This window comes from Miniopterus natalensis, chromosome 1 (genome assembly GCF_054644295.1).
Source record: "Miniopterus natalensis isolate mMinNat1 chromosome 1, mMinNat1.hap1, whole genome shotgun sequence".
NCBI classification, from domain to species: Eukaryota; Metazoa; Chordata; class Mammalia; order Chiroptera; family Miniopteridae; genus Miniopterus; species Miniopterus natalensis.
The window spans coordinates 162,915,121-163,042,937 of NC_142081.1; the positions used below are offsets into that span (position 1 = coordinate 162,915,121).

Below are 127,817 nucleotides of genomic sequence, written 5' to 3' on the forward strand. Positions count from 1 at the left end.
TAAATCCTGTGGGGCTGGACTCAAGTTTCTCTTGATAGTGGAAGACACAGTAGAAAAAAATGAATTTTGTTTTGTTTTATACCATCTACTAGAAGTACTTCCACTTGGCTAGAATGCAGCCTAGTGGACTTTTCCATAAGGCCTAGAGAAAAAAAGGGGTGCACAACAGAAGGCCAAGCATCCTGACAAGTTCTACCACTAGGGACTAAGCTGAGAATCCCCCCTCTCCCTCATCCTTACCTACCACTTGTTGAGAATGGCCTAGAAGGTTTGGTAAAACTCTCCCAGGTGGCCCAGTGCAGTCCTTCCTACTATGGGCCCATGGCTCCCCACTCTGTGGGGGTTTCTTTACTTGTCCAAGCATAGGGAGGCCACGAGAGAAAGGAAGGCCCTCAGAGGGAGCAGGTCTTTGAAGTCCCAGGTGCTTACCCCTCTATTTGGGCCAATAAGGCGATGGCCAGTTTTTAAGTATGGGATGTTTAGGGAAGGCCACAATAGTCATGAGCCATAGAATAGTCAGTAGAAGTTTCAATTTGCACTCAAACCAGATCAAGTTGAGGTACACGGGGATTCTGGAGAAAGTGTAGATGTCTGGTCACCAGAGAAAAGGAGAGAAATCAGACAAAATGTGTGTTTATGAAAGTAGAGGAGAAATAAGGCAAATTTGTGTGGTCAAACGTCCCAGCAACCGTGGGCAGAAAACTTACTCCTCCGGGGTTGGGTCTAAGGCTCTTGGTTGTGTAGGGTGTGTACTCAAGAGGGAGTCCAAGAGAATGGGGGGGGGGGAGGCAGAGAGAGAAAGAGAGAGACCCAGACCCAGTTGAGAGTGGAGGAGAAAAATGACATGAGTTTCTTGAGACAACATCAGGAAGGGAGCCTCAAACTGCAGCTGCTCACTGCTCCCTGGTTGCAAATCTGGCAAAGTGTTGCTATGAAAGGAATAGATCCTTTGCCCGGTTCCCTGAAAGCTGATGGTGATTGGCACCTTGGGAGGCCTCAACTTGATCCAGGTTCTTGTCATGGAACAAGAAAGAATTCAAAAGCATGAAAGAAAAATTTAGCGAAGCACAGTCAATTTATTAGAGCAATAGGATGTACTCAAGAAATGAGTACAGGTGACCTTGGGGTTGAGATGTCCTGATGGGATCTAAGTGAAAGGTTTTATTAAAAGTGGGCAAGGATTGAGGGGAATAAGGTGTTACCTAGCCTTTGACGCCAGTGGGGTGACTGCTGACATGTCTTGTCCTTGTCTCTCCTTTCCAGGTAGCAATTTCTTTTTGGTCCTCTCAATTACAGGAAATTGGGATGTTGGAAGCGAGGGAACAGATGGTCAGTGACGGTCACATCTGTGATGTTCCAGCCAAGACAGAAAAGGGGATAGGTAGAGCTTGAGGCCTTTGTTTCTTATTCCAACATTCCTGCCTTAGATTCAAGGAAAAATGGCACTGAAGGTCAAACAAAGGGTAAAGAAGGTGGTAGTGGAAGGCACGATGATACTGGAGGTGGAGCTTGAAGCAAAGCATTTGAGGAGGAAGTGTGTGCAAGCTGGAGGAGAACCCTGAGGCAAAGTCTTTGTAGAAGAATAGGGCAAATCTGAAGATGGAGCCTAAGACAACGGAGTAGAAGGGAAAGGGCAAGAGAACACTGCAGAGAAAAAGCATGTGGTTTCAGATGCCATTTTCTCTCCTTTCAAATTTTCAGCAGCATCTGTTAATTTTAAGACTTTATTTCTCAAAATGCAACTTCAGATTCTTTGTCTCATTTGGAAGCCTCAAAATACCATTCAAAATAGCCATTCCACTCAGTTTTACCAACTTTAGTGCTATTATTTGTCCAGTTTGGTTTTAAGAAAATTAAGTTTAGGAATCTCAAAAGTTCCTAGAGTGGCCACTGGTTTTCTGAATTACTTTCAGTGAGACCTGTCCGTGTAATAAAATATGCACATGAAAATTGCCTGCAGCTTTTAACCAGGTACTTGGCCAGGGTCCCTGGTGGAGGAGGGATGGTCTTAAAATATTTAGATAGCTGAGATCCCATTTTTCAGAGGCTTTTCTCTAGAGCATAAAATCCAAGAAATTTACAACAATTTGAGCAACCTACAGGTAAGACACCACTCAGCCTCACTCTAGAACATTCCAATCACAGAGGACTAGGCTGGAGGCTAAAAGCCAGTTCTAGGGAAATAACCACTCCTGGAGAGTCCAGTTATAGGCTGAGCTGAGTGCTAAATGAAACTTTTCTCAATGAGACAGCACAGTCTAACACTGGGCCAAACTGACTGATTTTAGTAGAAATAAGCTCTGACCCTAAAGGACAACCCGTTTCCAAAGAAACCAAGCTGACTTACAGACAAGACAGACAAACAAGCAAGGCCTTTTAACAAGAACAGGAATGATGAAAAATTCTAAAAGATTTCCAAATAAATCCTGGAGAGCTTCAAAACCCAAAAAAGTAGAAGCTCAATTCCAGAAGACGACTCACCATAAGCTTCTTTTTTTTATTGATTTCAGAGAGAGGAAGAGAGAGGGACAGAAAGATAGAAACATCAATGATGAGAGAATCACTGATAGGGGGCCTCCTGCACCCCCCTATTGGGGATCGAGCTGCCCCCTACTGGGGTTCCAGCTACCCCCTACTGGGGATTGAGCCTGAAACCAAGGCATGTGCCCTGACCAGGAATCGAACCGTGGTTCATGGGTTGACGCTCAACCACTGAGCCATGCCAGCTGGACTCACCATAAGCTTCTGAATGGAAGACCAAGCAGTGAGCCAAAGCAGCTCTTTGCGGGGTGTCAGCACTTGGTTGCTTACCTGCTCTGAAGCTGTCCAGGTTGTTGTTCTTTTGGAATCTCAGATGAGCTCCCAAAATGTTCACTGAAAAATAATATAGACTAGATATTTCATCACTAAAAAGAGTTTATGAAGATAAGCAAGCCTCATGCACACTCTGGCCTGGGTGCCAACATCGACAAGTATTTATATCAGGGAAAAAGGAAGATAAGGGAAGGGGAAGTTAGAACCATAGAGCTTTATTATAAACATAGATTTCTTCCTGTGGAGTTCTCTCATGGAAGGTTCTCGCACTTAATGCAAAAGTGTCCATAAGACCTAGCTTTTCCCATAGACCCTCCCTATTGATTATATTTCCTTAAAGTTCTAGTTAGTCTTTATCAACAGAAACAATGGACAGGGCTTGCTTCTGGCAGAGATAAGCCTTTTAATAAAAAACGTATGTGCCTGGGGCATGACTACTCACCATGACCTGCACAGTTAGAAATTTATAATCAGGTTACCCTGTGAGGTTACTTTCCATAGAACCTTTTTTAATCCACAATTCTTATAAACAAGTCATAAATCTGCCAACAGTTCTTTCTTTACCTCTGTCCCTGACCTTTGAAAAAGGTAGACTACAAACCTTACCTGAAATAAGAGGATGTGGAGGAATAAATTAGGATCCAAGATGAACTCCTTTCCTAGGGTGTGGCTGTGTAGAGGTTCAGAAAAAGACTCTCCAAAATGTGCCACTTTAGCATGTGCATTATTTTAAGCTGAGAGCTATCAAGTTCTGCAGACTTGATGAGAAACTTTTCTTTCATAAAGAATTTAAGTTAGGGGCTTTGCCCATAATAACTTTTTATGACCTTCCTATTGGGCAAGACAAACTACTAATTTCTAAACATCTGCTCTTCTTATCATCCTGCCATGGCCCTTTAAGACCCCGCAGAAGCACCTCCTTTGGGCTCAGAATGCCATACATGCCTCATTTTAACCTGCTGTCCCTTAACCTCTCCTATATGCGAGGTTTCTGACTTTCTCATATATGTGGAGTTCCAATGCGTATGCGCATATGACATTTGGTTGCTTTGTCTTATATATTTGTCTCAGGTCTATTTGATTATTAGACCAGCCAAAAGAACCTTGAGGGTAGAGGAAAGTTTCTTTCTCCCTCACAGTTGGTGCTGTGAGCTGTATACCTCACTGGCTGGGCATTGCAGTAGGAAGATCCTGGGACCTCTAGCATGTTAGCCAAGATAATAATTCTTCCTAAGTTGGGCAGCCATCTCTCTACCTGCTGAGTTTATTGAAAGCAGAGTGGTGAGAACCCTTTTTTAAATTTTTCTAATTTTAGATTAGCAGGAGAAAAATATTTGTGGAACTAGTTTCTTGGACTTAGTGAGTTGTGGTTATTTGGTATATATATTCATGGTTTTGTTAATTCTGTTTTTCTCTATCTCTGCCTGGTGTCTCTCCTTTCATCTTGTTACATGGCCTGAGAGGTTAGTCATTATGACCAGTGAGAATATTTTCTCTGGTCTCCACCATCTGGAAGGTGTACTTACAAGGGTGCATCTGGTGGCCAGTTGGATAGGCTGCCTTGGTTAAGGCATAAGAGGTTTATTGGTCTTCTTTGTTCAGCCATGCCAACTAGGGAAGTTTGTCATAGAGACCCCAGCCCATAAAGGGTCTTTGTAGTTTTAACCTTTGTTGCTTGTTAGTACTAGAAAAATCCCATTCCAATAGTGCCTGTCCTGTGCCACAAATTAGTGGGCTGCTGGCTGGTGGTGAGCCACATTTTTGTGGGAGACCAGAGTTACATCATTCTTATCAGATTCTTACTGCCTGCCTTCACTCCATCTGAGGATGTTTTGAAACAGACATCTAGGAATCTTCTTGACCGGCTGCCTTCAGAACTCAGAAATTGGGATTTCTGCTCTAATCAATGACCACTGATTTTTTTATGTTTCCATAGAGATGGCTCTCATTAAATACCTGATTGCTTGAACCATTGGCTTAACTTTGGGAGCCCACCTACATCGCTGCCTCCTGAAATGAGAGTGGTTTAATGAGATATGAACCATCTATCAACCAACCCAACCTCTGGAATGTGAAACTTCTTAGGAAGTTTCAGAGGAGAAAATGTAGGGATTCAGGACAGGTCTCCCCAAAGTGTATCACTTTGGCATGTGAATTATTTTGAGCTGAAGGCAAATTCACAAAAAACTTTTACTTCTTCCTTAAAGAATTTAAATTAGGAGCTTTGCCCATGACAGGAGTTATCACTAGAAATAACTTTATAACCTACCTACAGGTCAGGAGAAACTTCTAATTTTTTTCTTTTCTTTCTTTTTTTAATAAAAAACTTCTAATTTCTAAACATCTTCTCTTCTTATCATCCTCCAATAACCCTTTGAAACTCCCCCAAAAACTTAGCTTATCCTTAGCTCAAAATGCTACATATACTCCTCCTTTAACTTTCTGTCCCTGAACTTCTCATGTATGACTCTCATGTATATGGGGTTCCCATGCATACATATGTATTAAATGTAGTTATTTTGTCTCATTGGTCCTTCTCATGCAGGGATTCAATGGGTTTGTTTCTCTTTCTTTTTACTGTTTGAAAAGGTAGCTTTATTGTTATTCAGGTGTGGTGAGACCAGCAGATCAGGAGACCATGCCACTGGAAAGATAGTTGGTGATACTTGCAAGTCCCAGGAGGAGGGGGGATGCCATGGGGGCCATACAGGAACGCTCCGGTGGGTGAGAAAGTAGGGAAACAAGCACAAGAGCCTATTCTATGGTTTCCACTGGAAGACAAGGCAGAGCCAGCAGGCCCAGGACTGGCTGTTGCAAATAACTCCAGTAGCTCCGGGCAGAGGGGATGTCCTGGTTGCCTAGTACCTGCCCTGGTGTGATCACTCCTCTGTTACTCTCTCTGGGAACAGGCTAGCCAGGGGAGGGATAGTCCCTCAAGTGTTGGCAGGGCCTAGGTATCAAAGCATCAGAATGCAAATGATAAAAGACATGGTCAACACATGTTCAAAGTACAGGCCTCAGTTTCCCCATCCATGAAGGGAGGGTCCTGGGTGGCCCTCCTTGGTCCAGCTCTGCACTCTCTAGTCCAACCAGCTCCCTGGGCTTTCCCAAACTCTGGTACCAACTGAGGCAGCCAGGCTAAGGCCCAGTGCCCTCCCGCCCCCCAACCCTGGCTCTGGCATTTAAGGCCAGCTGGTCCCGCAGTCCCACAGTCCCACAGTCCTGCAGTCCGGCATGGCCTCAGTGCCTCGGTGGAGGAGATGGCTGAGGGAGGACTGGCTGAGGCTATTGAATGACGACAGTCTCTGTAAATGGCACAGGAGGCTCTGGGTGGGAATAATACAGAGTTGTTTGCAAAGGGAAGAACAGGAGGTAATCGAGGCAAAGCACAAACTGCCAACGCCCAGGAGAACAAAGACGAAGCTCTGAATGCCCACACGGGGTGGTAATCAGGAGCTCAGATCCTGTGGGATCCAAGAGACTGGCTGGTGATTCATGTTGAAGGTTACACATCCCAGAACACTTCTGGAAATAAACACACTTTTATAAACACAGGAACATCCTGAGAAAGCAGTGAAACGAGGTTGGAAGACAAATCTCACACCCCAGGGGTTGGGGGACCACGTGGGGCACTCCCTTGCCGGAGCCTGCCGGCAGTCGAGCAGTAACCTGATTGAGGGGGTGAGGATTGGAAAAGAAAGACAAGAGACAGGATGGGATCGGGAGGGCTTCAGTACGTGACTGAGCCCCGAGTTTATTTTTCAGCTTGTAATTATAGCGCATTCAGTAAGGCAGAGGTTTAATCAGTAACCTTTGTCCCATGTATGTTCCCCACCTAGCTCTTTGTTCTCATGCATACATCATTGGTAGTCCTGTTCCTTGTTCTCGTACATACATCATTGGTAGCTGGGACATGCTGCACTTCTAACCCGGCCACGGTTCCTGGATCAAGGTACCTCCCCATGCAAGCATTGTCAATCTTAAGCTTAGCCAAGTCCCTAAGGAGGGGGAGCGGGGGGAGCAGGGCGAGTGCTAGCACCGCTGCCCACCACTCGGGTCAATGCCTCAGAGATTTCTCTCTCGATGACACTAGGGCAAGCGGGCCTCCCGGGTCTTTCTCCCTGGGCAGCACCTCGCCCGGCGGGTCCTCCCCGGGGGGAGTCCCGCCGGCTCCCCACACTCCCTCACCCCTTAGATGATGACAGGCAGCCCAGCTCCCACTGCCCATCGCACAGCTGACCAGTCAGTCTGTGGCCATGCTGAGCAGCCTGGTTTGTGTCCAGGGTAGGACAGGTGGCATGAGAGAGATTTATGGGGCCTCCCTATGTCTTGCCAGAAGGATGGGACCCACAGGGTGTGTTGATCCTGCCTCCAGGAAGAACAGTGGCTAACTGACCGTGCTTTCCAGGCTTCTCTCCAGAACTAGCAAGAGCAGGAGGCTGACCTGTGGGGCACAACTGAACCACCCTCTGCCTGTCCCAAGTATGTTCTTACCTCTACACAGCTGGCACCCTGAGCATTTTCTTCTGTAGACCAAAAGGCAGAGGCTCAGAGGGGCAAAGTGGCACAAGGCCACACAACCAGTCTGGAAGTGCTCAGACTCCACCTCCAGTCCCTTCCACTGGAAGCGGCTTACACTGGGGGTTACAAAGGCAGCTCCTCTGAGCAGGGTTACAGTGGTGGGCCAGGGGTCCTGCAGCTGCACCTGGAAAGGTTTTTGTGAGTCGTTCTGACTCCAGAACCAGGGGCAACAGGAGAGTTTGCATTTAAATCCCAAGTCAGCCACTTAATGGCTGTAAATTTTTGCAACTTACCTAGCCTACTGGGCTTCTATTCTTTTTTTTTTAAACGAGGATAATAGTACTAATTCATAGGGTTATTGTGAAGGTGAAAAGAGATAATATATGAAAAGTACCTAGCATAGTTCCTGAGATATAATAAGCCCTTATAAAACATTAGGTAATATTATCAATATTTAACTCTGATTTAGTAGTTTTACAAATCAAGTTCGGGACTGTTTCTTATGACCAAAAACCTTATATCCCAGGTTTCTCACTTTTCCCCCCATATCTGAATCTTCATCTGGGTATCTTACCTCCTCTCATGCAGGAATCAGACTTGCTTTTTTTCTGTCTGAAAACTAGTCTTGCTTCTGGCTTCTAGCAACACCTCTACCACTTACCTGGCTCTTTCTCACCCTGCATGCCAGCTGTCAATGTAAAGCCACAAACTCAGAATACCACTGACTACCCTGTGCTCCAATTCCTGACTCCACACACTCGCCTGTCTATTGCCATGTTCCCTCTACTCCATCGTCCTATCATTTTTTGCCTATTTGCTCTGTGATTATTATTTTTTAATAAAAAAAATCAATTCAAGTCTAGCTCATTTTAAAAATTAAAAATATGCCTTCTGGAAAGGGTTTATGATTAGCCCAAGTTCTCTCACTCTTTACCATGAAGCTTCTTCTTGTTGCTGGATTCTAATACCATAGGTGTCCTTCCACCTGCTGATCAAGTCTCAGAAATTAGTTCTAGGACATATGTCTATATGATAAATGTGAAGGCCACAGATAACTATATATAAACTGGGTGGCATATAGTAGGTATTCTGTAAATTTTACTATCTCCTCTTCTTATTGTCATTGTTGCTGCTGCAGGTGTATGAGAAAAGAAAGAGCCCAGTAACTAGATACAGGTTAACATGGTACCAGAAACAAGACTGACTTCTATAAAATAAGTTTACTATTAATATTTTTTCAAAATATTTTTTAACTGGCTAAGAATTTAAAGTAGAGAATTCAGGAAGGGGTAAATGAGGAAACTTGAACCTACATATTGATTTCATTTTGGAGAAGAACACCCACTGAGGAGGAAAGGAATCAAAACAATAAGAGGAAAATGTGATTTAACGGTCTTCCTGACAGCTCTTACTTGCTTGAATTCAAGGGAAAAATTACCCACAAAATAAATAAATCTAAAAAGAATAGAGCCATCATGTTAGAATTTTCAAAAGTATTTATAAAATTATCAGTGCTGTATTTTTTTTAAAGTATAGTAATTCTAATATTTGTTGGCTGATATGGTAAAAAATATGAATTATAGTCTCTTTTACATGTAGTTCATTACTTTCAAATGTACAAGGTTGTTAAAATATTTGATGGCTAACTTGTTATTAACACTACAATTTACAGGCCAACAACTCCTGTTTTTAGTTTTAAAGCTAATTCAACAATTGGAGAGCAGGAACATATCCGATAGGAATGACAATGAAAAGGTAAACTACTAAATTTGACATTGCCAAAATCTGGATTCAAGAAATTTTCTTTTACTGATATTAAACAAAGATGTTGAGTTTTTGACATTTCAAAGTACCCGCATCCTAAAATAGTTGCTACTAAAAAGTTTGTGGTCAGGCCTTTCTTTCATAAAGACTCCCAGGGATTTTTCATGAGTAAGAGAAGACTGTATAGAGTTTTACTTTTTTAGGACTGTTAAAGAGAAAACCACAGGCTCAAGATGGAGTCACTTGTGCTAAAGCCCATGACACTGAACCTGTACATAATAACACCTGACTGAATTGCTATTTCAACCCTCCAAGTCTGTAATTTTATTAACTCAGTCTGGAATTTTCTGGTCAGTATTAATGAGATAATCTCTCATATGAGCCCTCTTCATTCCCCAGTGGGAGCCGGAGGCAATCTGCCTGGTAAGACCCCCTAAGGGAAGGTAACCTTGCCAGAAACAATACTTTCTTTCCTTTTGCCAGTAACTTGTCCTATCCACTTTCTGCCTATAAAAAAGCCTTCAATATTACATGGCTTCCAGGAGCTCCTTTGTACTTGCTATGAAGGATGCTGCCATTTTCATGAATCACTTAATAAAGCCAATTAGATTTTCAAATTTTCTTGATTGCATTTTTGTTCTTTAACAGTAATTTTATCATACTATCCAGCAATTACACTCCTAAGTATTTATCCAATGAGGTGAAAACTCCTGTCCACAGAAAAAAATGTGCATAAATGTTAATAACAGCTTTATCTGTAATTGCAAAATTTGGAAGCAGCCAAGATGTCTTTCAATGGGTGAATGGATAAATAAACTATGGTACATTGAGACAATAGGATATTATTCAGCAATAAAAAGAAATGAAAGAACCTTCAAAAACTGGAAGTGTTATCCTCATAAATAGCTAGTTAATATTAAGAAAGGAAAGAATGCAAAGGAAAGTTAGACATTATAAGCATGGTCACCTGGGAAGCTACAGCTTCACACAGCATTGTTCCTCTGAAGGGATTAACACTCTTCCCTTCCCTTATCCAATACTGGATTGTTGAGGGGAGAAGGGAGAGATAGGCACATGTGCAGTAGAAGTCGGGGTGGCACAGGGGAGGTGCTTGCTTGTCAGTCTAGCTTGAGGAACAATGGATTGGCTAGGGGATAGACCCCATCAGAAGTCTACGAAATCTTGGAAAGTTGATTACTTTGAAGAAGCTCCTGCTTAAAATTCCCAGACAAAAGGTTGCCTCTCTCTTGTTCTCGCTTGCTCTGGAACCCACCCTCGCCCCACAGGATGCTGGACTGGACTTTAATATGGAGCAGAAACTATGGGCAGTGGCCTTTATTCTGGCCCCGTTGAAGACAAGATTGGGCTTCTTCCATGGTGGGACAGACAGAGATGGCACCTTAGAGGGGAACCCCTTAATTTTGCATCATCAATAAAGCTTTCTACAAAAGCCATCCTCCCACAGGGGCCTCAGATAATTCATTTCCTCACAGCATCCCAAGAACCCCACTCCTGATGATCACAGAAAAACCTTAAATGCACACTGCTAAGTAAAAGAAGCCAATCTGAAAGGTTACATATTGTTTGGCTGCAACAATATGACAGTCTAGAGAAGGCAAAACTATAGAGACAATAAAAAGATCCACGGTTGCCAGGAGTTCAAGGGAGGAGAGTGGGTGAAAAAAATGGAGCTCTATGGAAAGTCACCTCACCAGGTGATCTGATCATAAATTTCTAACTGGGCAGGTCATGGCTGGTAGTCACATCTCAGTCATATAATTTCTTTTTTTTTTTAATTGTTCAAAATATTACAGATGTCTCTTTTTCTCCCCACTGACCCATTCTACCCCATCCCACTCCCCTCCCTAGGCCCTCACCACAACATTGTCTGTGTCCTTGGGTTATGCATATATATGCATATAAATTCTTTGGTTAATCTCTTCCCCTCCACCTACCCACCCCCTTCCATCTGTCTGAGATTTGCCAGTCTGATCCATGCTTCCATGTCATTGAGTCTTTTCTATCCATCAATTTATTAAGTTCTTTAGATTCCACATATAAGTGAGATCATGTCTCAAAGGGTATGAGATTCTTCTTCTTTACAGCTGCGTAGTATTCCATGGTGTGAATGTCCCACAGCTTTTTATCCACTCATCTACTGACGGGCACTTGGGCTGTTTCCAGATCTTAGCTATTGTAAACTGCGCTGCTATGAACATAGGGGTGCATATATTCTTTCTGATTAGTGTTTCAGGATTCTTAGAATATACTCCTAGAAGTGGGATCACTGGGTCAAAAGGCAGCTCCATTTTTAATTTTTTGGGGAAACCTTCATACTGTTTTCCATAGTGGCTGCACCAGTCTGCATTCCCACCAGCAGGGCACTAGGGTTCCCCTTTCTCCACACTCTCACCAGCACATGTCATTTGTTGATTTGTTGACTAAAAGGCTTACCTTTGCCTTCAGCAAATCCTGTCCATTCTTTCTGTGCATCAAGGTTAACACACCTTTGAAATAGGATGGAGGGAATAAATGGTGTTAGGGAAAATAAAAAAAGAGAGCACATAATCTTGATTACTATAATCCAATCTCTGCCATGCTTTCTTCCACCACCATGCAATCTTTCTTAGGTCCCTCCTTGACTTTAAAATGCATAAAAGAAGCTGCAAAACTGTTTTTCTCCAGAGAATTTGAGATCTTGCTCCCCAACAAATGTCAGTTTGGCTTAAATAAACCTGTATATAAGTTATGTACAGGTTTGAATATTTCTTACATCAATAACAAGTAGGATGCTTAAGTGGAACACAAAAGATTTTTCAGATGGGTGAAACTATTCTATATGATACTGTAATAGTGGATGCATAACATTAGGCATTTGTCAATAATCACAGAACTATACAATTCAAAAAGTGAACCCTGATGTAAACTACAGACTTTATTTAATACTAATATATCAATATTGGTTTTTCATTTCTAGCGAATGTACCAAACTAATGAAAGATGTTAATAAATGGGGGAAACTGTACAGGGGAGGAAACCTTTTTGTACTACCTACTCAAATTGTTGTAAACCCAAAACCGTTCTTAAATAAAAGTGTTGCCTGGCTGGGCATGACTTAGCAGTTGAACATCGAACTGGGATCTGGGAGATCAGGGTTCAGTTCCCGGTCAGGGCACATGCCTGGGCTGCGGGCTCGATCCCCAGTCAGGAGCGTGCAGGAGGCAGCCGATCAATGACTCTCTCATCATTGATGTTTCTCTCTCCCTCTCCCTCGCCTTTCCTCTCTCTGAAATCAATAAAGATATGTTTAAAAAAAATTTTTTTAAATAAGTCTTTTTACAATAATTTAAAAAGTGCTCAGTCACACTGCCACTTATTTTTTTTATTATTAATATTGAAATCTTGTCATTTACAAAACAAAGTCTGGGATCCTCAAACTTGACCCCAAAGGAGTAAGTATGTGACACAGAAGGAAAAGAGAATGCTCAATGGTCACTAATAAGAAACATTGTCTTGGAACCATTTTATCCCACAGACATGCAAATTCCACATTTATTTACGATGTTTTAGAACAGGACAGTGGCAGTATGGTAGATATGATAGCAAATCTGCTCTAATTCTAAGAATTTAGATAAACATTTGAAAAAGTAGATGGTTATCTGGGTGTTTTTTTTTTCCTGAGTCAAGTGTACAGAGGAGGAAAAGTCAGACCAAGGACTCGAATATTTTGTCATTTCTTTTGTACTTGCTGCTCATTGACAAGAATGAAGGTTAAGCTGGCTATTGTGCCTATTGTTTTATTTATATTAGCAAGAGAATCTTCATCATTTGGAATTTTTTCTAAGGCTAAAGGTGTTTTGGCCTTTGGGGTCACCAGCATCACATGCTTTAAAGCATTTGTAACATTCCTGCAGCCAGTTGCTTATAACTGAAAGATAAGAGAAGTGGTCAGAAGGTTAAATCTGTTCAGATTAGCTTGTACCCATATCCTGACATTTTGGATGGAAGAATATTTTTGGTAAACAAGAAAGGAAGCCTTGCAGATCCTCATAATTAAAAACTAATAATTAAAAAAAATAAATTAGCCCTGCCGGGTGTGGCTCAGCCTTTGAGCGTCCACCTAGGATCCAGGCAATCGGTTCGAATCCCAGTCAGGGCACATGCTCAATCTCCAGCTGGGGGAGTGCACGAGGCAACTGATCAATGACTCATCACTGATGTTTCTCTCTCCCTCTTCACCTTTCCCTTCCTTTCTCTGAAATCAATAAAGACATATTTAAAAAATAATAAATTAAGCAATGCAGCAGGGTTAAAAATTATAGTCCATATTAAATTTTTATATTTGAAGATTAAATGTTTTTAAATACATTTTCTTTAACAAATAAATGTAAACATTAAAACGACCAACTTCATAAAACCAAATAATATTAAAATGAGCCCCTGGGTTCTCATGCTCCACCCTGGGTTATCATGATGTTCCTTATTTCTCAGAAACCGCAGAGCTGTTCTTTTTTACTTTGGGTAGGGCAGGATGCCTACCCAAGGGGTAGGTAATGCCTTCAGTAACTAACAACTATGGTTCTCTTAATTTTTTATTTTTCCTGAACACTCCAGCCACTTTTATTTAGTTGGTATATATTCAATCCCTAGACTCTAGATGCCATGCAGTGTGCTGATTACAGAGTAGGACCTGTTGTTAAGCTATATACAGTCTAATAAATTTCCTGATAAAGAAGCTAGATAAGAAAATTTTAACTTCAGCACAGTGGAGTAAGTAATAGCAAGGACTTTGAACCTTGCTTGAAGGGATATTCAGTCTTACAAGAATCACCAAAGGCCTTTCAAAAGGCAGTGCAATCTAATCAAAATTGAGAGACAAATGAAAACTAATCAGGTTTGGAGCTAAGTTGGATGTATTGATGGAGGTGGAGGTATGGTAGCAAGGAAAAATTTTCTCAACTAAAGACAGAGTAGGTACAGAGATGTGGTAAGAAAGGTGTAGGCTTCATAGAGTCCATAAACCCTTGGCATTTATTTTTCTCATCCTCTTTTCTAAATTCCAATGGCATTAATAGATAACTTTACCTGGAGATTCCATACTAAGCCTTGCATTAAGCATGTAATTTAGAGTGGAGAGAAGTGAGATTTAAAAAATAATAATCTAAAGGTGAGTGATGTTAAATTCTTTCCTTAGCTGTCATCTATTTTTGATTTTTAGGGCTAATTTTTGATTTAAGAGCTAAAAGCAAAGATTTTAAATAGAAGATACTTTCCAGTTGATTTGTTAGGACACAACCAAGCATTACAACACCTTCCTTGACAGGTTTTACTTAGTAAACTAAGCTTGGTCTCCTGATCCAAGGTCCTCACTTCCTTCTTGTTTCTTCCCTGTCATTTTCTTCTCTCCTCTCACTCCTCCAGGAAGTTTATTCTTTGAAGGTCAACCTTAACCATTTTATTATTCACCAGGAGTGAGTAAGAGGGTTTTTCTTCCCAAACTGCTGTATACTTTGCTCCAATCTTCTCCCCCATCTTCCCCTTCACTTCCTCGCCCTCCCCCTCTCCCACCCACTGATTGCTACTGGCAAATCTAGGAATTTGACTATGAGCCAAGAATGAAAAATAACAGCAGAGGTTTTCTACGTCTCTGCATGATGAGCATGGCTATGTGTGGCTGAATGCATTTGCAGGTATGTATCTATATTAGTGCTACTCCATTGCATCACAGACTCTACAAAGCCAAGCCCACAAATTTATCTCCGCCTCCTTCTCTGGCATTAAGAATAAAAGCTTCTCAGAAATATCTCAGATGCACAACTCATCTTTTTTTGCAGCTTAAAACCTGAGTGGCAATTTGAGGAAAACTTCACTGAATCACCCAGTTTCCTTCACAGGATCATCTGGACAGGTTGTATTTTATTATCATTACCAATATTAATATAGAGATTTACATATAGAAAATATAGATGCAAACTGTATATCACAAAGCTGTAAAAAAAAGAAATATAGGAAGAATAAAGTATTTATCGATCCTTTGGTCACTTAATAATGTAAAGCATTTAAAGGATTTTTAAATCACTTGTTTGTCATTAGAAATAACATCTTGGATTTATGTAGTGCTTTTCTGTTTAAAGAGCTTTAACATAAAGCTGCAGTATCATAGTTACCTTATAAGTCCTGTTCACTAGACACATTCTCTATTTTACTGATAAAGAAAGCAAGGCAGAACCCTGAGAAACTTGAAGTAACAATTGAATTTAATGAATGGTTTTGACCATCTACTTTGTGACATAGTGCTGAGGCTTGGGCTAAAATGATGTACAAAAGGACATTCTCTGCTTTCAGCCGCTTTCCCTAAATCTAGGTAAGTCCAAGGCTGTGAGGACTAAGCGAGCCTGTGCATGTACTCACGGTGCACCCCAGCCCGGGACACTGTGCCTGGGGGTGCAGCAGGCACTCACACGGAAAGCGCTTGCTGAGTGAAAGGCAGATTGGAGTATGGAGAAAGGGAGGGCAAAAAGAAGAAGGAAACAGGCAGGAAAGAAGAAATACAGAGACAAAGGAAAGTCTTTCTGAATTCAATTGAATCTATGAATCAGATTAAAAAAAAAAAATTTAGTGGTGTTTCTAGACAACATTAACCTACATACTCAGTTAACTAAAGTACGCCTTTGAATATGAACAGAGCAAACAGAGCAGCTAGAGAGTATGTCCATACATTGTGATATAAGATAAAAAGTTAAACAAAGAAAGAGATTTTATTATGTGTCACCTAGTTTAATTCTGAGTCCAAAATTGATCATAAAGGGGCAGCCAAAAGTCAAATAACTCTTTAATGATAAGTCAGCTACTCCCAATAGACTATAAACCAATTCTTTCAAAGTTGGAAGAACAACAAGGAAGTTGTTCACATGAATAAACAAATTAGTAGGGAGGGCAAGTGATTCCTTTTATATACATTTCCCCTAGTGAGAGATCTATTTTCTGAGAGCAAGGAAGGTTTGGTGAGCCAGCTGATTTATTAATAAGACTGATTTTAATCAAAATATCATAATTTTGGTGAGATTACCTCTGATATACCTGAGAGGGAGGTTTTGAAAGAGTTGAGTTTGCCCTTAAGAACTGATTTTTTCCCCCTTTTTGGTAAGAACAACCATAATTAATATTGTTCTGTGGCTTCCAAAACAAATGTTAAGCTATTCTTTGGCTAAAAACAAACAGAAGAAAAACTCTTATATTGTATCTGTCTTCTGTTGTGCAATCTGGGGCCCAAATGAAATGAATGTCATACTGGTTTGTCCCAGAGAACTTTAGACAAATAAACAGAGGCAAAATTCATGTTGGACTTTTATAAGTTTTACCCTTTCCAGTAGAACACAGATCACTGACTATGAGTTTCTTCAGACAATTTTATGTTTACATTCTTGGGAATTTTTTGACAACAAATATTTCCCCTGCTTTGAACAGATATATTACCATGTACTGTTACTGAGAGAGTCCAAGTGTCTGGTTCTTCTACACTATCATATAGATGTGGCATAACAATAAAAGCTCATACTTTTAAAGCATTTATAATTGGCCAGGCTTGTCCCCTCATTTAATTCTCAATAACTGTTTCAGGTAAGTATAATTATTATCATTCTCAACTTGTAGATGAGAAAATGGAGCACAGTCAAGTTAATTTGCCAGAGTGATACAATTTCAATTAACAGAGCTAGGATTTAAACCAAGGTGGTCAACTTTAGAACCCATATTTTTTAAAAATATCTTTTTAATTGATTTTTAGGGAGAGGAAAGGAGAGGGAGAGATAGAAACATCGATGAGAGAAACATTGATTACCTGCCTCCTGCACACTCTCTACAGGGGATCAGGTCCTCAACAGGGGCATGTGCGGGGACCAGGAATCAAACCAGCAACCTTTTGGTGCATGGGTTGACACTCAACCACTGAGCCACACTGGCTGGGCGGAATCTATATTCTTAAAAATTATTTTCTCTGATATGTACACATTAATCATCTAAATTAATATAAATGTATAAACTTTTAATACATGTGTTTTGCATTATATGAGCATATTTAAATATTTAGATAGCCATATCAATCATAGGCAAAAATTTAACACACTTGATTCTATGAACAATAATATCCTAGATGACAATATTTAAAAAGTGGAAAAACAACAGATTTCTTTGATATCTATATTATATATTATTATATATAATATATGTTATTATATATAATATATATTATTATATATTATAACAATATATATTATTATATATAATAATATATACAAGATATATATAATAAATTACTAAATATAAATCAGGAAAAAGCAATAATTCTTATGGGAAAAATGGATCAAAATGATTAAAATAACCAATAAACTTACAAAATGTGAAAATATGAAAAATTACAAAATATCTATGAAATACAGATTAAAAAATATATATTTTCTTATGAAAAAAAATTACAACAAATAATTTCTAGTACTGGGGATGATGTGAGAAAATAGGCAATTTCATATACTGTCCAAATTTGTACAATATCTAAGTGATTTGTTTAAAAATATTTATCAATACCTTACATGTGCATAACTTTTATTCTGACAATTCCTTTATCACTGCAAAGATAAGTGTGGAAATACATATGCTCAAAGACATTCATTAAAGTACTACTTATTTAAAAAAAAAAAAAAAGGGAAAAATAAGAATTTCTATCAAGAAAGGATTGTATCATCTATGTTACATCCATACTATGGACGACTATGTGTCAATTATAAGAATAAAAACAGAATTTACATATCAACACCAAAATATGTTCACATTATATAGTTCAGTGAAAAAAAATAGTTTACAAATAAATATAAAATATAATGCAAAATATATACATAAGTGTAGATTTTAACATATATTGAAATATTTGGAAGCATAAATACAATACTATGAGGAGTGTTATCTCTTAAAGAATAGAATAAAGAGGGCAGTTTCATTTTCTCTATATTGTTTAATTTTTTTCAACAATTGTGTCAAAAAAATATAGTTACATGCGCTATTTACATCTATGCATAGATGTGTGCATATTTATCCTTCCTTGTGTAAGACAAATATGGTTCCATCCTTAAGAAGTCTCCTGCAGGACAAACTTAACCTAATCGATAATGATGTCTGCTTTTTCAAAGACCCTTATGGCTTACAAATAAGATTTTAAAATAATACCTTTTAAGTCTGGCACAACATAAGTAAATAACATTCATTTTCCTTTCTCTGGTGATTATAGAAAGGGGATATATGAACTTTTTACAGGAAGGCCAATGGGAAATGCTATTTTTATATATTCAATCAAGAGTTGGAGAGGTTTCTAAATACAGCAGTGACCTTAACAATAGAAAAGAAAGGAAAATAACAGAGATAGAATCATGGGATTTAGCATAGGTGCTGCTGAGTAAGAGTTAAGAGGCAGCATCTAAAGGTTTACATCTGTAACGTGCAGCCTAGAAATGTAGTGGGGAAAACACTACCAGAAGAAGCCTTCAGCATAAGTCAGTGGTTTAGTTATTTAACTTCATTTGTAGTATACTTATGTTTCTAAAATTTCACCACAGATATTTCTTCCTTAGGGATAATCCATTTGTTTCAGTATCTACTAATTTCATTTCCTCTTTACAATGTCTCTCATGGATTGGGATTCTCTATTAAAGGAAACACATTAGGTGGCTAAAAGAAATACTGCCTTCAAAGGCCTCCTATTATTATACAAACTCTCTGAAAAACACAATAAAAGCTACAGAAGTCACAAATCTATAAGTGTATAACAACCTACCAGGCAGCTTTCTGGGCAAGGGTGAACAAAAGGTCTAGAAAGAAGAACAAAATTAGTTGAGATGCTATATCAAAAACTCAAAATGGGGTAATTTGGGAGAGAGATAGTGGTGAAAGAAGTTAGAAGTCAATGAAAGAAAATTTGCTTAATTAAAAACTCCATGACTAACCCTGAACATGATATGGATTTTCATGGAACTGGAAGATGAATTATCAACTGATAACCATTTGGTTTAACCTTATAATTTTCAACCAAGTCACTCAATGGGAGTGTCCACTACTATACTAATGATTAAGTGAGACAGAAAAGTAAAGATAATGTCAGTAGTCACAGAGGAACCTTCTATATCCTCAAGAATTGGTCCTTGGATATTGATTACAATGTTATTAATTTCATCTTCTTTTAAATGCACTCAATAAGCATTTGAATTTTTTCATTAAGTGTAAAATATTCAAGAACCAAGGAAACTCACTTTGAGATCTGGCAATAGCTATCAAGTGTGAACATCAGCTTTATTGTTATTTAATGTAGACATAATTAATCAGAATGATTCTTTGCCAAAATATTATTGTATTTCTGAACCTCTTATCTTTTTATATGCCCAGCAATTTTGACAGAGAATTAAAGGCTCTATTGTTTTCATTCATTATGGAATTTATTATATATAAATATTATGCATAAATGATAATATCAATGTATAACATATTTTTATATAGTTTTTAAAACTTTATAATGCCTTGCATTTTATTATTCTTTTATTTGTTAGACTTATCTGCTTAAACGGATTAGAAACTCTTAAAGCACTGAGGTAATGTTATATAATTCTTAAATACAGATTTACCCCATTATGCTCAACAGCTAAGAAATGCTAAACAAGAAAATCTCAATATACAGAGCTACTATTAATGCTAAAACATTATAAAGTACTTACAAAGTGGAAACATACCTTTTTTTTTTCTTTTAGTGTACCACTGTATGATGGATTCCTCCAAAGGTGATGATTCTGAATTCTTTGGCCGGGTCCATGGAATTCTAATGTATAAAGATTTTATCAGACATTGGGATGATGTGGAGACATTTCAGGCAAGATCAGATGACATAGTTATTGTCACCTATCCCAAATCTGGTAAGTCTCCCTACTATGTCTGTTTTTCCATTTTCTCCTAGTAATGACAGATTCACCTTGAATGGTAAATATTAAGCTGTTCTCCTCCTCCATACTCATTCCCCATATTAAATAAGAACAGATATAGTAGTTTTGGTAGACATAGAAAAAGAGTCATATAATAGCTCTATTCTAAGGCCATAATCTATACCTATACCTTGAGTAGTAACATTGAAAAATGGGTATTGTTGGCTTCTAGTCAAGATGATGGTGTAGACAAAAGTAGTACTTGGAACTTCCCACAATCACATCAAAATTACAACTAACCTATAAAACAACCATCGTTCAGAACCACCTGAAATATAGCTGAACAGAAGTTGTACAGCCAAGGATATAAAGAAATAGCCACATTGAGACTGGTAGGAGGGGTGGAGACACAGAATGGGCTGGTCTCACAGGTGTGGTGGTTAGGCAACAGGAGGATATGTTGGTTGCAGAGGTCCCCCCTGAAAAGCAAGAGGTCCCAGTCCCACACCAGGCCCCTAAGTCCAGGGAACCAGTACTAGGAAGAGAAGTCTTCATAACTTTTAGCTGTAAAAATCAGTGGACATTGTAGCTGAGTGAGACAGAAGGCTGGTAGAGTCCCAGGTGTTCCTCTTAAAGGGCCCATGCACTGACTTACCTGGAGTCACTCTCTCTGAGCTCCAGCACTGGGGCGACAGCTCAAAAGGTGCCTTGGACATACCAGGAAGAACTAAATTGTCTGGCACCAGTGCAAAGGCTACAGGGGCAGCTTTTTTCCAGGCACAAGTGCTGGCAGACACCATTGTTCCTTTGATGAGCCCACCCTCCACAGAACAGGTAGACATCCACCTGGCTAACACTATTCACCCCATTCTGGTAATTCCCTGAGACTCTTCCCCACCCAACTTGTGGGCCCATCCAAGCTATTTCTAGTGGCTTTCCCATGCAAACAACATCTTGGCTCATGCTGCGGACTTTCTTAAATCTCTCAAACAACCAGCATCTGGTGCACCTCTTGCCAAGTGGTCCCAGGACTGGCACTAACAGCAGCTGGCCTTGGTTTGCAGGTTGGCCTTTTTGGGCACCTCCAAGCCCAGCACAAGTAGCAGCCATCTGCATATCACTTTGTAGCTCATGCCAGGTGGCTTCAGGCAAAGCACAGGTGGTGGCTGACTTTGGCCAGAAGCTCCCAGGAGGCCTTAGAGTCAGCATACCTGGTGAACATGGTGGACAGCTTCAAACCAAGCTGAAGCACTACCTGACTCAGCGGGTACCTGAGGTCTGCTGAAGTGAGTTCCGCTCTGTGGAGTTGGCCCTTGCACAGCAGATCCTTCATGGTGGTCATGGCCAGTCCTTTCAACCAGCTGAAAGTAAAGGGATGGAAAAAGATAGTTAACGAAAATGGAAACAAAACAAAAGGCTGGGGTGGCAATACTTGTACCCAGACAAAATATACTTTAAAACAGAGGCTATAACAAAAGACAAAGAAGGACCCAGCAATTCCACTTCTTGGTATTTATCTAAGAAACCCAAAACACTAAATCAAAAAGACATATGCATCCATATATTAATTGCAGCATTATTTACAATAACCAAGATATGGAAACAATCTAAGTGTCCATCAATAGATGAATGAATAAAGAAGTGGTGTATATATACAAGGGAATACTCAGTCATAAAAAATAATAAAATATTGACATCTGCAACATCATGGATGAATCTAGATGGTACTGTGCTGAGAGAAATAAGTCAGACAGAGAAAGACAAATACCAGATGATTTCATTTGAATGTGGAATCTAAGAAACAAAATAAAGGAGTAAGCAGAACAGAAACAGAGTCAGATACAAAGAATATTTTGATAGTTGCCAGATGGGTGGGGGCTTGGCAAGTGGGTGAAAAATGTGAAGGAATTAGGAAGTACAAATTGGCAGTTACAGAATAGTCTTGGGGATGTATAATACAACACAGGGAATAGAGTCAATAATATTTTAATAACTATATATGGTGTCAGATGGGTACTAGATTTATCAGGGTGATCACTTTTTGAGTTATATAAATGTCTAATCATGTGTTTATATACCTGAAACTAATATAATATTGTATGCCAATTGTAATTGAAAAATAAAAAAGTATTTTAAAAAATATGAGGAATAGGAGACAACCCATAACTTCCATTTTAAAGTGTGATGAGAGTATATTGTTTACATTACAGAATTGCCCCAGGTGATTTGAAAATACTTCAAGATAGGACTTGAAGGGAGTTAGGAATAATCATAAATATTCAACACAATTGGTTAAACACTATGAGATTTAGCCATGATCATGATTGGAAAGATAGAAGTTGAGGAGGAACAAACAGGTAAAGCTGAACTCTCAGTGATTACAGGTAAGAGAAAGGTTACATTAGTGAATAAAAACTGCAGTCAGTATCAGCAAAGTGTGCTAAATAAACTATAGGAAATAGTTCTTGGTGCCCCAAGTCTAAGCTTATGTGACCTTATGGAAGATTAAGTTGAAAAAAAAAATTGTTTGTGAAAAGCAGTATGATTTGGGGAATATATTCCTTAAAATAGAGATTTCAAAATACATAAAATGTAAATTAAAATAGTAAAAAGTATGCAAAAGAAAAAATACCCATGCAGGCTAATACAAACCCCCTGCTTTCCCATAATAGTCATCAATTCTCCTTCTCCAGAAACAAGTCTAGCTGTCTCTTGAACTCATCTGTGCTCTCCTCAATTGCCTTTTTCAATAATTTATTCCATATGTTTATTATCCCTTTTATGACATTGTCTGCACAGCATGGAAGCAGAAAAAAGCTACTCTTCAGGCTGACATCTGGTTGTCTCTTTCACAAAGCTGAGACGTTTCAATGTTTTCCTTAGGCTTCCCCTTCACACACTGAACTGATTGAGCTACTGCTGAAATGTTTTTCCTCACCCCCTAAGAAAGCTCACAACCGAGAGTTCAGTGAACTTCAGTCTATAAATAAATTACCCATTTTTAAGGATACCATGTTTATAAAAATTTTAGAGTAACATGAAATGCATTGCATTTATATTTTTGTGATACTGTGTTCCCCTTGGGAATTATGTTCCTTAGGAGGAGCATTTCCCATTATATGGAGCCACAGCATGATTATCCTGTTTGCCCTATCAAAATCAATCAATTGCATTCAGCTATTCTAATTCCATTCATTTCAGATAAACTCAAACAAATGAAACTTTCAACTTCAAATACATGTACATGTGTGTTTGTTTGTAAAATATGGTGTATAAAACTGTAAATGCATAATCATTTGTGCCAGTAGAAAACCATGCATTTAATTGCTTTGTGATTTTTTTCTCAAACTTTGTATGGTTTAGTAGTGTGTTGTCTAATTTTCAGATATATTTTTTATTGATTTTTAATTTATTTCCATTATGGTCAAAGAATATATTCTGGCCCTAGCCAATGTGGTTTGGTGGTTAGAGTCTTGGCCCAGCCACCTAGGGGTCATGGGTTCTATTCACAGTCAAGGATACATGCCTGTGTTGCAGGTTTGATCCCCGGCCCTGGTCAGATGTGTGCAGGAGACAACCAATTGATGTGTCTCTCTCACATTGATATTTCTCTCTCCCTCTCTCTCCCCCTCCCTCACACCCTTCCACCCTCTAAAAAGCAATGGAAAAAATATACCTGGTGAGGATTAACAAAAAAATATATAGATATTTTGTATGTTTTCAATCCTTTTAAATTTATTGAACCATGTTTAATGCCTCAGAATACAATCTAGCTGGTGAATGTACACATGACAATGTTCTACTGTTGGATGGAATGGTCTAGAAATATCAATAATATCAAGTTGGTCGATAGTGGGGGGAAAAGGAAAGAAAAATGGGTAGTGTTGGCTATTTTATATTTATTTTATTTTAAAAATATATCTTTATTGATTTTAGGGACAGGAGAGGGAGAGAGAAAGTTGGAAACATTAATGATGAGTCATTGATCGGCTGCCTCCCGCATGGCCCCACTGGAGGTCAAGCCAGCAACCCGGGCATGTGCCCTGACCAGGAATTGAACCTTGATTTCCTGAATCGTAGGTTGATGCTCAACCACTGAATCAGCTAGGCTATTGTTGGCTACTTTAGAAAATTATATAATATAGATGGATAAGTATAGAACTATAACTAAAATTTAAGACTATGAACTGTGTTTACCTTGTGTCATTATTATCATTGTTGTATAGACAATGTATAACCAATTTTCACAGATTAAAAAAACAAAAAAACAAAACCCTCTTTTTCAGCTAACCTGCTCCTCTATAAGTCCATCCCCCAAACTTCATTTTTAAGTAACTTTTTCTTCTTCTGAGGTTAGCTCAATAGTTAATTACAGTTTTGGATGCTTATAATAACAGACCTTCAGAAATTAGGATGGTCCAATCCAGACTTCTCTATCTTGTTTTCCATTTAGCACTAAATATGTCTTTGGCTCCTCTGACTCTGAAGTTGCTCCTTCACATCTCTTCCCATCAGCACAATAGGATCAGTATCAGGGTCGGTGTCAGCACAATACCAGTCATCTGAAGGGGACACCTGAGAGCTATTGAAAACTCACTTCCACATCTTCATCCTCCATATTCAGTCCTGTTTCCTCTTATCATTGTGACTCACAGCCTTACAGGTTCTCTTATCACTCTTCTTATTGACCCCTCACTCTCCCACTAGATGACTTCTAAAACACAACCACAATAGTCTCGCTCTTTTACTTAATGTATGCCTATGCCTCTCCAAACTTTAAGAAAACAATGTGAACTCTTTAGTATGAACTACAAGGTATTTTACGCTTGCTGTCTGCTTGCCTCCATAGCCTCACTCCCACCCATCTCTTCAGGTAGACTCTTTGATCTAGACTTTACAATCTATTTCCAATTCTTTTCCTTACCCCTATAGTATTCTTAAGTATCTGACCTTTGATTTGAAAAAAAAAAAAAAAAAAAAAAGGACAGTTCTTCTGACTGGTAAAACTCTTCCCTACCTCACAAAACTGGTAAATTTATGCCAATAATTTGTTAAGGCTAAGCTCACTTACTATGTTCCCTTTAAGACATTTCTTGTTGAAACATCACAGCAGTGGCTTCATACTGAATTAAATGTTCCCCTTTTGCAGTCCTTTAAATCCTTGTACTAACTGGTGTTATAACACAGTAAGAAAAAATAACTGTTGTAATTACTGAACATTGTTTCTAATTCTTAAAATGGCCTTTAATCACCACAGGGCAAGGGCCAGATTTATTTTTTCCTACATCCTCTGAACTAAGACAACTTGAGGCATAAAAAACTATCAGTAAAATTTGTGTTTCAAAACACGCTTCAGTGTATCCATCTATATTTCAAGCCTCCTTAGTTTTTAAATGTAAAAGTTTAGATCCAAACTGTTATCAGCTTGAACAATGTCACAATTCATCATGGACAATTTGGGACTCCTACCACAGGTATGTTTTACTAAAATATTCATCCTTATTTATTGAGGTTATTTTTGGGCCCTGTGGCTATTCTGGCACCTTTAAAATAATACTGCATTAGCACTACCCTACTTTATCCAGCTATAAATTCATCACTTCCATCACCACCCCAGCATGGTCAGTGGGAGACTGAGGTTTGTTTATTTTTTTACAGGTACAACCTGGTTGAGTGAAATTGTGGACATGATCTTTAAAGAGGGCGATGTGGAAAAGTGCAAAAAAGATGTCATTTTTAATCGAATACCTTTCCTGGAATGCAAAAAAGATGACATGATGAATGGTAATGTTTAAGTTGATTTTAAAAGCTATAATATATATATTTTAAAGTGTGGATAGAGACAGTATAAGGAAAGAGACTGTAAGCAAAACTGGCAATTAATATTATGTCTTCTACATGGCAAAGCATGTAAATTTAAATTAAAATCTTGATAAAGTAGGGGAAAATAAGATGGAGGCGTAAGTAACCTCTGCACCCACCACCTCCTGCAACCACATCAAAATTACAACTCACATACAGAACCGTCACTCAGAGCCTCCTGAAATCTGGCTGAACAGAAGCCCCAAAACCAGGGAGCTGATGAAGCACCAAGACCGGTAGCAGGAGTGGAGACGCGGGCGAATCAGGGCTGGATCCCGGAGACGCGGCCATGGGCCCACACCTGGTGCCGCGGGTTAAACCAGGGAGGGAATCTCGGTAGTGGAGATTTCCTGGAGAAGCAAGGGGTCCCAGCCCCACAGCAGGCCCCCATCCCAGGGCTCCAGGGCCGAGAAAAGTCCCACACCTTCAGGCTGTCCCAAGCGGGGACTCTCCCTAAGGGACGTGGAGGCTGCGGGAGCCCCAGGCTCTCCTCTTAAAGGGCCCACACACCAACTCATTCAGACGCTCTCCCTCTGAGCCCAGCACCGGGCAGCAGCCTGAAAGGACCTGGGACACTTGGGGAGGAACTAACCTGCTTGAAATCCGGGCGAGAGGTGGAGGGGCGGCTTCCTCCCAGGCAGAAGGGCTGGCAGAGGCCATGGCTCCTTTGGCGAGTCCTCCCCGCACACAGCCAGCAGGCAGGCACCATATTTGAATCGCCAGCACCTGACTTCCCACCTTTGGCCCCGCCCCATGATTCCTGGAGGCCCCACCCCTCTCCACCTGCAAGCTCATCCAGGCCATTTCCAGTGGCTTTTCTGTGCAAGTGGCTTCTCGAACCCCATACGGCTTGATAAGTGGCCCCAGGCCTGGCACTAGCAGCAGCCTGCATTGGCTCATAGCTTGGCCTATCCTGGACACCTCCAAGCTCAGCACAAGTAGCAGCCAACTACTGTTTGCTGTGTAGCTCATGCTGGGTGGCCCTGGGCAAGGCACTGGCACAGGCTAACTTTGCACCTTCCCAGGGGCCCTAGAGACAGTGCACCTGGTGGTCAGACTTGACCACACTGGGTTACAACCCTACCACATCCATGAGTGTCACACTCAAGGGGCACACTTGGTGAACACCAAAGCTCCACTGAAGTAAGTCCTGCTCCATAGGGGTATCTCCAGCACAGAAGCTCTTTAGCTGTAGTTGCAGCTGGTCCTCACAGCTGATTGATCTGGAGGTCGATTCCTCTCAGTGATGCCAACAGCAACTAAGGCTCAACTACAACAGGACAGTGCACACAGCCCACACAGGGGAGCACCTAGAAGGCCCAGCTCAGGGGGCTGGGAAGGCTGAGCCACTGGACCCTACAAGACACCTACTACACAAAGCCACTCAACAAACTCCTGGAGACATAGTAGCTCTACCTAATACACAGAAACAAACACCTAGAAGCAGCCAAAATGTGGAGACATAGAAACATGTTACAAAGAAAAGAACAAAAGAAATCTCTAGAAAAGGAAGGAAATGAAATAGAACCAAGCAAACTACTAAATACAGAGTTCATCATTTTGGTTTAAGGATGTTCAAGGATATTAGTAACACTATTAAGAAACAAGTGAGACCATCGATGACATAATAAAGTACCAATCAGAAATGAAGGCTACACAAACTGAAATGAAGAATAATTTACAGTGAATCAACAGTAGAGTAGAGAATTCTGAGAATCAAATCAGCATTTTGGAACATGAGGAAACAAAAAACACCCAACCAGAAGAGCAAAATGAAAAAAGAATCCAGAAATATGAACATTTTATAAGAAGGCCTTTGGGCAACTTCAAGCAGCCCAAAATTCGTATTATTGGGGTAACAGAAGGAGAAGAAAGAGAGAAAGAAATTGAAAACCTATTTGAAAAAATAATGACAGAAAACTTCCCCTACCTGGTGCAACAAATAGACTTACAATCCAGGAAGCACAGAGAGTCTCAAACAAGAAGAACCCAAAGAGACCCTCAGCAAGACACATCATCATTAAAATGCCAAAGGTTAAAGACAAAGAGAGAATCTTAAAAGCAACAAGAGAAAAGCAATTAGTTATCTACAAGGGAGCACCCATACAACTGTCAGCTGATTTCTCAACAGAAACCTTGCAGGCCAGAAGGGAGTGGCAAGAAATATTCAAAGTGATGAAAAACATGGAACTACAACCAAGATTGCTCTACCCAGCAAAGCTATAATTTAGAACTGAAGGCCAAATAAAGAGCCTCTCAGTCAAGGAAAAGCTAAAGGAGTTCATCACCACCAGATCAGTATTATATGAAATATTTACGGGTCTTCTTTAAGAAGAAGCTAATGAACAAAATAATCTGACAAACTAAATAGATCTAGAGACATTCACGCATGCAATAGAAGATCATATTTTAGAGGAAAGAGGGGTGGAGGATGGGAAGAGATTAACCAAAGAAGTTTTATGCATATATGCATAACCCATAAACACAGATTATAATGGGGTGAAGGCCTGGGGAGGGGGTGGGAGTGAGGTGGAGAACGTCAATTGGGGGCAAAAAATGAGACACCTATAATACTTTCAACCATAAAGATAAATTTTTAGAAAATCTTGATAAAGTTTAGCATGTGTCTAGAAAAGAGTGAATGATAGCTCTTATATGCCTTCAGTAGAGCTTCATGATATGTGAGTGTTTCTCTCTCTTTGAGCTAAATGTGATAATACTTTAAACACTAGAAAGATATCCATATATTGTTTAAGAATCTATGCAAAAGGATATTCATTACACATTGTTTTAATATTGTAAAAAATTAGAAACATCATGATAGTCAACAAAAGAATATTTTGAAGCAGTATAATAACACTGGAAAATCATTACAAATTTTAGGATGTCATATGTTTCTTGACATTGCAATATCAGCATAATATATTGAGGAAAAAGGATAATTAGAAAATAATAAGTTTTATGTGCATATATTGTATTTGGATGGCTGTGAGTCTGGGCATATAGATATATTTACATAGAAGTTCTGCTTACCTAAAGGTTCATAATGATTTTTCCAAAGTGATGAAATTTTATTTGATCTTATTTTTTCTCTATTATTTTCTCTATCTAAAATTGTCATAGTGTATGTATTATTATTAATAAAGCATAAGATTTTAAAGTTACTTCTATGTTTTAAATATCTATAAAATCTACAAAAATATTTATAATTTTTGAAGTTGTCTAACCTTTAATATTTTTTATAAATCAGGGGTAGAACAATTAAACCAGATGGCATCTCCTAGAATTGTGAAGACTCATTTGTCAGTACAGCTTCTTCCTGCCTCGTTTTGGGAAAAGAACTGTAAGGTAAATAGAGTCAAGTGTTCTTAAAACTTTCTGCAACTCAAAGAAATTTTAGAATGTTCAAGTCACAAATGTGTTATATACACACTTGTTTCTTTATTCTTTCATTGTATCTATAAACATTTAATAAATATAGATTATAGTCTGTATAGTCACAGGTGATTCTGAAAACAAACAAAAAACCCCAGGTAAACTCTTTAAGCCTGTTTCCTCATCTGTAAAAGAAGGATAATAATAGCATCTTCCTCATATAAAGATTAAATGAAATAATGTTTATAAACTGCTTAACATAGTGCCTAGCATATTGTAAATGACCAATGGTAGTTAGTTTTGTATTTGTTGTTATTACTGATTGTATTGGATGTACTCCTTTTGCAAACTTTTGTAGTTCACACAAATGAACTACAGAAGGATAAACCAGATGCATATCTTATAACGGTTATTTACTGAGTGCCTGTCATGTGCCAGCAATATGACAATTAACAAGTCATATGCTGTCCTTGTCTTAATAGGCACATAGTTCATTGTGGTAAAGGGACAAATAAACAAACAGTGCATTGCCATAGGTCAAGTAAGATAAGAATTCTAGCCTCGACATTGAGGCAGGGAAGGCATCCAGGAGAAAGTAACAACTCAGCTGGTATTTGCATGCTTTCTTCTTGTCTGGACTTCCAGTACTATGTTGAATAAGAGTGGTGGAACTGGACACCCCTGTCTTGTTCCTGTTCTTAGGGGAAATGCTTTTAGTTTTTGCCCATTGAGTATGATGTTGGCTGTAGGTTTGTCATATATGGCTTTTATTATGTTGAGGTATGATGCCTCTATTCCCATTTTGCTGAGAGTTTTTATCAAAAATGGGTGTTGGATTTTATCAAATGCTTTTTCTGCATCTACTGATATGATCATGTGATTTTTTTCTTTCAGTTTGTTTATGTGATGTATCACATTTATTGATTTGAGAATATTGTATCAGCCTTGCATCTCTGGGATTATTCCCACTTGGTCATGGTGTATGATCTTTTTAATATTCTGCTAGATCCGATTTGCTAATATTTTGTTGAGGATTTTAACAGCTATGTTCAGCAGGATATTGGCCTGTAATTCTCTTTCTTTGTAGTGTCTTTATCTGGTTTTGGAATTAGGCTAATGCTGGCCTTGTAAAAAGAGCTTGGAATGTTCCCTCTTCTTGGATTTTTTGAAATAGCTTGAGGAGGATAAGTGTTAATTATTTGAATGTTTGGTAAAATTCCCCTGTGAAGCCATCAGGGCCAGGGCTTTTATCAGCAGTTATCGGCCTATTCAGGTTTTCTGACTCTTCCTGATTGAGTTTTGGAAAGTTGTATTTTTCTAGGAATTTATCCATTTCATCCAAGTTGTCCAGCTTGGTGGTGTATAGTTGTTTATAATATTTTCTTACAGTCCTTTGTATTTCTGTTGGGTCAGTTGCTATTTCACCTCTCTCATTTCTGATTTTGTTTATTTGGGTCCTCTCCCTTGTTTCTTGATGATTCTGGCTAAAGGTTCATCAATCTTTTTTATTTTTTCAAAGAACCAGTTCTTGGTTTCATTGACCTTTTGTATTTTTTTTTTTTAGTCTCTATATCATTTATTTCTGTTCTGATCTTTATTATTTCCTTCCTTTTACTTTGAGCTTTTCTTGTTCTCTTTCTAAGGTTTTAAGTTGTAGGGTTAGAGAGTCTATTAGAAGTTTTTCTTGTTTTTTGAGGTAGGCTGGTACTGCTATGAACTTCCTTCTCAGGACTGCTTTTATTGTGTCCCATAGATCTGGAGTTGTTGTGTGTTCATTTTCATTTGTTTCCAGGACATTTTTTATTTATTTCTTGATCTCTTTGGTAACCCATTCATTGTTTAAAAACATGCTATTTAGCCTCCATGTGTTTGAGTGTTTTTAAGTGTTTTTATTGTGTTTGATTTCTAATTTTATGCCATTGTGGTCCGAGAAGATGCTTGATATGATTTCAATCCTCTTGAACTTGTAGAGACTTTTTTGTGTCCCAACATGTGGTCTCTCTTTGAGAACGTCCTGCGTGCACTTGAGAAGAATGTATATTCTGCAGCTTTGGGGTAGAGTATTCTGTAAATGTCGATTAAATCCATCTGATCTAGTGTGTCATTTAGGTTAACTGTTTCCTTGTTGGTTTTCTGTCTTGAAGACCTATCTACTAAAGTAGTAGGGTGTTAAAATCCCCTAGTATGACTGTACTGCTGTAAATCTCTCCCTTAAAGTCCTCTAGAAGATTTTTATAAATTTAGGTTTTCCTACATTGGGTGCTTATAAGTTTATCAGGGTTATATCCTTCTGTTGGATGGATCCTTTTAGTATTATATAATGATCTTTCTTGTCTCTCAGTATGGTCTTTATTTTTTTATGTCTATTTTGGCTGATATGAGTATTGCTACCCCAGCTTTTTTTCTCCTTTCCAATTGCATGGAAATTTTTCTTTCATCCCTTTACTCTCATCCTGTGTGTCTTTTGTTCTGAGGCGGGTCTCTTGTAGACAGCATATATTTGGGTCATGTTTTCTTATCCATTCAGCCAACTTATATCTTTTTATTGGGGCATTTAGTCCATTTACACTTAAGGTTATTATTGATGGATATCTATATATTGCCACTTTAATTCTTTATGCCTATGTTTCTCTCTTTCTCTGTTTCTACTTTTAATTGCAACAGTTCCTTTAAAATTTCTTGTAATGCTGGTTTGGTGGTGATAAACTCCTTTAGCTTTTTTTTGGGGGGAGGGGGGGAAGCTCTTTATTTCACCACCTATCTTGAATGTTAATCTTGCTGGATAGAGTAGTCTTGGTTTCAGATCCTTGTTTTGCATTACCTTGAATACTTCATGGCATTGCCTTCTGGCCTGTAGAGTTTCTGATGAGAAGTCAGCTGACACCCTTATGGGAGCTCCTTTGTAGGTAACAGATTGCTTTTCTCTAGCTTCCTTTAAGATTCTCTCTTTGTCTTGAATTTTTGGCATTTTAATTATGATGTGTCTTGGGCATGGGCCTCTTTGGGTTCTTTTTGCTTGGGACTCTGTGCCTCCTGAAAGTGTGTGACATTTTCCTTGATCAGGTTAGGAAAGTTTTCTGCCATTATTTCTTTAAACAGTTTCTGTAACCCTTGTTTGCTTTCGACCTCCTCTGGAACTCCTATAATGCAAATATTGTTACATTTCATGTTTTCCCACAGCTCCTTTAGACTGTCCTCCTGGTTTTTTTGTGTGTGTTTTTTAATATTTATTTATTTATTTATTTATTTAAATTTTATTTTTGTTTAAAATATTACAGATGTCCCTTTTTCTCCCCAATGACGCGTTCCACCCCATCCCTTCCCCCTCCCCAGTCCCTCTCCCCACCATTGTCCGTGTCCTTGGGTTGTGCATATATGCATAGAAATGCTTTGGTTACTCTCTCTCCCTCCACCCACCCGCCCTCCTCCATCCCTCTGACATTCATCAGTCTCATCTATGCTTCCATGTCATTGAATCTACTCTGTTCATCAGTTTATTAAGTTCTTTAGGTTCCACATACAAGTGAGATCATGCGATATTTGTCTTTCGCTACCTGGCTTATTTCACTTAGCATAATATTCTCCAGGGCCATCCATACTGTCCCAAAGGGTACTAGATTCTTCTTCTTTACAGCTGCGTAGTATTCCATGGTGTGCATGTCCCACAGCTTTTTTATCCACTCATCTACTGATGGGCACTTGGGCTGTTTCCAGATCTTAGCTATTGTAAACTGCTGCTATGAGCATAGGGGTGCATATATTCTTTCTGATGAATGTTTCAGGATTCTTAGGATATATTCCTAGGAGTGGAATCACTGGGTCAAACGGCAGCTCCATTTCTAATTTTTTGAGGACCCTCCATACTGTTTTCCATAGTGGCTGCACCAGTCTGCATTCCCACCAGCAGTGTACTAGGGTTCCCCTTTCTCCACACCCTCGCCAGCACATGTCATTTGTTGATTTGTTGATGGCAGCCATTCTGACAGGTGTGAAGTGATACCTCATTGTGGTTTTACTGTTTTTTAATTGTATTTTCTTTCTGGGTCTCTGATTGAGTGATTTTTTCCTACCCTGTCTTCTAATTCACTGAACCGATCCTCAGCTTCCTCTAATCTGCTGTTTATTCCTTCCAATGTATTCTTTATTTCTGCTATGTCACTCTTCATTTTCTTCATAGTTTCCATATTATTTTTTATGTTGTTGAGCATCCTTACAATCAGTATTCTGAATTCTATATCTGAGAGACTGCTTATCTCCATTTAATTTGGCTCTTTTTCTGGTGATTTTTCTTGTTCTTTCATTTGGGGCTTGTTTTTTGGTTTCCCCATTTTGGCTGCCTTTGGGGGTTTGTTTCTAAGTATTAGGTAGATCTGCTAGGACTCTCAGTCTTTTTGGAGGGTCCCTGGCGCAGGCCAATGTCAGACACAGTTTGTGACTGGCCCTGAGTACCTTGTTTGGAGCTATCAACAACCCTCAGCTTGAGGTCTCCTCTGCTGGGGCTGGGTGGGTTTAGACAGACCAAGATGCACACCAAAGCCTGCTTTTCCAAGGCCTATACCCAGAACCAGATCAGGCAAAGACTCAAAGCATGCTGAGGCCTGCCCCTGGCTGCAGGCTGATTAATCTGATTGTCTTAATTAGTCTGAGGCTGTAGAAGCTCCACAGGGTGGGTTGGCTAATTGTTATCAGTCTTTCAACAAGCCTCAAGCTGTAGAAACTCCTCTGGGTAGAGCAGGAGGTTTTCCAGCAGGTTGGGGCAATTGCTTCTCCCCTCAGGCAAAAGCTGAAAATTGTCTAACTGAGAAAGATGTCCTCTGCAGTCTGGAGGAATGACTCAGCACAGGAACCCAGATGGGCACCTTCTGATCTCACTCTCCAGAGCCCACAACAGTAGATTCTCCCCACAGAGCTCCACGCCACCCTGCCCTCCCTCTGTCAGAGCCCAAGGTGAGTGGCTGCACATGAAACTGTGTTGGCTCTTTAAGAGGGTGCCTACATTTCCAGCCACCTCTCCCTGTCATATAGAAACCTAGCTGCTTTTCACAGTGAGATGTTATGTGGGCACCTATCTCAGTTCTGGTGCTCCTGGATGGGAAGCCCAGCCTGGGGTTTAGGCCCCAGAGTCCTCAGTGGGAACCCCCACAGCTGAGATCTTTTTCCAGAGCTTCAGTTGCTGCCTGTGGGAGCCCAGCCAGCCCTTTTGTTTCTGCACTTTCTACCAGTCTCTATGCAGTCTCCACTTTTTCTTCTTGGTTGTGAGGGTGCTTTCCAGCTAGCCTTCAGTTGATTTTCAGGATGGTTTTTCTATATTTTAGTTGTAAATCCATTTTGGTCCCAAGAGATTGTCAGTGTAGTTTCCACTCAGTGTGTCACCATCTTGGATCTTTCCAGACAAGAAGAAAACATAAAAAGTATCCAAATTAGAAAGGAGGAAACAAAACTGTTGTTATTTGTAGATGGCATGATATTGTACATAGAGAATCCTAAAGACTCAACCAGAAAACTACTAGATTTAATAAATGAATTCAGCAAGGTAGCAGGATACAAAATTAATACCCAGAAATTGATGGCATTTTTTATACACCAATAATGAACTCTCAGAAACAGACACTAAAAACACAATACCATTTGCAATCACAACTAAAATAAGATAGCTAGGAATAAGCTTAACCAAAGATATAAAAGACCTGTCCTCGAAAAACTACAGGACACTAAAAAAAAAAAAAAAAAAAAATAGAGGAGGACATAAACAAATGGAAAATATACCATATTCATGAATTGGAAAAATTAACATCATAAAAATGTCCATACTACCCAAAGCAATCTATAAATCCAGTACAATCCCCATTAAAATACCAACAGCATATTTCACAGATCTAGAACAAACACTTCAAAAATTTATATGAAACCAAAAAACACCCCGAATAGCCATGGCAATCCTGAGAAAGAAGAACAAAGTTGGAGGGATCACAATACCAGATATTAAGTTATACTACAAAGCCATTGTAATCAAAACAGCCTGGTACTGGGACAAGGACAGGCATATAGATCATTGGAACAGAACAGAGAACCCAGAAATTGACCCATGCCATTACTCTGAATTAATATTTGACAAAGGAGGCAAGAACTTATAATAGATTAAAGGCAGTCTCTTCAATAAATGGTGTTGGGAAAATTGGACAGGTACATGCAAAAAAATGAAACCAGACCACCCACTTACACCATACACAAAAATAAACTCAAAACGGGTAAAAGACTTAAATGTAAGACATGAAACCATAAAAATCCTAGAAGAAAATGTAGGCAGCAAAATCTCAGATATCTATCGTAGAAATACATTTGCCAATACATCTCCTAAGGCAAGATAAACAAAGAAGAAAATAAACAAATGGGACTGCATCAAAATAAAAAGCTTCTGCTCAGCAAAAGGAACCATCAACAAAATGAAAAGGGAGCCCACTGTATGGGAGAATATATTTGCCAACGACACATCTGATAAAGGGTTAATATCTAAAATATATAAGCAACTCATACAACCTAACAAAAAAGAAGACAAACATTTCAATTAAAAAATGGGCAAAGGACCTAAATAGACACTTCTCCAAAGAGGACATACAGATGGCCAAGAGACATATGAAAAATTGCTCAACTTCCCTAATCATCAGAGAGATGCAAATTAAAACCACAGTGAGGTGTCACTTCACACCTGTCAGAATGGCTCTATCAACAAATCAACAAATGACAAGTGCTCTCAAGGGTGTAGAGAAAGGGGACCCTAGTACACTGCTGGTGGGAATGCAGACTGGTACAGTCACTATGGAAAGCAGTATGGAGTTTCCTCAAAAAATTAAAAATGGAGCTGCCTTTTGACCCAGTGATCCAACTTCTAAGAATATATCTTAAGAATCCTGAAACACCAGTCACAAAGACTGTATGCATCCCTGTGTTCATAGCAGTGCAATTTACAATAGCTAAGATCTGGAAACAGCCCAAGTGCCCATCAGTAGATGAGTGGATAAAAAAGCTGTGGGACATTTACACCATGGAATACTATGCAGTTGTAAAGAAGCAGGACCTTTTATTTTTCTAAAAAGTTATTAAGGTCTTGAGGAATAGTATTAGTATCAGTATTATATCCTGTACTACACATATGAGGTATTAAAGTACTAGATGCTGTCATTATTAACAAAAAAGGGGATTTTTCACAGTCATGAAACATTTCCACTTTGTACTCTGTTGTTACATGGTATATTTGACCTTTTCTAAAGATCCATGGTCCAAAAAGTCTGTAGATCTTAATGTTGCTTGTTTACTTCCTTTTATTATAAGCAACCTTAGATAGTCCACATGCATTCCGCTAAAATCATTTCATGTTCTCTCAGTATATTTTCTAGGGGATGTGTCATTACCAGTTTTCAAATTTTCACTAAGTCACTTTTTTCCTTTGAGGAATGGATTGTAGCCTTGATGTTACCCCATTTTCTTTTCAAAAGAAAAGAGATAGTATACTTTTACAATGGTTTCAGTCTTCACAAAATTGCTTATCAAGTCAGAGGTCATCAAAGAGTAGAAAATAGTTGGAACGATTCATGTTCCGAGTATTTCCAGGATGATTCACTAGGCAACAAGAACACAGATGGATTGAGGCTCTTAGTAAAAGTGTGTATAGAGGTGAAGACCAGAAACTGTAAGTGACAAAACAAAACAAAACAAGCAGCCTGATAAGATAATAGGTAATAAGGCCAATAGGCTTGAGGCCTCAGAGTGGTTGCAGGAGAGGTATATTGGAAATAACTGATAAGGGAGAAGGGAGGAGCTTGAAGAAAACATGAAGCTGCAGGAATAAGGCTCCAGAAGTGAAACGTTTAGGGCACTGATGAGTTTCACAGTCTGATTATAAAATTGGTTGGCTGAGGTAAAATGGAGATAATGATGGATGAGTAGGAGAACCTAGAGGATCAGATGGATTATGCACAATGATACTGAAGTGGAGAATGATACTAAGAGGCAGGTGTTAAAATCTTTCAGTTAAATCAAGGGAATAACCACAAGCTTAGAAATGGCATCAGCTGGTGGCAGGTGCCATTATTCCTTTGTTGTGCCCTTCCTTGACCCAGCTTGCAGCGTGCCATCTCTGAGTTCCATTAACCTGGCTAACACTGATCTCCCCACCCTGGTGATTTTCTGAGACCCTGCCCCACTCAAGTCACTTGTCCAACCTGAACCTCTTTCAGAGGCTAATCCACACAGGCAGCTGGCCTGGGCCCATGCTGTGGATTTTTCCTAAAATCTATCAAAGGTCCACAAATGCCAAACTAGCAGTGGCTGGTCTCAGGTGTTTTGAACCTCTTTGCTAAGCAGCCCCAAGCCTGGCACTAGTGGCAGCCAGCCTCGGCTCACAGCATAATCACTCCCAGGTGCCTCCAAGCCCAGCACAGGCAGCTACTAACTGCAGATTCCTCTGTAACTCCTACTAGGTAGCCCCAAGACAGACACAAGCAACAGCTAACCTTGGACTGCACTTAAGCCCCTCCCAAGAAGCCTCCAAACCAGTACACCTGGGAGTCAGCTTCAGACTACCCCAGAGCACCACCCATTAGCCTCACAAATGACACCCCAAAAGAGTGGACTGGGCAGGTGCCAGAACCCCAATAAAGCAAATCCCACCCTGTGAGGTCAGCACACACACAACAGCTTGTCCGCTGCTGTAGTCACAGCCAGCCCTCACATCCAGCCAGCCTGACGAGCTGCCAGATGGGAGGGGGGTTAAGAGGCTGGGTTTAAAAGGAGAAAGGATTACGAAGTACAAATTGGCGGTTACAAAAGAGTGACGGGGTGTTAAGTACAGCATAGGGAATATAGTCAATAGTATTGTAATAACTATGTGGTGTCAGGTGGGTGCAAAACTTATTGGGGGATCACACTGTAAGTTATATAAACGTCTAATCGCTGTGCAGTACACCTGAAACTAATATAATATAGAATGTCAAAGAATGTCAACTGTAACTGAAAAATAAAAAACATTTTAAAATAAAATAAAGCCTACCCAATTTAAAAGGAGTCTGAACATGCATAGTAAATGGTATTAACGTAAAACAAAATGGCATCAGTTAAGAGAGATGGAATGAGTGTCAGAAACAGAGGTCTTTCATGTGTAGCAGTGTAGTAAACTAACTGACTTGAGAATGCTGTGGTGAAATTCATGTATCTTCAGGAAAGAGCTACACTTTCCTTGAAGGTAGGAAGAGCATGTGTAGTAAAAAGTTTGGGGTATAAAATAGGATCTGCCAAAATGGAAGTTTAGGGATAAAGGGATTACTTTTGTGCCCCACCCACCCACCCCTCCAATCTGGGAAAATAAAAAGCTTCGTGGAAGACCTGGAGCTAAGCTTTAAATATGGACAGTATTTTGAGATACAAAGAATATTCAAGACAGAGGTAGTATCAGAAGAAAGTAAAGGGGTGAAAATCCTGAAGCAAATTCATGGATATAGTGGCAAAGAGTTCCATTCAATTAATAGGCAAAAACAACTCGGGAGGGTTGTAAATAAGACTGGGAAAGTTCAATAGGGCTAACTGTAGCTTTGATAAGAAAAGAAAGTTCACTTTTTTTCTTTAATAATTAGAGGTTTTATAGTGGGATCTTAAAATTGAGATCCATCCTTCTTAGAATAAAATAGAAGATTTCCTTAAAATTGTTTGATAATGTGGAGACTTGAGTAAGACCAGTTAGTGAGCCTAATCATATCCCATAAACAGTGGCTAGCTAAGTCAAGAGCAGTCTTGCTCCCCTGATGGCTTTGCTCGGGTGCCTGAGGGCAGAAGTGGAAGACCACAGGGATATGGAGTGTACTTTTGCAGAACTTTTGCAGAACTTTTTCTGGAGCATTGAGTGTCAGATCTAGAAGAGACCATAGAGAACTGACCCAACTCACTTGTTTAGTGGATAGAAACTCAGGTCCAAAATGATTGGTACTTTGTACAAGATGATAGCAATTTTTAGTTCCAGAGCTAGCAATTAAAGCCAAGGTTCCTGATTGTTAATTTGCTGGTGTCTTCTCTATATGTAAAACAGAAACTCAACAAGATGCTGGTGAAGATTACATTTTCACTGAGGCTAATGTGCATATAGACCCTCATAAGCAATTTATTTTAAGATCGTGAGTGAGGAAACAACAGTCCTTTTCCCCCCTTTATTATAGAGAACTGTGGTAGAATATCAAGATCAGAAGACTATTGACTGAGTGATTTACCAAATCATTTACTCTCATTGATTTAGTCTCAGTGCTGGATTGTGACTCAGCTTCAGTTTAGTTTCTTCACTTATAAAATGAGGATAATCATCTATCCTCTACTGAGGATAACACTAGAATTGTAACAGGCATTAAATGAGGTATTATATGTAAAAATAGCATAAAAATGAAACGTGAGCACTAATATTGAACAACACTGCAAAAGATGCTGTCACTTCAGGCTGTTGAAGGACTTTTAAAAATAATTTTATATACTTTCTAAAATGGGTGCACAATATTAACATATTAACATATAGTTGAAAACACTAATGCTTTCCTTTTAAATTTTGATGAAACTTTATTTGAGAATTTAGGTATTTTAATATTTGATTTTGCCTTCTTAGATGATCTATCTTTGCCGGAATGCCAAGGATGTGGCTGTTTCTTATTATTATTTCTTTAAAATAGTATCTGATCATCCAAATCCTGGAACTTTTCAAGAGTTTGTGGAGAAATTCATGGATGGACAAGGTAATAACAGTGTTGTTTCTTTCAATTCTTTCAAGGTAAATGATTCAAGACAAATAGCATCTCTGAGCAAAAATTTTTGTTGCCTTTCCTGGTTTATCATCCCTGATCCTTAATTAAAACACAGACGTTTTAGGTGACCTTGAACTTTAGAGCAAGCATAGGGTTTCCAGATGTGGATGGCGAATTGTAGAATATAGAAAGTTCAGTTCAATGCCTAAAAATAAATATGTAAGATGTTGGAGGTAACAATTTCTCTCTCTAAGACTGAGACTTCATGTCCAGTTTTTTCTTGTCTTTATTAGAAAAATATTTCACAGCATATTATTACCACTCTATTGAACAAGAAGGAGAAGGGAATAGAAGAGGGAGAATGTCCATTTGTTTCCAAGGAAAATTTCAGGTGTTACATGGACCAAAATTTATAAAGAAGTCTGAATACCTATGAAGTTTTTATGCATTCTACCTAGTGTACAGTCTGAATGACTCAACTAGATCTCTCAGAACAGTACAAGGTTACTTGAACAGTAATTCTGGAAAATTTTGCCTTTTTAGTTAACTCCAGATGAAAGCAACTAAGTAGATTTGAGGAAGAAAGTGTTCAGGAGGTTCTAGTATTAACTGAAGAAGGCCATTCTGATCCCGTGGTAATAAATTGTAAGGAAAATGATAACAATCCCACTTTTATATCCATAAAAATGAAATTGACTCAGTAAAAGTAGGATATATATGCTTTATTTTTGTTGCTATATTTGAGAAAATTTATGCTCATGCATAATGAATAAAATATTTGCCTCCAGATCATCAAAACCCACATTGTAAGGCAAAGAAACATAAAGTTGAACCTCCACAAAACATGAATAAGATAATTATAAATATCACCATATAACTTTTTTCTGTAAAGAAAAATTGCCAATAGAGTCAAAGAATAGAAGAAATATGCAGTGATCTAATGCAAAGCAAAATACTTTGACTCACACATTATTATATCATTCTGTCAGCTTTTATTGGGGAAACACTTGGATATATGTGAGAGAAGTAAGGAAAAAGAAGGGAAGAGACAGCATTTGGTCGTATCACATCATCTCCAAAATCTAATTCTTTTAGAGTGAGAATGACACTAAAGTTCCCTCAGAAAACAGCTCTTATAATCTAAACTGCAAGCAATGTAGTAAACTGTTACATAGTTACTAGCTTCAGTAGCCAAAACCAGTTTGTAAATGGAAAATTTGAGACCTGGGCTGAATTCTTATTATAAGAACGTTGATTGTTCCACTAACTAAACTCTCTTCACTAACAATCTGATTTTACACACATACACACACACACACACACACACACACACACACACACACACTCTGGTTTCAAAAGTTATCTAATAAACTCTGAATCAAAATTATTGGAGGGGGACTTCCTTCACTTTTTCTCTGTGCCATAAACCGTGTCATAATAATGAAAGTTGAGAATATGTTTTTGTACATGAATTATTCAACATATTTTGCCTCCTTGCTGCAGAGAAATTTGCTTAACATATGAGGCTGATCTCTACTTTTCATTCCACGATCATTTATTTATATTTATTTGTTGCTACTGTTATTTAAAAACTCTTTCTTCAAGCTGTATAAAGAAGATATTATGCTCTTATGTTGTTTTTATCTCTAATTTTAGTTCCTTATGGTCCCTGGTATGAACATGCAAAATCTTGGTGGGAAATGAGAAATAATCAACATTTGCTCTTTCTTTTCTATGAAGACATGAAGGAGGTGAGAAACTGAAAACATATGGACAATTTAGTAATTTCTAAAATGTTATCATTTGGCAACATCTAGATACAAAAATCTGCCTTTAGATAAATAATGCAGTACCTCTAAAAGCTACAATTATCCAGATAATTTAACACAGACTTAAAGTTAGTAAATAAAAATCTCCTGTGAATGAATATGTTTAAATCCAAGTCTCAAAAAATTACCAACAATAAAATTTTGTGGAACTTGAGTTCATAAAAGAAAATAACAACATCTGAACATACACACGGATACATACATACAAGGAATCGCAGCAGGCAAGAAGAGTCAGCTGGTCTCCAAATCCACAGATGTTAGAATTATCGAATAAGAGCTTTAAAATAATTATCCTTAACATGTTTAAAGAAATAAAAGATGAAATTTGGATCTTACAAGGAGCAAGAGGTTACTGAAATTAACAAGTCAGATTAGAAAAAATAACAAAATAGGATTTCTAAAGTAATAAATTAAAATTAGAAACTAAGAGATGGTTTAAATAACAGATGATACATTACTAAATCATGGATTGGTAATGTGGAAGATGGAGCTGAGCTAATTCTATAGAATTTACCACATTGAGATAAGTAGAATACTTTATTTTTTAAAAAAGAGTAATGGATATGTAGGCTAACATGATAAGGTCCCACATATATAAATTCAAACTTTCAGAAGGAGAGAGTTAAGAGAATGCTTAGAACAGCAATATACAAAAGTCTGATGGTCCCAAAATTTCCTTATAATCTAGTTTTTCTCTAGTTTCATTAGTAATCAGGATAATTGCAAATAAAAATCATTATGAGATGTTATTCCATACCCACCAGACTGACAATAATGAAAAAGTCTGACAATAAAAATGTTAGTCAGGATATGGATCAGTGAGAGGTACCACACTGCTGATAGTAGTGTAAAAAGATACAAACACTATGGAAACAACTTGTCACTGTCTACAAAGAGCAAAACATGAATGTAACTGAAGATCCAGAAATTCCACTAGTCGATATATATTCTTGAGAAACTCTGGCTTGTGTACATTAGGTTATATGTACCACAATTCTCACAGCAGCATTCTTCATAACCATAAACACTGGAAACAACCTAAATACGCATATAACTAAATCATCAATACATGTCATCTAATTCAAACTGGAAGAGTCAAGGAAATCATCTCAAAGAAGGTGATACATAAGCTGAAGTTTAATAGGCAAGCTATAATTTGTAGAATAGAGAATTTGAGAAAAGCATTCTACATAGAGGTAACTACATGCCAGAAGAAGCATTATGGTTAGTATTGAAAATAGTTGCATTGGTTGATGTAGCTGGATCATAAGGTACACAACAGGAGGGACATAGATAGAGATGGGGATGTTTGTAGCTACAGCTCATATATAACATCGGATGTTCCACTTTGAGTATTTGACCTTTTACACATTTTCTTAATCTATCTGGTTCCTTTGCTTTCCACTAGTTACACCAATAAATTAGAAGAAAAATAAAAGCTATCTGCATATTTTCAACCCAAAACTTGATCTATTACAGGAGACTGTACTATTTGAGAGTGTATATTAATATTGATAGATATTTATTGAGCATGTACTATGTTTGAGGATATGTATACATTTTTTGGGACACCCTGTATATTAGCTCTTGTAAATAATGCTGCAATGAACATAGGGTGCATACAGCTTTTTGAATTAGTGTTTTGATTTTCTTCAGATAAATACCCAAAAGCAGAATTGATTGGTTATATGGTAGTTCTATTTTTAATTTTTTGAGGAAACTCTATGCTGTTTTTCATAGTGGCTGAATCAATTTACATTCCCACCAACAACGCATGAGGGTTCCCTTTTCTCCACATCCTTGGTAAACTTGTTATTTGTTGATTTTTTCATAATGGTCATTCTGACAGGTGTGAGGTGATATCTCATTCTGGTTTTGATTTGCATTTTCCTGATTATTAGTGATGTTTAGCATCTTTCTATATTTGTTAGCCATCTATATGTCTTCTTTGGGGAAATGTCTGTTCATACCCTCTGCCCATTTTTAATCAGATTGGTTTTTTTATGTTGAGTTGTATGTGTTCCTTCTATATTTTGGATATTAACTGCTATTGGATATATTATTTCAAATATCTTCCCCCATTCAGTAGGTTGTCTTTTCATTTTGTTGGTTTCCTTCACTGTGCAGTGGCTTTGTTGCCCTTGCCTGAGGTGATATATCCAAAAAAGATATTGATAAGATGAATGTCAAAGAGTATACTGGGTGTGTTTTCTCCTAGAAGTTTTATGGTCTCAGCTCTTACAGTTAAGTAATTAATACATTTGCGTTTATTTTCATATATGGGTAATAAAGTGGTATTATGTATATGGTATGTAAGAAACTATATGGTGGGAAGTATCTTTTATGTCCGTTTCATGGCTCAGGAAAATTGTGTTTAGAGAAGTTTTAAAAATATAACTTATACAAGAAGTACTTTTCCACATTAGAAGCCCATTCTAGTATCAGTGAGAGGAGGGAGAAAAATTTTTCGCTCTCTCTTTTTTTAATCCAAATAGTAATGCACTCAATTTCAGTAATTTAATCTTCAAAATACTTTCTCTTCTTAGGATATCAGAAGAGAGGTGATAAAACTGATGCGATTTCTGGGAAGGAAGACATCAGAGGAGCTTGTGGAAAAGATTGTTCAACACACTTCATTCCAAGAGATGAAAAACAACCCATCTACCAATTACACAACACTACCAGTTGAAATCATGAACCAAAAAATATCTCCCTTCATGAGAAAGGGTGAGATGGTCACATGATTTGCCTCTACTGCTATCAGAAGTCACAAGTTGAAATAGTTATAGGCAAACACCTATCGAGGCCTATTCATGCCTGCGAACTCAGCTTGTTTTCTGCAGAGCTGTTTCACATTTGAAAACTCACTTTCCTGTGTTACCAGTTCTTCAGAGACATAAAATATTAGTACTTCTACTACTCATGATAAATTGCTATTACTTGTTGATTACTTAGTATATGCAGCATAGTATATTAAGAATGACTGGCAGCTACTGCAGTCTCAGCCCCAGGACTAGTGCCACACTCTACTAGCCACCATTTACTAAGGCTGGGTGCCCTGGTGCTACACCATGTACATTATGGAAATATATATACATTTAAAATTCTAATTATCTTTAAATTTTTATCAGAGACTCAGGAGAGAGCTTCAAAATATTATCTCACTTTGAGATGAGGAAACAAGCTTACAATGATTAGTCAGCTTTTCCTTGACGAAGTGGCAGACATTTTCGAGACTAATAGGCAAATGTCCAAACTCATCAAACTGTATGTACATTAAATATGTACAGTTTTTATATATTAATACCTTTATACCTCAATAAAACTTTTTAAAACAAGACTAAGTTTCAAAACCCTAAGTAGCAAATATGGCTCTGTTTGGCAAAAATTTCAAAATACAATGAAGTGACATTCTGTTGAGAAGACGTGTGGTCTGATGAGACACAGACAGTTTATAAATCCAAAGACATGTAGGATATGAAGAGTATTGGGATATCCAGTCTTACTGATATGCGAAGAACATGTATTTGGGGGGTTTTGTTCGTTTATTTGTTCGTTTTAGAAGCAGAATAGAGAAAATCTTGCTCTTTGAACTAAATTGTCAGTGAAAAGGCCAGGGAATTTTTAAAATAATGGGAATAACAAACCTGCCACTGAGTGACAACAGGGAGCTCCTGAAAAGAGAGTTAGCATGCAGGTAATATTTTAATGACCCATTTCCAGATTATCTCTGCCTCCTTTCCCATAATGTCCATATATCTATTTAAAATAAAACACTAGACTTTAATTATCATGCTTGTAAAGGGCTGCTCACTGCTGTATCCTCAGAACACATATTTGCTATCTTTTGCTTTCCGGGTTATTTCACTGGGAAAGTTTAGAGCTTCTTGAGCTAAAGTGGGAAGTGAACTATTGACTTATTTACAATCAGGGTGCCTTCCTTCTGCCAGGGGAGAGCTGGATTTGATGGAAAGCAAAAGGGAAGGGCCTACTAGACTGTTGCAATAAACCAGGTGGGAAACACTGAGGAGCTTCAATGTCAGTGGCAGCAGAAATGAAGAAAGGAAAAGAAGTGTGAAGAAAACCTGAATATGAATAAAGAATTAGATGGAGGACTGAGGGGACAACTTCCAAGTTTATGCTTTGAATAACTAGTGCTGCCATTAATCAGGTTGTGAAAAAGAAAACACAATTTGGTGGGGAACAAAATGAATTAATTTTTTAACTAAATTGGGTATGCTTGTATGGAATACCATCTAGACAGTTGAATATGAAACTATAACTCTGGATTTGAGTGTGCTCAGCATGAAGATGATATTTAATATTTTGGGCATGTATAAAACGCAGATCTCATTCATATTAGGAGGAAGCCGCAACATTTGAGAGGAAATTGGAGAAGAAAAGTTCAATGAAGGAACATTAGAGGGAAGAATCAAAGAAAGAAATTTGCTCTTTGTTGTTGCATTAACAATCACAAGTTCTTCTTTGTAAGCTCAAATATGTATATTATTTATGGTATATATTTTATTATAATCAAGGGTTACAAGAATAAAAGTTGATTAGGTGTTAATGAAAGGGGTGAATATTAGGAAACTTCATGATTCTGGCTTGAAGACATAATACTTATTGTGTTTTTTCTTTGTTACAGGGATTACAGGAGACTGGAAGAATCACTTTACAGTAGCCCTGAATGAGAAATTTGATGTGCACTATGAGCAGCAAATGAAGGGCTCTACACTGAAATTACGAACTGAGATCTAAGAAAGGTTTCCCTAACATATCAGAGGTTTAAGCTTTTCTTATTTTAGATTGGTAGAGAGAGCCATGTGAAAGGTTATGTGGTCAGGTTCACATGGTTATTGAGATCTCAATATAAAAAGACAAGAAGGATTTTTTCCTGACATTATCTTTTTATTTTATTTTTAATCTTTATTTTTCTCCTCCATTTTCTTCTTTTTACAAATATTACACAAAGCTATAATCTATGGGAATGATGTAAGAACACACAGATAATTTAAGTTAGAAGCTCATTAAAAATCAACAAGCATTCCAAATTATTTTCATGCTGGTTTCCACGCCCCCATTTAGTAGTATATTTAGTACATACAGGAACTTTGAAAATTTTAGGAGAAATAATTACAATAAATAAATTTGGGGGCATAATTATACCTATTATTTACATCCTGATTTTTTTTTTTATTTTTTGCAAAATGACTTAATTTGAAATTTACTTTAATCTAATGTAAATTTTGGCTATAGCTGAACTGATCAGATATCTGTCAATATTCCTGTGTATTATTTATGCTTGAATGTCATATAAAAATGTAATGCATTTTCATTCTGTAAACGAAAGTTTTACAAAATTTGATATTTGCTAATAAACAAAACAAAAAAAAAAACAAAAGGAATAGAAGAACAGTTATTATCTTTTATATAAACTATTGTTTTTGCTTATGTCTCCTATTTTTCTGCATTCTATTGATGATTTTTTTCCCCTATACTACACTTGTTTTTCACAGCTGATGTCTCTTTTCTCTAAATCGGAAGACAAACAAGATCTTAAAAAATTTACTATGGGTCTTTAGTAGATTATTACATTCTTAATTCCTAACCTACAAGGTCAAACCTAAGGAGAAATAAATATGGTTTGCTTTCTTACTCTTTAGAGAAAAGTCTAGAGATTTCTGAACACCCTGTTTAGTAGTATGATTTTTCAGAATTAAAGCTTCTGAAGTAAGTAAAATTACTTATTTTTTTTAAAAAGAAATATAACATAGTTATACATTATAGAAAAATTGGAGAGTTTTGAAAAATATTAAGTTTTCATTGTGGTCAAGATGAGAAGCAGAACCTCAATCATTAAAGGCAACAATTGTTCTTTCTTTTATTTCTTTTTAAATTAAAGTTACACAGTATTTTATGGTATAAATGTACTAGAGCATTTTTACCCACTCATCGACTGATGGGCACTTGGGCTGTTTCCAGATCTTCGCTATTGTAAACTGTGCTGCTATGAGCATAGGGCTGCATATATTCTTTCTGATTAGTGTTTCAGGATCTTTAGGATATTCTCCTAAAAGTGGGATCACTGGGTCAAAAGGCAGGTCAATTTTTAATTTTTTGAGGACCCTCCATACTGTTTTCCATAGTGGCTGCACCAGTCTGCATTCCCACCAGCAGTGCACTAGGGTTCCCCTTTCTCCACACCCTCGCCAGCACATGTCATTTGTTGATTTGTTGATGGCAGCCATTCTGACAGGTGTGAAGTGATACCTCATTGTGGTTTTACTGTTTTTTAATTGTATTTTCTTTCTGGGTCTCTGATTGAGTGATTTTTTCCTACCCTGTCTTCTAATTCACTGAACCGATCCTCAGCTTCCTCTAATCTGCTGTTTATTCCTTCCAATGTATTCTTTATTTCTGCTATGTCACTCTTCATTTTCTTCATAGTTTCCATATTATTTTTTATGTTGTTGAGCATCCTTACAATCAGTATTCTGAATTCTATATCTGAGAGACTGCTTATCTCCATTTAATTTGGCTCTTTTTCTGGTGATTTTTCTTGTTCTTTCATTTGGGGCTTGTTTTTTGGTTTCCCCATTTTGGCTGCCTTTGGGGGTTTGTTTCTAAGTATTAGGTAGATCTGCTAGGACTCTCAGTCTTTTTGGAGGGTCCCTGGCGCAGGCCAATGTCAGACACAGTTTGTGACTGGCCCTGAGTACCTTGTTTGGAGCTATCAACAACCCTCAGCTTGAGGTCTCCTCTGCTGGGGCTGGGTGGGTTTAGACAGACCAAGATGCACACCAAAGCCTGCTTTTCCAAGGCCTATACCCAGAACCAGATCAGGCAAAGACTCAAAGCATGCTGAGGCCTGCCTCTGGCTGCAGGCTGATTAATCTGATTGTCTTAATTAGTCTGAGGCTGTAGAAGCTCCACAGGGTGGGTTGGCTAATTGTTATCAGTCTTTCAACAAGCCTCAACTGTAGAAACTCCTCTGGGTAGAGCAGGAGGTTTTCCAGCAGGTTGGGGCAATTGCTTCTCCCCTCAGGCAAAAGCTGAAAATTGTCTAACTGAGAAAGATGTCCTCTGCAGTCTGGAGGAATGACTCAGCACAGGAACCCAGATCTCACTCTCCAGAGCCCACAACAGTAGATTCTCCCCACAGAGCTCCACGCCACCCTGCCCTCCCTCTGTCAGAGCCCAAGGTGAGTGGCTGCACATGAAACTGTGTTGGCTCTTTAAGAGGGTGCCTACATTTCCAGCCACCTCTCCCTGTCATATAGAAACCTAGCTGCTTTTCACAGTGAGATGTTATGTGGGCACCTATCTCAGTTCTGGTGCTCCTGGATGGGAAGCCCAGCCTGGGGTTTAGGCCCCAGAGTCCTCAGTGGGAACCCCCACAGCTGAGATCTTTTTCCAGAGCTTCAGTTGCTGCCTGTGGGAGCCCAGCCAGCCCTTTTGTTTCTGCACTTTCTACCAGTCTCTATGCAGTCTCCACTTTTTCTTCTTGGTTGTGAGGGTGCTTTCCAGCTAGCCTTCAGTTGATTTTCAGGATGGTTTTTCTATATTTTAGTTGTAAATCCATTTTGGTCCCAAGAGATTGTCAGTGTAGTTTCCACTCAGTGTGTCACCATCTTGGATCTTTCCAGACAAGAAGAAAACATAAAAAGTATCCAAATTAGAAAGGAGGAAACAAAACTGTTGTTATTTGTAGATGGCATGATATTGTACATAGAGAATCCTAAAGACTCAACCAGAAAACTACTAGATTTAATAAATGAATTCAGCAAGGTAGCAGGATACAAAATTAATACCCAGAAATTGATGGCATTTTTTATACACCAATAATGAACTCTCAGAAACAGACACTAAAAACACAATACCATTTGCAATCACAACTAAAATAAGATAGCTAGGAATAAGCTTAACCAAAGATATAAAAGACCTGTCCTCGAAAAACTACAGGACACTAAAAAAAAAAAAAAAAAATAGAGGAGGACATAAACAAATGGAAAATATACCATATTCATGAATTGGAAAAATTAACATCATAAAAATGTCCATACTACCCAAAGCAATCTATAAATCCAATACAATCCCCATTAAAATACCAACAGCATATTTCACATATCTAAAACAAACACTTCAAAAATTTATATGAAACCAAAAAACACCCCGAATAGCCATGGCAATCCTGAGAAAGAAGAACAAAGTTGGAGGGATCGCAATACCAGATATTAAGTTATACTACAAAGCCATTGTAATCAAAACAGCCTGGTACTGGGACAAGGACAGGCATATAGATCATTGGAACAGAACAGAGAACCCAGAAATTGACCCATGCCATTACTCTGAATTAATATTTGACAAAGGAGGCAAGAACTTATAATAGATTAAAGGCAGTCTCTTCAATAAATGGTGTTGGGAAAATTGGACAGGTACATGCAAAAAAATGAAACCAGACCACCCACTTACACCATACACAAAAATAAACTCAAAACGGGTAAAAGACTTAAATGTAAGACATGAAACCATAAAAATCCTAGGAGAAAATGTAGGCAGCAAAATCTCAGATATCTATCGTAGAAATATATTTGCCAATACATCTCCTAAGGCAAGATAAACAAAGAAGAAAATAAACAAATGGGACTGCATCAAAATAAAAAGCTTCTGCTCAGCAAAAGGAACCATCAACAAAATGAAAAGGGAGCCCACTGTATGGGAGAATATATTTGCCAACGACACATCTGATAAAGGGTTAATATCTAAAATATATAAGCAACTCATACAACCTAACAAAAAAGAAGACAAACATTTCAATTAAAAAATGGGCAAAGGACCTAAATAGACACTTCTCCAAAGAGGACATACAGATGGCCAAGAGACATATGAAAAATTGCTCAACTTCCCTAATCATCAGAGAGATGCAAATTAAAACCACAGTGAGGTGTCACTTCACACCTGTCAGAATGGCTCTATCAACAAATCAACAAATGACAAGTGCTCTCAAGGGTGTGGAGAAAGGGGACCCTAGTACACTGCTGGTGGGAATGCAGACTGGTACAGTCACTATGGAAAGCAGTATGGAGTTTCCTCAAAAAATTAAAAATGGAGCTGCCTTTTGACCCAGTGATCCAACTTCTAAGAATATATCTTAAGAATCCTGAAACACCAGTCACAAAGACTGTATGCATCCCTGTGTTCATAGCAGTGCAATTTACAATAGCTAAGATCTGGAAGCAGCCCAAGTGCCCATCAGTAGATGAGTGGATAAAAAAGCTGTGGGACATTTACACCATGGAATACTATGCAGTTGTAAAGAAGCAGGACCTTTTATTTTTCTAAAAAGTTATTAAGGTCTTGAGGAATAGTATTAGTATCAGTATTATATCCTGTACTACACATATGAGGTATTAAAGTACTAGATGCTGTCATTATTAACAAAAAAGGGGATTTTTCACAGTCATGAAACATTTCCACTTTGTACTCTGTTGTTACATGGTATATTTGACCTTTTCTAAAGATCCATGGTCCAAAAAGTCTGTAGATCTTAATGTTGCTTGTTTACTTCCTTTTATTATAAGCAACCTTAGATAGTCCACATGCATTCCGCTAAAATCATTTCATGTTCTCTCAGTATATTTTCTAGGGGATGTGTCATTACCAGTTTTCAAATTTTCACTAAGTCACTTTTTTCCTTTGAGGAATGGATTGTAGCCTTGATGTTACCCCATTTTCTTTTCAAAAGAAAAGAGATAGTATACTTTTACAATGGTTTCAGTCTTCACAAAATTGCTTATCAAGTCAGAGGTCATCAAAGAGTAGAAAATAGTTGGAACGATTCATGTTCCGAGTATTTCCAGGATGATTCACTAGGCAACAAGAACACAGATGGATTGAGGCTCTTAGTAAAAGTGTGTATAGAGGTGAAGACCAGAAACTGTAAGTGACAAAACAAAACAAAACAAGCAGCCTGATAAGATAATAGGTAATAAGGCCAATAGGCTTGAGGCCTCAGAGTGGTTGCAGGAGAGGTATATTGGAAATAACTGATAAGGGAGAAGGGAGGAGCTTGAAGAAAACATGAAGCTGCAGGAATAAGGCTCCAGAAGTGAAACGTTTAGGGCACTGATGAGTTTCACAGTCTGATTATAAAATTGGTTGGCTGAGGTAAAATGGAGATAATGATGGATGAGTAGGAGAACCTAGAGGATCAGATGGATTATGCACAATGATACTGAAGTGGAGAATGATACTAAGAGGCAGGTGTTAAAATCTTTCAGTTAAATCAAGGGAATAACCACAAGCTTAGAAATGGCATCAGCTGGTGGCAGGTGCCATTATTCCTTTGTTGTGCCCTTCCTTGACCCAGCTTGCAGCGTGCCATCTCTGAGTTCCATTAACCTGGCTAACACTGATCTCCCCACCCTGGTGATTTTCTGAGACCCTGCCCCACTCAAGTCACTTGTCCAACCTGAACCTCTTTCAGAGGCTAATCCACACAGGCAGCTGGCCTGGGCCCATGCTGTGGATTTTTCCTAAAATCTATCAAAGGTCCACAAATGCCAAACTAGCAGTGGCTGGTCTCAGGTGTTTTGAACCTCTTTGCTAAGCAGCCCCAAGCCTGGCACTAGTGGCAGCCAGCCTCGGCTCACAGCATAATCACTCCCAGGTGCCTCCAAGCCCAGCACAGGCAGCTACTAACTGCAGATTCCTCTGTAACTCCTACTAGGTAGCCCCAAGACAGACACAAGCAACAGCTAACCTTGGACTGCACTTAAGCCCCTCCCAAGAAGCCTCCAAACCAGTACACCTGGGAGTCAGCTTCAGACTACCCCAGAGCACCACCCATTAGCCTCACAAATGACACCCCAAAAGAGTGGACTGGGCAGGTGCCAGAACCCCAATAAAGCAAATCCCACCCTGTGAGGTCAGCACACACACAACAGCTTGTCCGCTGCTGTAGTCACAGCCAGCCCTCACATCCAGCCAGCCTGACGAGCTGCCAGATGGGAGGGGGGTTAAGAGGCTGGGTTTAAAAGGAGAAAGGATTACGAAGTACAAATTGGCGGTTACAAAAGAGTGACGGGGTGTTAAGTACAGCATAGGGAATATAGTCAATAGTATTGTAATAACTATGTGGTGTCAGGTGGGTGCAAAACTTATTGGGGGATCACACTGTAAGTTATATAAACGTCTAATCGCTGTGCAGTACACCTGAAACTAATATAATATAGAATGTCAAAGAATGTCAACTGTAACTGAAAAATAAAAAACATTTTAAAATAAAATAAAGCCTACCCAATTTAAAAGGAGTCTGAACATGCATAGTAAATGGTATTAACGTAAAACAAAATGGCATCAGTTAAGAGAGATGGAATGAGTGTCAGAAACAGAGGTCTTTCATGTGTAGCAGTGTAGTAAACTAACTGACTTGAGAATGCTGTGGTGAAATTCATGTATCTTCAGGAAAGAGCTACACTTTCCTTGAAGGTAGGAAGAGCATGTGTAGTAAAAAGTTTGGGGTATAAAATAGGATCTGCCAAAATGGAAGTTTAGGGATAAAGGGATTACTTTTGTGCCCCACCCACCCACCCCTCCAATCTGGGAAAATAAAAAGCTTCGTGGAAGACCTGGAGCTAAGCTTTAAGTATGGACAGTATTTTGAGATACAAAGAATATTCAAGACAGAGGTAGTATCAGAAGAAAGTAAAGGGGTGAAAATCCTGAAGCAAATTCATGGATATAGTGGCAAAGAGTTCCATTCAATTAATAGGCAAAAACAACTCGGGAGGGTTGTAAATAAGACTGGGAAAGTTCAATAGGGCTAACTGTAGCTTTGATAAGAAAAGAAAGTTCACTTTTTTTCTTTAATAATTAGAGGTTTTATAGTGGGATCTTAAAATTGAGATCCATCCTTCTTAGAATAAAATAGAAGATTTCCTTAAAATTGTTTGATAATGTGGAGACTTGAGTAAGACCAGTTAGTGAGCCTAATCATATCCCATAAACAGTGGCTAGCTAAGTCAAGAGCAGTCTTGCTCCCCTGATGGCTTTGCTCGGGTGCCTGAGGGCAGAAGTGGAAGACCACAGGGATATGGAGTGTACTTTTGCAGAACTTTTGCAGAACTTTTTCTGGAGCATTGAGTGTCAGATCTAGAAGAGACCATAGAGAACTGACCCAACTCACTTGTTTAGTGGATAGAAACTCAGGTCCAAAATGATTGGTACTTTGTACAAGATGATAGCAATTTTTAGTTCCAGAGCTAGCAATTAAAGCCAAGGTTCCTGATTGTTAATTTGCTGGTGTCTTCTCTATATGTAAAACAGAAACTCAACAAGATGCTGGTGAAGATTACATTTTCACTGAGGCTAATGTGCATATAGACCCTCATAAGCAATTTATTTTAAGATCGTGAGTGAGGAAACAACAGTCCTTTCCCCCCCTTTATTATAGAGAACTGTGGTAGAATATCAAGATCAGAAGACTATTGACTGAGTGATTTACCAAATCATTTACTCTCATTGATTTAGTCTCAGTGCTGGATTGTGACTCAGCTTCAGTTTAGTTTCTTCACTTATAAAATGAGGATAATCATCTATCCTCTACTGAGGATAACACTAGAATTGTAACAGGCATTAAATGAGGTATTATATGTAAAAATAGCATAAAAATGAAACGTGAGCACTAATATTGAACAACACTGCAAAAGATGCTGTCACTTCAGGCTGTTGAAGGACTTTTAAAAATAATTTTACATACTTTCTAAAATGGGTGCACAATATTAACATATTAACATATAGTTGAAAACACTAATGCTTTCCTTTTAAATTTTGATGAAACTTTATTTGAGAATTTAGGTATTTTAATATTTGATTTTGCCTTCTTAGATGATCTATCTTTGCCGGAATGCCAAGGATGTGGCTGTTTCTTATTATTATTTCTTTAAAATGGTAGCTGGTCATCCAAATCCTGGAACTTTTCAAGAGTTTGTGGAGAAATTCATGGATGGACAAGGTAATAACAGTGTTGTTTCTTTCAATTCTTTCAAGGTAAATGATTCAAGACAGATAGCATCTCTGAGCAAAAATTTTTGTTGCCTTTCCTGGTTTATCATCCCTGATCCTTAATTAAAACACAGACGTTTTAGGTGACCTTGAACTTTAGAGCAAGCATAGGGTTTCCAGATGTGGATGGCGAATTGTAGAATATAGAAAGTTCAGTTCAATGCCTAAAAATAAATATGTAAGATGTTGGAGGTAACAATTTCTCTCTCTAAGACTGAGACTTCATGTCCAGTTTTTTCTTGTCTTTATTAGAAAAATATTTCACAGCATATTATTACCACTCTATTGAACAAGAAGGAGAAGGGAATAGAAGAGGGAGAATGTCCATTTGTTTCCAAGGAAAATTTCAGGTGTTACATGGACCAAAATTTATAAAGAAGTCTGAATACCTATGAAGTTTTTATGCATTCTACCTAGTGTACAGTCTGAATGACTCAACTAGATCTCTCAGAACAGTACAAGGTTACTTGAACAGTAATTCTGGAAAATTTTGCCTTTTTAGTTAACTCCAGATGAAAGCAACTAAGTAGATTTGAGGAAGAAAGTGTTCAGGAGATTCTAGTATTAACTGAAGAAGGCCATTCTGATCCCGTGGTAATAAATTGTAAGGAAAATGATAACAATCCCACTTTTATATCCATAAAAATGAAATTGACTCAGTAAAAGTAGGATATATATGCTTTATTTTTGTTGCTATATTTGAGAAAATTTATGCTCATGCATAATGAATAAAATATTTGCCTCCAGATCATCAAAACCCACATTGTAAGGCAAAGAAACATAAAGTTGAACCTCCACAAAACATGAATAAGATAATTATAAATATCACCATATAACTTTTTTCTGTAAAGAAAAATTGCCAATAGAGTCAAAGAATAGAAGAAATATGCAGTGATCTAATGCAAAGCAAAATACTTTGACTCACACATTATTATATCATTCTGTCAGCTTTTATTGGGGAAACACTTGGATATATGTGAGAGAAGTAAGGAAAAAGAAGGGAAGAGACAGCATTTGGTCGTATCACATCATCTCCAAAATCTAATTCTTTTAGAGTGAGAATGACACTAAAGTTCCCTCAGAAAACAGCTCTTATAATCTAAACTGCAAGCAATGTAGTAAACTGTTACATAGTTACTAGCTTCAGTAGCCAAAACCAGTTTGTAAATGGAAAATTTGAGACCTGGGCTGAATTCTTATTATAAGAACGTTGATTGTTCCACTAACTAAACTCTCTTCACTAACAATCTGATTTTACACACACACACACACACAGACACACACACACACACACACACACACACACTCACTCTGGTTTCAAAAGTTATCTAATAAACTCTGAATCAAAATTATGGGAGGGGGACTTCCTTCACTTTTTCTCTGTGCCATAAACCGTGTCATAATAATGAAAGTTGAGAATATGTTTTTGTACATGAATTATTCAACATATTTTGCCTCCTTGCTGCAGAGAAATTTGCTTAACATATGAGGCTGATCTCTACTTTTCATTCCATGATCATTTATTTATATTTATTTGTTGCTACTGTTATTTAAAAACTCTTTTTTCAAGCTGTATAAAGAAGATATTATGCTCTTATGTTGTTTTTATCTCTAATTTTAGTTCCTTATGGTCCCTGGTATGAACATGCAAAATCTTGGTGGGAAATGAGAAATAATCAACATTTGCTCTTTCTTTTCTATGAAGACATGAAGGAGGTGAGAAACTGAAAACATATGGACAATTTAGTAATTTCTAAAATGTTATCATTTGGCAACATCTAGATACAAAAATCTGCCTTTAGATAAATAATGCAGTACCTCTAAAAGCTACAATTATCCAGATAATTTAACACAGACTTAAAGTTAGTAAATAAAAATCTCCTGTGAATGAATATGTTTAAATCCAAGTCTCAAAAAATTACCAACAATAAAATTTTGTGGAACTTGAGTTCATAAAAGAAAATAACAACATCTGAACATACACACGGATACATACATACAAGGAATCGCAGCAGGCAAGAAGAGTCAGCTGGTCTCCAAATCCACAGATGTTAGAATTATCGAATAAGAGCTTTAAAATAATTATCCTTAACATGTTTAAAGAAATAAAAGATGAAATTTGGATCTTACAAGGAGCAAGAGGTTACTGAAATTAACAAGTCAGATTAGAAAAAATAACAAAATAGGATTTCTAAAGTAATAAATTAAAATTAGAAACTAAGAGATGGTTTAAATAACAGATGATACATTACTAAATCATGGATTGGTAATGTGGAAGATGGAGCTGAGCTAATTCTATAGAATTTACCACATTGAGATAAGTAGAATACTTTATTTTTTAAAAAAGAGTAATGGATATGTAGGCTAACATGATAAGGTCCCACATATATAAATTCAAACTTTCAGAAGGAGAGAGTTAAGAGAATGCTTAGAACAGCAATATACAAAAGTCTGATGGTCCCAAAATTTCCTTATAATCTAGTTTTTCTCTAGTTTCATTAGTAATCAGGATAATTGCAAATAAAAATCATTATGAGATGTTATTCCATACCCACCAGACTGACAATAATGAAAAAGTCTGACAATAAAAATGTTAGTCAGGATATGGATCAGTGAGAGGTACCACACTGCTGATAGTAGTGTAAAAAGATACAAACACTATGGAAACAACTTGTCACTGTCTACAAAGAGCAAAACATGAATGTAACTGAAGATCCAGAAATTCCACTAGTCGATATATATTCTTGAGAAACTCTGGCTTGTGTACATTAGGTTATATGTACCACAATTCTCACAGCAGCATTCTTCATAATCATAAACACTGGAAACAACCTAAATACGCATATAACTAAATCATCAATACATGTCATCTAATTCAAACTGGAAGAGTCAAGGAAATCATCTCAAAGAAGGTGATACATAAGCTGAAATTTAATAGGCAAGCTATAATTTGTAGAATAGAGAATTTGAGAAAAGCATTCTACATAGAGGTAACTACATGCCAGAAGAAGCATTATGGTTAGTATTGAAAATAGTTGCATTGGTTGATGTAGCTGGATCATAAGGTACACAACAGGAGGGACATAGATAGAGATGGGGATGTTTGTAGCTACAGCTCATATATAACATCGGATGTTCCACGTTGAGTATTTGACCTTTTACACATTTTCTTAATCTATCTGGTTCCTTTGCTTTCCACTAGTTACACCAATAAATTAGAAGAAAAATAAAAGCTATCTGCATATTTTCAACCCAAAACTTGATCTATTACAGGAGACTGTACTATTTGAGAGTGTATATTAATATTGATAGATATTTATTGAGCATGTACTATGTTTGAGGATATGTATACATTTTTTGGGACACCCTGTATATTAGCTCTTGTAAATAATGCTGCAATGAACATAGGGTGCATACAGCTTTTTGAATTAGTGTTTTGATTTTCTTCAGATAAATACCCAAAAGCAGAATTGATTGGTTATATGGTAGTTCTATTTTTAATTTTTTGAGGAAACTCTATGCTGTTTTTCATAGTGGCTGAATCAATTTACATTCCCACCAACAACGCGTGAGGGTTCCCTTTTCTCCACATCCTTGGTAAACTTGTTATTTGTTGATTTTTTCATAATGGTCATTTTGACAGGTGTGAGGTGATATCTCATTCTGGTTTTGATTTGCATTTTCCTGATTATTAGTGATGTTTAGCATCTTTCTATATTTGTTAGCCATCTATATGTCTTCTTTGGGGAAATGTCTGTTCATACCCTCTGCCCATTTTTAATCAGATTGGTTTTTTTATGTTGAGTTGTATGTGTTCCTTCTATATTTTGGATATTAACTGCTATTGGATATATTATTTCAAATATCTTCTCCCATTCAGTAGGTTGTCTTTTCATTTTGTTGGTTTCCTTCACTGTGCAGTGGCTTTGTTGCCCTTGCCTGAGGTGATATATCCAAAAAAGATATTGATAAGATGAATGTCAAAGAGTATACTGGGTGTGTTTTCTCCTAGAAGTTTTATGGTCTCAGCTCTTACAGTTAAGTAATTAATACATTTGCGTTTATTTTCATATATGGGTAATAAAGTGGTATTATGTATATGGTATGTAAGAAACTATATGGTGGGAAGTATCTTTTATGTCCGTTTCATGGCTCAGGAAAATTGTGTTTAGAGAAGTTTTAAAAATATAACTTATACAAGAAGTACTTTTCCACATTAGAAGCCCATTCTAGTATCAGTGAGAGGAGGGAGAAAAATTTTTCTCTCTCTCTTTTTTTAATCCAAATAGTAATGCACTCAATTTCAGTAATTTAATCTTCAAAATACTTTTTCTTCTTAGGATATCAGAAGAGAGGTGATAAAAGTGATGCGATTTCTGGGAAGGAAGACATCAGAGGAGCTTGTGGAAAAGATTGTTCAACACACTTCATTCCAAGAGATGAAAAACAACCCATCTACCAATTACACAACACTACCAGTTGAAATCATGAACCAAAAAATATCTCCCTTCATGAGAAAGGGTGAGATGGTCACATGATTTGCCTCTACTGCTATCAGAAGTCACAAGTTGAAATAGTTATAGGCAAACACCTATCGAGGCCTATTCATGCCTGCGAACTCAGCTTGTTTTCTGCAGAGCTGTTTCACATTTGAAAACTCACTTTCCTGTGTTACCAGTTCTTCAGAGACATAAAATATTAGTACTTCTACTACTCATGATAAATTGCTATTACTTGTTGATTACTTAGTATATGCAGCATAGTATATTAAGAATGACTGGCAGCTACTGCAGTCTCAGCCCCAGGACTAGTGCCACACTCTACTAGCCACCATTTACTAAGGCTGGGTGCCCTGGTGCTACACCATGTACATTATGGAAATATATATACATTTAAAATTCTAATTATCTTTAAATTTTTATCAGAGACTCAGGGGAGAGCTTCAAAATATTATCTCACTTTGAGATGAGGAAACAAGCTTACAATGATTAGTCAGCTTTTCCTTGACGAAGTGGCAGACATTTTCGAGACTAATAGGCAAATGTCCAAACTCATCAAACTGTATGTACATTAAATATGTACAGTTTTTATATATTAATACCTTTATACCTCAATAAAACTTTTTAAAACAAGACTAAGTTTCAAAGCCCTAAGTAGCAAATATGGCTCTGTTTGGCAAAAATTTCAAAATACAATGAAGTGACATTCTGTTGAGAAGACGTGTGGTCTGATGAGACACAGACAGTTTATAAATCCAAAGACATGTAGGATATGAAGAGTACTGGGATATCCAGTCTTACTGATATGCGAAGAACATGTATTTGGGGGGTTTTGTTCGTTTATTTGTTCGTTTTAGAAGCAGAATAGAGAAAATCTTGCTCTTTGAACTAAATTGTCAGTGAAAAGGCCAGGGAATTTTTAAAATAATGGGAATAACAAACCTGCCACTGAGTGACAACAGGGAGCTCCTGAAAAGAGAGTTAGCATGCAGGTAATATTTTAATGACCCATTTCCAGATTATCTCTGCCTCCTTTCCCATAATGTCCATATATCTATTTAAAATAAAACACTAGACTTTAATTATCATGCTTGTAAAGGGCTGCTCACTGCTGTATCCTCAGAACACATATTTGCTATCTTTTGCTTTCCGGGTTATTTCACTGGGAAAGTTTAGAGCTTCTTGAGCTAAAGTGGGAAGTGAACTATTGACTCATTTACAATCAGGGTGCCTTCCTTCTGCCAGGGGAGAGCTGGATTTGATGGAAAGCAAAAGGGAAGGGCCTACTAGACTGTTGCAATAAACCAGGTGGGAAACACTGAGGAGCTTCAATGTCAGTGGCAGCAGAAATGAAGAAAGGAAAAGAAGTGTGAAGAAAACCTGAATATGAATAAAGAATTAGATGGAGGACTGAGGGGACAACTTCCAAGTTTATGCTTTGAATAACTAGTGCTGCCATTAATCAGGTTGTGAAAAAGAAAACACAATTTGGTGGGGAACAAAATGAATTAATTTTTTAACTAAATTGGGTATGCTTGTATGGAATACCATCTAGACAGTTGAATATGAAACTATAACTCTGGATTTGAGTGTGCTCAGCATGAAGATGATATTTAATATTTTGGGCATGTATAAAACGTAGATCTCATTCATATTAGGAGGAAGCCGCAACATTTGAGAGGAAATTGGAGAAGAAAAGTTCAATGAAGGAACATTAGAGGGAAGAATCAAAGAAAGAAATTTGCTCTTTGTTGTTGCATTAACAATCACAAGTTCTTCTTTGTAAGCTCAAATATGTATATTATTTATGGTATATATTTTATTATAATCAAGGGTTACAAGAATAAAAGTTGATTAGGTGTTAATGAAAGGGGTGAATATTAGGAAACTTCATGATTCTGGCTTGAAGACATAATACTTATTGTGTTTTTTCTTTGTTACAGGGATTGCAGGAGACTGGAAGAATCACTTTACAGTAGCCCTGAATGAGAAATTTGATGTGCACTATGAGCAGCAAATGAAGGGCTCTACACTGAAATTACGAACTGAGATCTAAGAAAGGTTTCCCTAACATATCAGAGGTTTAAGCTTTTCTTATTTTAGATTGGTAGAGAGAGCCATGTGAAAGGTTATGTGGTCAGGTTCACATGGTTATTGAGATCTCAATATAAAAAGACAAGAAGGATTTTTTCCTGACATTATCTTTTTATTTTATTTTTAATCTTTATTTTTCTCCTCCATTTTCTTCTTTTTACAAATATTACACAAAGCTATAATCTATGGGAATGATGTAAGAACACACAGATAATTTAAGTTAGAAGCTCATTAAAAATCAACAAGCATTCCAAATTATTTTCATGCTGGTTTCCACGCCCCCATTTAGTAGTATATTTAGTACATACAGGAACTTTGAAAATTTTGGGAGAAATAATTACAATAAATAAATTTGGGGGCATAATTATACCTATTATTTACATCCTGATTTTTTTTTTTATTTTTTGCAAAATGACTTAATTTGAAATTTACTTTAATCTAATGTAAATTTTGGCTATAGCTGAATTGATCAGATATCTGTCAATATTCCTGTGTATTATTTATGCTTGAATGTCATATAAAAATGTAATGAATTTTCATTCTGTAAACGAAAGTTTTACAAAATTTGATATTTGCTAATAAAACAAAACAAAAAAAACCACGAGGAATAGAAGAACAGTTATTATCTTTTATATAAACTATTGTTTTTGCTTATGTCTCCTATTTTTCTGCATTCTATTGATGATTTTTTTCCCCTATACTACACTTGTTTTTCACAGCTGATGTCTCTTTTCTCTAAATCGGAAGACAAACAAGATCTTAAAAAATTTACTATGGGTCTTTAGTAGATTATTACATTCTTAATTCCTAACCTACAAGGTCAAATCTAAGGAGAAATAAATATGGTTTGCTTTCTTACTCTTTAGAGAAAAGTCCAGAGATTTCTGAACACCCTGTTTAGTAGTATGATTTTTCAGAATTAAAGCTTCTGAAGTAAGTAAAATTACTTATTTTTTTAAAAAAGAAATATAACATAGTTATACATTATAGAAAAATTGGAGAGTTTTGAAAAATATTAAGTTTTCATTGTGGTCAAGATGAGAAGCAGAACCTCAATCATTAAAGGCAACAATTGTTCTTTCTTTTATTTCTTTTTAAATTAAAGTTACACAGTATTTTATGGTATAAATGTACTAGAGCATTTTTACCCACTCATCGACTGATGGGCACTTGGGCTGTTTCCAGATCTTCGCTATTGTAAACTGTGCTGCTATGAGCATAGGGCTGCATATATTCTTTCTGATTAGTGTTTCAGGATCTTTAGGATATTCTCCTAAAAGTGGGATCACTGGGTCAAAAGGCAGGTCAATTTTTAATTTTTTGAGGACCCTCCATACTGTTTTCCATAGTGGCTGCACCAGTCTGCATTCCCACCAGCAGTGCACTAGGGTTCCCCTTTCTCCACACCCTCGCCAGCACATGTCATTTGTTGATTTGTTGATGGCAGCCATTCTGACAGGTGTGAAGTGATACCTCATTGTGGTTTTACTGTTTTTTAATTGTATTTTCTTTCTGGGTCTCTGATTGAGTGATTTTTTCCTACCCTGTCTTCTAATTCACTGAACCGATCCTCAGCTTCCTCTAATCTGCTGTTTATTCCTTCCAATGTATTCTTTATTTCTGCTATGTCACTCTTCATTTTCTTCATAGTTTCCATATTATTTTTTATGTTGTTGAGCATCCTTACAATCAGTATTCTGAATTCTATATCTGAGAGACTGCTTATCTCCATTTAATTTGGCTCTTTTTCTGGTGATTTTTCTTGTTCTTTCATTTGGGGCTTGTTTTTTGGTTTCCCCATTTTGGCTGCCTTTGGGGGTTTGTTTCTAAGTATTAGGTAGATCTGCTAGGACTCTCAGTCTTTTTGGAGGGTCCCTGGCGCAGGCCAATGTCAGACACAGTTTGTGACTGGCCCTGAGTACCTTGTTTGGAGCTATCAACAACCCTCAGCTTGAGGTCTCCTCTGCTGGGGCTGGGTGGGTTTAGACAGACCAAGATGCACACCAAAGCCTGCTTTTCCAAGGCCTATACCCAGAACCAGATCAGGCAAAGACTCAAAGCATGCTGAGGCCTGCCCCTGGCTGCAGGCTGATTAATCTGATTGTCTTAATTAGTCTGAGGCTGTAGAAGCTCCACAGGGTGGGTTGGCTAATTGTTATCAGTCTTTCAACAAGCCTCAAGCTGTAGAAACTCCTCTGGGTAGAGCAGGAGGTTTTCCAGCAGGTTGGGGCAATTGCTTCTCCCCTCAGGCAAAAGCTGAAAATTGTCTAACTGAGAAAGATGTCCTCTGCAGTCTGGAGGAATGACTCAGCACAGGAACCCAGATGGGCACCTTCTGATCTCACTCTCCAGAGCCCACAACAGTAGATTCTCCCCACAGAGCTCCACGCCACCCTGCCCTCCCTCTGTCAGAGCCCAAGGTGAGTGGCTGCACATGAAACTGTGTTGGCTCTTTAAGAGGGTGCCTACATTTCCAGCCACCTCTCCCTGTCATATAGAAACCTAGCTGCTTTTCACAGTGAGATGTTATGTGGGCACCTATCTCAGTTCTGGTGCTCCTGGATGGGAAGCCCAGCCTGGGGTTTAGGCCCCAGAGTCCTCAGTGGGAACCCCCACAGCTGAGATCTTTTTCCAGAGCTTCAGTTGCTGCCTGTGGGAGCCCAGCCAGCCCTTTTGTTTCTGCACTTTCTACCAGTCTCTATGCAGTCTCCACTTTTTCTTCTTGGTTGTGAGGGTGCTTTCCAGCTAGCCTTCAGTTGATTTTCAGGATGGTTTTTCTATATTTTAGTTGTAAATCCATTTTGGTCCCAAGAGATTGTCAGTGTAGTTTCCACTCAGTGTGTCACCATCTTGGATCTTTCCAGACAAGAAGAAAACATAAAAAGTATCCAAATTAGAAAGGAGGAAACAAAACTGTTGTTATTTGTAGATGGCATGATATTGTACATAGAGAATCCTAAAGACTCAACCAGAAAACTACTAGATTTAATAAATGAATTCAGCAAGGTAGCAGGATACAAAATTAATACCCAGAAATTGATGGCATTTTTTATACACCAATAATGAACTCTCAGAAACAGACACTAAAAACACAATACCATTTGCAATCACAACTAAAATAAGATAGCTAGGAATAAGCTTAACCAAAGATATAAAAGACCTGTCCTCGAAAAACTACAGGACACTAAAAAAAAAAAAAAAAAAAATAGAGGAGGACATAAACAAATGGAAAATATACCATATTCATGAATTGGAAAAATTAACATCATAAAAATGTCCATACTACCCAAAGCAATCTATAAATCCAATACAATCCCCATTAAAATACCAACAGCATATTTCACAGATCTAGAACAAACACTTCAAAAATTTATATGAAACCAAAAAACACCCCGAATAGCCATGGCAATCCTGAGAAAGAAGAACAAAGTTGGAGGGATCACAATACCAGATATTAAGTTATACTACAAAGCCATTGTAATCAAAACAGCCTGGTACTGGGACAAGGACAGGCATATAGATCATTGGAACAGAACAGAGAACCCAGAAATTGACCCATGCCATTACTCTGAATTAATATTTGACAAAGGAGGCAAGAACTTATAATAGATTAAAGGCAGTCTCTTCAATAAATGGTGTTGGGAAAATTGGACAGGTACATGCAAAAAAATGAAACCAGACCACCCACTTACACCATACACAAAAATAAACTCAAAACGGGTAAAAGACTTAAATGTAAGACATGAAACCATAAAAATCCTAGGAGAAAATGTAGGCAGCAAAATCTCAGATATCTATCGTAGAAATATATTTGCCAATACATCTCCTAAGGCAAGATAAACAAAGAAGAAAATAAACAAATGGGACTGCATCAAAATAAAAAGCTTCTGCTCAGCAAAAGGAACCATCAACAAAATGAAAAGGGAGCCCACTGTATGGGAGAATATATTTGCCAACGACACATCTGATAAAGGGTTAATATCTAAAATATATAAGCAACTCATACAACCTAACAAAAAAGAAGACAAACATTTCAATTAAAAAATGGGCAAAGGACCTAAATAGACACTTCTCCAAAGGGGACATACAGATGGCCAAGAGACATATGAAAAATTGCTCAACTTCCCTAATCATCAGAGAGATGCAAATTAAAACCACAGTGAGGTGTCACTTCACACCTGTCAGAATGGCTCTATCAACAAATCAACAAATGACAAGTGCTCTCAAGGGTGTGGAGAAAGGGGACCCTAGTACACTGCTGGTGGGAATGCAGACTGGTACAGTCACTATGGAAAGCGGTATGGAGTTTCCTCAAAAAATTAAAAATGGAGCTGCCTTTTGACCCAGTGATCCAACTTCTAAGAATATATCTTAAGAATCCTGAAACACCAGTCACAAAGACTGTATGCATCCCTGTGTTCATAGCAGTGCAATTTACAATAGCTAAGATCTGGAAGCAGCCCAAGTGCCCATCAGTAGATGAGTGGATAAAAAAGCTGTGGGACATTTACACCATGGAATACTATGCAGTTGTAAAGAAGCAGGACCTTTTATTTTTCTAAAAAGTTATTAAGGTCTTGAGGAATAGTATTAGTATCAGTATTATATCCTGTACTACACATATGAGGTATTAAAGTACTAGATGCTGTCATTATTAACAAAAAAGGGGATTTTTCACAGTCATGAAACATTTCCACTTTGTACTCTGTTGTTACATGGTATATTTGACCTTTTCTAAAGATCCATGGTCCAAAAAGTCTGTAGATCTTAATGTTGCTTGTTTACTTCCTTTTATTATAAGCAACCTTAGATAGTCCACATGCATTCCGCTAAAATCATTTCATGTTCTCTCAGTATATTTTCTAGGGGATGTGTCATTACCAGTTTTCAAATTTTCACTAAGTCACTTTTTTCCTTTGAGGAATGGATTGTAGCCTTGATGTTACCCCATTTTCTTTTCAAAAGAAAAGAGATAGTATACTTTTACAATGGTTTCAGTCTTCACAAAATTGCTTATCAAGTCAGAGGTCATCAAAGAGTAGAAAATAGTTGGAACGATTCATGTTCCGAGTATTTCCAGGATGATTCACTAGGCAACAAGAACACAGATGGATTGAGGCTCTTAGTAAAAGTGTGTATAGAGGTGAAGACCAGAAACTGTAAGTGACAAAACAAAACAAAACAAGCAGCCTGATAAGATAATAGGTAATAAGGCCAATAGGCTTGAGGCCTCAGAGTGGTTGCAGGAGAGGTATATTGGAAATAACTGATAAGGGAGAAGGGAGGAGCTTGAAGAAAACATGAAGCTGCAGGAATAAGGCTCCAGAAGTGAAACGTTTAGGGCACTGATGAGTTTCACAGTCTGATTATAAAATTGGTTGGCTGAGGTAAAATGGAGATAATGATGGATGAGTAGGAGAACCTAGAGGATCAGATGGATTATGCACAATGATACTGAAGTGGAGAATGATACTAAGAGGCAGGTGTTAAAATCTTTCAGTTAAATCAAGGGAATAACCACAAGCTTAGAAATGGCATCAGCTGGTGGCAGGTGCCATTATTCCTTTGTTGTGCCCTTCCTTGACCCAGCTTGCAGCGTGCCATCTCTGAGTTCCATTAACCTGGCTAACACTGATCTCCCCACCCTGGTGATTTTCTGAGACCCTGCCCCACTCAAGTCACTTGTCCAACCTGAACCTCTTTCAGAGGCTAATCCACACAGGCAGCTGGCCTGGGCCCATGCTGTGGATTTTTCCTAAAATCTATCAAAGGTCCACAAATGCCAAACTAGCAGTGGCTGGTCTCAGGTGTTTTGAACCTCTTTGCTAAGCAGCCCCAAGCCTGGCACTAGTGGCAGCCAGCCTCGGCTCACAGCATAATCACTCCCAGGTGCCTCCAAGCCCAGCACAGGCAGCTACTAACTGCAGATTCCTCTGTAACTCCTACTAGGTAGCCCCAAGACAGACACAAGCAACAGCTAACCTTGGACTGCACTTAAGCCCCTCCCAAGAAGCCTCCAAACCAGTACACCTGGGAGTCAGCTTCAGACTACCCCAGAGCACCACCCATTAGCCTCACAAATGACACCCCAAAAGAGTGGACTGGGCAGGTGCCAGAACCCCAATAAAGCAAATCCCACCCTGTGAGGTCAGCACACACACAACAGCTTGTCCGCTGCTGTAGTCACAGCCAGCCCTCACATCCAGCCAGCCTGACGAGCTGCCAGATGGGAGGGGGGTTAAGAGGCTGGGTTTAAAAGGAGAAAGGATTACGAAGTACAAATTGGCGGTTACAAAAGAGTGACGGGGTGTTAAGTACAGCATAGGGAATATAGTCAATAGTATTGTAATAACTATGTGGTGTCAGGTGGGTGCAAAACTTATTGGGGGATCACACTGTAAGTTATATAAACGTCTAATCGCTGTGCAGTACACCTGAAACTAATATAATATAGAATGTCAAAGAATGTCAACTGTAACTGAAAAATAAAAAACATTTTAAAATAAAATAAAGCCTACCCAATTTAAAAGGAGTCTGAACATGCATAGTAAATGGTATTAACGTAAAACAAAATGGCATCAGTTAAGAGAGATGGAATGAGTGTCAGAAACAGAGGTCTTTCATATGTAGCAGTGTAGTAAACTAACTGACTTGAGAATGCTGTGGTGAAATTCATGTATCTTCAGGAAAGAGCTACACTTTCCTTGAAGGTAGGAAGAGCATGTGTAGTAAAAAGTTTGGGGTATAAAATAGGATCTGCCAAAATGGAAGTTTAGGGATAAAGGGATTACTTTTGTGCCCCACCCACCCACCCCTCCAATCTGGGAAAATAAAAAGCTTCGTGGAAGACCTGGAGCTAAGCTTTAAGTATGGACAGTATTTTGAGATACAAAGAATATTCAAGACAGAGGTAGTATCAGAAGAAAGTAAAGGGGTGAAAATCCTGAAGCAAATTCATGGATATAGTGGCAAAGAGTTCCATTCAATTAATAGGCAAAAACAACTCGGGAGGGTTGTAAATAAGACTGGGAAAGTTCAATAGGGCTAACTGTAGCTTTGATAAGAAAAGAAAGTTCACTTTTTTTCTTTAATAATTAGAGGTTTTATAGTGGGATCTTAAAATTGAGATCCATCCTTCTTAGAATAAAATAGAAGATTTCCTTAAAATTGTTTGATAATGTGGAGACTTGAGTAAGACCAGTTAGTGAGCCTAATCATATCCCATAAACAGTGGCTAGCTAAGTCAAGAGCAGTCTTGCTCCCCTGATGGCTTTGCTCGGGTGCCTGAGGGCAGAAGTGGAAGACCACAGGGATATGGAGTTTACTTTTGCAGAACTTTTGCAGAACTTTTTCTGGAGCATTGAGTGTCAGATCTAGAAGAGACCATAGAGAACTGACCCAACTCACTTGTTTAGTGGATAGAAACTCAGGTCCAAAATGATTGGTACTTTGTACAAGATGATAGAAATTTTTAGTTCCAGAGCTAGCAATTAAAGCCAAGGTTCCTGATTGTTAATTTGCTGGTGTCTTCTCTATATGTAAAACAGAAACTCAACAAGATGCTGGTGAAGATTACATTTTCACTGAGGCTAATGTGCATATAGACCCTCATAAGCAATTTATTTTAAGATCGTGAGTGAGGAAACAACAGTCCTTTCCCCCCCTTTATTATAGAGAACTGTGGTAGAATATCAAGATCAGAAGACTATTGACTGAGTGATTTACCAAATCATTTACTCTCATTGATTTAGTCTCAGTGCTGGATTGTGACTCAGCTTCAGTTTAGTTTCTTCACTTATAAAATGAGGATAATCATCTATCCTCTACTGAGGATAACACTAGAATTGTAACAGGCATTAAATGAGGTATTATATGTAAAAATAGCATAAAAATGAAACGTGAGCACTAATATTGAACAACACTGCAAAAGATGCTGTCACTTCAGGCTGTTGAAGGACTTTTAAAAATAATTTTACATACTTTCTAAAATGGGTGCACAATATTAACATATTAACATATAGTTGAAAACACTAATGCTTTCCTTTTAAATTTTGATGAAACTTTATTTGAGAATTTAGGTATTTTAATATTTGATTTTGCCTTCTTAGATGATCTATCTTTGCCGGAATGCCAAGGATGTGGCTGTTTCTTATTATTATTTCTTTAAAATGGTAGCTGGTCATCCAAATCCTGGAACTTTTCAAGAGTTTGTGGAGAAATTCATGGATGGACAAGGTAATAACAGTGTTGTTTCTTTCAATTCTTTCAAGGTAAATGATTCAAGACAGATAGCATCTCTGAGCAAAAATTTTTGTTGCCTTTCCTGGTTTATCATCCCTGATCCTTAATTAAAACACAGACGTTTTAGGTGACCTTGAACTTTAGAGCAAGCATAGGGTTTCCAGATGTGGATGGCGAATTGTAGAATATAGAAAGTTCAGTTCAATGCCTAAAAATAAATATGTAAGATGTTGGAGGTAACAATTTCTCTCTCTAAGACTGAGACTTCATGTCCAGTTTTTTCTTGTCTTTATTAGAAAAATATTTCACAGCATATTATTACCACTCTATTGAACAAGAAGGAGAAGGGAATAGAAGAGGGAGAATGTCCATTTGTTTCCAAGGAAAATTTCAGGTGTTACATGGACCAAAATTTATAAAGAAGTCTGAATACCTATGAAGTTTTTATGCATTCTACCTAGTGTACAGTCTGAATGACTCAACTAGATCTCTCAGAACAGTACAAGGTTACTTGAACAGTAATTCTGGAAAATTTTGCCTTTTTAGTTAACTCCAGATGAAAGCAACTAAGTAGATTTGAGGAAGAAAGTGTTCAGGAGATTCTAGTATTAACTGAAGAAGGCCATTCTGATCCCGTGGTAATAAATTGTAAGGAAAATGATAACAATCCCACTTTTATATCCATAAAAATGAAATTGACTCAGTAAAAGTAGGATATATATGCTTTATTTTTGTTGCTATATTTGAGAAAATTTATGCTCATGCATAATGAATAAAATATTTGCCTCCAGATCATCAAAACCCACATTGTAAGGCAAAGAAACATAAAGTTGAACCTCCACAAAACATGAATAAGATAATTATAAATATCACCATATAACTTTTTTCTGTAAAGAAAAATTGCCAATAGAGTCAAAGAATAGAAGAAATATGCAGTGATCTAATGCAAAGCAAAATACTTTGACTCACACATTATTATATCATTCTGTCAGCTTTTATTGGGGAAACACTTGGATATATGTGAGAGAAGTAAGGAAAAAGAAGGGAAGAGACAGCATTTGGTCGTATCACATCATCTCCAAAATCTAATTCTTTTAGAGTGAGAATGACACTAAAGTTCCCTCAGAAAACAGCTCTTATAATCTAAACTGCAAGCAATGTAGTAAACTGTTACATAGTTACTAGCTTCAGTAGCCAAAACCAGTTTGTAAATGGAAAATTTGAGACCTGGGCTGAATTCTTATTATAAGAACATTGATTGTTCCACTAACTAAACTCTCTTCACTAACAATCTGATTTTACACACACACACACACACACACACACACACACACACACACACACTCACTCTGGTTTCAAAAGTTATCTAATAAACTCTGAATCAAAATTATGGGAGGGGGACTTCCTTCACTTTTTCTCTGTGCCATAAACCGTGTCATAATAATGAAAGTTGAGAATATGTTTTTGTACATGAATTATTCAACATATTTTGCCTCCTTGCTGCAGAGAAATTTGCTTAACATATGAGGCTGATCTCTACTTTTCATTCCACGATCATTTATTTATATTTATTTGTTGCTACTGTTATTTAAAAACTCTTTTTTCAAGCTGTATAAAGAAGATATTATGCTCTTATGTTGTTTTTATCTCTAATTTTAGTTCCTTATGGTCCCTGGTATGAACATGCAAAATCTTGGTGGGAAATGAGAAATAATCAACATTTGCTCTTTCTTTTCTATGAAGACATGAAGGAGGTGAGAAACTGAAAACATATGGACAATTTAGTAATTTCTAAAATGTTATCATTTGGCAACATCTAGATACAAAAATCTGCCTTTAGATAAATAATGCAGTACCTCTAAAAGCTACAATTATCCAGATAATTTAACACAGACTTAAAGTTAGTAAATAAAAATCTCCTGTGAATGAATATGTTTAAATCCAAGTCTCAAAAAATTACCAACAATAAAATTTTGTGGAACTTGAGTTCATAAAAGAAAATAACAACATCTGAACATACACACGGATACATACATACAAGGAATCGCAGCAGGCAAGAAGAGTCAGCTGGTCTCCAAATCCACAGATGTTAGAATTATCGAATAAGAGCTTTAAAATAATTATCCTTAACATGTTTAAAGAAATAAAAGATGAAATTTGGATCTTACAAGGAGCAAGAGGTTACTGAAATTAACAAGTCAGATTAGAAAAAATAACAAAATAGGATTTCTAAAGTAATAAATTAAAATTAGAAACTAAGAGATGGTTTAAATAACAGATGATACATTACTAAATCATGGATTGGTAATGTGGAAGATGGAGCTGAGCTAATTCTATAGAATTTACCACATTGAGATAAGTAGAATACTTTATTTTTTAAAAAAGAGTAATGGATATGTAGGCTAACATGATAAGGTCCCACATATATAAATTCAAACTTTCAGAAGGAGAGAGTTAAGAGAATGCTTAGAACAGCAATATACAAAAGTCTGATGGTCCCAAAATTTCCTTATAATCTAGTTTTTCTCTAGTTTCATTAGTAATCAGGATAATTGCAAATAAAAATCATTATGAGATGTTATTCCATACCCACCAGACTGACAATAATGAAAAAGTCTGACAATAAAAATGTTAGTCAGGATATGGATCAGTGAGAGGTACCACACTGCTGATAGTAGTGTAAAAAGATACAAACACTATGGAAACAACTTGTCACTGTCTACAAAGAGCAAAACATGAATGTAACTGAAGATCCAGAAATTCCACTAGTCGATATATATTCTTGAGAAACTCTGGCTTGTGTACATTAGGTTATATGTACCACAATTCTCACAGCAGCATTCTTCATAACCATAAACACTGGAAACAACCTAAATACGCATATAACTAAATCATCAATACATGTCATCTAATTCAAACTGGAAGAGTCAAGGAAATCATCTCAAAGAAGGTGATACATAAGCTGAAGTTTAATAGGCAAGCTATAATTTGTAGAATAGAGAATTTGAGAAAAGCATTCTACATAGAGGTAACTACATGCCAGAAGAAGCATTATGGTTAGTATTGAAAATAGTTGCATTGGTTGATGTAGCTGGATCATAAGGTACACAACAGGAGGGACATAGATAGAGATGGGGATGTTTGTAGCTACAGCTCATATATAACATCGGATGTTCCACGTTGAGTATTTGACCTTTTACACATTTTCTTAATCTATCTGGTTCCTTTGCTTTCCACTAGTTACACCAATAAATTAGAAGAAAAATAAAAGCTATCTGCATATTTTCAACCCAAAACTTGATCTATTACAGGAGACTGTACTATTTGAGAGTGTATATTAATATTGATAGATATTTATTGAGCATGTACTATGTTTGAGGATATGTATACATTTTTTGGGACACCCTGTATATTAGCTCTTGTAAATAATGCTGCAATGAACATAGGGTGCATACAGCTTTTTGAATTAGTGTTTTGATTTTCTTCAGATAAATACCCAAAAGCAGAATTGATTGGTTATATGGTAGTTCTATTTTTAATTTTTTGAGGAAACTCTATGCTGTTTTTCATAGTGGCTGAATCAATTTACATTCCCACCAACAACGCGTGAGGGTTCCCTTTTCTCCACATCCTTGGTAAACTTGTTATTTGTTGATTTTTTCATAATGGTCATTCTGACAGGTGTGAGGTGATATCTCATTCTGGTTTTGATTTGCATTTTCCTGATTATTAGTGATGTTTAGCATCTTTCTATATTTGTTAGCCATCTATATGTCTTCTTTGGGGAAATGTCTGTTCATACCCTCTGCCCATTTTTAATCAGATTGGTTTTTTTATGTTGAGTTGTATGTGTTCCTTCTATATTTTGGATATTAACTGCTATTGGATATATTATTTCAAATATCTTCTCCCATTCAGTAGGTTGTCTTTTCATTTTGTTGGTTTCCTTCACTGTGCAGTGGCTTTGTTGCCCTTGCCTGAGGTGATATATCCAAAAAAGATATTGATAAGATGAATGTCAAAGAGTATACTGGGTGTGTTTTCTCCTAGAAGTTTTATGGTCTCAGCTCTTACAGTTAAGTAATTAATACATTTGCGTTTATTTTCATATATGGGTAATAAAGTGGTATTATGTATATGGTATGTAAGAAACTATATGGTGGGAAGTATCTTTTATGTCCGTTTCATGGCTCAGGAAAATTGTGTTTAGAGAAGTTTTAAAAATATAACTTATACAAGAAGTACTTTTCCACATTAGAAGCCCATTCTAGTATCAGTGAGAGGAGGGAGAAAAATTTTTCTCTCTCTCTTTTTTTAATCCAAATAGTAATGCACTCAATTTCAGTAATTTAATCTTCAAAATACTTTTTCTTCTTAGGATATCAGAAGAGAGGTGATAAAAGTGATGCGATTTCTGGGAAGGAAGACATCAGAGGAGCTTGTGGAAAAGATTGTTCAACACACTTCATTCCAAGAGATGAAAAACAACCCATCTACCAATTACACAACACTACCAGTTGAAATCATGAACCAAAAAATATCTCCCTTCATGAGAAAGGGTGAGATGGTCACATGATTTGCCTCTACTGCTATCAGAAGTCACAAGTTGAAATAGTTATAGGCAAACACCTATCGAGGCCTATTCATGCCTGCGAACTCAGCTTGTTTTCTGCAGAGCTGTTTCACATTTGAAAACTCACTTTCCTGTGTTACCAGTTCTTCAGAGACATAAAATATTAGTACTTCTACTACTCATGATAAATTGCTATTACTTGTTGATTACTTAGTATATGCAGCATAGTATATTAAGAATGACTGGCAGCTACTGCAGTCTCAGCCCCAGGACTAGTGCCACACTCTACTAGCCACCATTTACTAAGGCTGGGTGCCCTGGTGCTACACCATGTACATTATGGAAATATATATACATTTAAAATTCTAATTATCTTTAAATTTTTATCAGAGACTCAGGGGAGAGCTTCAAAATATTATCTCACTTTGAGATGAGGAAACAAGCTTACAATGATTAGTCAGCTTTTCCTTGACGAAGTGGCAGACATTTTCGAGACTAATAGGCAAATGTCCAAACTCATCAAACTGTATGTACATTAAATATGTACAGTTTTTATATATTAATACCTTTATACCTCAATAAAACTTTTTAAAACAAGACTAAGTTTCAAAGCCCTAAGTAGCAAATATGGCTCTGTTTGGCAAAAATTTCAAAATACAATGAAGTGACATTCTGTTGAGAAGACGTGTGGTCTGATGAGACACAGACAGTTTATAAATCCAAAGACATGTAGGATATGAAGAGTACTGGGATATCCAGTCTTACTGATATGCGAAGAACATGTATTTGGGGGGTTTTGTTCGTTTATTTGTTTGTTTTAGAAGCAGAATAGAGAAAATCTTGCTCTTTGAACTAAATTGTCAGTGAAAAGGCCAGGGAATTTTTAAAATAATGGGAATAACAAACCTGCCACTGAGTGACAACAGGGAGCTCCTGAAAAGAGAGTTAGCATGCAGGTAATATTTTAATGACCCATTTCCAGATTATCTCTGCCTCCTTTCCCATAATGTCCATATATCTATTTAAAATAAAACACTAGACTTTAATTATCATGCTTGTAAAGGGCTGCTCACTGCTGTATCCTCAGAACACATATTTGCTATCTTTTGCTTTCCGGGTTATTTCACTGGGAAAGTTTAGAGCTTCTTGAGCTAAAGTGGGAAGTGAACTATTGACTTATTTACAATCAGGGTGCCTTCCTTCTGCCAGGGGAGAGCTGGATTTGATGGAAAGCAAAAGGGAAGGGCCTACTAGACTGTTGCAATAAACCAGGTGGGAAACACTGAGGAGCTTCAATGTCAGTGGCAGCAGAAATGAAGAAAGGAAAAGAAGTGTGAAGAAAACCTGAATATGAATAAAGAATTAGATGGAGGACTGAGGGGACAACTTCCAAGTTTATGCTTTGAATAACTAGTGCTGCCATTAATCAGGTTGTGAAAAAGAAAACACAATTTGGTGGGGAACAAAATGAATTAATTTTTTAACTAAATTGGGTATGCTTGTATGGAATACCATCTAGACAGTTGAATATGAAACTATAACTCTGGATTTGAGTGTGCTCAGCATGAAGATGATATTTAATATTTTGGGCATGTATAAAACGTAGATCTCATTCATATTAGGAGGAAGCCGCAACATTTGAGAGGAAATTGGAGAAGAAAAGTTCAATGAAGGAACATTAGAGGGAAGAATCAAAGAAAGAAATTTGCTCTTTGTTGTTGCATTAACAATCACAAGTTCTTCTTTGTAAGCTCAAATATGTATATTATTTATGGTATATATTTTATTATAATCAAGGGTTACAAGAATAAAAGTTGATTAGGTGTTAATGAAAGGGGTGAATATTAGGAAACTTCATGATTCTGGCTTGAAGACATAATACTTATTGTGTTTTTTCTTTGTTACAGGGATTGCAGGAGACTGGAAGAATCACTTTACAGTAGCCCTGAATGAGAAATTTGATATGTACTATGAGCAGCAAATGAAGGGCTCTACACTGAAATTACGAACTGAGATCTAAGAAAGGTTTCCCTAACATATCAGAGGTTTAAGCTTTTCTTATTTTAGATTGGTAGAGAGAGCCATGTGAAAGGTTATGTGGTCAGGTTCACATGGTTATTGAGATCTCAATATAAAAAGACAAGAAGGATTTTTTCCTGACATTATCTTTTTATTTTATTTTTAATCTTTATTTTTCTCCTCCATTTTCTTCTTTTTACAAATATTACACAAAGCTATAATCTATGGGAATGATGTAAGAACACACAGATAATTTAAGTTAGAAGCTCATTAAAAATCAACAAGCATTCCAAATTATTTTCATGCTGGTTTCCACGCCCCCATTTAGTAGTATATTTAGTACATACAGGAACTTTGAAAATTTTAGGAGAAATAATTACAATAAATAAATTTGGGGGCATAATTATACCTATTATTTACATCCTGATTTTTTTTTTTATTTTTTGCAAAATGACTTAATTTGAAATTTACTTTAATCTAATGTAAATTTTGGCTATAGCTGAATTGATCAGATATCTGTCAATATTCCTGTGTATTATTTATGCTTGAATGTCATATAAAAATGTAATGAATTTTCATTCTGTAAACGAAAGTTTTACAAAATTTGATATTTGCTAATAAAACAAAACAAAAAAAACCACGAGGAATAGAAGAACAGTTATTATCTTTTATATAAACTATTGTTTTTGCTTATGTCTCCTATTTTTCTGCATTCTATTGATGATTTTTTTCCCCTATACTACACTTGTTTTTCACAGCTGATGTCTCTTTTCTCTAAATCGGAAGACAAACAAGATCTTAAAAAATTTACTATGGGTCTTTAGTAGATTATTACATTCTTAATTCCTAACCTACAAGGTCAAATCTAAGGAGAAATAAATATGCTTTGCTTTCTTACTCTTTAGAGAAAAGTCTAGAGATTTCTGAACACCCTGTTTAGTAGTATGATTTTTCAGAATTAAAGCTTCTGAAGTAAGTAAAATTACTTATTTTTTTTAAAAAGAAATATAACATAGTTATACATTATAGAAAAATTGGAGAGTTTTGAAAAATATTAAGTTTTCATTGTGGTCAAGATGAGAAGCAGAACCTCAATCATTAAAGGCAACAATTGTTCTTTCTTTTATTTCTTTTTAAATTAAAGTTACACAGTATTTTATGGTATAAATGTACTAGAGCATTTTTACCCACTCATCGACTGATGGGCACTTGGGCTGTTTCCAGATCTTCGCTATTGTAAACTGTGCTGCTATGAGCATAGGGCTGCATATATTCTTTCTGATTAGTGTTTCAGGATCTTTAGGATATTCTCCTAAAAGTGGGATCACTGGGTCAAAAGGCAGGTCAATTTTTAATTTTTTGAGGACCCTCCATACTGTTTTCCATAGTGGCTGCACCAGTCTGCATTCCCACCAGCAGTGCACTAGGGTTCCCCTTTCTCCACACCCTCGCCAGCACATGTCATTTGTTGATTTGTTGATGGCAGCCATTCTGACAGGTGTGAAGTGATACCTCATTGTGGTTTTACTGTTTTTTAATTGTATTTTCTTTCTGGGTCTCTGATTGAGTGATTTTTTCCTACCCTGTCTTCTAATTCACTGAACCGATCCTCAGCTTCCTCTAATCTGCTGTTTATTCCTTCCAATGTATTCTTTATTTCTGCTATGTCACTCTTCATTTTCTTCATAGTTTCCATATTATTTTTTATGTTGTTGAGCATCCTTACAATCAGTATTCTGAATTCTATATCTGAGAGACTGCTTATCTCCATTTAATTTGGCTCTTTTTCTGGTGATTTTTCTTGTTCTTTCATTTGGGGCTTGTTTTTTGGTTTCCCCATTTTGGCTGCCTTTGGGGGTTTGTTTCTAAGTATTAGGTAGATCTGCTAGGACTCTCAGTCTTTTTGGAGGGTCCCTGGCGCAGGCCAATGTCAGACACAGTTTGTGACTGGCCCTGAGTACCTTGTTTGGAGCTATCAACAACCCTCGGCTTGAGGTCTCCTCTGCTGGGGCTGGGTGGGTTTAGACAGACCAAGATGCACACCAAAGCCTGCTTTTCCAAGGCCTATACCCAGAACCAGATCAGGCAAAGACTCAAAGCATGCTGAGGCCTGCCTCTGGCTGCAGGCTGATTAATCTGATTGTCTTAATTAGTCTGAGGCTGTAGAAGCTCCACAGGGTGGGTTGGCTAATTGTTATCAGTCTTTCAACAAGCCTCAACTGTAGAAACTCCTCTGGGTAGAGCAGGAGGTTTTCCAGCAGGTTGGGGCAATTGCTTCTCCCCTCAGGCAAAAGCTGAAAATTGTCTAACTGAGAAAGATGTCCTCTGCAGTCTGGAGGAATGACTCAGCACAGGAACCCAGATCTCACTCTCCAGAGCCCACAACAGTAGATTCTCCCCACAGAGCTCCACGCCACCCTGCCCTCCCTCTGTCAGAGCCCAAGGTGAGTGGCTGCACATGAAACTGTGTTGGCTCTTTAAGAGGGTGCCTACATTTCCAGCCACCTCTCCCTGTCATATAGAAACCTAGCTGCTTTTCACAGTGAGATGTTATGTGGGCACCTATCTCAGTTCTGGTGCTCCTGGATGGGAAGCCCAGCCTGGGGTTTAGGCCCCAGAGTCCTCAGTGGGAACCCCCACAGCTGAGATCTTTTTCCAGAGCTTCAGTTGCTGCCTGTGGGAGCCCAGCCAGCCCTTTTGTTTCTGCACTTTCTACCAGTCTCTATGCAGTCTCCACTTTTTCTTCTTGGTTGTGAGGGTGCTTTCCAGCTAGCCTTCAGTTGATTTGCAGGATGGTTTTTCTATATTTTAGTTGTAAATCCATTTTGGTCCCAAGAGATTGTCAGTGTAGTTTCCACTCAGTGTGTCACCATCTTGGATCTTTCCAGACAAGAAGAAAACATAAAAAGTATCCAAATTAGAAAGGAGGAAACAAAACTGTTGTTATTTGTAGATGGCATGATATTGTACATAGAGAATCCTAAAGACTCAACCAGAAAACTACTAGATTTAATAAATGAATTCAGCAAGGTAGCAGGATACAAAATTAATACCCAGAAATTGATGGCATTTTTTATACACCAATAATGAACTCTCAGAAACAGACACTAAAAACACAATACCATTTGCAATCACAACTAAAATAAGATAGCTAGGAATAAGCTTAACCAAAGATATAAAAGACCTGTCCTCGAAAAACTACAGGACACTAAAAAAAAAAAAAAAAAATAGAGGAGGACATAAACAAATGGAAAATATACCATATTCATGAATTGGAAAAATTAACATCATAAAAATGTCCATACTACCCAAAGCAATCTATAAATCCAATACAATCCCCATTAAAATACCAACAGCATATTTCACAGATCTAAAACAAACACTTCAAAAATTTATATGAAACCAAAAAACACCCCGAATAGCCATGGCAATCCTGAGAAAGAAGAACAAAGTTGGAGGGATCGCAATACCAGATATTAAGTTATACTACAAAGCCATTGTAATCAAAACAGCCTGGTACTGGGACAAGGACAGGCATATAGATCATTGGAACAGAACAGAGAACCCAGAAATTGACCCATGCCATTACTCTGAATTAATATTTGACAAAGGAGGCAAGAACTTATAATAGATTAAAGGCAGTCTCTTCAATAAATGGTGTTGGGAAAATTGGACAGGTACATGCAAAAAAATGAAACCAGACCACCCACTTACACCATACACAAAAATAAACTCAAAACGGGTAAAAGACTTAAATGTAAGACATGAAACCATAAAAATCCTAGAAGAAAATGTAGGCAGCAAAATCTCAGATATCTATCGTAGAAATATATTTGCCAATACATCTCCTAAGGCAAGATAAACAAAGAAGAAAATAAACAAATGGGACTGCATCAAAATAAAAAGCTTCTGCTCAGCAAAAGGAACCATCAACAAAATGAAAAGGGAGCCCACTGTATGGGAGAATATATTTGCCAAAGACACATCTGATAAAGGGTTAATATCTAAAATATATAAGCAACTCATACAACCTAACAAAAAAGAAGACAAACATTTCAATTAAAAAATGGGCAAAGGACCTAAATAGACACTTCTCCAAAGGGGACATACAGATGGCCAAGAGACATATGAAAAATTGCTCAACTTCCCTAATCATCAGAGAGATGCAAATTAAAACCACAGTGAGGTGTCACTTCACACCTGTCAGAATGGCTCTATCAACAAATCAACAAATGACAAGTGCTCTCAAGGGTGTGGAGAAAGGGGACCCTAGTACACTGCTGGTGGGAATGCAGACTGGTACAGTCACTATGGAAAGCAGTATGGAGTTTCCTCAAAAAATTAAAAATGGAGCTGCCTTTTGACCCAGTGATCCAACTTCTAAGAATATATCTTAAGAATCCTGAAACACCAGTCACAAAGACTGTATGCATCCCTGTGTTCATAGCAGTGCAATTTACAATAGCTAAGATCTGGAAGCAGCCCAAGTGCCCATCAGTAGATGAGTGGATAAAAAAGCTGTGGGACATTTACACCATGGAATACTATGCAGTTGTAAAGAAGCAGGACCTTTTATTTTTCTAAAAAGTTATTAAGGTCTTGAGGAATAGTATTAGTATCAGTATTATATCCTGTACTACACATATGAGGTATTAAAGTACTAGATGCTGTCATTATTAACAAAAAAGGGGATTTTTCACAGTCATGAAACATTTCCACTTTGTACTCTGTTGTTACATGGTATATTTGACCTTTTCTAAAGATCCATGGTCCAAAAAGTCTGTAGATCTTAATGTTGCTTGTTTACTTCCTTTTATTATAAGCAACCTTAGATAGTCCACATGCATTCCGTTAATATCATTTCATGTTCTCTCAGTATATTTTCTAGGGGATGTGTCATTACCAGTTTTCAAATTTTCACTAAGTCACTTTTTTCCTTTGAGGAATGGATTGTAGCCTTGATGTTACCCCATTTTCTTTTCAAAAGAAAAGAGATAGTATACTTTTACAATGGTTTCAGTCTTCACAAAATTGCTTATCAAGTCAGAGGTCATCAAAGAGTAGAAAATAGTTGGAACGATTCATGTTCCGAGTATTTCCAGGATGATTCACTAGGCAACAAGAACACAGATGGATTGAGGCTCTTAGTAAAAGTGTGTATAGAGGTGAAGACCAGAAACTGTAAGTGACAAAACAAAACAAAACAAGCAGTCTGATAAGATAATAGGTAATAAGGCCAATAGGCTTGAGGCCTCAGAGTGGTTGCAGGAGAGGTATATTGGAAATAACTGATAAGGGAGAAGGGAGGAGCTTGAAGAAAACATGAAGCTGCAGGAATAAGGCTCCAGAAGTGAAACGTTTAGGGCACTGATGAGTTTCACAGTCTGATTATAAAATTGGTTGGCTGAGGTAAAATGGAGATAATGATGGATGAGTAGGAGAACCTAGAGGATCAGATGGATTATGCACAATGATACTGAAGTGGAGAATGATACTAAGAGGCAGGTGTTAAAATCTTTCAGTTAAATCAAGGGAATAACCACAAGCTTAGAAATGGCATCAGCTGGTGGCAGGTGCCATTATTCCTTTGTTGTGCCCTTCCTTGACCCAGCTTGCAGCGTGCCATCTCTGAGTTCCATTAACCTGGCTAACACTGATCTCCCCACCCTGGTGATTTTCTGAGACCCTGCCCCACTCAAGTCACTTGTCCAACCTGAACCTCTTTCAGAGGCTAATCCACACAGGCAGCTGGCCTGGGCCCATGCTGTGGATTTTTCCTAAAATCTATCAAAGGTCCACAAATGCCAAACTAGCAGTGGCTGGTCTCAGGTGTTTTGAACCTCTTTGCTAAGCAGCCCCAAGCCTGGCACTAGTGGCAGCCAGCCTCGGCTCACAGCATAATCACTCCCAGGTGCCTCCAAGCCCAGCACAGGCAGCTACTAACTGCAGATTCCTCTGTAACTCCTACTAGGTAGCCCCAAGACAGACACAAGCAACAGCTAACCTTGGACTGCACTTAAGCCCCTCCCAAGAAGCCTCCAAACCAGTACACCTGGGAGTCAGCTTCAGACTACCCCAGAGCACCACCCATTAGCCTCACAAATGACACCCCAAAAGAGTGGACTGGGCAGGTGCCAGAACCCCAATAAAGCAAATCCCACCCTGTGAGGTCAGCACACACACAACAGCTTGTCCGCTGCTGTAGTCACAGCCAGCCCTCACATCCAGCCAGCCTGACGAGCTGCCAGATGGGAGGGGGGTTAAGAGGCTGGGTTTAAAAGGAGAAAGGATTACGAAGTACAAATTGGCGGTTACAAAAGAGTGACGGGGTGTTAAGTACAGCATAGGGAATATAGTCAATAGTATTGTAATAACTATGTGGTGTCAGGTGGGTGCAAAACTTATTGGGGGATCACACTGTAAGTTATATAAACGTCTAATCGCTGTGCAGTACACCTGAAACTAATATAATATAGAATGTCAAAGAATGTCAACTGTAACTGAAAAATAAAAAACATTTTAAAATAAAATAAAGCCTACCCAATTTAAAAGGAGTCTGAACATGCATAGTAAATGGTATTAACGTAAAACAAAATGGCATCAGTTAAGAGAGATGGAATGAGTGTCAGAAACAGAGGTCTTTCATGTGTAGCAGTGTAGTAAACTAACTGACTTGAGAATGCTGTGGTGAAATTCATGTATCTTCAGGAAAGAGCTACACTTTCCTTGAAGGTAGGAAGAGCATGTGTAGTAAACAGTTTGGGGTATAAAATAGGATCTGCCAAAATGGAAGTTTAGGGATAAAGGGATTACTTTTGTGCCCCACCCACCCACCCCTCCAATCTGGGAAAATAAAAAGCTTCGTGGAAGACCTGGAGCTAAGCTTTAAGTATGGACAGTATTTTGAGATACAAAGAATATTCAAGACAGAGGTAGTATCAGAAGAAAGTAAAGGGGTGAAAATCCTGAAGCAAATTCATGGATATAGTGGCAAAGAGTTCCATTCAATTAATAGGCAAAAACAACTCGGGAGGGTTGTAAATAAGACTGGGAAAGTTCAATAGGGCTAACTGTAGCTTTGATAAGAAAAGAAAGTTCACTTTTTTTCTTTAATAATTAGAGGTTTTATAGTGGGATCTTAAAATTGAGATCCATCCTTCTTAGAATAAAATAGAAGATTTCCTTAAAATTGTTTGATAATGTGGAGACTTGAGTAAGACCAGTTAGTGAGCCTAATCATATCCCATAAACAGTGGCTAGCTAAGTCAAGAGCAGTCTTGCTCCCCTGATGGCTTTGCTCGGGTGCCTGAGGGCAGAAGTGGAAGACCACAGGGATATGGAGTTTACTTTTGCAGAACTTTTGCAGAACTTTTTCTGGAGCATTGAGTGTCAGATCTAGAAGAGACCATAGAGAACTGACCCAACTCACTTGTTTAGTGGATAGAAACTCAGGTCCAAAATGATTGGTACTTTGTACAAGATGATAGCAATTTTTAGTTCCAGAGCTAGCAATTAAAGCCAAGGTTCCTGATTGTTAATTTGCTGGTGTCTTCTCTATATGTAAAACAGAAACTCAACAAGATGCTGGTGAAGATTACATTTTCACTGAGGCTAATGTGCATATAGACCCTCATAAGCAATTTATTTTAAGATCGTGAGTGAGGAAACAACAGTCCTTTCCCCCCCTTTATTATAGAGAACTGTGGTAGAATATCAAGATCAGAAGACTATTGACTGAGTGATTTACCAAATCATTTACTCTCATTGATTTAGTCTCAGTGCTGGATTGTGACTCAGCTTCAGTTTAGTTTCTTCACTTATAAAATGAGGATAATCATCTATCCTCTACTGAGGATAACACTAGAATTGTAACAGGCATTAAATGAGGTATTATATGTAAAAATAGCATAAAAATGAAACGTGAGCACTAATATTGAACAACACTGCAAAAGATGCTGTCACTTCAGGCTGTTGAAGGACTTTTAAAAATAATTTTACATACTTTCTAAAATGGGTGCACAATATTAACATATTAACATATAGTTGAAAACACTAATGCTTTCCTTTTAAATTTTGATGAAACTTTATTTGAGAATTTAGGTATTTTAATATTTGATTTTGCCTTCTTAGATGATCTATCTTTGCCGGAATGCCAAGGATGTGGCTGTTTCTTATTATTATTTCTTTAAAATGGTAGCTGGTCATCCAAATCCTGGAACTTTTCAAGAGTTTGTGGAGAAATTCATGGATGGACAAGGTAATAACAGTGTTGTTTCTTTCAGTTCTTTCAAGGTAAATGATTCAAGACAGATAGCATCTCTGAGCAAAAATTTTTGTTGCCTTTCCTGGTTTATCATCCCTGATCCTTAATTAAAACACAGACGTTTTAGGTGACCTTGAACTTTAGAGCAAGCATAGGGTTTCCAGATGTGGATGGCGAATTGTAGAATATAGAAAGTTCAGTTCAATGCCTAAAAATAAATATGTAAGATGTTGGAGGTAACAATTTCTCTCTCTAAGACTGAGACTTCATGTCCAGTTTTTTCTTGTCTTTATTAGAAAAATATTTCACAGCATATTATTACCACTCTATTGAACAAGAAGGAGAAGGGAATAGAAGAGGGAGAATGTCCATTTGTTTCCAAGGAAAATTTCAGGTGTTACATGGACCAAAATTTATAAAGAAGTCTGAATACCTATGAAGTTTTTATGCATTCTACCTAGTGTACAGTCTGAATGACTCAACTAGATCTCTCAGAACAGTACAAGGTTACTTGAACAGTAATTCTGGAAAATTTTGCCTTTTTAGTTAACTCCAGATGAAAGCAACTAAGTAGATTTGAGGAAGAAAGTGTTCAGGAGATTCTAGTATTAACTGAAGAAGGCCATTCTGATCCCGTGGTAATAAATTGTAAGGAAAATGATAACAATCCCACTTTTATATCCATAAAAATGAAATTGACTCAGTAAAAGTAGGATATATATGCTTTATTTTTGTTGCTATATTTGAGAAAATTTATGCTCATGCATAATGAATAAAATATTTGCCTCCAGATCATCAAAACCCACATTGTAAGGCAAAGAAACATAAAGTTGAACCTCCACAAAACATGAATAAGATAATTATAAATATCACCATATAACTTTTTTCTGTAAAGAAAAATTGCCAATAGAGTCAAAGAATAGAAGAAATATGCAGTGATCTAATGCAAAGCAAAATACTTTGACTCACACATTATTATATCATTCTGTCAGCTTTTATTGGGGAAACACTTGGATATATGTGAGAGAAGTAAGGAAAAAGAAGGGAAGAGACAGCATTTGGTCGTATCACATCATCTCCAAAATCTAATTCTTTTAGAGTGAGAATGACACTAAAGTTCCCTCAGAAAACAGCTCTTATAATCTAAACTGCAAGCAATGTAGTAAACTGTTACATAGTTACTAGCTTCAGTAGCCAAAACCAGTTTGTAAATGGAAAATTTGAGACCTGGGCTGAATTCTTATTATAAGAACGTTGATTGTTCCACTAACTAAACTCTCTTCACTAACAATCTGATTTTACACACACACACACACACACACACACACACACTCACTCTGGTTTCAAAAGTTATCTAATAAACTCTGAATCAAAATTATGGGAGGGGGACTTCCTTCACTTTTTCTCTGTGCCATAAACCGTGTCATAATAATGAAAGTTGAGAATATGTTTTTGTACATGAATTATTCAACATATTTTGCCTCCTTGCTGCAGAGAAATTTGCTTAACATATGAGGCTGATCTCTACTTTTCATTCCACGATCATTTATTTATATTTATTTGTTGCTACTGTTATTTAAAAACTCTTTTTTCAAGCTGTATAAAGAAGATATTATGCTCTTATGTTGTTTTTATCTCTAATTTTAGTTCCTTATGGTCCCTGGTATGAACATGCAAAATCTTGGTGGGAAATGAGAAATAATCAACATTTGCTCTTTCTTTTCTATGAAGACATGAAGGAGGTGAGAAACTGAAAACATATGGACAATTTAGTAATTTCTAAAATGTTATCATTTGGCAACATCTAGATACAAAAATCTGCCTTTAGATAAATAATGCAGTACCTCTAAAAGCTACAATTATCCAGATAATTTAACACAGACTTAAAGTTAGTAAATAAAAATCTCCTGTGAATGAATATGTTTAAATCCAAGTCTCAAAAAATTACCAACAATAAAATTTTGTGGAACTTGAGTTCATAAAAGAAAATAACAACATCTGAACATACACACGGATACATACATACAAGGAATCGCAGCAGGCAAGAAGAGTCAGCTGGTCTCCAAATCCACAGATGTTAGAATTATCGAATAAGAGCTTTAAAATAATTATCCTTAACATGTTTAAAGAAATAAAAGATGAAATTTGGATCTTACAAGGAGCAAGAGGTTACTGAAATTAACAAGTCAGATTAGAAAAAATAACAAAATAGGATTTCTAAAGTAATAAATTAAAATTAGAAACTAAGAGATGGTTTAAATAACAGATGATACATTACTAAATCATGGATTGGTAATGTGGAAGATGGAGCTGAGCTAATTCTATAGAATTTACCACATTGAGATAAGTAGAATACTTTATTTTTTAAAAAAGAGTAATGGATATGTAGGCTAACATGATAAGGTCCCACATATATAAATTCAAACTTTCAGAAGGAGAGAGTTAAGAGAATGCTTAGAACAGCAATATACAAAAGTCTGATGGTCCCAAAATTTCCTTATAATCTAGTTTTTCTCTAGTTTCATTAGTAATCAGGATAATTGCAAATAAAAATCATTATGAGATGTTATTCCATACCCACCAGACTGACAATAATGAAAAAGTCTGACAATAAAAATGTTAGTCAGGATATGGATCAGTGAGAGGTACCACACTGCTGATAGTAGTGTAAAAAGATACAAACACTATGGAAACAACTTGTCACTGCCTACAAAGAGCAAAACATGAATGTAACTGAAGATCCAGAAATTCCACTAGTCGATATATATTCTTGAGAAACTCTGGCTTGTGTACATTAGGTTATATGTACCACAATTCTCACAGCAGCATTCTTCATAACCATAAACACTGGAAACAACCTAAATATGCATATAACTAAATCATCAATACATGTCATCTAATTCAAACTGGAAGAGTCAAGGAAATCATCTCAAAGAAGGTGATACATAAGCTGAAGTTTAATAGGCAAGCTATAATTTGTAGAATAGAGAATTTGAGAAAAGCATTCTACATAGAGGTAACTACATGCCAGAAGAAGCATTATGGTTAGTATTGAAAATAGTTGCATTGGTTGATGTAGCTGGATCATAAGGTACACAACAGGAGGGACATAGATAGAGATGGGGATGTTTGTAGCTACAGCTCATATATAACATCGGATGTTCCACGTTGAGTATTTGACCTTTTACACATTTTCTTAATCTATCTGGTTCCTTTGCTTTCCACTAGTTACACCAATAAATTAGAAGAAAAATAAAAGCTATCTGCATATTTTCAACCCAAAACTTGATCTATTACAGGAGACTGTACTATTTGAGAGTGTATATTAATATTGATAGATATTTATTGAGCATGTACTATGTTTGAGGATATGTATACATTTTTTGGGACACCCTGTATATTAGCTCTTGTAAATAATGCTGCAATGAACATAGGGTGCATACAGCTTTTTGAATTAGTGTTTTGATTTTCTTCAGATAAATACCCAAAAGCAGAATTGATTGGTTATATGGTAGTTCTATTTTTAATTTTTTGAGGAAACTCTATGCTGTTTTTCATAGTGGCTGAATCAATTTACATTCCCACCAACAACGCATGAGGGTTCCCTTTTCTCCACATCCTTGGTAAACTTGTTATTTGTTGATTTTTTCATAATGGTCATTCTGACAGGTGTGAGGTGATATCTCATTCTGGTTTTGATTTGCATTTTCCTGATTATTAGTGATGTTTAGCATCTTTCTATATTTGTTAGCCATCTATATGTCTTCTTTGGGGAAATGTCTGTTCATACCCTCTGCCCATTTTTAATCAGATTGGTTTTTTTATGTTGAGTTGTATGTGTTCCTTCTATATTTTGGATATTAACTGCTATTGGATATATTATTTCAAATATCTTCTCCCATTCAGTAGGTTGTCTTTTCATTTTGTTGGTTTCCTTCACTGTGCAGTGGCTTTGTTGCCCTTGCCTGAGGTGATATATCCAAAAAAGATATTGATAAGATGAATGTCAAAGAGTATACTGGGTGTGTTTTCTCCTAGAAGTTTTATGGTCTCAGCTCTTACAGTTAAGTAATTAATACATTTGAGTTTATTTTCATATATGGGTAATAAAGTGGTATTATGTATATGGTATGTAAGAAACTATATGGTGGGAAGTATCTTTTATGTCCGTTTCATGGCTCAGGGAAATTGTGTTTAGAGAAGTTTTAAAAATATAACTTATACAAGAAGTACTTTTCCACATTAGAAGCCCATTCTAGTATCAGTGAGAGGAGGGAGAAAAATTTTTCTCTCTCTCTTTTTTTAATCCAAATAGTAATGCACTCAATTTCAGTAATTTAATCTTCAAAATACTTTTTCTTCTTAGGATATCAGAAGAGAGGTGATAAAAGTGATGCGATTTCTGGGAAGGAAGACATCAGAGGAGCTTGTGGAAAAGATTGTTCAACACACTTCATTCCAAGAGATGAAAAACAACCCATCTACCAATTACACAACACTACCAGTTGAAATCATGAACCAAAAAATATCTCCCTTCATGAGAAAGGGTGAGATGGTCACATGATTTGCCTCTACTGCTATCAGAAGTCACAAGTTGAAATAGTTATAGGCAAACACCTATCGAGGCCTATTCATGCCTGCGAACTCAGCTTGTTTTCTGCAGAGCTGTTTCACATTTGAAAACTCACTTTCCTGTGTTACCAGTTCTTCAGAGACATAAAATATTAGTACTTCTACTACTCATGATAAATTGCTATTACTTGTTGATTACTTAGTATATGCAGCATAGTATATTAAGAATGACTGGCAGCTACTGCAGTCTCAGCCCCAGGACTAGTGCCACACTCTACTAGCCACCATTTACTAAGGCTGGGTGCCCTGGTGCTACACCATGTACATTATGGAAATATATATACATTTAAAATTCTAATTATCTTTAAATTTTTATCAGAGACTCAGGGGAGAGCTTCAAAATATTATCTCACTTTGAGATGAGGAAACAAGCTTACAATGATTAGTCAGCTTTTCCTTGACGAAGTGGCAGACATTTTCGAGACTAATAGGCAAATGTCCAAACTCATCAAACTGTATGTACATTAAATATGTACAGTTTTTATATATTAATACCTTTATACCTCAATAAAACTTTTTAAAACAAGACTAAGTTTCAAAGCCCTAAGTAGCAAATATGGCTCTGTTTGGCAAAAATTTCAAAATACAATGAAGTGACATTCTGTTGAGAAGACGTGTGGTCTGATGAGACACAGACAGTTTATAAATCCAAAGACATGTAGGATATGAAGAGTACTGGGATATCCAGTCTTACTGATATGCGAAGAACATGTATTTGGGGGGTTTTGTTCGTTTATTTGTTTGTTTTAGAAGCAGAATAGAGAAAATCTTGCTCTTTGAACTAAATTGTCAGTGAAAAGGCCAGGGAATTTTTAAAATAATGGGAATAACAAACCTGCCACTGAGTGACAACAGGGAGCTCCTGAAAAGAGAGTTAGCATGCAGGTAATATTTTAATGACCCATTTCCAGATTATCTCTGCCTCCTTTCCCATAATGTCCATATATCTATTTAAAATAAAACACTAGACTTTAATTATCATGCTTGTAAAGGGCTGCTCACTGCTGTATCCTCAGAACACATATTTGCTATCTTTTGCTTTCCGGGTTATTTCACTGGGAAAGTTTAGAGCTTCTTGAGCTAAAGTGGGAAGTGAACTATTGACTTATTTACAATCAGGGTGCCTTCCTTCTGCCAGGGGAGAGCTGGATTTGATGGAAAGCAAAAGGGAAGGGCCTACTAGACTGTTGCAATAAACCAGGTGGGAAACACTGAGGAGCTTCAATGTCAGTGGCAGCAGAAATGAAGAAAGGAAAAGAAGTGTGAAGAAAACCTGAATATGAATAAAGAATTAGATGGAGGACTGAGGGGACAACTTCCAAGTTTATGCTTTGAATAACTAGTGCTGCCATTAATCAGGTTGTGAAAAAGAAAACACAATTTGGTGGGGAACAAAATGAATTAATTTTTTAACTAAATTGGGTATGCTTGTATGGAATACCATCTAGACAGTTGAATATGAAACTATAACTCTGGATTTGAGTGTGCTCAGCATGAAGATGATATTTAATATTTTGGGCATGTATAAAACGTAGATCTCATTCATATTAGGAGGAAGCCGCAACATTTGAGAGGAAATTGGAGAAGAAAAGTTCAATGAAGGAACATTAGAGGGAAGAATCAAAGAAAGAAATTTGCTCTTTGTTGTTGCATTAACAATCACAAGTTCTTCTTTGTAAGCTCAAATATGTATATTATTTATGGTATATATTTTATTATAATCAAGGGTTACAAGAATAAAAGTTGATTAGGTGTTAATGAAAGGGGTGAATATTAGGAAACTTCATGATTCTGGCTTGAAGACATAATACTTATTGTGTTTTTTCTTTGTTACAGGGATTGCAGGAGACTGGAAGAATCACTTTACAGTAGCCCTGAATGAGAAATTTGATGTGCACTATGAGCAGCAAATGAAGGGCTCTACACTGAAATTACGAACTGAGATCTAAGAAAGGTTTCCCTAACATATCAGAGGTTTAAGCTTTTCTTATTTTAGATTGGTAGAGAGAGCCATGTGAAAGGTTATGTGGTCAGGTTCACATGGTTATTGAGATCTCAATATAAAAAGACAAGAAGGATTTTTTCCTGACATTATCTTTTTATTTTATTTTTAATCTTTATTTTTCTCCTCCATTTTCTTCTTTTTACAAATATTACACAAAGCTATAATCTATGGGAATGATGTAAGAACACACAGATAATTTAAGTTAGAAGCTCATTAAAAATCAACAAGCATTCCAAATTATTTTCATGCTGGTTTCCACGCCCCCATTTAGTAGTATATTTAGTACATACAGGAACTTTGAAAATTTTAGGAGAAATAATTACAATAAATAAATTTGGGGGCATAATTATACCTATTATTTACATCCTGATTTTTTTTTTTATTTTTTGCAAAATGACTTAATTTGAAATTTACTTTAATCTAATGTAAATTTTGGCTATAGCTGAATTGATCAGATATCTGTCAATATTCCTGTGTATTATTTATGCTTGAATGTCATATAAAAATGTAATGAATTTTCATTCTGTAAACGAAAGTTTTACAAAATTTGATATTTGCTAATAAAACAAAACAAAAAAAACCACGAGGAATAGAAGAACAGTTATTATCTTTTATATAAACTATTGTTTTTGCTTATGTCTCCTATTTTTCTGCATTCTATTGATGATTTTTTTCCCCTATACTACACTTGTTTTTCACAGCTGATGTCTCTTTTCTCTAAATCGGAAGACAAACAAGATCTTAAAAAATTTACTATGGGTCTTTAGTAGATTATTACATTCTTAATTCCTAACCTACAAGGTCAAATCTAAGGAGAAATAAATATGCTTTGCTTTCTTACTCTTTAGAGAAAAGTCTAGAGATTTCTGAACACCCTGTTTAGTAGTATGATTTTTCAGAATTAAAGCTTCTGAAGTAAGTAAAATTACTTATTTTTTTTAAAAAGAAATATAACATAGTTATACATTATAGAAAAATTGGAGAGTTTTGAAAAATATTAAGTTTTCATTGTGGTCAAGATGAGAAGCAGAACCTCAATCATTAAAGGCAACAATTGTTCTTTCTTTTATTTCTTTTTAAATTAAAGTTACACAGTATTTTATGGTATAAATGTACTAGAGCATTTTTACCCACTCATCGACTGATGGGCACTTGGGCTGTTTCCAGATCTTCGCTATTGTAAACTGTGCTGCTATGAGCATAGGGCTGCATATATTCTTTCTGATTAGTGTTTCAGGATCTTTAGGATATTCTCCTAAAAGTGGGATCACTGGGTCAAAAGGCAGGTCAATTTTTAATTTTTTGAGGACCCTCCATACTGTTTTCCATAGTGGCTGCACCAGTCTGCATTCCCACCAGCAGTGCACTAGGGTTCCCCTTTCTCCACACCCTCGCCAGCACATGTCATTTGTTGATTTGTTGATGGCAGCCATTCTGACAGGTGTGAAGTGATACCTCATTGTGGTTTTACTGTTTTTTAATTGTATTTTCTTTCTGGGTCTCTGATTGAGTGATTTTTTCCTACCCTGTCTTCTAATTCACTGAACCGATCCTCAGCTTCCTCTAATCTGCTGTTTATTCCTTCCAATGTATTCTTTATTTCTGCTATGTCACTCTTCATTTTCTTCATAGTTTCCATATTATTTTTTATGTTGTTGAGCATCCTTACAATCAGTATTCTGAATTCTATATCTGAGAGACTGCTTATCTCCATTTAATTTGGCTCTTTTTCTGGTGATTTTTCTTGTTCTTTCATTTGGGGCTTGTTTTTTGGTTTCCCCATTTTGGCTGCCTTTGGGGGTTTGTTTCTAAGTATTAGGTAGATCTGCTAGGACTCTCAGTCTTTTTGGAGGGTCCCTGGCGCAGGCCAATGTCAGACACAGTTTGTGACTGGCCCTGAGTACCTTGTTTGGAGCTATCAACAACCCTCGGCTTGAGGTCTCCTCTGCTGGGGCTGGGTGGGTTTAGACAGACCAAGATGCACACCAAAGCCTGCTTTTCCAAGGCCTATACCCAGAACCAGATCAGGCAAAGACTCAAAGCATGCTGAGGCCTGCCTCTGGCTGCAGGCTGATTAATCTGATTGTCTTAATTAGTCTGAGGCTGTAGAAGCTCCACAGGGTGGGTTGGCTAATTGTTATCAGTCTTTCAACAAGCCTCAAGCTGTAGAAACTCCTCTGGGTAGAGCAGGAGGTTTTCCAGCAGGTTGGGGCAATTGCTTCTCCCCTCAGGCAAAAGCTGAAAATTGTCTAACTGAGAAAGATGTCCTCTGCAGTCTGGAGGAATGACTCAGCACAGGAACCCAGATGGGCACCTTCTGATCTCACTCTCCAGAGCCCACAACAGTAGATTCTCCCCACAGAGCTCCACGCCACCCTGCCCTCCCTCTGTCAGAGCCCAAGGTGAGTGGCTGCACATGAAACTGTGTTGGCTCTTTAAGAGGGTGCCTACATTTCCAGCCACCTCTCCCTGTCATATAGAAACCTAGCTGCTTTTCACAGTGAGATGTTATGTGGGCACCTATCTCAGTTCTGGTGCTCCTGGATGGGAAGCCCAGCCTGGGGTTTAGGCCCCAGAGTCCTCAGTGGGAACCCCCACAGCTGAGATCTTTTTCCAGAGCTTCAGTTGCTGCCTGTGGGAGCCCAGCCAGCCCTTTTGTTTCTGCACTTTCTACCAGTCTCTATGCAGTCTCCACTTTTTCTTCTTGGTTGTGAGGGTGCTTTCCAGCTAGCCTTCAGTTGATTTTCAGGATGGTTTTTCTATATTTTAGTTGTAAATCCATTTTGGTCCCAAGAGATTGTCAGTGTAGTTTCCACTCAGTGTGTCACCATCTTGGATCTTTCCAGACAAGAAGAAAACATAAAAAGTATCCAAATTAGAAAGGAGGAAACAAAACTGTTGTTATTTGTAGATGGCATGATATTGTACATAGAGAATCCTAAAGACTCAACCAGAAAACTACTAGATTTAATAAATGAATTCAGCAAGGTAGCAGGATACAAAATTAATACCCAGAAATTGATGGCATTTTTTATACACCAATAATGAACTCTCAGAAACAGACACTAAAAACACAATACCATTTGCAATCACAACTAAAATAAGATAGCTAGGAATAAGCTTAACCAAAGATATAAAAGACCTGTCCTCGAAAAACTACAGGACACTAAAAAAAAAAAAAAAAAAATAGAGGAGGACATAAACAAATGGAAAATATACCATATTCATGAATTGGAAAAATTAACATCATAAAAATGTCCATACTACCCAAAGCAATCTATAAATCCAATACAATCCCCATTAAAATACCAACAGCATATTTCACAGATCTAGAACAAACACTTCAAAAATTTATATGAAACCAAAAAACACCCCGAATAGCCATGGCAATCCTGAGAAAGAAGAACAAAGTTGGAGGGATCACAATACCAGATATTAAGTTATACTACAAAGCCATTGTAATCAAAACAGCCTGGTACTGGGACAAGGACAGGCATATAGATCATTGGAACAGAACAGAGAACCCAGAAATTGACCCATGCCATTACTCTGAATTAATATTTGACAAAGGAGGCAAGAACTTATAATAGATTAAAGGCAGTCTCTTCAATAAATGGTGTTGGGAAAATTGGACAGGTACATGCAAAAAAATGAAACCAGACCACCCACTTACACCATACACAAAAATAAACTCAAAACGGGTAAAAGACTTAAATGTAAGACATGAAACCATAAAAATCCTAGGAGAAAATGTAGGCAGCAAAATCTCAGATATCTATCGTAGAAATATATTTGCCAATACATCTCCTAAGGCAAGATAAACAAAGAAGAAAATAAACAAATGGGACTGCATCAAAATAAAAAGCTTCTGCTCAGCAAAAGGAACCATCAACAAAATGAAAAGGGAGCCCACTGTATGGGAGAATATATTTGCCAACGACACATCTGATAAAGGGTTAATATCTAAAATATATAAGCAACTCATACAACCTAACAAAAAAGAAGACAAACATTTCAATTAAAAAATGGGCAAAGGACCTAAATAGACACTTCTCCAAAGGGGACATACAGATGGCCAAGAGACATATGAAAAATTGCTCAACTTCCCTAATCATCAGAGAGATGCAAATTAAAACCACAGTGAGGTGTCACTTCACACCTGTCAGAATGGCTCTATCAACAAATCAACAAATGACAAGTGCTCTCAAGGGTGTGGAGAAAGGGGACCCTAGTACACTGCTGGTCGGAATGCAGACTGGTACAGTCACTATGGAAAGCGGTATGGAGTTTCCTCAAAAAATTAAAAATGGAGCTGCCTTTTGACCCAGTGATCCAACTTCTAAGAATATATCTTAAGAATCCTGAAACACCAGTCACAAAGACTGTATGCATCCCTGTGTTCATAGCAGTGCAATTTACAATAGCTAAGATCTGGAAGCAGCCCAAGTGCCCATCAGTAGATGAGTGGATAAAAAAGCTGTGGGACATTTACACCATGGAATACTATGCAGTTGTAAAGAAGCAGGACCTTTTATTTTTCTAAAAAGTTATTAAGGTCTTGAGGAATAGTATTAGTATCAGTATTATATCCTGTACTACACATATGAGGTATTAAAGTACTAGATGCTGTCATTATTAACAAAAAAGGGGATTTTTCACAGTCATGAAACATTTCCACTTTGTACTCTGTTGTTACATGGTATATTTGACCTTTTCTAAAGATCCATGGTCCAAAAAGTCTGTAGATCTTAATGTTGCTTGTTTACTTCCTTTTATTATAAGCAACCTTAGATAGTCCACATGCATTCCACTAAAATCATTTCATGTTCTCTCAGTATATTTTCTAGGGGATGTGTCATTACCAGTTTTCAAATTTTCACTAAGTCACTTTTTTCCTTTGAGGAATGGATTGTAGCCTTGATGTTACCCCATTTTCTTTTCAAAAGAAAAGAGATAGTATACTTTTACAATGGTTTCAGTCTTCACAAAATTGCTTATCAAGTCAGAGGTCATCAAAGAGTAGAAAATAGTTGGAACGATTCATGTTCCGAGTATTTCCAGGATGATTCACTAGGCAACAAGAACACAGATGGATTGAGGCTCTTAGTAAAAGTGTGTATAGAGGTGAAGACCAGAAACTGTAAGTGACAAAACAAAACAAAACAAGCAGTCTGATAAGATAATAGGTAATAAGGCCAATAGGCTTGAGGCCTCAGAGTGGTTGCAGGAGAGGTATATTGGAAATAACTGATAAGGGAGAAGGGAGGAGCTTGAAGAAAACATGAAGCTGCAGGAATAAGGCTCCAGAAGTGAAACGTTTAGGGCACTGATGAGTTTCACAGTCTGATTATAAAATTGGTTGGCTGAGGTAAAATGGAGATAATGATGGATGAGTAGGAGAACCTAGAGGATCAGATGGATTATGCACAATGATACTGAAGTGGAGAATGATACTAAGAGGCAGGTGTTAAAATCTTTCAGTTAAATCAAGGGAATAACCACAAGCTTAGAAATGGCATCAGCTGGTGGCAGGTGCCATTATTCCTTTGTTGTGCCCTTCCTTGACCCAGCTTGCAGCGTGCCATCTCTGAGTTCCATTAACCTGGCTAACACTGATCTCCCCACCCTGGTGATTTTCTGAGACCCTGCCCCACTCAAGTCACTTGTCCAACCTGAACCTCTTTCAGAGGCTAATCCACACAGGCAGCTGGCCTGGGCCCATGCTGTGGATTTTTCCTAAAATCTATCAAAGGTCCACAAATGCCAAACTAGCAGTGGCTGGTCTCAGGTGTTTTGAACCTCTTTGCTAAGCAGCCCCAAGCCTGGCACTAGTGGCAGCCAGCCTCGGCTCACAGCATAATCACTCCCAGGTGCCTCCAAGCCCAGCACAGGCAGCTACTAACTGCAGATTCCTCTGTAACTCCTACTAGGTAGCCCCAAGACAGACACAAGCAACAGCTAACCTTGGACTGCACTTAAGCCCCTCCCAAGAAGCCTCCAAACCAGTACACCTGGGAGTCAGCTTCAGACTACCCCAGAGCACCACCCATTAGCCTCACAAATGACACCCCAAAAGAGTGGACTGGGCAGGTGCCAGAACCCCAATAAAGCAAATCCCACCCTGTGAGGTCAGCACACACACAACAGCTTGTCCGCTGCTGTAGTCACAGCCAGCCCTCACATCCAGCCAGCCTGACGAGCTGCCAGATGGGAGGGGGGTTAAGAGGCTGGGTTTAGAAGGAGAAAGGATTACGAAGTACAAATTGGCGGTTACAAAAGAGTGACGGGGTGTTAAGTACAGCATAGGGAATATAGTCAATAGTATTGTAATAACTATGTGGTGTCAGGTGGGTGCAAAACTTATTGGGGGATCACACTGTAAGTTATATAAACGTCTAATCGCTGTGCAGTACACCTGAAACTAATATAATATAGAATGTCAAAGAATGTCAACTGTAACTGAAAAATAAAAAACATTTTAAAATAAAATAAAGCCTACCCAATTTAAAAGGAGTCTGAACATGCATAGTAAATGGTATTAACGTAAAACAAAATGGCATCAGTTAAGAGAGATGGAATGAGTGTCAGAAACAGAGGTCTTTCATATGTAGCAGTGTAGTAAACTAACTGACTTGAGAATGCTGTGGTGAAATTCATGTATCTTCAGGAAAGAGCTACACTTTCCTTGAAGGTAGGAAGAGCATGTGTAGTAAAAAGTTTGGGGTATAAAATAGGATCTGCCAAAATGGAAGTTTAGGGATAAAGGGATTACTTTTGTGCCCCACCCACCCACCCCTCCAATCTGGGAAAATAAAAAGCTTCGTGGAAGACCTGGAGCTAAGCTTTAAGTATGGACAGTATTTTGAGATACAAAGAATATTCAAGACAGAGGTAGTATCAGAAGAAAGTAAAGGGGTGAAAATCCTGAAGCAAATTCATGGATATAGTGGCAAAGAGTTCCATTCAATTAATAGGCAAAAACAACTCGGGAGGGTTGTAAATAAGACTGGGAAAGTTCAATAGGGCTAACTGTAGCTTTGATAAGAAAAGAAAGTTCACTTTTTTTCTTTAATAATTAGAGGTTTTATAGTGGGATCTTAAAATTGAGATCCATCCTTCTTAGAATAAAATAGAAGATTTCCTTAAAATTGTTTGATAATGTGGAGACTTGAGTAAGACCAGTTAGTGAGCCTAATCATATCCCATAAACAGTGGCTAGCTAAGTCAAGAGCAGTCTTGCTCCCCTGATGGCTTTGCTCGGGTGCCTGAGGGCAGAAGTGGAAGACCACAGGGATATGGAGTTTACTTTTGCAGAACTTTTGCAGAACTTTTTCTGGAGCATTGAGTGTCAGATCTAGAAGAGACCATAGAGAACTGACCCAACTCACTTGTTTAGTGGATAGAAACTCAGGTCCAAAATGATTGGTACTTTGTACAAGATGATAGAAATTTTTAGTTCCAGAGCTAGCAATTAAAGCCAAGGTTCCTGATTGTTAATTTGCTGGTGTCTTCTCTATATGTAAAACAGAAACTCAACAAGACGCTGGTGAAGATTACATTTTCACTGAGGCTAATGTGCATATAGACCCTCATAAGCAATTTATTTTAAGATCGTGAGTGAGGAAACAACAGTCCTTTCCCCCCCTTTATTATAGAGAACTGTGGTAGAATATCAAGATCAGAAGACTATTGACTGAGTGATTTACCAAATCATTTACTCTCATTGATTTAGTCTCAGTGCTGGATTGTGACTCAGCTTCAGTTTAGTTTCTTCACTTATAAAATGAGGATAATCATCTATCCTCTACTGAGGATAACACTAGAATTGTAACAGGCATTAAATGAGGTATTATATGTAAAAATAGCATAAAAATGAAACGTGAGCACTAATATTGAACAACACTGCAAAAGATGCTGTCACTTCAGGCTGTTGAAGGACTTTTAAAAATAATTTTACATACTTTCTAAAATGGGTGCACAATATTAACATATTAACATATAGTTGAAAACACTAATGCTTTCCTTTTAAATTTTGATGAAACTTTATTTGAGAATTTAGGTATTTTAATATTTGATTTTGCCTTCTTAGATGATCTATCTTTGCCGGAATGCCAAGGATGTGGCTGTTTCTTATTATTATTTCTTTAAAATGGTAGCTGGTCATCCAAATCCTGGAACTTTTCAAGAGTTTGTGGAGAAATTCATGGATGGACAAGGTAATAACAGTGTTGTTTCTTTCAATTCTTTCAAGGTAAATGATTCAAGACAGATAGCATCTCTGAGCAAAAATTTTTGTTGCCTTTCCTGGTTTATCATCCCTGATCCTTAATTAAAACACAGACGTTTTAGGTGACCTTGAACTTTAGAGCAAGCATAGGGTTTCCAGATGTGGATGGCGAATTGTAGAATATAGAAAGTTCAGTTCAATGCCTAAAAATAAATATGTAAGATGTTGGAGGTAACAATTTCTCTCTCTAAGACTGAGACTTCATGTCCAGTTTTTTCTTGTCTTTATTAGAAAAATATTTCACAGCATATTATTACCACTCTATTGAACAAGAAGGAGAAGGGAATAGAAGAGGGAGAATGTCCATTTGTTTCCAAGGAAAATTTCAGGTGTTACATGGACCAAAATTTATAAAGAAGTCTGAATACCTATGAAGTTTTTATGCATTCTACCTAGTGTACAGTCTGAATGACTCAACTAGATCTCTCAGAACAGTACAAGGTTACTTGAACAGTAATTCTGGAAAATTTTGCCTTTTTAGTTAACTCCAGATGAAAGCAACTAAGTAGATTTGAGGAAGAAAGTGTTCAGGAGATTCTAGTATTAACTGAAGAAGGCCATTCTGATCCCGTGGTAATAAATTGTAAGGAAAATGATAACAATCCCACTTTTATATCCATAAAAATGAAATTGACTCAGTAAAAGTAGGATATATATGCTTTATTTTTGTTGCTATATTTGAGAAAATTTATGCTCATGCATAATGAATAAAATATTTGCCTCCAGATCATCAAAACCCACATTGTAAGGCAAAGAAACATAAAGTTGAACCTCCACAAAACATGAATAAGATAATTATAAATATCACCATATAACTTTTTTCTGTAAAGAAAAATTGCCAATAGAGTCAAAGAATAGAAGAAATATGCAGTGATCTAATGCAAAGCAAAATACTTTGACTCACACATTATTATATCATTCTGTCAGCTTTTATTGGGGAAACACTTGGATATATGTGAGAGAAGTAAGGAAAAAGAAGGGAAGAGACAGCATTTGGTCGTATCACATCATCTCCAAAATCTAATTCTTTTAGAGTGAGAATGACACTAAAGTTCCCTCAGAAAACAGCTCTTATAATCTAAACTGCAAGCAATGTAGTAAACTGTTACATAGTTACTAGCTTCAGTAGCCAAAACCAGTTTGTAAATGGAAAATTTGAGACCTGGGCTGAATTCTTATTATAAGAACGTTGATTGTTCCACTAACTAAACTCTCTTCACTAACAATCTGATTTTACACACACACACACACACACACACACACACACACACACTCACTCTGGTTTCAAAAGTTATCTAATAAACTCTGAATCAAAATTATGGGAGGGGGACTTCCTTCACTTTTTCTCTGTGCCATAAACCGTGTCATAATAATGAAAGTTGAGAATATGTTTTTGTACATGAATTATTCAACATATTTTGCCTCCTTGCTGCAGAGAAATTTGCTTAACATATGAGGCTGATCTCTACTTTTCATTCCATGATCATTTATTTATATTTATTTGTTGCTACTGTTATTTAAAAACTCTTTTTTCAAGCTGTATAAAGAAGATATTATGCTCTTATGTTGTTTTTATCTCTAATTTTAGTTCCTTATGGTCCCTGGTATGAACATGCAAAATCTTGGTGGGAAATGAGAAATAATCAACATTTGCTCTTTCTTTTCTATGAAGACATGAAGGAGGTGAGAAACTGAAAACATATGGACAATTTAGTAATTTCTAAAATGTTATCATTTGGCAACATCTAGATACAAAAATCTGCCTTTAGATAAATAATGCAGTACGTCTAAAAGCTACAATTATCCAGATAATTTAACACAGACTTAAAGTTAGTAAATAAAAATCTCCTGTGAATGAATATGTTTAAATCCAAGTCTCAAAAAATTACCAACAATAAAATTTTGTGGAACTTGAGTTCATAAAAGAAAATAACAACATCTGAACATACACACGGATACATACATACAAGGAATCGCAGCAGGCAAGAAGAGTCAGCTGGTCTCCAAATCCACAGATGTTAGAATTATCGAATAAGAGCTTTAAAATAATTATCCTTAACATGTTTAAAGAAATAAAAGATGAAATTTGGATCTTACAAGGAGCAAGAGGTTACTGAAATTAACAAGTCAGATTAGAAAAAATAACAAAATAGGATTTCTAAAGTAATAAATTAAAATTAGAAACTAAGAGATGGTTTAAATAACAGATGATACATTACTAAATCATGGATTGGTAATGTGGAAGATGGAGCTGAGCTAATTCTATAGAATTTACCACATTGAGATAAGTAGAATACTTTATTTTTTAAAAAAGAGTAATGGATATGTAGGCTAACATGATAAGGTCCCACATATATAAATTCAAACTTTCAGAAGGAGAGAGTTAAGAGAATGCTTAGAACAGCAATATACAAAAGTCTGATGGTCCCAAAATTTCCTTATAATCTAGTTTTTCTCTAGTTTCATTAGTAATCAGGATAATTGCAAATAAAAATCATTATGAGATGTTATTCCATACCCACCAGACTGACAATAATGAAAAAGTCTGACAATAAAAATGTTAGTCAGGATATGGATCAGTGAGAGGTACCACACTGCTGATAGTAGTGTAAAAAGATACAAACACTATGGAAACAACTTGTCACTGTCTACAAAGAGCAAAACATGAATGTAACTGAAGATCCAGAAATTCCACTAGTCGATATATATTCTTGAGAAACTCTGGCTTGTGTACATTAGGTTATATGTACCACAATTCTCACAGCAGCATTCTTCATAACCATAAACACTGGAAACAACCTAAATACGCATATAACTAAATCATCAATACATGTCATCTAATTCAAACTGGAAGAGTCAAGGAAATCATCTCAAAGAAGGTGATACATAAGCTGAAGTTTAATAGGCAAGCTATAATTTGTAGAATAGAGAATTTGAGAAAAGCATTCTACATAGAGGTAACTACATGCCAGAAGAAGCATTATGGTTAGTATTGAAAATAGTTGCATTGGTTGATGTAGCTGGATCATAAGGTACACAACAGGAGGGACATAGATAGAGATGGGGATGTTTGTAGCTACAGCTCATATATAACATCGGATGTTCCACGTTGAGTATTTGACCTTTTACACATTTTCTTAATCTATCTGGTTCCTTTGCTTTCCACTAGTTACACCAATAAATTAGAAGAAAAATAAAAGCTATCTGCATATTTTCAACCCAAAACTTGATCTATTACAGGAGACTGTACTATTTGAGAGTGTATATTAATATTGATAGATATTTATTGAGCATGTACTATGTTTGAGGATATGTATACATTTTTTGGGACACCCTGTATATTAGCTCTTGTAAATAATGCTGCAATGAACATAGGGTGCATACAGCTTTTTGAATTAGTGTTTTGATTTTCTTCAGATAAATACCCAAAAGCAGAATTGATTGGTTATATGGTAGTTCTATTTTTAATTTTTTGAGGAAACTCTATGCTGTTTTTCATAGTGGCTGAATCAATTTACATTCCCACCAACAACGCGTGAGGGTTCCCTTTTCTCCACATCCTTGGTAAACTTGTTATTTGTTGATTTTTTCATAATGGTCATTCTGACAGGTGTGAGGTGATATCTCATTCTGGTTTTGATTTGCATTTTCCTGATTATTAGTGATGTTTAGCATCTTTCTATATTTGTTAGCCATCTATATGTCTTCTTTGGGGAAATGTCTGTTCATACCCTCTGCCCATTTTTAATCAGATTGGTTTTTTTATGTTGAGTTGTATGTGTTCCTTCTATATTTTGGATATTAACTGCTATTGGATATATTATTTCAAATATCTTCTCCCATTCAGTAGGTTGTCTTTTCATTTTGTTGGTTTCCTTCACTGTGCAGTGGCTTTGTTGCCCTTGCCTGAGGTGATATATCCAAAAAAGATATTGATAAGATGAATGTCAAAGAGTATACTGGGTGTGTTTTCTCCTAGAAGTTTTATGGTCTCAGCTCTTACAGTTAAGTAATTAATACATTTGCGTTTATTTTCATATATGGGTAATAAAGTGGTATTATGTATATGGTATGTAAGAAACTATATGGTGGGAAGTATCTTTTATGTCCGTTTCATGGCTCAGGAAAATTGTGTTTAGAGAAGTTTTAAAAATATAACTTATACAAGAAGTACTTTTCCACATTAGAAGCCCATTCTAGTATCAGTGAGAGGAGGGAGAAAAATTTTTCTCTCTCTCTTTTTTTAATCCAAATAGTAATGCACTCAATTTCAGTAATTTAATCTTCAAAATACTTTTTCTTCTTAGGATATCAGAAGAGAGGTGATAAAAGTGATGCGATTTCTGGGAAGGAAGACATCAGAGGAGCTTGTGGAAAAGATTGTTCAACACACTTCATTCCAAGAGATGAAAAACAACCCATCTACCAATTACACAACACTACCAGTTGAAATCATGAACCAAAAAATATCTCCCTTCATGAGAAAGGGTGAGATGGTCACATGATTTGCCTCTACTGCTATCAGAAGTCACAAGTTGAAATAGTTATAGGCAAACACCTATCGAGGCCTATTCATGCCTGCGAACTCAGCTTGTTTTCTGCAGAGCTGTTTCACATTTGAAAACTCACTTTCCTGTGTTACCAGTTCTTCAGAGACATAAAATATTAGTACTTCTACTACTCATGATAAATTGCTATTACTTGTTGATTACTTAGTATATGCAGCATAGTATATTAAGAATGACTGGCAGCTACTGCAGTCTCAGCCCCAGGACTAGTGCCACACTCTACTAGCCACCATTTACTAAGGCTGGGTGCCCTGGTGCTACACCATGTACATTATGGAAATATATATACATTTAAAATTCTAATTATCTTTAAATTTTTATCAGAGACTCAGGGGAGAGCTTCAAAATATTATCTCACTTTGAGATGAGGAAACAAGCTTACAATGATTAGTCAGCTTTTCCTTGACGAAGTGGCAGACATTTTCGAGACTAATAGGCAAATGTCCAAACTCATCAAACTGTATGTACATTAAATATGTACAGTTTTTATATATTAATACCTTTATACCTCAATAAAACTTTTTAAAACAAGACTAAGTTTCAAAGCCCTAAGTAGCAAATATGGCTCTGTTTGGCAAAAATTTCAAAATACAATGAAGTGACATTCTGTTGAGAAGACGTGTGGTCTGATGAGACACAGACAGTTTATAAATCCAAAGACATGTAGGATATGAAGAGTACTGGGATATCCAGTCTTACTGATATGCGAAGAACATGTATTTGGGGGGTTTTGTTCGTTTATTTGTTCGTTTTAGAAGCAGAATAGAGAAAATCTTGCTCTTTGAACTAAATTGTCAGTGAAAAGGCCAGGGAATTTTTAAAATAATGGGAATAACAAACCTGCCACTGAGTGACAACAGGGAGCTCCTGAAAAGAGAGTTAGCATGCAGGTAATATTTTAATGACCCATTTCCAGATTATCTCTGCCTCCTTTCCCATAATGTCCATATATCTATTTAAAATAAAACACTAGACTTTAATTATCATGCTTGTAAAGGGCTGCTCACTGCTGTATCCTCAGAACACATATTTGCTATCTTTTGCTTTCCGGGTTATTTCACTGGGAAAGTTTAGAGCTTCTTGAGCTAAAGTGGGAAGTGAACTATTGACTTATTTACAATCAGGGTGCCTTCCTTCTGCCAGGGGAGAGCTGGATTTGATGGAAAGCAAAAGGGAAGGGCCTACTAGACTGTTGCAATAAACCAGGTGGGAAACACTGAGGAGCTTCAATGTCAGTGGCAGCAGAAATGAAGAAAGGAAAAGAAGTGTGAAGAAAACCTGAATATGAATAAAGAATTAGATGGAGGACTGAGGGGACAACTTCCAAGTTTATGCTTTGAATAACTAGTGCTGCCATTAATCAGGTTGTGAAAAAGAAAACACAATTTGGTGGGGAACAAAATGAATTAATTTTTTAACTAAATTGGGTATGCTTGTATGGAATACCATCTAGACAGTTGAATATGAAACTATAACTCTGGATTTGAGTGTGCTCAGCATGAAGATGATATTTAATATTTTGGGCATGTATAAAACGTAGATCTCATTCATATTAGGAGGAAGCCGCAACATTTGAGAGGAAATTGGAGAAGAAAAGTTCAATGAAGGAACATTAGAGGGAAGAATCAAAGAAAGAAATTTGCTCTTTGTTGTTGCATTAACAATCACAAGTTCTTCTTTGTAAGCTCAAATATGTATATTATTTATGGTATATATTTTATTATAATCAAGGGTTACAAGAATAAAAGTTGATTAGGTGTTAATGAAAGGGGTGAATATTAGGAAACTTCATGATTCTGGCTTGAAGACATAATACTTATTGTGTTTTTTCTTTGTTACAGGGATTGCAGGAGACTGGAAGAATCACTTTACAGTAGCCCTGAATGAGAAATTTGATGTGCACTATGAGCAGCAAATGAAGGGCTCTACACTGAAATTACGAACTGAGATCTAAGAAAGGTTTCCCTAACATATCAGAGGTTTAAGCTTTTCTTATTTTAGATTGGTAGAGAGAGCCATGTGAAAGGTTATGTGGTCAGGTTCACATGGTTATTGAGATCTCAATATAAAAAGACAAGAAGGATTTTTTCCTGACATTATCTTTTTATTTTATTTTTAATCTTTATTTTTCTCCTCCATTTTCTTCTTTTTACAAATATTACACAAAGCTATAATCTATGGGAATGATGTAAGAACACACAGATAATTTAAGTTAGAAGCTCATTAAAAATCAACAAGCATTCCAAATTATTTTCATGCTGGTTTCCACGCCCCCATTTAGTAGTATATTTAGTACATACAGGAACTTTGAAAATTTTAGGAGAAATAATTACAATAAATAAATTTGGGGGCATAATTATACCTATTATTTACATCCTGATTTTTTTTTTTATTTTTTGCAAAATGACTTAATTTGAAATTTACTTTAATCTAATGTAAATTTTGGCTATAGCTGAATTGATCAGATATCTGTCAATATTCCTGTGTATTATTTATGCTTGAATGTCATATAAAAATGTAATGAATTTTCATTCTGTAAACGAAAGTTTTACAAAATTTGATATTTGCTAATAAAACAAAACAAAAAAAACCAGGAGGAATAGAAGAACAGTTATTATCTTTTATATAAACTATTGTTTTTGCTTATGTCTCCTATTTTTCTGCATTCTATTGATGATTTTTTTCCCCTATACTACACTTGTTTTTCACAGCTGATGTCTCTTTTCTCTAAATCGGAAGACAAACAAGATCTTAAAAAATTTACTATGGGTCTTTAGTAGATTATTACATTCTTAATTCCTAACCTACAAGGTCAAATCTAAGGAGAAATAAATATGCTTTGCTTTCTTACTCTTTAGAGAAAAGTCTAGAGATTTCTGAACACCCTGTTTAGTAGTATGATTTTTCAGAATTAAAGCTTCTGAAGTAAGTAAAATTACTTATTTTTTTTAAAAAGAAATATAACATAGTTATACATTATAGAAAAATTGGAGAGTTTTGAAAAATATTAAGTTTTCATTGTGGTCAAGATGAGAAGCAGAACCTCAATCATTAAAGGCAACAATTGTTCTTTCTTTTATTTCTTTTTAAATTAAAGTTACACAGTATTTTATGGTATAAATGTACTAGAGCATTTTTACCCACTCATCGACTGATGGGCACTTGGGCTGTTTCCAGATCTTCGCTATTGTAAACTGTGCTGCTATGAGCATAAGGCTGCATATATTCTTTCTGATTAGTGTTTCAGGATCTTTAGGATATTCTCCTAAAAGTGGGATCACTGGGTCAAAAGGCAGGTCAATTTTTAATTTTTTGAGGACCCTCCATACTGTTTTCCATAGTGGCTGCACCAGTCTGCATTCCCACCAGCAGTGCACTAGGGTTCCCCTTTCTCCACACCCTCGCCAGCACATGTCATTTGTTGATTTGTTGATGGCAGCCATTCTGACAGGTGTGAAGTGATACCTCATTGTGGTTTTACTGTTTTTTAATTGTATTTTCTTTCTGGGTCTCTGATTGAGTGATTTTTTCCTACCCTGTCTTCTAATTCACTGAACCGATCCTCAGCTTCCTCTAATCTGCTGTTTATTCCTTCCAATGTATTCTTTATTTCTGCTATGTCACTCTTCATTTTCTTCATAGTTTCCATATTATTTTTTATGTTGTTGAGCATCCTTACAATCAGTATTCTGAATTCTATATCTGAGAGACTGCTTATCTCCATTTAATTTGGCTCTTTTTCTGGTGATTTTTCTTGTTCTTTCATTTGGGGCTTGTTTTTTGGTTTCCCCATTTTGGCTGCCTTTGGGGGTTTGTTTCTAAGTATTAGGTAGATCTGCTAGGACTCTCAGTCTTTTTGGAGGGTCCCTGGCGCAGGCCAATGTCAGACACAGTTTGTGACTGGCCCTGAGTACCTTGTTTGGAGCTATCAACAACCCTCGGCTTGAGGTCTCCTCTGCTGGGGCTGGGTGGGTTTAGACAGACCAAGATGCACACCAAAGCCTGCTTTTCCAAGGCCTATACCCAGAACCAGATCAGGCAAAGACTCAAAGCATGCTGAGGCCTGCCTCTGGCTGCAGGCTGATTAATCTGATTGTCTTAATTAGTCTGAGGCTGTAGAAGCTCCACAGGGTGGGTTGGCTAATTGTTATCAGTCTTTCAACAAGCCTCAAGCTGTAGAAACTCCTCTGGGTAGAGCAGGAGGTTTTCCAGCAGGTTGGGGCAATTGCTTCTCCCCTCAGGCAAAAGCTGAAAATTGTCTAACTGAGAAAGATGTCCTCTGCAGTCTGGAGGAATGACTCAGCACAGGAACCCAGATCTCACTCTCCAGAGCCCACAACAGTAGATTCTCCCCACAGAGCTCCACGCCACCCTGCCCTCCCTCTGTCAGAGCCCAAGGTGAGTGGCTGCACATGAAACTGTGTTGGCTCTTTAAGAGGGTGCCTACATTTCCAGCCACCTCTCCCTGTCATATAGAAACCTAGCTGCTTTTCACAGTGAGATGTTATGTGGGCACCTATCTCAGTTCTGGTGCTCCTGGATGGGAAGCCCAGCCTGGGGTTTAGGCCCCAGAGTCCTCAGTGGGAACCCCCACAGCTGAGATCTTTTTCCAGAGCTTCAGTTGCTGCCTGTGGGAGCCCAGCCAGCCCTTTTGTTTCTGCACTTTCTACCAGTCTCTATGCAGTCTCCACTTTTTCTTCTTGGTTGTGAGGGTGCTTTCCAGCTAGCCTTCAGTTGATTTGCAGGATGGTTTTTCTATATTTTAGTTGTAAATCCATTTTGGTCCCAAGAGATTGTCAGTGTAGTTTCCACTCAGTGTGTCACCATCTTGGATCTTTCCAGACAAGAAGAAAACATAAAAAGTATCCAAATTAGAAAGGAGGAAACAAAACTGTTGTTATTTGTAGATGGCATGATATTGTACATAGAGAATCCTAAAGACTCAACCAGAAAACTACTAGATTTAATAAATGAATTCAGCAAGGTAGCAGGATACAAAATTAATACCCAGAAATTGATGGCATTTTTTATACACCAATAATGAACTCTCAGAAACAGACACTAAAAACACAATACCATTTGCAATCACAACTAAAATAAGATAGCTAGGAATAAGCTTAACCAAAGATATAAAAGACCTGTCCTCGAAAAACTACAGGACACTAAAAAAAAAAAAAAAAAAAATAGAGGAGGACATAAACAAATGGAAAATATACCATATTCATGAATTGGAAAAATTAACATCATAAAAATGTCCATACTACCCAAAGCAATCTATAAATCCAATACAATCCCCATTAAAATACCAACAGCATATTTCACAGATCTAGAACAAACACTTCAAAAATTTATATGAAACCAAAAAACACCCCGAATAGCCATGGCAATCCTGAGAAAGAAGAACAAAGTTGGAGGGATCACAATACCAGATATTAAGTTATACTACAAAGCCATTGTAATCAAAACAGCCTGGTACTGGGACAAGGACAGGCATATAGATCATTGGAACAGAACAGAGAACCCAGAAATTGACCCATGCCATTACTCTGAATTAATATTTGACAAAGGAGGCAAGAACTTATAATAGATTAAAGGCAGTCTCTTCAATAAATGGTGTTGGGAAAATTGGACAGGTACATGCAAAAAAATGAAACCAGACCACCCACTTACACCATACACAAAAATAAACTCAAAACGGGTAAAAGACTTAAATGTAAGACATGAAACCATAAAAATCCTAGGAGAAAATGTAGGCAGCAAATTCTCAGATATCTATCGTAGAAATATATTTGCCAATACATCTCCTAAGGCAAGATAAACAAAGAAGAAAATAAACAAATGGGACTGCATCAAAATAAAAAGCTTCTGCTCAGCAAAAGGAACCATCAACAAAATGAAAAGGGAGCCCACTGTATGGGAGAATATATTTGCCAACGACACATCTGATAAAGGGTTAATATCTAAAATATATAAGCAACTCATACAACCTAACAAAAAAGAAGACAAACATTTCAATTAAAAAATGGGCAAAGGACCTAAATAGACACTTCTCCAAAGGGGACATACAGATGGCCAAGAGACATATGAAAAATTGCTCAACTTCCCTAATCATCAGAGAGATGCAAATTAAAACCACAGTGAGGTGTCACTTCACACCTGTCAGAATGGCTCTATCAACAAATCAACAAATGACAAGTGCTCTCAAGGGTGTGGAGAAAGGGGACCCTAGTACACTGCTGGTGGGAATGCAGACTGGTACAGTCACTATGGAAAGCGGTATGGAGTTTCCTCAAAAAATTAAAAATGGAGCTGCCTTTTGACCCAGTGATCCAACTTCTAAGAATATATCTTAAGAATCCTGAAACACCAGTCACAAAGACTGTATGCATCCCTGTGTTCATAGCAGTGCAATTTACAATAGCTAAGATCTGGAAACAGCCCAAGTGCCCATCAGTAGATGAGTGGATAAAAAAGCTGTGGGACATTTACACCATGGAATACTATGCAGTTGTAAAGAAGCAGGACCTTTTATTTTTCTAAAAAGTTATTAAGGTCTTGAGGAATAGTATTAGTATCAGTATTATATCCTGTACTACACATATGAGGTATTAAAGTACTAGATGCTGTCATTATTAACAAAAAAGGGGATTTTTCACAGTCATGAAACATTTCCACTTTGTGCTCTGTTGTTACATGGTATATTTGACCTTTTCTAAAGATCCATGGTCCAAAAAGTCTGTAGATCTTAATGTTGCTTGTTTACTTCCTTTTATTATAAGCAACCTTAGATAGTCCACATGCATTCCGCTAAAATCATTTCATGTTCTCTCAGTATATTTTCTAGGGGATGTGTCATTACCAGTTTTCAAATTTTCACTAAGTCACTTTTTTCCTTTGAGGAATGGATTGTAGCCTTGATGTTACCCCATTTTCTTTTCAAAAGAAAAGAGATAGTATACTTTTACAATGGTTTCAGTCTTCACAAAATTGCTTATCAAGTCAGAGGTCATCAAAGAGTAGAAAATAGTTGGAACGATTCATGTTCCGAGTATTTCCAGGATGATTCACTAGGCAACAAGAACACAGATGGATTGAGGCTCTTAGTAAAAGTGTGTATAGAGGTGAAGACCAGAAACTGTAAGTGACAAAACAAAACAAAACAAGCAGTCTGATAAGATAATAGGTAATAAGGCCAATAGGCTTGAGGCCTCAGAGTGGTTGCAGGAGAGGTATATTGGAAATAACTGATAAGGGAGAAGGGAGGAGCTTGAAGAAAACATGAAGCTGCAGGAATAAGGCTCCAGAAGTGAAACGTTTAGGGCACTGATGAGTTTCACAGTCTGATTATAAAATTGGTTGGCTGAGGTAAAATGGAGATAATGATGGATGAGTAGGAGAACCTAGAGGATCAGATGGATTATGCACAATGATACTGAAGTGGAGAATGATACTAAGAGGCAGGTGTTAAAATCTTTCAGTTAAATCAAGGGAATAACCACAAGCTTAGAAATGGCATCAGCTGGTGGCAGGTGCCATTATTCCTTTGTTGTGCCCTTCCTTGACCCAGCTTGCAGCGTGCCATCTCTGAGTTCCATTAACCTGGCTAACACTGATCTCCCCACCCTGGTGATTTTCTGAGACCCTGCCCCACTCAAGTCACTTGTCCAACCTGAACCTCTTTCAGAGGCTAATCCACACAGGCAGCTGGCCTGGGCCCATGCTGTGGATTTTTCCTAAAATCTATCAAAGGTCCACAAATGCCAAACTAGTAGTGGCTGGTCTCAGGTGTTTTGAACCTCTTTGCTAAGCAGCCCCAAGCCTGGCACTAGTGGCAGCCAGCCTCGGCTCACAGCATAATCACTCCCAGGTGCCTCCAAGCCCAGCACAGGCAGCTACTAACTGCAGATTCCTCTGTAACTCCTACTAGGTAGCCCCAAGACAGACACAAGCAACAGCTAACCTTGGACTGCACTTAAGCCCCTCCCAAGAAGCCTCCAAACCAGTACACCTGGGAGTCAGCTTCAGACTACCCCAGAGCACCACCCATTAGCCTCACAAATGACACCCCAAAAGAGTGGACTGGGCAGGTGCCAGAACCCCAATAAAGCAAATCCCACCCTGTGAGGTCAGCACACACACAACAGCTTGTCCGCTGCTGTAGTCACAGCCAGCCCTCACATCCAGCCAGCCTGACGAGCTGCCAGATGGGAGGGGGGTTAAGAGGCTGGGTTTAAAAGGAGAAAGGATTACGAAGTACAAATTGGCGGTTACAAAAGAGTGACGGGATGTTAAGTACAGCATAGGGAATATAGTCAATAGTATTGTAATAACTATGTGGTGTCAGGTGGGTGCAAAACTTATTGGGGGATCACACTGTAAGTTATATAAACGTCTAATCGCTGTGCAGTACACCTGAAACTAATATAATATAGAATGTCAAAGAATGTCAACTGTAACTGAAAAATAAAAAACATTTTAAAATAAAATAAAGCCTACCCAATTTAAAAGGAGTCTGAACATGCATAGTAAATGGTATTAACGTAAAACAAAATGGCATCAGTTAAGAGAGATGGAATGAGTGTCAGAAACAGAGGTCTTTCATGTGTAGCAGTGTAGTAAACTAACTGACTTGAGAATGCTGTGGTGAAATTCATGTATCTTCAGGAAAGAGCTACACTTTCCTTGAAGGTAGGAAGAGCATGTGTAGTAAAAAGTTTGGGGTATAAAATAGGATCTGCCAAAATGGAAGTTTAGGGATAAAGGGATTACTTTTGTGCCCCACCCACCCACCCCTCCAATCTGGGAAAATAAAAAGCTTCGTGGAAGACCTGGAGCTAAGCTTTAAGTATGGACAGTATTTTGAGATACAAAGAATATTCAAGACAGAGGTAGTATCAGAAGAAAGTAAAGGGGTGAAAATCCTGAAGCAAATTCATGGATATAGTGGCAAAGAGTTCCATTCAATTAATAGGCAAAAACAACTCGGGAGGGTTGTAAATAAGACTGGGAAAGTTCAATAGGGCTAACTGTAGCTTTGATAAGAAAAGAAAGTTCACTTTTTTTCTTTAATAATTAGAGGTTTTATAGTGGGATCTTAAAATTGAGATCCATCCTTCTTAGAATAAAATAGAAGATTTCCTTAAAATTGTTTGATAATGTGGAGACTTGAGTAAGACCAGTTAGTGAGCCTAATCATATCCCATAAACAGTGGCTAGCTAAGTCAAGAGCAGTCTTGCTCCCCTGATGGCTTTGCTCGGGTGCCTGAGGGCAGAAGTGGAAGACCACAGGGATATGGAGTTTACTTTTGCAGAACTTTTGCAGAACTTTTTCTGGAGCATTGAGTGTCAGATCTAGAAGAGACCATAGAGAACTGACCCAACTCACTTGTTTAGTGGATAGAAACTCAGGTCCAAAATGATTGGTACTTTGTACAAGATGATAGAAATTTTTAGTTCCAGAGCTAGCAATTAAAGCCAAGGTTCCTGATTGTTAATTTGCTGGTGTCTTCTCTATATGTAAAACAGAAACTCAACAAGATGCTGGTGAAGATTACATTTTCACTGAGGCTAATGTGCATATAGACCCTCATAAGCAATTTATTTTAAGATCGTGAGTGAGGAAACAACAGTCCTTTCCCCCCCTTTATTATAGAGAACTGTGGTAGAATATCAAGATCAGAAGACTATTGACTGAGTGATTTACCAAATCATTTACTCTCATTGATTTAGTCTCAGTGCTGGATTGTGACTCAGCTTCAGTTTAGTTTCTTCACTTATAAAATGAGGATAATCATCTATCCTCTACTGAGGATAACACTAGAATTGTAACAGGCATTAAATGAGGTATTATATGTAAAAATAGCATAAAAATGAAACGTGAGCACTAATATTGAACAACACTGCAAAAGATGCTGTCACTTCAGGCTGTTGAAGGACTTTTAAAAATAATTTTACATACTTTCTAAAATGGGTGCACAATATTAACATATTAACATATAGTTGAAAACACTAATGCTTTCCTTTTAAATTTTGATGAAACTTTATTTGAGAATTTAGGTATTTTAATATTTGATTTTGCCTTCTTAGATGATCTATCTTTGCCGGAATGCCAAGGATGTGGCTGTTTCTTATTATTATTTCTTTAAAATGGTAGCTGGTCATCCAAATCCTGGAACTTTTCAAGAGTTTGTGGAGAAATTCATGGATGGACAAGGTAATAACAGTGTTGTTTCTTTCAATTCTTTCAAGGTAAATGATTCAAGACAGATAGCATCTCTGAGCAAAAATTTTTGTTGCCTTTCCTGGTTTATCATCCCTGATCCTTAATTAAAACACAGACGTTTTAGGTGACCTTGAACTTTAGAGCAAGCATAGGGTTTCCAGATGTGGATGGCGAATTGTAGAATATAGAAAGTTCAGTTCAATGCCTAAAAATAAATATGTAAGATGTTGGAGGTAACAATTTCTCTCTCTAAGACTGAGACTTCATGTCCAGTTTTTTCTTGTCTTTATTAGAAAAATATTTCACAGCATATTATTACCACTCTATTGAACAAGAAGGAGAAGGGAATAGAAGAGGGAGAATGTCCATTTGTTTCCAAGGAAAATTTCAGGTGTTACATGGACCAAAATTTATAAAGAAGTCTGAATACCTATGAAGTTTTTATGCATTCTACCTAGTGTACAGTCTGAATGACTCAACTAGATCTCTCAGAACAGTACAAGGTTACTTGAACAGTAATTCTGGAAAATTTTGCCTTTTTAGTTAACTCCAGATGAAAGCAACTAAGTAGATTTGAGGAAGAAAGTGTTCAGGAGATTCTAGTATTAACTGAAGAAGGCCATTCTGATCCCGTGGTAATAAATTGTAAGGAAAATGATAACAATCCCACTTTTATATCCATAAAAATGAAATTGACTCAGTAAAAGTAGGATATATATGCTTTATTTTTGTTGCTATATTTGAGAAAATTTATGCTCATGCATAATGAATAAAATATTTGCCTCCAGATCATCAAAACCCACATTGTAAGGCAAAGAAACATAAAGTTGAACCTCCACAAAACATGAATAAGATAATTATAAATATCACCATATAACTTTTTTCTGTAAAGAAAAATTGCCAATAGAGTCAAAGAATAGAAGAAATATGCAGTGATCTAATGCAAAGCAAAATACTTTGACTCACACATTATTATATCATTCTGTCAGCTTTTATTGGGGAAACACTTGGATATATGTGAGAGAAGTAAGGAAAAAGAAGGGAAGAGACAGCATTTGGTCGTATCACATCATCTCCAAAATCTAATTCTTTTAGAGTGAGAATGACACTAAAGTTCCCTCAGAAAACAGCTCTTATAATCTAAACTGCAAGCAATGTAGTAAACTGTTACATAGTTACTAGCTTCAGTAGCCAAAACCAGTTTGTAAATGGAAAATTTGAGACCTGGGCTGAATTCTTATTATAAGAACGTTGATTGTTCCACTAACTAAACTCTCTTCACTAACAATCTGATTTTACACACATACACACACACACACACACACACACACACACACACACACTCACTCTGGTTTCAAAAGTTATCTAATAAACTCTGAATCAAAATTATGGGAGGGGGACTTCCTTCACTTTTTCTCTGTGCCATAAACCGTGTCATAATAATGAAAGTTGAGAATATGTTTTTGTACATGAATTATTCAACATATTTTGCCTCCTTGCTGCAGAGAAATTTGCTTAACATATGAGGCTGATCTCTACTTTTCATTCCACGATCATTTATTTATATTTATTTGTTGCTACTGTTATTTAAAAACTCTTTCTTCAAGCTGTATAAAGAAGATATTATGCTCTTATGTTGTTTTTATCTCTAATTTTAGTTCCTTATGGTCCCTGGTATGAACATGCAAAATCTTGGTGGGAAATGAGAAATAATCAACATTTGCTCTTTCTTTTCTATGAAGACATGAAGGAGGTGAGAAACTGAAAACATATGGACAATTTAGTAATTTCTAAAATGTTATCATTTGGCAACATCTAGATACAAAAATCTGCCTTTAGATAAATAATGCAGTACCTCTAAAAGCTACAATTATCCAGATAATTTAACACAGACTTAAAGTTAGTAAATAAAAATCTCCTGTGAATGAATATGTTTAAATCCAAGTCTCAAAAAATTACCAACAATAAAATTTTGTGGAACTTGAGTTCATAAAAGAAAATAACAACATCTGAACATACACACGGATACATACATACAAGGAATCGCAGCAGGCAAGAAGAGTCAGCTGGTCTCCAAATCCACAGATGTTAGAATTATCGAATAAGAGCTTTAAAATAATTATCCTTAACATGTTTAAAGAAATAAAAGATGAAATTTGGATCTTACAAGGAGCAAGAGGTTACTGAAATTAACAAGTCAGATTAGAAAAAATAACAAAATAGGATTTCTAAAGTAATAAATTAAAATTAGAAACTAAGAGATGGTTTAAATAACAGATGATACATTACTAAATCATGGATTGGTAATGTGGAAGATGGAGCTGAGCTAATTCTATAGAATTTACCACATTGAGATAAGTAGAATACTTTATTTTTTAAAAAAGAGTAATGGATATGTAGGCTAACATGATAAGGTCCCACATATATAAATTCAAACTTTCAGAAGGAGAGAGTTAAGAGAATGCTTAGAACAGCAATATACAAAAGTCTGATGGTCCCAAAATTTCCTTATAATCTAGTTTTTCTCTAGTTTCATTAGTAATCAGGATAATTGCAAATAAAAATCATTATGAGATGTTATTCCATACCCACCAGACTGACAATAATGAAAAAGTCTGACAATAAAAATGTTAGTCAGGATATGGATCAGTGAGAGGTACCACACTGCTGATAGTAGTGTAAAAAGATACAAACACTATGGAAACAACTTGTCACTGTCTACAAAGAGCAAAACATGAATGTAACTGAAGATCCAGAAATTCCACTAGTCGATATATATTCTTGAGAAACTCTGGCTTGTGTACATTAGGTTATATGTACCACAATTCTCACAGCAGCATTCTTCATAACCATAAACACTGGAAACAACCTAAATACGCATATAACTAAATCATCAATACATGTCATCTAATTCAAACTGGAAGAGTCAAGGAAATCATCTCAAAGAAGGTGATACATAAGCTGAAGTTTAATAGGCAAGCTATAATTTGTAGAATAGAGAATTTGAGAAAAGCATTCTACATAGAGGTAACTACATGCCAGAAGAAGCATTATGGTTAGTATTGAAAATAGTTGCATTGGTTGATGTAGCTGGATCATAAGGTACACAACAGGAGGGACATAGATAGAGATGGGGATGTTTGTAGCTACAGCTCATATATAACATCGGATGTTCCACGTTGAGTATTTGACCTTTTACACATTTTCTTAATCTATCTGGTTCCTTTGCTTTCCACTAGTTACACCAATAAATTAGAAGAAAAATAAAAGCTATCTGCATATTTTCAACCCAAAACTTGATCTATTACAGGAGACTGTACTATTTGAGAGTGTATATTAATATTGATAGATATTTATTGAGCATGTACTATGTTTGAGGATATGTATACATTTTTTGGGACACCCTGTATATTAGCTCTTGTAAATAATGCTGCAATGAACATAGGGTGCATACAGCTTTTTGAATTAGTGTTTTGATTTTCTTCAGATAAATACCCAAAAGCAGAATTGATTGGTTATATGGTAGTTCTATTTTTAATTTTTTGAGGAAACTCTATGCTGTTTTTCATAGTGGCTGAATCAATTTACATTCCCACCAACAACGCATGAGGGTTCCCTTTTCTCCACATCCTTGGTAAACTTGTTATTTGTTGATTTTTTCATAATGGTCATTCTGACAGGTGTGAGGTGATATCTCATTCTGGTTTTGATTTGCATTTTCCTGATTATTAGTGATGTTTAGCATCTTTCTATATTTGTTAGCCATCTATATGTCTTCTTTGGGGAAATGTCTGTTCATACCCTCTGCCCATTTTTAATCAGATTGGTTTTTTTATGTTGAGTTGTATGTGTTCCTTCTATATTTTGGATATTAACTGCTATTGGATATATTATTTCAAATATCTTCTCCCATTCAGTAGGTTGTCTTTTCATTTTGTTGGTTTCCTTCACTGTGCAGTGGCTTTGTTGCCCTTGCCTGAGGTGATATATCCAAAAAAGATATTGATAAGATGAATGTCAAAGAGTATACTGGGTGTGTTTTCTCCTAGAAGTTTTATGGTCTCAGCTCTTACAGTTAAGTAATTAATACATTTGCGTTTATTTTCATATATGGGTAATAAAGTGGTATTATGTATATGGTATGTAAGAAACTATATGGTGGGAAGTATCTTTTATGTCCGTTTCATGGCTCAGGAAAATTGTGTTTAGAGAAGTTTTAAAAATATAACTTATACAAGAAGTACTTTTCCACATTAGAAGCCCATTCTAGTATCAGTGAGAGGAGGGAGAAAAATTTTTCTCTCTCTCTTTTTTTAATCCAAATAGTAATGCACTCAATTTCAGTAATTTAATCTTCAAAATACTTTTTCTTCTTAGGATATCAGAAGAGAGGTGATAAAAGTGATGCGATTTCTGGGAAGGAAGACATCAGAGGAGCTTGTGGAAAAGATTGTTCAACACACTTCATTCCAAGAGATGAAAAACAACCCATCTACCAATTACACAACACTACCAGTTGAAATCATGAACCAAAAAATATCTCCCTTCATGAGAAAGGGTGAGATGGTCACATGATTTGCCTCTACTGCTATCAGAAGTCACAAGTTGAAATAGTTATAGGCAAACACCTATCGAGGCCTATTCATGCCTGCGAACTCAGCTTGTTTTCTGCAGAGCTGTTTCACATTTGAAAACTCACTTTCCTGTGTTACCAGTTCTTCAGAGACATAAAATATTAGTACTTCTACTACTCATGATAAATTGCTATTACTTGTTGATTACTTAGTATATGCAGCATAGTATATTAAGAATGACTGGCAGCTACTGCAGTCTCAGCCCCAGGACTAGTGCCACACTCTACTAGCCACCATTTACTAAGGCTGGGTGCCCTGGTGCTACACCATGTACATTATGGAAATATATATACATTTAAAATTCTAATTATCTTTAAATTTTTATCAGAGACTCAGGGGAGAGCTTCAAAATATTATCTCACTTTGAGATGAGGAAACAAGCTTACAATGATTAGTCAGCTTTTCCTTGACGAAGTGGCAGACATTTTCGAGACTAATAGGCAAATGTCCAAACTCATCAAACTGTATGTACATTAAATATGTACAGTTTTTATATATTAATACCTTTATACCTCAATAAAACTTTTTAAAACAAGACTAAGTTTCAAAACCCTAAGTAGCAAATATGGCTCTGTTTGGCAAAAATTTCAAAATACAATGAAGTGACATTCTGTTGAGAAGACGTGTGGTCTGATGAGACACAGACAGTTTATAAATCCAAAGACATGTAGGATATGAAGAGTACTGGGATATCCAGTCTTACTGATATGCGAAGAACATGTATTTGGGGGGTTTTGTTCGTTTATTTGTTCGTTTTAGAAGCAGAATAGAGAAAATCTTGCTCTTTGAACTAAATTGTCAGTGAAAAGGCCAGGGAATTTTTAAAATAATGGGAATAACAAACCTGCCACTGAGTGACAACAGGGAGCTCCTGAAAAGAGAGTTAGCATGCAGGTAATATTTTAATGACCCATTTCCAGATTATCTCTGCCTCCTTTCCCATAATGTCCATATATCTATTTAAAATAAAACACTAGACTTTAATTATCATGCTTGTAAAGGGCTGCTCACTGCTGTATCCTCAGAACACATATTTGCTATCTTTTGCTTTCCGGGTTATTTCACTGGGAAAGTTTAGAGCTTCTTGAGCTAAAGTGGGAAGTGAACTATTGACTTATTTACAATCAGGGTGCCTTCCTTCTGCCAGGGGAGAGCTGGATTTGATGGAAAGCAAAAGGGAAGGGCCTACTAGACTGTTGCAATAAACCAGGTGGGAAACACTGAGGAGCTTCAATGTCAGTGGCAGCAGAAATGAAGAAAGGAAAAGAAGTGTGAAGAAAACCTGAATATGAATAAAGAATTAGATGGAGGACTGAGGGGACAACTTCCAAGTTTATGCTTTGAATAACTAGTGCTGCCATTAATCAGGTTGTGAAAAAGAAAACACAATTTGGTGGGGAACAAAATGAATTAATTTTTTAACTAAATTGGGTATGCTTGTATGGAATACCATCTAGACAGTTGAATATGAAACTATAACTCTGGATTTGAGTGTGCTCAGCATGAAGATGATATTTAATATTTTGGGCATGTATAAAACGTAGATCTCATTCATATTAGGAGGAAGCCGCAACATTTGAGAGGAAATTGGAGAAGAAAAGTTCAATGAAGGAACATTAGAGGGAAGAATCAAAGAAAGAAATTTGCTCTTTGTTGTTGCATTAACAATCACAAGTTCTTCTTTGTAAGCTCAAATATGTATATTATTTATGGTATATATTTTATTATAATCAAGGGTTACAAGAATAAAAGTTGATTAGGTGTTAATGAAAGGGGTGAATATTAGGAAACTTCATGATTCTGGCTTGAAGACATAATACTTATTGTGTTTTTTCTTTGTTACAGGGATTGCAGGAGACTGGAAGAATCACTTTACAGTAGCCCTGAATGAGAAATTTGATGTGCACTATGAGCAGCAAATGAAGGGCTCTACACTGAAATTACGAACTGAGATCTAAGAAAGGTTTCCCTAACATATCAGAGGTTTAAGCTTTTCTTATTTTAGATTGGTAGAGAGAGCCATGTGAAAGGTTATGTGGTCAGGTTCACATGGTTATTGAGATCTCAATATAAAAAGACAAGAAGGATTTTTTCCTGACATTATCTTTTTATTTTATTTTTAATCTTTATTTTTCTCCTCCATTTTCTTCTTTTTACAAATATTACACAAAGCTATAATCTATGGGAATGATGTAAGAACACACAGATAATTTAAGTTAGAAGCTCATTAAAAATCAACAAGCATTCCAAATTATTTTCATGCTGGTTTCCACGCCCCCATTTAGTAGTATATTTAGTACATACAGGAACTTTGAAAATTTTAGGAGAAATAATTACAATAAATAAATTTGGGGGCATAATTATACCTATTATTTACATCCTGATTTTTTTTTTTATTTTTTGCAAAATGACTTAATTTGAAATTTACTTTAATCTAATGTAAATTTTGGCTATAGCTGAATTGATCAGATATCTGTCAATATTCCTGTGTATTATTTATGCTTGAATGTCATATAAAAATGTAATGCATTTTCATTCTGTAAACGAAAGTTTTACAAAATTTGATATTTGCTAATAAAACAAAACAAAAAAAACCAAGAGGAATAGAAGAACAGTTATTATCTTTTATATAAACTATTGATTTTGCTTATGTCTCCTATTTTTCTGCATTCTATTGATGATTTTTTTCCCCTATACTACACTTGTTTTTCACAGCTGGTGTCTCTTTTCTCTAAATCGGAAGACAAACAAGATCTTAAAAAATTTACTATGGGTCTTTAGTAGATTATTACATTCTTAATTCCTAACCTACAAGGTCAAATCTAAGGAGAAATAAATATGCTTTGCTTTCTTACTCTTTAGAGAAAAGTCTAGAGATTTCTGAACACCCTGTTTAGTAGTATGATTTTTCAGAATTAAAGCTTCTGAAGTAAGTAAAATTACTTATTTTTTTTAAAAAGAAATATAACATAGTTATACATTATAGAAAAATTGGAGAGTTTTGAAAAATATTAAGTTTTCATTGTGGTCAAGATGAGAAGCAGAACCTCAATCATTAAAGGCAACAATTGTTCTTTCTTTTATTTCTTTTTAAATTAAAGTTACACAGTATTTTATGGTATAAATGTACTAGAGCATTTTTACCCACTCATCGACTGATGGGCACTTGGGCTGTTTCCAGATCTTCGCTATTGTAAACTGTGCTGCTATGAGCATAGGGCTGCATATATTCTTTCTGATTAGTGTTTCAGGATCTTTAGGATATTCTCCTAAAAGTGGGATCACTGGGTCAAAAGGCAGGTCAATTTTTAATTTTTTGAGAAGCCTCCATACTGTTTTCCACAGTGGCTGCCCCAGTCTGCATTCCCACCAGCAGTGCACTAGGGTCCCCTTTCCCCACACCCTCGCCAGCACATGTCGTTTGTTGATTTGTTGATGGAGCCATTCTGGCAGGTGTGAAGTGATGCCTCATAGTGGTTTTAATTTGCATCTCTGATGATTAGGGACGTTGAGCAATTTTTCATACGTCTCTTGGCCATCTGTATGTTCTCTTTAAAGAAGTGTCTATTTAGGTCCTTTGCCCATTTTTTAATTGAAATGTTTGTCTTTTTGTTAAGTTGTATGAATTGCTTATATATTTTGGATATTAACCCTTTATCAGATGTATCATTGGCAAATGTTCTCCCATACAGCGGGCACCCTTTTCATTTTGTTGATGGTTTCTTTTGCTGTGCAAAAGCTTTTTATTTTGATGTATTCCCATTTGTTTTTCTCCTTTGTTTCTCTTGCTCTAGGAGATGTATCAGTGAAAAGTCCACTACGTGGGATGTCTGTGACTTGGTCTGTTGAATTTTAAATGGAAAAGTACTGATAAGTTCAAAGGAAGAAAAACTAAGAGAGAATTTGATGTCGGGCAGTACCCCGGGAGGCGAAGAAAGGCCTTAACTTGATCCAAGTTCTTGTCATGGAATAAGAAAGGATTCAAGAGCATTACAGAAGGATTTAGCAGAGCACAGTATGTTTATTAAAACAATAGGACACACTTGAGAAGTGAGAATGGGCAAGCTCAGAGAATGAACCCACCAAAGGAAGGTGTCTGGGTGGAAGGTTTCTATTAAACGTGTACAAGACGGGAGAAATAAGGTGGTCCTTGGCTTTTGAGCTACTGAGAGGACTGCTAATGTGGCCCATCCACATTTCCTTTCTAGACAGCAATTTATTTTTGGTTTTCTCAATTACAGGAAATTGGGGAGGGCAAAGAACCGGTGGTCAGTAAATGTCACGTCTATGATTCTCCAACTGAGAAGGAAAAGGAGAGGGGTAGAGTTTAAGGCCTTTGTTCCCTATTCTAACTTTCCTGACTCCTAAATCCCCCCTGAGAGATTTTGATAACATAATCACATTGGAAGATGAACTGCTGACAGTCAGTCTTGTGTTGCTGCTTCAGGCTGAGATTGGGCGTGGAGCCTGCCTAGTTTGGGATTAAAAAATCTTTTCCTTCCTGATCTAAGGGCCCAGGCTCTATATCTCCTGGATGTTGAGGTATGACCTGGAACCCTGGAAGTGTCATTATCTTTACATGAAACTATTGTAACTTAGATGATATAAACTTAAGAAGATTACTCAGTTGGTTGGAGAGTAGTCCTGTGCACTAAAAAGTTGTGGGTTCAGTCCCCAGTTGAGGCACATAAGGAGGCAGCAGATCAACGTTTCTCTCTCACATTGATGTTTCTCTCTCTCTCTCTTTCTCTCTGTCCCTTCTCTCTAAAAACATACCTTCAGGTGAGGATTTAAAAAAGGCATGAACCAAATAGTAAAAGGAGAATAGTTATTGATGGAGTGGATAGAGCCTGGCAAAAGAAGAAAGAGCCTTTTTAATCGCATTCAAAATGACATCGGAATCTGTTTGTAGATTTTTTGATATTAAGCTAAATCTTACCTGATTTGTTTACTTATGCACAGCAGGTTTTGTTAAAGACTGCACAGAAGCCTTCATTTTTGGCTAGGAGGTAGTCTAGGGAAATTTCGCCTGTTGTTTAGCATTACATTAACTAGAGAATCTAGGGAGTCTCAAATTTCCTATAGATTCTCTCTCATGTTGGTAGCAAAGGCTTCTAGGGCCCATTAGATTATGTAAGGTGCCTCATGGTAGGTGAATCCTATCCAATGGGGGCTATGATATTGCCACTTCTGTGCCTGCTAGGATTAAGCCTATGGCCCATTTGGCTCTTGTCAAGGAGATTACAGTGTGGGCCATTCTCGTGGGCTCCAATTGATCAAGCATGCATTTTCTCTTGAATTCAGAGTTGTTTTTGTGGGGGTAGGCTAAGGCCGGCAAGAAAGAGATAAAAGTTCATTGGGGCTGTAGTCATAAGAGAGCTAGTGTTTAAAGTGTCCACAAAGAGCCTGGCCAGTGTGGTTCAGTGATTGAGCATAGACCCAGGAACTAGGAGGTCTTGGTTCAATTCACAGTCAGGGCACATGCCTCGGTTTCGGGCTCCATCCCCAGTACAGGGCATGCGAGAGGCAGCCTACCGATGATGTTTCTCTATCATCGATGTTTCTATCTCTCTATCCCTCTCCCTTCCTCTCTCTCTAAAAATCAATAATAATAAAAAATGTATTTAAAATATCCACAAAGAAAGGCATATTCTAGGTGATGTGTGGTTTAGCCAGGTAGCAAAGTTGGGACTCCATGTAGGGATACTGCTACAAGAAGGAGAAAGTGGCCTCTGTTAATTTGGCATCTCTGGGCCCCATAAGGGCCCACCAAACTTGAGAAGTGTGATAAATTAGTTTCTTAGACTGGTATTTCTATCCTTCTCAATATGTGTATCTTCCAGAGGGAGGTTGTTTTTTCATTCTATTTTGGGGTTAATAATTCCTCTGGGGAGTCTTCCTTTTAAGTCTTGAGAATGACCCAGCTCCCAGGAGATACACTGGGTGTGTGAGAGGATGTTTCTGGGACAGGGAATATGATTGCCATGGTTTTGGAGAACCTGTTGAAACTTGTCTTAGATCAATGATATACTTAAGTTGTTTCTGGATCTCTGGATCAAAATATATGTCACAGGTTAAGAAGGGCCTCCCATATATCTCAAAAAGAGTTAGTCTTATGTTTGATTTGGGAACCCCTCTATACCTTAGGAGGGCTATGCTATAGGCAGGAGCTGGAGTCATGTCTCTGAAGTCTCCTGGGATAACTTTGCTAAGATTTTTTTTAGGTTTATTTATTTATTTATTTATTTGTTTATTTATTTATTTATTTTTACATTTTCTGAAGACTGAGGCCTCCATAAACTATGTAAATGATAGTTAATGTCTTGGGCTTGGGCTATTTGTTGGGTAATTTTCGCCACAAAAGAAGGGTCATTGTTAGTTTGGAGGCTTTGAGGTTGTCAAAAGCTCAGAATGATTTCCTTAAAGGGGGCTTTGGTTACCTTGACTACCATTTCAGTCTGGGTAGAGGAGGCCTCTACCCATCCAGTAAAAGTGTCTATGAATACCAGGATATCACAGAAACCCTGGGAGGGGGCATTTGTGTAAATTCTATATGCCAATTTCCTCCTGGGAAGGTATACCTTGTCTAGATGGGCTTGAAAAAAGAGGGGGCTTTATTTTTTATCCCTGGCTTGTTAACTGAACAAAGGGCATAAGCCTAAGTGACTTTTTTATGGCTCTAGATAGGCCTTTTTAATGAAGATTTTTGATATTTAAGAATAGGTGGCATCTTGAACTAGATAGAGTCCTGAAAGGGTTTTATAACTTTCTATTGATCCTTAGTTGAGAGCAATAGTCTCTGATCTTTCATCCACTATCTTCCATTGTTTAGGGACTAACCTTGCCTTTTTGTCCAAATGTTTTTATTAGGTACATACCTTGGTTTAATGGGCAAGGCAATTTCTTTTAGCTTTTTTAGCTGGGCCCCTTTGATGTTCCTTATAGTAGAGCACTGCTAATTCTTGGAGTAGGTTTATTGCCTCTAGTAGCCTTAGAATCTCTGGGCCATGTTTAATAGAGAACTTTTTGCTGTTAATAGACCACTCTTTCCAGATAGCATCACGAGCATGTAAAACAAGGAAGGCATATTTGGGGTCAGGGTAAATGTCAACTCTTTTGTCTTTTCCTAGTTCAAGAGCTCAGGTCAAAGCTATGAGTTCAGTCTTTTGGGCCAAAGTTCCCAGGGAAACACTTGGCTTCTAGGGTTTCCTGGAGACTCATAATTGCTTAGCCTGCCCTCCTCCTTCTCTGATCAACAGAGCTGCCTTATTCGGTGAACTATTCTACATCGGGACTGTCAAAGGCTATGTCCTTTAAGTCAGGTCTGTTTAGTAGTTGCAACACAGGAATGCAAGATGTCCTGGATCTCAGGGTCCACTTCAGGAATTAAGGTATCTGGCGTTAGGGTGTGGCATGCTTTTAAAGTGAACTCATGGGAATCTGAGAGAAGGGTCTGGTATTTACAAAGTATTCCTCCCATTAGCCAATGATGTATGTTTTGGGCTTAAGGACATTTGAACTTGATGTGGAGTTTAGATTTCTAAAGGTTAGCCTAGGGTCAGCTTAGCTACTTCTTTGAACAAGGCAGTTGCCGCCAGTGCCCGTAGGCAGCCAGGCCATCTAGTTGCCACAGAGTATAATTGTTTTGATAAGTAAGACGCTGGTCTAGGAATGCTGTGTCGGTTTTGGGTTAAGACTCTTAAGGCAATCCATTGCTTTTCTGCTACGTATCAAATAAACAGCTTTTCTAGGTCAGGGAGGCCCAAGGCTTGTGCCTCAGGTAAGGCTGATTTGAGAGCCTGGGAGGCTCAGTTTAAGCCCTGCTTCCATTCTAATGGCTCAAAATCAGGTCCTTTGATTGCCTCATTAGGGGGCTTAGCTATCAGCTCAAACCTGGAGATCCAGATTTGGCAGAAACCTGCCATTTTTAAAGAAGGTTTTTGATTGTTTTTTTTTTGTCTGGGGTCTTCAAGATTTAGAGTAGCCTTGTTGTTGTTGTTGTTTTGTTTGAGAGAGAGATCGATCCCTGGGTTAGATGGTAGTCTAAATATTTGACTGTTGAGGAGAAAATCTGGGCCTTATTGAGAGACATTTGGTATCCCTTTCTCCCAGAACATTAAGGACTAAGATAGTGTTATGGTCAGAGTCCTGTTTGGTGGGTCTAAAGATCAGAATGCCATCAACATACTGAATTATGGTCCCATGTGGTAGCTCTAGTTCCCAGAGACATTTTACAAGCTCTTGTCCAATGATATGAGGTCTGTCTGGGAAGCCTTGAGGAAGGACAGTCCAAATATATTTAACTGCTACATGAATGTCAGGATCCATCCACTCAAAGGCAAACAGAAGCTGACTGACTATATGAGTGAAGTGGGATGCAAAAAGTACATCCTTGAGATCTCACCCATGAACCATTTGGCCTCATGAGAACTTGGGATAAGAGAATATAAATTGGGTACAATGGGTTGCATGGGAGTCAAAACCTCATTAATGGATTATAAGTTCAGAATCATAGGAATCTCTCCATTTGATTTTTTTTTTTTTTTTTTTTTTTTTACAGTCAGTAGAAATCGTGTATGGGGATTGACAAGGAACTATGAGTCCATGCTGAAGGAACTTGTAAGTGAGGTGTTTTAGTCCCCTATGGGCCGCTAGTCTCAGATGGTATTGCTATTTATGGAGATATCTAGCTATTTCTTTTAGTTTAATTTGTACAGTGGATATCTAGGTGGCTCTCCCAGGTAGTTCATTGTTCCAGATTATTGGGCTGATAGTAGACTGTATATGGACTGGGATAAAGTCCAGCTGAGGGTTGTCTGA

General features: G+C 37.1%; 6 protein-coding genes across 7 annotated transcripts; all 6 read left to right on the forward strand.

Moving 5' to 3' along the window:
- The first annotated feature begins 14,853 nt into the window (after positions 1-14,853).
- Positions 14,854-41,862, forward strand: LOC148094478 (sulfotransferase 1E1-like). Of its 2 annotated transcripts, XM_087816554.1 has the most exons (7): positions 14,854-15,007; positions 19,689-19,730; positions 19,887-20,048; positions 25,713-25,838; positions 29,167-29,264; positions 39,928-40,054; positions 41,720-41,862. In XM_087816554.1, exons 3-7 carry the CDS (start codon positions 19,898-19,900, stop codon positions 41,824-41,826), a joined length of 609 nt encoding a protein of 202 aa, XP_087672680.1. In that variant the 5' UTR covers positions 14,854-15,007; positions 19,689-19,730; positions 19,887-19,897; the 3' UTR covers positions 41,827-41,862. The 2 variants fall into 2 exon arrangements, with proteins under 2 accessions (XP_087672680.1, XP_087672675.1); XM_087816549.1 differs by lacking the exon at positions 19,689-19,730.
- Positions 41,863-53,349: 11,487 nt separating this feature from the next.
- Positions 53,350-61,871, forward strand: LOC148094479 (sulfotransferase 1E1-like). The gene is made up of 5 exons (XM_087826939.1): positions 53,350-53,385; positions 54,784-54,910; positions 56,582-56,676; positions 59,301-59,481; positions 61,403-61,871. The coding sequence occupies exons 1-5, from the start codon at positions 53,350-53,352 to the stop codon at positions 61,513-61,515; spliced, it is 552 nt and encodes a 183-aa protein (XP_087683065.1). The 3' UTR covers positions 61,516-61,871.
- A 6,356-nt stretch (positions 61,872-68,227) lies between these two features.
- On the forward strand, positions 68,228-77,039 carry LOC148094480 (sulfotransferase 1E1-like). Its single transcript, XM_087827018.1, has 5 exons — positions 68,228-68,263; positions 69,662-69,788; positions 71,454-71,548; positions 74,173-74,353; positions 76,275-77,039. Exons 1-5 carry the CDS (start codon positions 68,228-68,230, stop codon positions 76,385-76,387), a joined length of 552 nt encoding a protein of 183 aa, XP_087683144.1. The 3' UTR covers positions 76,388-77,039.
- A 6,043-nt stretch (positions 77,040-83,082) lies between these two features.
- LOC148094481 (sulfotransferase 1E1-like) lies at positions 83,083-91,882 on the forward strand. Its single transcript, XM_087827086.1, has 5 exons — positions 83,083-83,118; positions 84,517-84,643; positions 86,297-86,391; positions 89,016-89,196; positions 91,118-91,882. Exons 1-5 carry the CDS (start codon positions 83,083-83,085, stop codon positions 91,228-91,230), a joined length of 552 nt encoding a protein of 183 aa, XP_087683212.1. The 3' UTR covers positions 91,231-91,882.
- A 6,059-nt stretch (positions 91,883-97,941) lies between these two features.
- LOC148094482 (sulfotransferase 1E1-like) lies at positions 97,942-106,747 on the forward strand. The gene is made up of 5 exons (XM_087827157.1): positions 97,942-97,977; positions 99,376-99,502; positions 101,162-101,256; positions 103,881-104,061; positions 105,983-106,747. Exons 1-5 carry the CDS (start codon positions 97,942-97,944, stop codon positions 106,093-106,095), a joined length of 552 nt encoding a protein of 183 aa, XP_087683283.1. The 3' UTR covers positions 106,096-106,747.
- A 6,046-nt stretch (positions 106,748-112,793) lies between these two features.
- Positions 112,794-121,499, forward strand: LOC148094483 (sulfotransferase 1E1-like). Its single transcript, XM_087827223.1, has 5 exons — positions 112,794-112,829; positions 114,228-114,354; positions 116,022-116,116; positions 118,741-118,921; positions 120,843-121,499. Exons 1-5 carry the CDS (start codon positions 112,794-112,796, stop codon positions 120,953-120,955), a joined length of 552 nt encoding a protein of 183 aa, XP_087683349.1. The 3' UTR covers positions 120,956-121,499.
- The last annotated feature ends 6,318 nt before the right edge of the window (positions 121,500-127,817 follow it).

Excerpts from the sequence above, each read along its gene's own strand:
- LOC148094478 (XM_087816554.1), top strand. The coding sequence starts at position 19,898 with ATGATGGATTCCTCCAAAGGTGATGATTCTGAATTCTTTGGCCGGGTC. Across the intron at positions 25,839-29,166 it reads AAAAGATGACATGATGAATG|GGGTAGAACAATTAAACCAG; the intron begins GTAATGTTTAAG and ends TTTATAAATCAG. Across the intron at positions 40,055-41,719 it reads GAAATTCATGGATGGACAAG|TTCCTTATGGTCCCTGGTAT; the intron begins GTAATAACAGTG and ends CTCTAATTTTAG.
- LOC148094479 (XM_087826939.1), top strand. The coding sequence starts at position 53,350 with ATGTATCTTCAGGAAAGAGCTACACTTTCCTTGAAG. Across the intron at positions 53,386-54,783 it reads GAGCTACACTTTCCTTGAAG|ATGATCTATCTTTGCCGGAA; the intron begins GTAGGAAGAGCA and ends TTGCCTTCTTAG. Across the intron at positions 56,677-59,300 it reads TCTATGAAGACATGAAGGAG|GATATCAGAAGAGAGGTGAT; the intron begins GTGAGAAACTGA and ends TTTTCTTCTTAG.
- LOC148094480 (XM_087827018.1), top strand. The coding sequence starts at position 68,228 with ATGTATCTTCAGGAAAGAGCTACACTTTCCTTGAAG. Across the intron at positions 68,264-69,661 it reads GAGCTACACTTTCCTTGAAG|ATGATCTATCTTTGCCGGAA; the intron begins GTAGGAAGAGCA and ends TTGCCTTCTTAG. Across the intron at positions 69,789-71,453 it reads GAAATTCATGGATGGACAAG|TTCCTTATGGTCCCTGGTAT; the intron begins GTAATAACAGTG and ends CTCTAATTTTAG.
- LOC148094481 (XM_087827086.1), top strand. The coding sequence starts at position 83,083 with ATGTATCTTCAGGAAAGAGCTACACTTTCCTTGAAG. Across the intron at positions 86,392-89,015 it reads TCTATGAAGACATGAAGGAG|GATATCAGAAGAGAGGTGAT; the intron begins GTGAGAAACTGA and ends TTTTCTTCTTAG. Across the intron at positions 89,197-91,117 it reads ATCTCCCTTCATGAGAAAGG|GGATTGCAGGAGACTGGAAG; the intron begins GTGAGATGGTCA and ends TCTTTGTTACAG.
- LOC148094482 (XM_087827157.1), top strand. The coding sequence starts at position 97,942 with ATGTATCTTCAGGAAAGAGCTACACTTTCCTTGAAG. Across the intron at positions 97,978-99,375 it reads GAGCTACACTTTCCTTGAAG|ATGATCTATCTTTGCCGGAA; the intron begins GTAGGAAGAGCA and ends TTGCCTTCTTAG. Across the intron at positions 101,257-103,880 it reads TCTATGAAGACATGAAGGAG|GATATCAGAAGAGAGGTGAT; the intron begins GTGAGAAACTGA and ends TTTTCTTCTTAG.
- LOC148094483 (XM_087827223.1), top strand. The coding sequence starts at position 112,794 with ATGTATCTTCAGGAAAGAGCTACACTTTCCTTGAAG. Across the intron at positions 114,355-116,021 it reads GAAATTCATGGATGGACAAG|TTCCTTATGGTCCCTGGTAT; the intron begins GTAATAACAGTG and ends CTCTAATTTTAG. Across the intron at positions 118,922-120,842 it reads ATCTCCCTTCATGAGAAAGG|GGATTGCAGGAGACTGGAAG; the intron begins GTGAGATGGTCA and ends TCTTTGTTACAG.